Source organism: Pteronotus mesoamericanus, unplaced genomic scaffold (genome assembly GCF_021234165.1).
Source record: "Pteronotus mesoamericanus isolate MK-2021 breed Mesoamerican mustached bat unplaced genomic scaffold, CSHL_Meso_final scaffold_85, whole genome shotgun sequence".
Taxonomy (NCBI): domain Eukaryota; kingdom Metazoa; phylum Chordata; class Mammalia; order Chiroptera; family Mormoopidae; genus Pteronotus; species Pteronotus mesoamericanus.
The window spans coordinates 53,317,451-53,461,629 of NW_026555329.1; the positions used below are offsets into that span (position 1 = coordinate 53,317,451).

The 144,179-nt window shown below is 34.8% G+C and overlaps 1 protein-coding gene across 2 annotated transcripts; it reads right to left on the reverse strand.

Moving 5' to 3' along the window:
* Positions 1–2,614: 2,614 nt before the first annotated feature.
* TFEC (transcription factor EC) lies at positions 2,615–121,477 on the reverse strand. 2 transcript variants are annotated; one of them, XM_054564647.1, is made up of 8 exons: positions 121,376–121,477; positions 79,281–79,532; positions 59,420–59,506; positions 33,366–33,480; positions 24,225–24,281; positions 20,020–20,095; positions 3,899–4,046; positions 2,615–3,013 (listed from the first exon to the last, which is right to left on the reverse strand). In XM_054564647.1, the coding sequence occupies exons 1-8, from the start codon at positions 121,457–121,459 to the stop codon at positions 2,636–2,638; spliced, it is 1,197 nt and encodes a 398-aa protein (XP_054420622.1). In that variant the 5' UTR covers positions 121,460–121,477; the 3' UTR covers positions 2,615–2,635. The 2 variants fall into 2 exon arrangements, with proteins under 2 accessions (XP_054420622.1, XP_054420623.1); XM_054564648.1 differs by lacking the exons at positions 59,420–59,506; positions 79,281–79,532; positions 121,376–121,477 and adding an exon at positions 44,939–45,004.
* Positions 121,478–144,179: the final 22,702 nt, after the last annotated feature.

The following is a 144,179-nucleotide window of genomic DNA, read 5'->3' on the forward strand; positions in this document are numbered from 1 at the left end:
ACCCGATACAGGAATTCTTCACCTGGGATCCAAGGTAACATTCAGGGGGTCCTGAAAACCTCTTGCTGCATGCAAATTCATGACTGTCTATACAATTCTGTATTTTCCTGGAGAGAGGGTCTCTAACCTTGTGGCACAGTACCACTCTTTACTCTTGTGTTTAAAAATTCATTTTACAACCTCCTGATAGTTATTATAATCTGAGAGTAGCAACAAATACTCATTCCTTTTCCAGATCTCTTTTGTCCAGACTCTAGCATCTTGTGTCAAGTTCTTACAATTAGCTACAATAATAAAAATTGGGTTTCAGGGCTGGGCAGTAGTATTTTGGATAGAAAATGATGATGGAGGAATGACATCATCAGTGCAAGTCTTCTCAAACTATAAAAAAAAAGAGAACAATGGATAATATGGGAACATAAGTGAGGCTCTATCCATAATGTTATGTTTTCAGTGGACCCAGAAACACATTGTTTCTCTACAATTTGCAATGTTAACTTATCAACTCAGGTAGTAAAGTGGAATTTTATCGTAAAGTTAAAAGTATATAATCTTCCCCTAAAAATTCTTGAGGAAGTATATCTCACAGCTCTATTTTACATGCCATATTACAGGTAAAATTATCTATCTGGTTTTAATGACTGCTCCTATAAATTAAGAATTATTTTTCCATGTCAAATAATGAAAATTGATTATTTAAACTCTGAGGTAATGCAGTAAGTTAAGCCAGAGATAATTATTATACTATAAGAATGTAATATTTTCCCTTTCATCACCATTTGTCTTAAATTTTTGATGAGGTGTTTTCCATGTAATATTTAAAACTGAAATTTTATCACCAAGATACATTAAAGATTGCATTTCAATCACATTAGTAATATGCAGAAGCATTTTGATTTTTAGACTTCTCCCTCCTTATTAAAAATAATCTATTTTTAGTATGTCATTTCATCCTAGTTTTCAAGGGCTTTCACAACCTGTTGCCAATATTACTTTTCAGAACTCCCCAAAAGACATGAATATTCTATTTCTAATAATGTCCCATCAAGATACTTACCTTGCTTATTTTCATTTTTATAATTTAGTTGATACTATTGCTCTATCTTCCCTCCCTTTCACTCAATTTATGGTTTCAAAATAAGTTAAATTTTGTTCTTCATATAGACTGCTGTGATTCTCCAGATTTTATCCATTTTTATTTTTTCTGTCTGTATCTGTACCTTACACTGTTCCATGTAGGCTTTAGTTCTATATATTGTCTATCTTTTTTGCTCTTTCTCATGTGATCTTGTTAACTCCCTGAAGAGAAAGACCATATCATCTTGCTTATATGTTGTACATTTTCACGGGACACTTCAGTTTAGAGTATCCCTCAATAAATACACATTGATCAGATTACCATTCACAAAGGTCTAGCATAGAGCAAGATATTTGGTTAGTAAATTCTCATGCCTAAAACAAGCTCAAAAGAGAAAAAAATGAGTAAAGCATTATATATAAATATTCTTAATAAATACTAACAAAGTTAGCAGAAACCAATAGGGTACTTTAAATTCTTACGAGAACAGAACTCTAACTCAGAGCTGAACATAACAAGAGCTTCTGTTTCACAAATTATTTTGTCACTGGGAAGTACAATTCTCAATATTTTGTCAGTTTGAAGCGAGACTGTATCAACAACTAATTAATTTACATTGAATATTGGATATAGTGATAAATTTTAAATACCTAACAAATTGTCATTGTAGCAGGATTTTTTTCTTAATAGTTCATTTGCTGAAATCAATTACCCAAAAATCTCTTCTTAATTAAAAAAAACAGAATTAAGAATGTGATTTCTGATGAAAAATAGAAAATCAGAAGAGTGAAAGAGAAAAAATACTTATTACCTGCATTGTGTGTATGTGTGTGTGAAACAATAAACTTCTAGTCCATATTCTTGAGAAAGGTTATCCTGAACAGGGCATATTTCCATAAATATGCAAAGATACTTTTAGAATTTGCATAATTAAACAGGTTACAAAAATTAGGATATAATTTTAGAAACCAGTTTTTATAAATTTTTTGTATTTTATTTTGAAAAATTTTAATGTATATTGTGGATTCACTTTTCAATTATGAATAAGTGACAGATAATCTTTTTCATTATTTTCCCTAGAAGGTTGAACTTTAGACAACATGGTCACCAGGCAGTAGAGAAAGGAAATGAACTTCCAAATCTATTGATCATGATTCTTGAAAACCATTTTAAGAGTTGAATAGGAGGAGCTGGAAGTAACTATGAAAATGTTTGTACATTTCAGAAGTTTACCTTTTGCAGTATGTTAGTTACAATAGTACATCAAGTAACGAGCTATTTCTTATGTTTTTTCTCCTTCCAGAAAATAAAATTTAAGTAGATTTAGATTCTGTAATCAAAGAGGAAAAATATTTTTTTGCCTTCAATAATTCTTCACCACAATATGTCTTCTTCCCGTGAATTTATTCTACTGTAGTTTTTAAGCCACCAGTTTTTCATGAACAATATACTCTTTTCAAAAAAATGAGGCCAAAGCAATACATCAAACACAGTATATAATTGCATAGCACCAACACAGAATTCTGTCCTAGTTGATGAATTGACTATGTTTATTTTTTATAACTCATCACCATCATCTGAGCTAAAACTGCTTCTCTTACTGCTCTCTTTGGAAACTGCAGAGGAAGCGGCAGATAGCAAAGGATCTGTTCCTAAATGAGATATAGTGTCATCCAGTAACATGTCATCCAATCTTTGTTCCTCTTTCAAAGCAGCACTGAATGATAAATCTGTGAAGTGTGACAAAGGATCAGAGAAGGCCATAGCTTGATCACAGGGTTCAGGGCTTGTTCCTTGAGACAGAGTCAGTTGGCAATAGTCTATGGAATTCTGCTCAAGATGGGTCTGTTGTCTAGTGACGTGAGCACCTAAATCAACTCTGTCCAGTGAAGCCAGGGTTGGCAGACCATGAGCACGAGCTTGTATTTCTAGTTCCTGCAATTTCAAACAAGAATAATTAATGATCTTGAAAGGGGACTTAACTCTAGAGAATAAATCAGAAATGAAACCAAAATATTTACACATATTCAAAGTGAAGAGTAATACAAATTATAAATATTTCTGCAAATAATAGAATTTAAAATGTTTATATTGCCTAAAAATAATCCTTAGAAAAATATGAAAGAAAATTAAAATTCTATTCCCTTTTCCTTTAAAGGAATACACAATGTCCCCATAGTGACTCATGGTCCCATAGTAACTCAGACTCCAAAACTGTCATTTGGAGGGCATGGAAAATCTTCTATTTATTCTTCCAGATTAATTTCTCAATATATTACCACTTCATGGAAACAAAGTAAGTGCTTTACCTGGCTATAAGCATACTCACATTAAAAAAAAACCTTGATAGTTATGAAATCCCATATTTTAATATTTTTGTCACATGAACAGAGGAGTGACTTAATATAAACTTGCACAATATGCCTTGAGGCAATGAAATCCATAGCAATGTTACTAAAGAAATAAAAGGAGCAGAGGAGGATTTAGTGTCCAATATTATCTAAAGAAACAAATGTTATACTTTATTATTATTTTTGTCTGATAATATTGGGTGTATTTATAAAATTAATTCTATTTTCTGCATTTTACAATTAGTTGCTGTAATTCATTATATATTTTTAAGTCTTCTTGATCCTAGATTTCTAATCAAAACTTAATTGAAGCAACCCAATTCATGAATGTCTAAAAGGCAACAAAATTATCCTTCAGAAGGAAAAATAATTGTGAATAAGAAAAAAATAAATGAGACCAATGAATAAAACTGATGAGAGGTAAGTCATATTTAAGCTACATGATTCGTAGCAACATTCTTATAAAAACCTGAATCCGGAGTAGAAGCCTCCTGTTAGCCTGCTCCAATTTCTTCTGTCTGTGTTCTAATTCTCGAGCTCTCTGTTGTTCTTTTTGTAGCCACTTGATGTACTCCACTGATGCTTTTAGAATGGTTCCTTTGTTCCAACGCATATCACTGTAGAAGGAAGAGATAACCTTTTCACAATTGTGCATGTCAGCAGAATTCATAAGAACTTACAAAATCTTTTACATTAATATGAAATAATGATTTACATGACTATTATTCACTCTTAGATATTATTGCTTCTGAATAGAAATTTTAATAGAATAGTTAAGGAGCCCTTATATAGTAAAATTAATCCCAGAATGAAAATAAGTGTCAAAAGAAAGTAATAAAATGACTTTTTGTGGGGAGAGCTAAATGCAATATCATGATTCTACCATTACAGTTTTTATATTTTTAGTGAAAATTGCTTTTATTATTAACTCCAAGATTAAAATCTATGTGCGGTATTTCTGCATTAATGAACTAGGAAATGTACATTACTGAGGACTTAAGCCTAAATTTTTAAAGATCATTTCAAATGTACCAATCTTTTAACCTACTTTCTAATAAGGTTGCTTTTATCCTTCTAAGAAAAAAAAATAAGGTCCCTCTTGAATGTTGATCCTGAGTAATTGTGAAACAAAACTGAATTTGGCAATATCATTTTATGCAATAGAGCAAAACTCTCTAGAATTATTAAGCATATATTTCTGCACAAAAAGTATCAATACTTTTTAAAAAACCTGGATATCTATTTTTAAGTAAGTTTAATATAAGTTAGTACAATTAAACATCACATAACCTTTCAGGCTATAGCATAGAAAAAATTATTAAAACTTATTTTTGATATAGAAGAATGATAAATCTGGAATTACAGAAAAGGCTACTGATTTTAATATCTGAAAACACATCATTAAATGTAATACTATATGAGAGCTAATAATATTTTAGAAGAATGAGGCCAAATTAATTGCTGAAAGTTAACTCAAGCTGTTGGGAGCCCTTGATGAATTTTCAATTTAGAGTCATGAGGTGTTTCAAATACAGCATAAAGTAAGCATGTAGGAAAATTTTAAAAAGAATGCACTGCATCTATTTTTAGTTTACATGATCTTAGTAAAATATCCTGAACTTAATATATACAGGGCCCAGCAGAAGTAACACCTGCCTGAGTGTGGTTGGTAGGGTAATAATATGGGTGTAACAATTTATAGTTTTAATGTGAACATTTCACCTAAAATGTCATATAGTGTGCTTATGTGATATTGTCATGTTACAGAATTACATGTTTATAATTTTGCAATAAAACATTTTGTGATTAAAAAAAGGTGTTATTTGTGTCGGACTCTATGTATATTTATTAAATGATTAGAAGTGGAACACTATATTTTAATAAACAAATCTGCTTTGCATATGCCTCATTGGAAGTTCATGTCAGATGACAATTCCCTTAACTTCAGCAAATTAAAGGTAGCTACATTTTTCTACCAGCAGTTGAAAATGTTTATTAGGGACTGGAGAAGCCTCCTTCTGAAATGCACCAAACTATTCAGTGTCTCTCACAAGTCTAAAAATGCTTTGTTAATTTTCTAAGGCTGCAACAGCTTTTGGTCTCATTTCTCTCACAGAGACTTATCTGGTGGTGAAAAGGCTACAAAAAAAAGAGGGTATTTTGTCATTAAATCAAGAAGGTATTTGTATATGAAAAGTGTAGTGAACTTCTGAATTAAAACTCTAACCAGTAGGGAGCCTTTAGGCCCTAATTTTGTTTCATTTCTTCTTATGAGAAGAAAATGTTGGACAGAAAGACTAAAATGAAAAAAAGATAACCCTAGCTAACTTTCGAGTTTAAAGCACTGTTTACTAAAATAAACCTTCAAAATGGTGGTAGAAACCACACAATGAGTCTTCCTTCAATTCCTACATGACGTAATTTTAAAATTTTTAAAATGATGACTCCATTTTAAAGCCACTTTGATATATAAAGTTTCTTATTAATATATTTTAAGTTTTCCAGATTCATTAAGGAGATGTGTACCTTTCTCCTAAGACAATTTCAAGCAGCTAGGTATTCAAAACATCATATATGACAGTAACACCAACACATGTAAAGGCATGCCTAAAGAATGAATGTTTATACCAACTTTCATTTTTTACAAAATATTTTATTTGAGATCTTAAAACTTTTGAAGAGCTTTAATGCATTTAGACTTAAAGCAGGTAATAAAAATGCATACATTGAAGTAGAAGTGTGGCCACGCAAAACTATTTAAAATGCACAGTCTGTTACCATTTTAGGAGTGCACATCCACCAAAAAGCATTAAAACATAACAAAAAAGAAGACACCATGACAGGTTTCATTTTTCTTACTTAGATTAATATTTAAAAAGTCTTATTGGGTCTCACATATTACCCTAACTACTGTTCTTACATAAAAGCAGGAAAAACTTATAACTAGAGAAAAAAAAGTAAAAAAAACCCTGAAATCTGTTTTATAATTTAAAAAGTAGAAAATAATTTTATAGCATCAGTAGGATAATTTATGCTCTGATAGTATTTTATATTTCTACTGATATGATTTTTTGTAAATATGATTCATAAAAATGACATATAAATTAGACCACAACCACTTATGTGTAGAAGCTCTTCCTTTTTTGTGTACTTGTTAGTTTTGTTTCATTGTATTTTTTACCAATGGTCAGGAGATTATCATTCCCTCATAGATTTTTTTAAATTTAATTTTCTTAACCTATATTATTTTAACTACAGATATTCACTATATTATTTCCTCCTCTGATCTTACTATTTTGACCTAACAAAGAAATACAAATTTCTGAAGTTTTTTTGACACATAAAAATGGCCACTTCATAGAACTGAAAATATCCTCAGATATTAGCCTTCGTTTCCTAAGCCAACCAATAAGTTTATTCTAATCATGGGCTGGAAAGTTTCTCAGAGTACAACTGCTTCAGAGTTCCTGCTGTTTGCCCAAGAGTGTGTGATGTTTAGAAGATGAGCCTCAGGTCTCTTCACTCACTTCAGTAATTTTTCTGCAAATCTCTGGCTTTTCCACTTTTTCAAATGCATCTTTCATAAGAAATATGTTTTCCACTGTGACTCAGTACATAAAATTGCAAAAAAATTTTCACAAGTTACTGCTATCCTCCTTAGGTACAATATGTAACATTTTTAATGTTTTCAATGCTATTTTTCCTCGTTGTTTAAAATGCACAATCTGTCCCTTTTGATTGATTTCATGATCTATTAATAGGTTATGGTATACAATTTGAAAAATCCCATTCTACATTATTTTATGACCTGACATATGGTCTTATTTTTTAAAAGAGAGACTGATTTTATGCACTTTAATGGCTACAGTCACCTATTCAACAAATTAGTCTGCTTTTTTTTAATCCACTTTTTCTTAACTTCATCATTGCCTTAACATTGTAATATTTTTTTCAATGTGAAACTTGGATTTCCGGTCAAGATGGTAGTGTAGGTAGTGTGGTACTTATATTTTCCCACAACCACATCAAAATTACAACTAAACTACAGAACAACGATCATCCTGAACCTCCTGAAATCTACCTAAATGGATGTCCTACAACTAGGGAATTAAAGAAGAAGCCACATCGGTACTGATAGGAGGGTCAGAGAGGAAAAACAGGTAGACCCATACCCACATGTAGCAGATAAAAATCAGGAGTGATATTTTGGCTACAGAGGTGACCCTGAGGAGTGAGGGGTCCTAGCCCTATATCAGGCCCCCAAGCTGGGAGTTTTAGTGTTCGAGAAAGAGTGCCCATAACTTCTGGTCATAAAAACCAGCAGAAATTCAGGCTGAGAGAGACAGAGTGTCCTTGGAGTCCCAGGCCGTTCTTTCTAAAAGGCCCATGAACATACTTATTTAGACTCACTCCCTATGAGCTCTAGCGCTGGGGCAGTGGTTTGAAAGGCACCAGGAACATACAAGGCAGAACTGAATTGTCTGCCATCAGGGCCAGAGTCCCCATTGCCAGATAAAAGTGCTGGCAGAGGCCATTGTTCCTTTGATAAACCATCCCCCTAGAAAGCCAGCAGTATGGTTGCCATATCTGAGGCTCCAGCAACTTGGTTCATACTATTCACCCCACCCTGGTGATTCCCTAAGACCATGCACCACCAAAATTGCAGGCCCACCCAAGTTTTTCCCAGTGGCTTCTTCATACGATGGCCCATCTTGCCTCACACTTCATGTTTTCCTAAAATCTCTCAAATAAGTAGCACCTGAACTCATTGTGTCCATACCTCTCACTAAGTGGCTTGACCTCCTTGGAATCTCCAAGCCCCGCATAAGTAGCAGTCATTTGCTGATTACTTTATAGTTCAAGCTGGGTGGACCCTGGGCAGAATACCGGTAGCTGCTGATCTGGGTCTGCACCTCCTGGGAGGCCCCAGAGCCAGTGCACCCAGTGGACAGCTCCAGACCATGTGACAACCTCCATAAACAACACACTCAAGAGGCAGACTTACTCAAGTAAGTCCTGCTCCATCGGATGAGCCCCTACATAGCTGATCCTCCACTGTAGTTGGTGGTCACAGCTATTCCATGCAGTCAGCCTATTGTCCTGGAGATTAATCCCTCTTATTGATGTGCCAACAGCAATAAAGGCTCAATTACAGCCCACAACAGGAGGCTGTATCATTAGACTTACAGGACATCTACTACATTAGGACACTCTATCAACCCTGGGAGACAAAGTAGCTCTACCTGATGCATAGAAACAAACACAAGGAGGCTCTTAAAACGAGGAGACAAAGAAACATGTCTCAAATGAAAGAACACAATAAAACTCCAGAAAAAGAACTAAACAAAATGGAGACAAGCAATCTACTAGATACAGGTTCAAAATATTGATTATAGGATGCTCAATGAACTGAGGGGAAGAGTAGTTGAACTTAGAGAAGACTTCAACAACATTAAAAAGGACATAAAAACCATAAAAAAGAATCAAGTCAGAAATGAAGGATACACTAACTGAAATGAAAAGTAATTTGCAGAGGATCAACAGTAGGGTAAATGAAGCTGAGGGTCCAATCAGCAATTTGAAATATAAAAGAACAAAAACCACCTACTCAGAACAGCAAAAAGAAAAAGAATCCAAGAAAATGAGGGTAGTGTATAGAGCCTCTGGGACAACTTCATTCTCATCATGAGGGTGCCTGAAGGAGAAGAGAAAGAGCAAAAAATTGAAAAATTATTTGAAAAACCTAATGACAGAAAACTTCCCTAACTTGGTGAAGGAAATAAACATACAAGCCCAGGAAGCAAAGAGTCCCAAGCAAGACAGACCCAAAGGTACCCACACCAAGACATGCCTAATTAAAATGCCAGAGGCTAAAGGCAAAGAGAAAATCTTAAAAGCAGCAAGAGAAAAGCAGTTAGTTACCAACAAGAAAGCTCCCATGAAACTGTCAGCTTCGCAGGCCAGAGGGATTGGCAAGAAATATTCAAAGTGATGAGAAGCAAGGACCTACAACCAAGATTACCCCACCTAGCAAAGCTATCATTTAGAATCAAAGGACAAATAAAGAGCTTGCTAGACAAAGAAAAGCTAAAGGGATTCATCCCCACCAAACTAGTATTACATGAAATGAATCTAAAAAAAAAAAAAAAACAAAAATAAACAAAGCAGAACAGAGATAGACCCATAGGTGCAGGTAACATTTTGATGGTTGCTCAATGGGACAGCACTTGCAGGGATGGGTGAAAAAGTTGAAGGAATTAAAAAGTATTAATGGGTTGTTACCGAATAGTCCTGGAAATGTAAAATAAAGCATGGGGAATATAGTCAATAATATTCTAATAGCTGCACATGGTCTCAGTTGGGTACTAGATATATTGGAATGATCACTTAATATAATATATAATGTCCAACCACTGGGGTACATACCCGAAACTAGTATAATATTGTATGTCAACTGTATTTAAAATTTTTTTAATTCAAAAAATACAAATAAAATAAAATGAAACTATGAAAAAACAACAAAGTAAAAGTTGCCTACTCTATTTTATCCACACACTCTATCCCCATTAATTCATTTTCTGCAACCTTTATATTATCCATAGTAATCATCTGAAAATTCAATAAGTGAAATTAAAATAATTTCATAGAGTAAATGGCTACTGCTTAGGCCCATGGACCCAGACTCTACTTATCAGGTTAAGGCAATTTGAAGAGGCTACATTCTGGATTGAACAATGAGACTCACATTGGTGTACCCCAAAGAGGGACACAGAGTGACAGGCGAGGCCACAACAAGCCCAGGAATAACATGTATTGAAACAAAATTGGTACTGGATATCTGGAATGTCACAGCTGGCAGGGAGTTATATTTTTAGCCTATGCTATGTGGACAGATTCACTTATATACATATTCAACATCTGACTAATGTTTTTAATTAGACCAAAAATAAATATAACTTGCCTACATATAAAGTAACACAGTTAAGGTAAATACTAATCCCTCTTTCTGAGATCCATAAAGAAGAAAAACACATTAAGAATAATTACAATGAATTTTCTTATTGGTGGCCCCTTTCAGGGAAAATCAATTGATTTTCCATATTCTACATTACAGGTAGACAAATTATAGCCTGCAATGTGTTTTTGTCAACCAAGTATTATTGAATGCAGTTATGCTCATTCAAATACTTGTTGTCTATGTCTGCTTTCATGCTACAATGGCAGAGCTGAATAATTGCAACAGAGACTATATAGCCCACAAAGCTTGAAATATTATCTGGCTTTTTACAGAAAAAAAAAATTGCCATCCTTTTAATTAGACAATGAATTAAAACGAGAAAGGAGGCTTTATAACCAAAGCTTCTATAAAATTATAGAGTAATACTAATCTCACATAAGCTTTATAATTTGTACAGTGTTTTCATCCATATTATTTTATTTTATTTTTTATAAAAACTCAGTAACACAACTGGTGCCTTACATGCATGGTGACATCTGAAGATGCTCAGTTAGGCCTCAGAATCCAGTCTTACAGTTTTGTCTGCTCTCTGCATATAATAATGCCCTGGCACCGTGGGTTAGCTCTACCTGTTACAGGAGAAGCTGTCTTAACTGAACTTTACCTGGTTAGGATTAATTGATGATCTCCATTCCCTTTGTAGCACCCACTGACTGTTATCAGAAAAAAGTAGATAATAGAGGCCACTGGGCTCCATTCTGATATACCCATGTATTTATGTTATCCTGTGGTAGCATATATTTAATGAGAGGCTGCCCCATTGTACTTATTATATCATTAAGTTATAAGTACTAATAAAATATGAATGCAAAATAAGAAAGCATTTATAAACTAATTATTGTTTTTAGGGAAATTTATTAAAATCTTTGGGAAAATATCAGTTAAGGTAGGTTGCTAAAAATGTACTGCAACAAATTAGGGTATAAATGTTTAAAAATCCATCTACATTAGGACTGTCTAAGTTTTTGTGTTATTTTAAATAAATCAAAATATACTATATATTTTAGTGAAGTTTATATAAGAAATAAAATTGGAACACATATTCAAATAAAGAAAACCTTGGACTTATATCAAATGATTGGTAAATAAGTATAAATTTATATTCTCAGTGTTAAGAATTTTAACAGGAAAATGATTATTCTCTCTATTAATACAAAAAGCTGTGTGCTTAGAAACTTGAAGAGTTATTGGTGAAGCCTTCACTAAGACAGAACTCTTCAGACTCTCCATCCAGTTCTTTTTCTGCCACTTTACTCTAGATGCCCATGACAATATATATTACATTCCCTCTATTACAAATTATTGAAGTATCTGAATGACTGGCAACATCTGAATGTAGGAAAATAGTAGTTCTAAATTTCACAAACATTACTCATCAAATATCATTTTTTTCTAATTAGTAAGTAATTCCCACTATTTGGAGAGGTCAGTTCTCAATATGAATGAAACATGTGCAAAGACATTATTAATGCTACAGATCTTATTTTTACATTTTTTAGAAGCATTCATTATTCTAAATTGATATTAAATTAATCACCTATGTTGAAATTTGCAACCTGAAACATATTGTTTTCTTGTTTCTTCTTAATTTTTTATTGTTGTTCAGCTGTGGTTATCCCCATTTTTCCCTCATTAATATCCCCTGTCCTACCCACCCCACACCTCCCATATTCATCCTCACCACCTTTTATTTATCTCATGGGTTCTTTATACATATTCCTGGACTTGACCCTTCCCCTTCATTCCTTTGTTACGGCCTCTTACCCTTCCTGATTGCCACTGTCAGCTTGTTTTTTTTTATTTCCATGTATCTGGTTCTATTTTGCTCATTTGTTTTTGCTGGTTAGGTTCCAATTATCACTGAAATGATATAGTATTTGTGTTTCATTGCTTGGCTTATTTCACTTAGCAAAGTGCTCTCCAGTTTCACCCATGCTGTTGTGAAGGGTAGGAGTTCTTCTTTCTTTCTGGTGCATAGTATTCCATTATGTAAATGTACCACAGTTTTTTGATCCACTCATTTGCTGATGGGCACTAAGGTTGCTTCCAGCACTTGGCTACTGTAAATAACACTGCTATGAACATTGGGGTGCATAGATTCTTTTGAATTGCTGTTTTAGGATTCTTAGGGTAGAATTGCAGCAGTGGAGTTGCTGGATAAAAAGTAGTTCTATTTTTAGTTTTTTGAGTAAATCCCATACTGTTTTCCATAGTGGCTGCCCCAGTCTGCATTCCCGCCAACAGTGCACTAGGGTTCCCTTCTCTCCACACCCTTGCCAGCACTCATTTATTGGTTTGTTTATGATGGCCATTCTGACCTGTGTGAAGTGGTATCTCATTGCATTTCACTTTGCATCTCTCTGATGGCTAGTGATGCAGAGCACCCTTTCATGTGCCTATGGGTCCTCTGTATGTCCTCCTTGAAGAATTATCTGTTAAGGTCCTTCACCCTACTTTTAATTGGATTGTTTGTCTTCCTGGAGTAGAACTGTGTGAGGTCTTTATATATTCTGAAGATCAAGCCCTTGTCCAAGGTACAATTGGCAAATATATTTTCCCATACAGTTTGTTCCCTTTTCATTTTGCTGATGTTTTCTTTAGCTGTGCAGAAGAGTTTTAATTTGAGGTAGTCCCATTTGTTTATTTTTTCCTTTATATACCTTGCTCTAGGGGACACATCGGTGAAAATATTGCTGTGTGGCATATCTGAAACTTTCCTGCCTATGTTCTCCTCTAGGACTTTTATGATGTCACAACTTATATTTAAGTCTTTTATCCATCTTGAGTTTATTTTTGTGTATGGTGTAAGTTGGTGGTCAAGTTTCATTTTTTTTGCATGTAGGTGTCCAATCTCCCAAAACCACTTGTTCAAGAGGCTATTTTTACTTCATTGTATGCCCCTGCCCCCTTTGTCGAATATTAACTGACTGTAGAGACAAGGGCTTATTTCTGGGCTCTCTATTCTGTTCCATTGATCTATGTGTCTGTTCTTATGCCAGTACCAGACTGTTTTGATTACAATGGCCTTGTAATACAGTTTGATATTAGGTATTGTGAGCTCTCTTACTTTGCTCTTCTTTTCAAAATTAGTAGACTATTCGGGATCATTTATGGTTTCATATAAATTTTTGTAATGTTTGTTAGATATCTGTGAAATAGATTGTTGGTATTTTAATAAGAATTTTGTTGAATCTATAAAGTGTTTTGAGTAGTCTGGAATATTTTGATGATGTTAATTATTTCAACCTGTGAAAATGGTATATACTTCCATTTACTTGTGTCTTCTTTAATTTCTTTCTTCAGTATTCTGTAGTTTTCTTAGTACAGGTCTTTTACCTCCTTGGTTTACTTTATTCCTAAGTATGTTATTTTTCTTTTCCTCATAGCAAATGGGATTTTTTTTCTAATTTCTGTTTCTGATATTTCATTGTTAGTGTGAAAAATTGCCTCCAAAGTCTGAATATTGACTTTGTATCTTGCTGTTTTGCCCAACTCACTTATTAGATTGAGCAGTTTTTGGTAGGGTCAATAGGGTTTTCTATATACACGATCATGTCATCTGCAAACAATGACAGTTTTTATTTCTTCCTTTCCAATTTAATGCCTTTAATTTCATTTTATTATTGGATCACTATGGCTAGCACTTCCAATACTATGTCGAATAGAAGTGGTAAAAGCAGATACCTTTGTCTTCTTGATCTTAGTGTGAAAGCTTTTAGTTTTTGTCTGTTGAGCATGATGTTGGCTATAGGTTTTTCATGTATGGCTTTTATTATGTTGAGTTATGCTCTCTCTATCCCTATTTTGCTGAGTATTTTTATCATTAATATGTGCTGTACTTTACTGAAAGGTTTTTCCACATCTATTGATATTATCACATGATTGTTGTCTTTCCTTTTGTTCATGCGAAGTATTACATTCATCAGCTTGTGAATATTGTACCATCCTTGCATCTCTGGGATGAATGCCACTTGATCATGGTGGATGATCTTTTTAATGTATTGCTGGATGTGGTTTGCCAGTATTTTGAGGAGGCTTTTAGCATCTATGTTCATCAGCAATATTGGCCTGTAGTTTTCTTTCTTTGTTGTATCCTTACCTGGTTTGGGGACTAGGATGATGCTGTCCTTATAAAAAGAGTTTGGGGGTTTTCCTTCTTATTGGGCTTTTTTAAATAGTTTGAGAAGGATAGGGGTTAGCTCTTCCTTTAATATTTTGTAAAATTCTCCTGTTAAATCATCCTGTCCAAGATTTTGTGTTCTGGGAGTTTTTTTTTTTATTGCTACTTCCATTTTACTAGCTGTTATCGGTCTGTTTAGACTCTCTGCCTCTTCTTCATTCAGACTTGGAAGATTATATATTTTTAGGAAATTGCCCATTTCACCCAGGTTTTCAAATTTCTTGGCATAAGGTTGTTCATAGCAATTTCTTACAATCCTTCATATTATTGTGGTATCAGTTGTTATTTCTACTCTTTCATTTCTGATTTTATTTATTTGGGTCCTCTTTTATTTTCTTTTTTTTTTTGTGAGTCTGGCTAAAGGCTTGTTGATTTTGTCTACTTTTTCAAAGACCCAGCTCCTAGATTTATTGACCCCTTCAATTGCTCTTTTAGTCTCTATGTCACTTAATCCTGCTATGATCTTGATTATTTCCTTCCTTCACCGTGCTCTGAGGTTTGTTTGTTGTTCTTCCTCTAGTTTTTGTAGATGAAGGATTAGGGTGTTTACTTGAAATGTTTCTCTCTTTTTTAGGTAGGCCGGTATTGCTATGAACTTCCCTCTTAGGACTGCCTTTGTGGTATCCCTTAGGTTTTGGACTGTTGTGTGTTCATTTTCATTTGTTTCCAGAAATTTTTTGATTTCTTCCTTGATCTCATTATCAATCTACTCATTGTTTAATAGGATGCTATTCAGTCTCCATGAATGTGAATGTCTTTGAGTACTTTCCCGTGAGGTTGGTTTCTAGCTTCAAGCATTTGCAGTCCGAGAAAATGCTTGATATGATTTGAGTTTTTTTGAATTTCTTGAGACATTTTTGCATTCTCACATGTGATCTATCTTTGAAAATGTTCCATATGCACTTAAAAAGAATGTGTATTTTTTTTATTTGGGATGAAAGATGTATATACGTGTGTGTACATGTGTGTGTGTATGTGTAATCAGTTAAGTCCGTTTGATCTGGTGTCATTCAGTGCCACAATATCATTGTTGACATTTTGTTTGGAAAATGTATCCATTGTTGACAGTGGGTGTTAAAAATCCCCTACAGAAAGTGTGTTGCTGTCTATATCTTTCTTGAAATCCTCCAAGATTTTCCTTATATATTTTGGTGCTCCTATGTTGGATGCATATATGTTTACAATGTTGATGTCTTCTTGATGAATCCTTCCCTTGAGTATTACGAAGTGTCCTTCTGTGCCTCTTTTATGGGCTTTGTTTTGAAGTCTATTTTGTCTGATACAAGTACTGCTACCACAGCTTTTTATTTTTCCTGTCCATTTGCTTAGAATATATTTTTCTAGCCTTTCATTTTATGTCTGTGTATGTATTTTGTTCTGAGGTGGGTCTCTTGTACAGCATATGTGCAGATCACGTTCTCTTATCCATTCAACTACGTTATGTCTTTTGGTTGGAGCATTTAATTCATTTATATTTAAGGTTATTATTGATAGGTACTTATTCATTGCCATTTTACCTCTTTGTACCTGCATTCCTCTCTCTCTCTTTTTCTCACTCTTTTTCTTCAACATCTTAAAGCTGTCCCTTTAGCATATCTTGCAATGCTAGTTTGGTGAAGATGTGTTCTTTTACCCTTCTTTTGCAGGGGAATTCCTTATTTCATCTTCCATTTTAATTGAGAGCCTTGCTGGTTAGAGAACTCTCATTCACAGGGCTTTGCTTTTCATTACTTGAAATATTTCTTGCCATCCCCTCCTGGCTTTTCATGTTTCTGTTGAGAAGTCAGCTGCTAGCTAGCCTTACCGGGGCTCCCTTCTATGTTACTTCCTATTTCTCCCTTGCTGCCTTTGAGATTCTCTCTTTGTCTTTGATATTTGCTTTTTTAATTATGATGTGTATTGGAGTGGGCCTCTTTGGGTTCCTCTTGATTGGGACCTCCTGTGCTTCCTGGACTTGTGTGCCTTTTTCTCCCCTCAAATTAGGGGTGTTTTCCATCATTAACTTTTCAAACAGGTTTTCTATCCCTTGCTCCTCTTCTTCTCTTTCTGGTATCCATATTATACAGATATTATTATGTTTCATGTTGTTCTTCAATTCCCTAAATCTGTCTTTATTCTTTTTGAGTCTTTTTTTCTTTTTCTTGCTCTTTCTGGGAATTTTTTTCTAACTTGTCCTCCATCTTGCTGATTTGATCCTCTGCTTCACCTAGTCAGTTCTTTATTCCTTCTACTGTGTTGTTCACTTTAGAAATTGTATTCTTCGTTTCCTCCTGGCTCTCATTGATAGTTTCTATGTCCTTTTTCATGCTGATGTTGTTCACAGTAAGTTCCTGGTAGCTTCCCTGCAGTTTTTGGTAATTCTCACAGAGCTCATTTAATTTCTTTTGACCATTGTTTTGAACTCAGTATCTGATCATTTACTTGCCTCTATTTCATTTAGCACTCTTTCTGAGGATTCTTCCTTTCCTTTCAATTGGGAGTTGTTTCTTTGTCTTCCCATTTTTGGGGAGACTCTTCTTGTTTGCTTCCGTTTCTTAAATTGATCGGTTTTGACTCTCTGTCTTTGTGGTGTCACCCTCTATGGTAGGAGTCTTGTGTAATTCAATAGAGTAGTCTCTTTGATCTCCTGAATTGATGCTCTTGGGATGCCCTTTCTGCTATTTCTGTTAGCTTTCTTGATATAATCAGGTTTTGATGTTGTTTTGTCATTCTTTGGTAGATACTTCCCACCAACTGGTTGACTGCTGGTCACTCCACCCACCATATCTTGTATGCTGCTCTGCAGGTGCTGCCAGAACAAAACCACAAAGCCCAGGAAACAAACCCATACCTACAAAAATAACTCACACCCCCAATCCTACTATCAACAGCCAATGAACCAGTATTAATAAGGACTTAAAGAGATTAAAGCTATTATAAGAAAGGAGAGGAAATATGAGATGACCTACTGAAAGAAAAATGATTTTGAGAGGGTAGATGGAGAAGTACTAATAAGAGCTGGGAATCAGAGCAATGTGAAGCAAGAAAGTAAAATTTACATCATAAATGAAAAAGGGAATGAAGAAGGCAGAATGGAGTAAGAGAAGGGAAACATATAGTATGAGGTTTAAACAGAAATTAAAATAAAGTAAGAGAGAGAAAGAAAAATATTTATTAAGTATTTTAATACTTAATAAATAAATACTTAATAAATAAATACTTAAAAAATATGAAAAAAATTGGAAAGAAAGATCCACCACAGCACTATCAACAACAAATGACCTGATCCAAGATGGGGGAGGAGTGAGTGGAAGTTACATTAAACTCCTCCCAGGACCAATCTGGAATTACAACTAAATTGTGGAGAAGTCTTCCAGAACAAAAAACTGAACAATAGAGTGAAAGAAGCCTTATAACCACAGACAGAAGAATCAGCTTCAGCACAATGTGACTGTTAGGGAGTGCAGTGGAGACATGAGAGCTGGCTGGGCACCCACAGGTGGCAGCTGAAGCACCAGAGGGATATTTAAGCAGCTGGTTAGATCCCCCCAAGAAGCGTGGGGTCTAAACCCTAAGCTGGAATTCCCAGACTAGAGCACCAGAGCCTAAAATGTACCCAGATAAAATCCAACTGCAAAAAGTAGCAGGGTTGCTCTCTGGAGACTCAAAGAGCCATTTAAAGGTCAAACGCATAAATTTTCATTTGCAGGTGCTTATCCTGGACTCTGGCAAAGATGGGAACAGAGTGGGCTAGAGACACCTGAGGAGAGACTGGGAACAGAGGCTTTCAGGAGAGAACTGAGAGTATAGTCTCAGGGATCCTGGTGCTGAGTCATCCCCCATAAAGCAGCAGCCATCTTGCTCTGGCAGACCACTCCCCTCTGAGGGGCAGCAGCCTGAGGGGAAACAATAGCCCCCACTCCAGGAAGGATTCTGCACTGCCTTGTGGTGCTTAGGCCTGACTGCTGAGTGCAGAGTGACTACATTAAGAACTAAAGGAGACAGCCACAGACAGTAGAGCTCTGTTAGTCTGCCTAATAGGCTGCCTAAGGTCAGAGAGTGTCAGCATCTGACATTGCCAGAGGTGGATCCAGAAAGAAGAAACAGTTGTAAACACTAGCTGCTACTGAGATGAAATCCACCATGGTCTTCTCCATAATTTGTGGTGTTTTGTTTCCTGCATAGTTTTTTAACATTCACTTCTTATCCTTCAAGTTTGTTCATATTAAGTCACTAGATTTATAATATATTTCCATTCACATATTTTGCCCCTCCCTTCTCTTACCTCATTTTACTTTCTTCTTTCCTCTTGTTATTTTCATTTTAAATTTTGTTTTCTGTCTTGCTACAACTTGTTTCCATTCACTTATTCTCCCCATCTAGCCTCTCAAAACCAATTTTCTTGTCAGTGGTCATCTCACATTCTTTTTCCCACTCTTAAAATACTCGTGTCCTCACTCTGCCTTTAGCAATCTTTGCTCATTGGTTGTGGATAGGGTAGTTGTTGAATTTTCTTTTTATTTTTATCTCTAGATCTTCATTAATTTTCGATTTCAAATATCAAATTTTACTGTTCCCTTCTTTTACTCTTTTTTTCATCTCAAATTTTAATTTTTCCCTCTTACTGTTTTCTGTTTTTCTTTTTTTCTCTCTAATCCTGCCCTTTTTTTATTTTTCTTTTCTTTTTCTTTTTTCTTTATCTTTTCATCTCAATTTTTTGTCCCTCTCTTAGCCTGGTTTTCATTCCTCACTCTTAGTATTTCCTTTCCCCCTATCATCTCAAAATCACTTCCCTTTCCTCTAGACATCTCTTAAACTTTTCTTTCTTTTTTCCATTTTATTCCCATTTCACCCATATTAATTTTAGCTCAGACATCTTGTTTAACTGACTGTATGTATATGATACCAAACTTGATTAAAAATCTATTACAGTAATCAATTAGTGGTTGGCATCAGTCAGCATGTTTTTTACAATTCTATTTTTTACTTGCATATCTGCAGAATGTTAGAACCTCTGAAAATATGACATTTCAATGCTCATGTACACACAAATATTACACTGGAAGAATTGTTAGAACGTCAAATTGAGTATAACAGTAAGTGTCATAGACATCATGTGACACTACCACTAAGTTTGTCAATATTGGTGTCACACCAAAAGACCCAGTGTAAACTGAGAAGAAATAATTTACTTATTTTTTACAGCTCAAAAGGACAACTGTTAGTAACAACCTTGATGCTTAAGGGCTATCAGCCTTGAATAAATATTTTAAAATAGCACCAGAAGTAGACTTATCTTTACCATAAGCTGCTTAGTTTCCAGGCATTGGTTCTCCTCTATCCTTCTTCCCTCCCACCCATTTTTGGGAGTATTAAAATGTCACATTATTATAGAAATGGTTATTGAACTCACGGATCATTAGACTTTGGAATAAGAGTACCAAGCTCCTTGATTCGGTAATTAATATTATACCTTCTTCTTCTTTCAACTATTAAAAAAAGAAATATTTATTATTTTCATTAAAGTACAATTCACTTTGGAATAGATCTAAACTTTTTTAATAGTTTTTAAAGAACAACAACAAAATTCATTTAATCAAAAAAGTGTTTCTCAAAAATATAATAAAAATTCAAATATTTTATTCTAAAAATAAAAATAACAATATTATAATTATTATTCTATTACAATGTTTTAAAAATATTTTCTTCTGAAAACATGTTTTTCAGTCTTAAAAATGCTATATAATAGTTACTAATACTGAAAAAATATATATATGCATTTTGTCAGTCCATAAGGATTATGAACCTTTGAGGTTTTTTCTTATATACAGCCTTCAACACCTAACACAAAGCCTGGCATATAGTAGGTATGTATACCCAACTAGACTATGACATTCTTGAGGGAATGAACCATTTCTTCCTCATTTTTGTATCCTCAGATGGCTTGGCGTATAGGAGAAGCTAAATAAATATATGTTGATTAGCCTGCAAATATATTCTTTTAAACTTTTCAATTATATATAGAACAGTGGTTTTCAGACTTTGGTGTACATCAGACATGCCTGGAAGGATCATTAGGACATATTTGTGCCCAACTAGTAGAGATTTTTATTTTAGTAGGTCTGGGTCAGGGCCCCAAAATTTGCATTTATAACAAGCTTACAGGTGATTCTGATACTATTTGGCTAGGACCCACACTTTGACAAGATTGTTTTCTCTGTTTGCATTTTCATGCATTCCTGGCTTATATAAATTTAGTGCATTAATAAATGTTCAATAAATGTCATATACAAATAAGTAGAGTTTCCTATATTGACCTCTTTTAAGAGCAGTCATAGAGCATACAATAGTCATATAGTCTAGTCTATATTGCTTGTTTCAAGAACCACAATATATAAAATATTTTAAAAGATATCATTTTTAAAGCTCTCTAGGGAATTAAATAAAGAACAAGTTCATGAATAAAAAGAAAATTATATATCAAAAGTATTGGAAAATACTTAAACAAAATGTACTTGAAAATTAAGATCACTGCCAGAAAGAAGGAAAGTCATGAAAGACAATCAATGATCTTGGTGAACCTACTCTACATGAATGAATTTTACCTTCAGGTATAATACACTGGAATTCCTTTGAAATTAAAATACAATTTATTCTTAATGAGAGTTTATTTTCCTTCTTTATCAATTCTATTTTCCCTGTGCAGGTGATTCAAAAACATGACACCACATTTTTAAAAAACTGAAAAGAAAATAAACAAAAGTAAAGCTGATAGAAATACATATGTATTTCACAGTAAGAATGTATTAATAATTCTATGTTCATACATACTCACTCTTATATTATAAAACTGACTTTTAAATATAAAATGAGACCCTGGCCAGGTAGCACAGTTAGAGCATCATCCCAATATGCCAAGATTGTAGGTTCACTCTTAAGTGAAAGCACATACAAGAAGCAACCAATAAATTCATAAATAAGTGGAACAAGAAACTGATCAATCTCTCTCTCTCCCCCCCACCTTCTAAAAATCAATAAATTAAAAATTAAATATAAAATGACAAACAGCTATGGAGGATGTTCAAAAATTTATCTCAAAATAGGGGGTTGTGTTAGTCTTATAAATATTTCCCTAAAATCTATTATTTAAATGCATCTCATGTAAAATATCAGGAGTTTCTACTCTACTCTTCTTAGATTGTGTTTGATGCATGTTTAATGGCTAATTATAATGAGAACTATGGTTTCTCAATGTTTTCATATCTAGCACTAAAGAAGTCAAGTTTTAAAAATTAGAAGATCACTTCATGACACGTGTGATTTTACTATTCACAAAGTTGTTGATATATTCAATCACTTCAGCCCTTAGATCCAGGCAAGAGGAGCCCCCCTATCCAGGACCCCACACTTAAAAGGAACCAGCTTTGACTTCTCTCATCATAACCATCCCCATTGAGCAAAGCAGCCACAGAGCCAAGCTAATCCCTTCTAAAATACACACTGGGTTCTTCACATGAGGAATATCCTCTCAAACACACTGAGCCTACTTCCAGATCCTGTGCAGGCCATTTCCCAGGTTCATCTTTCTGAGGGAAGATTGTAACACCAGTGTGCCCACCCTTAGGCCCAAGATATGGACAAGAAGCAACTGTTTGTTGAGTTGTGTATGGAGCTTGAATGTACTGGACGAAGTGCTCATACTCATACCTGAAACCACTGGCAACAAGAATGAAATATGGGGTGAAAAGACAACTGAGATGGGCTGGCATTGCCCCACTCTGACATTCCCACTCAGAACTCCAAGGATCTGAGAATTCTAAATTCACACCTGGCCTTCCATTCCGTAGGAAGGATAGAGTATACTGATTTTATAGCTTGAGTTATAACTTTTAAATATTTAGACGTCTGGTAAATGGGACTTCACTGTCTTCTTGCCATGATCTTCACAAAATTTAGGGATTATTCTAGCCTCATCATATTTAAAATGTGATATTAACTGTTTAACCATAATGTCTCCAAAAAGCAAGATCACTCAGTAAGGGAACCCAGATTAGAAAACCCTTCAATAATGCACATATTAAGCACCTGTCATACTTCATCTTAAATAACCTGTTGTTTAAGACACAGACATAGAAGAGAAAAGAAACAAGGAGAGTAATAATTAGTAGGCTAAAACTAAAAGAGAAGCCCATAGATCCTTAATGTATTAATTATTTCTTTTTTTATTGTTTTAATTACAGCTGTCCCTATTTTCCCCCCATTTCTCTCCCCTGTCCTACCCACCCCACCTCCCACATTTAATCCTCCCCACAATTGTCTTTGTCCATGGGTCCTTTATACCTGTTCCTTATGACTCTTCCTTATCTTTCCCCCATTACCCCCCTTTCCCTCCTTTCTGGTTACTGTTAGTTTGTTCTTTATTTCCATTTCTCTGGTTTTATTTGGCTTCCTTGGTTGGTTGTTTGTTTGTTTGTTTGTTTGTTTTCATTACGTTTTACTTATAGGTGAGATCATATGGTATTTGTCTTTCACTGCCTGGTTTATTTCATTTAGCATAATGCTCTCCAGATCCATCCACACTATTGCGAAGGGTAGGATTTCCATCTTTCTTACTGCTGCACAGCATTATTCTTTCTATCAATAATTCCCTCTCCATACTCATGTTCTATTTATAATCTGGACCAAAGCTTCTCAGCTCTACCACCAACGACAATCAGAATTAGATCTTTTCCCTCTCCACAACTACCTTCAGGACTGTTATTACCTCATGTCAGCTATTTCCTCAGAGTCACAAAGGAAACTGTGATTATTCTGCGACATAAGCAGGTGCATATGAACCGACAGATAAAGTTTTTGCAGGTACAGGTAGAATCCATTTCAGCTAATTAAATGTGAGGAAATAGTTGGTTTATTTTAAAGCAATAAATTTTTTATTTTGTTTTATTCTTTTCTCGTACTTTGATTTGGCTCCCAGAACGAATAAGCTTCACACTCAATTAGTCAAGTTCACTTGAGAGAGCTAAGCACTTGAGACATGAACAAAGACTATGAAGCTCAAGATTCCTGCTAAACAACTTCCTTTGCCCATATTTCTTAATCTCATGTGACCTGTTTTCAGAGTTAAACTGGCCCCTTGGAAGTCATCAGAGTCATTGTTTTTGCACAGGTGGAATTCAGCAATCACTTATAAGCAATACCTTTCAGATAATTTATGAGGGAAGATAGAGCAGATTAACAGAAAGATAAGAACCTGGAATTATGTTTCCGGCTATTTAAGTGGTGTATAATTTCTAAAGTTACTTTAAACATTTGACTGAATGAATCAAAATAGAGTTCAAGTGTAACTAAATGAACTCATCTTCATCACATGCAGCATTCTTGAGAGAGACTAACAAAGGAGAGAATTTGAGTTTTGCTTCATAAAAGTGTATCGCTTTGTGAGATTTCACATCATTTAAATGTATCCAAGTAGCTCAACTAATGAGATGTATTATTGATCTTGGTCATCTGACCTCAAAATACTCATGGAGACACAATAAATTACAACACATTTTAATCTCCCTGAATTTCCTCTTATATTACTTTTGTTGGGAAAAAAAAGAAAAGAAATATACTCACTGAGGTTGTGGTTGTCCTTTTTTTGTCTTTCTTTTGCCAAAGCACGAGTATCAGTTTCTGATGAAAAGGAGGATAAAACAATTCTTAGTTCACTTTACACCCCTTTTATCAACCTAATTCGAGAATACTGAGAGAGAGAAGATGGCGGAGGAGTGAATGGGAGTCACGCTGACCTCCTCCCAAAATCAAACTGGAATTGAAACTAAATAATGGAGTAATCACCTGGAAAGCTGTGGAACGATAGTGGGAAAGGAGCCTTGGTACCGCGGACAGTGGATTCTACTCTTCACATCACAACGGGTGAGAAGTGCAGTTGAGACTGGAGAGGGTGGGCTGGGTGCCCACGGGCACTGGCACCAGAGGGACATTGAAACGGCCAGTTAGCTTCCCCCCAGAAGAACAGGGTGTGAATCATAAACAGGAACCCCTAAACTACAGCAGCTAAAGCCAAGAAAATACAGACAAAATGCAACCCCAAACAGCTTAGGGGCGCTCTCTGCCAGAGACAGGTGGCTGGGAATGCAAAGAGACATTTAAAGGGCAAACGCAAAAGTTGTAGTGGAAGCCACCCTCCTTGATCTCTGGGTAGAGGCGGCAGCAGGGTGGCCTGGTGCCTGAGAAAAGACTGGTGAGGAAAACTTTGTGAAGAGAACTGACACGGTGGCCATTGGAGCCCCGGTGATGGCACGCCTCCCACTCTGCAGCTACCATCTCGCTCAGGCATAAGGGAATCAGTTAACCTGCCTTTTGTGCGCTCCGCACACACCTTATACAAGTGTGGGCTGCGGGGCTGACTACAGACGCTGGGAGAGCCTTGAGGAGAGACTGAAGACAGAGGCGTTGGGGAAAGAAAGGGAGGAGGAACCGGGGAGTCCCGACTCCCTCACCGTCCTGTAGTCTCCATTGTGGGCTGGAAAGGCGCGACCTAAAAGAGGCAAAAGCAGGGCGCGCATGAACCAAACTGCCTGCGATTGAAATGCAGTCCTCACAGGGGGTGAGTCCTTGGACCAAGGGGTCACAGAACTGCCCAGAGATCCCTGAGGAGAGACTAGAAACTGAAGCGTTTGAGAAAGAATGGGAGGAGGAAACGGGGTGTCCCAACTCCTTCTCCTTGCCATAGTCTCCATTGTGCAGGAAGAGGCCACACCCCCAAAGAGCCAAAAGCTGAAAAGCACACATAGACACCCCCAAACACCAAGTGCAGGCGCGCACACTTGCGACGAGGGACCGGCGAAGGTTGGCGATCATGTGTGTGACCCGCGCGGGCTGACGAATGTTTGCACCCACCGGCAAGGCCTCCCACAGATTGGCGCCAATACGGCCTGCGAGGGAGTGCACACAGCGGCAAGGACAGGCATAAATTGACCCGCCAACCCGCGATTGCGGAGCGCCCCACAAAATTAGTAGAGCTGCCCAGAGTCCCTGGAGGAGAGACCAGAGACAGGATTAACTGGAGAGTCCTGGAGCTGACTTCCTCCCATTTCCACAGTCCCCATTTGGCAAGGGCAAGCAATGCACCCAAAGAGCCAAAAGCGGGGAAAACACACAATAGAAGACCCTAAACTAACCAGTGCCGCGGAGCTCGCCGGCCATGGGGGCCAGATGACTAGGCGAGGTCGCGAATAAGCCCCCTGGTCTGGGGCAAACACATGCGAGCCCAGGCAGGCGGGGGATCCTGCCGCGCCGGGAGTGCACTCAAGGAGCCCAGGTGACAGTGCAGAGAGATCCCAAAAAATAGCCCAGCCCTGACAGAAGGGGTCACAGAGCTGCTTCAAGCAGGAGTCAGACACAGACATTAGACTCCTGGAAGGCTCAAACAACCCAAGGCTATATAGGGTCAACAACTGACATCATCAGAGGCAGGCCCAGAAAGAAAAGTATAGGACAAAAATACTTAACAGACTCTCACAAAAATGGGAAGAAAAAGAAGTTCCCCTAAAATCAGTGGAAAAGGGGACTCCCCACAGAGAGAGCTAAATGAAATAGAGCCAAGGGAACTATCAGATACTGAATTCAAAACAATGGCTCTAAGGAAGCTCCATGAGCTCAGCCAGTTCAAAGAGAACTATGAGAAACTGCAGAGAAACTATCAAGATCTTACAGCAAACTATATCAGCCTGGAAAAGGACATAGAAACTATCAAGAAGACACAAGAGGATATGAAGAATACCATTTCTGAATTGAAGAACACAGTAGAAGGAATCCAAAGCAGGCTGGATGAAGCCAAGGATCGAATCAGTGAGACGGAGAATAAGATAGAAAGAAGCTCCCAGAAAGAACAAGAAATGGAAAAACGGCTCATAAAGAATGAAGAGATATTTAGGGAAATGCAGGACAACCTGAAACGCAATAATATCCATATAATAGGGATACCAGCAGGAGAAGAAGAGGAGCAAGGCATAGAGAACCTCCTCGATAAAGTAATGATGGAAAACTTCAATAATTTGAGGAGAGAAAGGCTCTCATGGATTCAGGAGGCAAAGAGGACCCCACTCAAGAGGGACTCCAGGAGGTCCACTCCAAGACACATCATCATTAAAGTGGCAAATGTGAAAGACAAAGAGAGAATCCTCAAGGCAGCCAGGGAAAAGGAGAAAGTAACATACAAGGGGGTCCCGATACGGCTAGGAGCTGACTTCCCAACAGAAACACTACAAGCCAGAGGGGAATGGCAACACATATTCCAAGCCATGAAAAGCAAGGGCCTACAGCCAAGGCTGCTCTACCCAGCTAGGCTCTCCATTAAAATAGAAGGGGAAATACGGAGTTTCCCAGACAACAGAAGGCTAAAAGAATACATCTCTACCAAACCAGCACTCCAACATATGCTAAGGGGACTGGTTTAAGCAGATGAAGGAAAAGAATGAGAGAGAGAGGAACACAGGTACAAAGAGAAAAGATGAGCAAGTTTCGAACAGTTATATCTCTCAAGGTGAATGGACTAAATGTCCCAATCAAAAGACACAGGGTAACTGAATAGATAAGAAAACAGGACCCACACATATGCTGCCTACAAAAGACCCTCCTCAGAGCAAGAGACCTACACAGACTGAAAGTAAAGGGATGGAAAAAAATATCCAAGCAAATGGGCATGAGAAAAAGGACGGGGTTGCCATACTTATATCAGACAAAGTAGATTTCAAAACAAAGGCCATAAAGAGAGACCCATGGGGCACGTTATAATACTTAAAGGAAGAATCTATCAAGAAGACATCAACATTGTAAACTTATATGCTCCCAATATAGGAGCCCCCAAGTTTATAAGGAAATTGTTGGATGACTTCAAAAAAGATATAGACAGCAACACACTGATAGTAGGGGATTTTAACACCCCACTGTCAAAAATGGACAGATCTTCCAAACAAATCATTAATAAAAATATTGTGGCGCTGAATGACACACTGAATCAAAGAGACTTAACTGACATATATAGAACCTTACATCCCAAAGAAGAAAAATACATATTCTTTTCAAATGCTCATGGCAGTCTTTCAAAGATAGACCACATGATAGGACACAAAGCAAGCCTCAGCAAATTCAGGAAAATTGAAATAATACCAAACTTTTTCTCAGACCACAAGGCCTTGAAACTCGAAATCAACCTCAAAGAGAAACTTCAAAAACTTGCAAACTCATGGAGACTCAACAGTAGACTATTATACAATGAATGGGTCAATAATGAGATAAGAGAAGATATCAAAAACTTTCTGGAAACAAATGAAAATGAACAGACAACAGTCCAAAACCTATGTGACACAGCAAAGGCAGTCCTGAGAGGGAAGTTCATAGCAATACAGGCTTACCTAAAAAAGATAGAAACATTTCAAATAAAAGACCTAACACTACAACTTCAAGAACTGGAAAAACAACAACAAATAAATGCCAGAGCAAGTAGAAGGAAGGAAATAGTCAAGATTAGAGCAGAACTGAATGACATAGAGACAAAAGAACAATTCAGAGGATCAAGCAATCCAGAAGCTGGTTCTTTGAAAAGATAAATAAAATTGAAAAGCCTTTAAGCAGACTCATCAAGAAAAAAAGGGAGAGGACCCAAATTAATAATACCAGAAATGAAAGAGGAGAAATAACAACTGATACCACAGAAATACAAATGATCATCAGAAACTATTATGAAAAATTATATGCCAAGAAATTTGAAAATCTTGATGAAATGGACAAATTTTTAGAAAAGGATAATCTTCCAACATTGAAGGAGGAAGAAACAGAAAGCTTGAACAGACCGATAACAGCTGGGGAAATTGAAGCAGTCATCAAGAAAATCCCGGCACACAAAAGCCCACGGCCGGACGGATTCACAGGAGAATTTTACAAAACATTTAAGGAAGAGCTAACCCTTGTCCTTCTCAGACTATCCCAAAAAATCCAAAAGGAGGGAAGACTCCCAGACTCTTTCTATGTGGCCAGCACCACCCTGATCCCAAAACCAGATAAAGACCGTACAAAGAAAGAAAACTGCAGGCCAATTTTGCTGATGAACATAGATGCTAAAATCCTCAACAAAATATTGGCAAACTACATCCAGCAATACGTTAAAAAGATTATCCACCATCATCAGGTGGGATTCATCCCAGGCATGCAGGGATGGTTCAATATATGCAAATCAGTAAATGTGATACATCACATAAATAAAAGACAAAAACTACATGATCATCTCAATAGATGCAGAAAAAGCATTCGATAAGGTACAGCACCCATTTATGATCCAAACACTCAGCAAAATGGGAGTAAATTTGGCATTCCTCAACATAATAAAAGCCATATATGAAAAACCTACAGCCAATATCATACTCAACGGGCAAAATCTGAAAGCTTTCCCACTAAGATGGGGAACACGACAAGGATGTCCGCTTTTACCACTTCTTTTCAACATCGTATTGGAAGTCCTACCCACAGCGGTCAGACAAGAGAAAGAGATAAAACGCATCCAAATAGAAAGGAGAAAGTAAAGCTATCATTGTTTGCAGATGACATGATAGTGCACATAGAGACCCCTGTAGACTCTACCAAAAAACTCCTCAACCTAATAAGTGAATTTGGCAAAACAGCAGAATACAAAGTCAACAGTCAGAAATCAAAGGCATTTTTGTATACCAGCAATGCAATAGAATAAGAAAAATCAGAGAAAAAATACCATTCGATATAGCAAGAAGAAAAATAAAGTACCTAGGCATAAATTTAACCAAAGACGTAAAAGACCTGTACGTAGAAAACTATACAACTTTGAAGAAAGAAAGTAAGGAAGACACAAATAAATGGAAGCATATACCGTGCTCATGGATTGGAAGAATTAATATCCTCAAAATGTCCATACTGCCCAAAGCAATTTATAGATTCAACGCAATCCCTATTAAAATACCAATGACGTACTTCACAGAAATAGAACAGACATTTCAAAAATTTATACGGCATCATAAATGACCCCAAATAGCTGCAGCAATTTTGAGAAAGAGAAACAAAGTAGGAAGGATCGCAATACCGGACATCAAACTATATCACAAAACCATTATACTCTGGTAATGGCACAAGAACAGACCCATAGACCAGTGGAACAGAATAGAAAGCCCAGAAATAAGCCCAAGTCTATATGGGCAACTAATATTTGACAAAGGGGGCAGAAGCATAAAATGGAGCAATAATAGCCTCTTCAACAAATGGTGTTGGGAGAGCTGGACAGCTACATGCAAAAAATTGAAATTGGATCACCAGCTGACACCATACACAAAAATAAATTCAAGATGGATAAAAGACTTAAATATAAGTCACAACACCATCAAAGTCCTAGAGGAGAACATTGGCAGGAAACTCTCAGATATCCCACGCAGCAATTTTTTCACTAATATGTCTCCTAAAGCAAGGGATATAAAGGAAAGAATAAACAAGTGGGACCTCATCAAAATAAGAAGCTTCTGCACAGCAAAAGAAAACAGCAGCAAAATGAAAAGGGAGCCGACCCTATGGGAAAATATATTCGCTAATGATTCATCAGATAGAGGCTTGATCTCCAAGATATATAAAGAACGCACTCAACTCCACTCCAAAAAGACAAACGATCCAATCAAAAAATGGGCAAAGGACCTGGGGAGACACTTTTCCAAGGAGGAGATACAGAGGGCCCAGAGGCATTTGGAAGGATGCTCAGCATCACTAGCCATCAGAGAAATGCAGATCAAAACCACCATGAGGTACCACCTCACACCGGTCAGAATGGCCATCAGAAACAGATCCACAAACAACAGGTGCTGGCGAGGCTGTGGAGAAAAGGGAACCCTAGTCCACTGTTGGTGGGAATGCAGACTGGTGCAGCCACTGTGGAAAGCAGTGTGGAATTTCCTCAAAAAGCTGAAAATGGAACTGCCTTTTTATCTAGTGATTCCCCTGCTGGGACTATACCCTAAGAACACCAAAAGGCCAATACAAAAGAACCTATGCACCCCAATGTTCATAGCAGCACAATTTACAATAGCCAAGTGTTGGAAGCAACCTAAATGCCCATCAGTAGATGATTGGATCAAAGAGTGATGGTACATATACACAATGGAATACTATGCAGCAGAAAGAAAAAAAGAATTAATAAACTTCGCGACAGCATGGATGGAACTGGAGAGCATTATGGTAAGTGAAATAGGCCAGGGGGCAAAAGACAAATACCATATGATCTCACCTATAAGCGGAACCTAACCAACAATACAAAGATGCAAGGAAAATAAGACCAGCAACATTGAAAGGAAAAGAAATCAACAGAGACAAGGTGGGGGGGCAGGGAAAGGGAAGGGAAGGGGAAAGTCAGGGAAAATATAGCAAGGACTCATGGACAAAACCAAAGGGGAAGAGCTGAGGGAGGGAAGGAGGGAGGGGGCAAGGGAAAGTGGTGGGTGGGAGGCAGAGACAAATGTATTTAAATAAATAAATAAATAAATAAATAAATAAATGCTTAAAAAAAAAGAATACTAAGTGAAATACTATATTACTTGCCCCAAATGGTATAGGATTTTTATGTAAATATTCAGAAATTTGAAGAAAAGTACTCTTGAGTAAGAGGTAATGGCAATCCCTTCAGGCTTTGAATAGTAAAATTCGGATTTGTACTCTGGCCCTCCATTTAAAAACCCTCTGATATATTAGGTAAATCTTTGTGTCTCAATCTCTTCTGTAAAGTTGGTATAATATTGTGATGATTAAAAGAGGGACAGTGTACAGCAAATTTTAAACTGGTCAATTATTATTACTATTTTCAGAACTTTAAGATTATTCAAACCTAAATTTTATAACTTACTTTGTGTGTGTGTGTGTGTATGCACACACATATATAATCGTTACCTAAGGACATGCTTATTGGTTTTTTCAGAGACAGAAAAAATCATCAATGTGAGAGAAAACATCAGTTGGTTGCCTCATATATGCGCTCTGACCAGGAATGGAACCCCAAACCTAGATATGTGCCTTGCCCAGGAATCGAACCCATAAACTTTTTGTGTATGGGATGACACTCCCACCAATTAAGCCACCCAGCCAGAGCAACAACCTACATTTTTCATAATTAATTATCACTTACACCTTCTAGGACTTGGAACTAAGTACATTTCTTTGGTATTACTATTAAACAATTACATACTTCCAGTAAATGATACATTTTATGCTATTTGGTTGTGAGCATTTGTGATAGTCATCTTCTAACGTGGTCCACAATGATTTTTATTCATGATATTCACATACTTGGTAATTGAATAGGATGGACCTCTGAAACCAGTAGGATATTGTGTAAATGACTAGTGTGGCTTCCAAGAATAGAATATTGTGGAAATGGTTAGTGTGTCTTGGTATAAAATGTCATTTATACCAAGAATCGGTAAAAATGACATTTTCAGCTACCAATTTGCTGTGTCTTGGATCACCAGTTGTCATGCTATGATGAAACTTGAGCAACCCTATGAATGCCCACATGTTTAAAGTACCAAGATCACTTGCTAACTAGCAGCACTAACTTGCAAGACCTGTGAGCAAACAACCTTGGAAACACATCCTCCAGACTGTATAGCCTCAAAGTGTCAAATGTCTGTATCTTCAGCAAAGATCTTGATGCTAGCCTTATGAGAGACTCTGAGTTAGAACTAATTTTCTAAGCCTACCCCTAGATTTCTGACCCATAGAAATTATATGAGATGATAAGTATTTATTATTTCAAGCTGTCAAGTTTTGAGTAATTTATTATACAGCAATAGATAATTATTAGTGTCCCTTGAATTATTATGGTTTTTAAAATAAGTAATATAAAAATATATTTATTTAAATTTGTTCATTTCAAACTATAGTCATTAATTTTGGTCTAAATTATTTGAATGCATAAATATGTGTGCATTATTGATTAGACTGTGTAAAAATTATGAAAAACCAATGTTTGGTCCAAACTAAAAATGTGTTACGGACATTTCAACTTAATTTTATTTTATTCTTATGAGGGAACTAAAACTGGACTTTAGAAGTCAAGAAATCCTTATTTGATTCACTTTTTTTCTCTGTTCAGTTTTATGACCAGGGGAAAATAACTCCTTTGATCCTTGATTTCCTCATCTACATATCGAAGGAACTTCGAGTTGTAACAGTTTTGGAACATATTATTGAAAATTGAGAGGTTTTTACTCACTTGAGGAAGTTAAATGTAATTCCATCATAAAATTCATAAAGTAAGCTAAAAGAGACAATCTGTTTGTTTTATATCAAATTTTACATACAAAAAGGACTAATTTTCCTTAATCTATTAACCTATTATTTCACAACCATATTAATAAATTGCACCCATTTAATATTAAAATGAAACTATGTTACATAAAGAACTTAGTCAAGTTGTTTTATATATATGTTATATATATATGTGTGTGTGTATGTGTGTGTGTATATACATACATACATATATACAGAGAGAGCACACGTGTGTATTTGTTCATTTCCTAAAATAATAAATCAATTCACTTGAACTAGAAGTTATACTCTCTAAATCTTAAATGTCTATTTTAACTGAAAATTTTGATAATATTTTTAAATTTTTATATATTTTGATAATATATGCCATTTATTATTCACATAGTTGACTGAAAAAGGGTAAAACATTAAAGGCAATATTACCTGTAATTTCTCTTTTCATTGATAGACTTCTTGGACAGGAAGCATTTGTATGGCCCATATTAACTGATGAAATTCCCTGCTCACTTCTATACACATCCAAAATACTGCCAGATAACTTTAGGGAAAAAGAAAGAAAAGGTCAATTAATCCTACTGTGGACATGATATATTTGGTTGTATATTTTAAATTTGCCCCTTAAATTATAATATGTATTTTAATCTTAAATAAGAGTAAGTATATATTGACTTTAAAATCAATGTAGGATGCTTGTGGAAATGTTTTTAAAAAGTTATTTGCATTTAAGCAACAACAAAAAAAGAAATTAGCTTACTCATGAAAGAAAATTCTGACTCTAATTTACAAATACATAAAAGTTTGATCTAGCATATTAGCTGGATATAAATGAATAAGGTTAAATATATCACCTGGACAAAATTTAATATATATATTAGCAAAACTAGTGAGCATATCATAAATTAGGTATAACAGTTGAACATTTTGGAAACCTTAATACTATAAGTGCTCCCAACCACTCACAGTCAAGAAGTGTTTTACACTGTTAATTGAGAAACCTTCTTTTCTCACAGGAAGACATACTTTTTTTTCATTTTACACCTAATGTTCTAGGTTACTATAATTATTCCAGGCGGTAACAAAAAGTAGTCTAAAACTACTTTTACCTCTAGCAGACATAGGATACACCTAATTAGAGCAACACTACGACTCTTAAATTGCTGTCAGGTGCGGTTTTTCAGATACCTGTTTTCTATAAATTCAAAATTGTACCAACTTGTTATTTAAAATGTGCATATTGATTTGATCTCCCAAGAATATTAAATTTAAATAATATAATTTAATATTCATTATTCCAGAACAAGCTAAGTTCAAAATGTATGATTTGAACATTTGAAATATTTCCATTTTATGTATCTTTATTTCATTTATAGGCAGTAAACCAGAAACTGAATAAGTAGTAACTTTTTTTATTTCTTTAAGGACCACACACAACTAATCAAACAAAGCAACAACCAGTTTATTACTGAAACTAACTCCTTATTCCAACTTTTTGTAAAATTCTCATTCAAACTGAAGGAATTTTTTGATACTTATAAAATCAGACTGGAAATAAACATGAAGAAAATACACATGAAAATTAAATTAACTTCTGAATAATATCCATTAAACTGTATATAATAAATAGTGCATATTTCTCAGGGAAAAACTTTAAAAATACAATGCAAATCAGGCTAATCTATAAGTGCATATACATATTAATACAGACATTACAGAATGCATATGGTATTCTGATGTATATTTACAAATCTTAGTTCTTTTCATTATTTACTGCAACTTTTATCTTTATTTTATATAAACTCATTATTTTAAAATATATTTGTACTTCATATATCTTGGAAGGGAGCTACTTAAGTCAGGAAAGTCTCAATTTTCTCATCTGAAAAACAGGGACAAAGTGTATCATATTAGACAGATAACGAGGGTTAGTATCAGAACAATACAATTAGGAAGAAATTTTAAAAGCAGTTATTTCCATAACTTGTGAGTCATTTAGTCATATTTGTAAAAGTAAAAAGTTTCCAAGATTTTTTTGGAAAACAGTTTTGGTTTTATGCTGAGGTGTCACCATTCTAAATTATGCATCTCCACTGTGCCCTTGAGAAATAGAAAGTTTGTGCCAAAAAAATGGCAGGAAGTGAGTGGGGGAGAAAGGATAAAGGAACTAGGGAAAGGGCATTTTCTCTGAAAAGCTTGAATTCAGATGGATTTCAAAGCAGCAGCAGCAAATTGCAGAAATGTTTAAGAAGGAAAAGAACAGTATTACATATATACTGAAACAATAAAGTGATCGGTTCCTAATTACAGCATTTTGCAGGGTCCATATTACTTGGTCAAACTATACCCAATCAATGCATTTTTGCCTTAGAAATGGGGCTGAAATTCTGATAATGAATCTAATCTTGCTTCACCATAGGTATATGACATCTTCTACAGACCTTGGTTATTGTCTAATTTATGCACTAAAAGCACAATGATTAATATCCTATTTCATTTTATGCTGTAAGTACTACTCTGGTGCACAGAAATGGCTAATCACTTTTTGAATATCATTACACAATTTGTTTCAAAGTATCGCACACTTCATATAAAGTGCCTTTTCTCCATTAAAATATACATAAGTACACTGTTAGGGAAAATTTAAATGTTACATACACATATGAAGTGTCTTACAAAGCAAAATTATATTTAATATAATATATTATATTATAGTTTTCTCAAAATTATTAATTTAATTAACTTAGGCAATAAAGTCTAAGTGTTTATTTTATATGCTAGTTGGCAAATAGATATTTTATGAAGAAATATTTATTATTCTGGTTCAAAGTCCAGATTACATTTTTAGTAAAACCAAACCTTTAATGTGAAATAGAAGAACATATTATTACAAAAAACTCACAAATGTTAAATACATGTAAAATAATTTATTATAAAATATTTTCAACAAGGTAGAACATTCTTGTGAAGACTTCTTACTAGTAAAAAAATAAACTCACTATCTAAGAATTTGAGGAGCGAATTAATTAGCAGTGTTTTCTGTTGTCTAAATTTCTTCACCCTAGATTTTATTCACACTTGCACTACTGAGATCATAGAGATTGAAAAGGATAGGTATCTGATCTTCCCACATATACTTGCCTTTCACAGTAGCCAATATTCCCTGAAGAAAATGAATTCACAGATCAAAATATCATAACAGCATGCAGCATTAAAAATAACATCAGAAGAAAAAAATAAATAAATAAAATATCTCAGGAAACAAAGTTCTTAAATTAGCCATATAGATTCTTAAATAAATAAAGATACTTGTAATAATTTATAATATAATACAGCACAATTAAAATAAAAATCTCCAAAATGATCAAGCAAAAATAGGAAGTGTGGAAAATACAATACTTAAAAAACAAATCCGTAAAAGAAAAAAATAACATAATGGACACACTGAGAAAAGAATAAAGAAATTAGTAAATCATAAAACCAAATTCATCTTTCAGGAGGATGCATAAGTGGACCAATAACTAGAAGACATGAAATAATATATAATCAGTACAGAAGATAGAATTATTAGAATTAAATACATAGATTAGCATCTCAGAGGGAGAAAAATATAATGGGAAGGAAAAATATTTTAATAATAATGGAGATACATTTTTAAGAATCAATACTAAATAAAAATGTAAAGTCTTTCATCTTTTTTAATTTTATTTTTTGATTCTTAATTTTGATTTGAAAATCAAAGGGCCTAAGAATGACAACAAGCCTTGACCAGTGTGCCTCAGTTGGTAGGATGTCTTACTGCAAAGAGAAAGGTCACTAGGTCACTGATTCGATTCCTAGTCAGGGAACATCCCTGGGTTGCAGCTGGTCCCTGGTTGGGACAAGCGCGAGGGGCAATGGATTGATGTTTCTCTCACTCATCAATGTTTCTCTCCCTCTCTTTCTCTCTCCCTTCCTCTCTAAAAATAAATAAACTGAAACTTTAAAGAAAAAGAATGATAATGAAAAATGATAAGGAAAAACCTAAACCCAGACATATTTTATTAAAATTTATACATACACAATGATAAAGAAAAAATCAAAAGACTAGAAAAATATTATGTACAAAATAGTAAGAATCTTATTCACGTAAGATTTTTCAAAAGCGAAATTAGATGAATGAATAAAATGAATCAGTATTTTTTAAAAGTTGAAGATAGAGAACTTAAAACACAGTTTTATATCCAGCTCAAATGTAATTCACATATTAGACCATGATAAAAATATTCTTAGAGGCATTAAATACTTAAGAATGTTTACCCAAACAGACTAACATTGAAAACAGTTTTGTATGAAGTACCTAAATAGAAGGATATATTTAAATAATAACTTCAAAAATTATAACAAAATCACCACATATCTTAGTAAAGTAGTTGTGGTCTAAAAAAGATGAGAAGAACCAAGGTTAAAGATAAAGTGAAATAAACCAGTCAGAGAAAGACAAATGCCATATGATTTCACCAATATGTGTAATGTAATGAACAACCTGAACAAGAAAAATGGGGACAGACTGATAGATGGAGAGCAGATGACAACTACTATGGGGAGAAGTGAGGAAGTAGAGGGATTGAGCAAAAAGGACAAAGGAGTCATGGACATGAACAATATTGTGGTGCCTGCTGGGGTAGTAGAGTATAAGGGAACTAAATGGTAATGGAAAAAAATACAGTAAAGATTAAACAAAAAAAAATGTTCATTCTCACTGAAGAAGGTCGAAAATACACACTAGAGTATTTCAGCTGCTTTCAGGGTTCCCACCAGCTTAGTTGTAGGCATGTTTGCAAAGGGACAGCCTGTCTTGCAGTACATGCATGAGGAGCCTTTGAGAGCTGACATGCCTGAAAGCCGAATTTGTGAATAACTTCAAGGTTTAGGGACAGTGATGAAGTTATGGTGCGCTGAGAATCTACTTCCAATGGAGTCAGCTCCAGGGATACAAGGAGTGAAAAAGCATCACAGTTGGCCTGGGACTGATGAGTTTCCCAGGATGAGACTTAGAAGTCTTGATGCTAAAACAGGGAAAGTTCCAGGCAAACTTTGGCAAGCTGGACTTCCCAGGTTCTTAGTCCTTTGGTCCTAATAACAGATTGACACAAGAAAAAAATAGATTTAAGGCAGGCAAGCCTCAAAAACTTGTGCAAACAATAACCAAGTTTCATTGGTCCCTTGGTCTAAAAGATTCTGAGAAGCAAATGAAATTCTCCCACTATAGAAAAAAAAAGATAAAGTAAAATATATAACCATATAAATCAGTCTAGTAATACCAGTATGATTAGGTGGAGTAGTAAGGAACTTAAAGGATGTGAAAGGGTAAAAAAAAATACTAAGAAGAAACATTAAAATATTGGACACAAATAATAAAGATGAAACTGGTAAAAATATATCAATAATAACAATCAATGTAAACAGGTCAAACACCTCAGCTAAAAGGTTGACAGTCTGTGTAAGAACACAATATTTAGATATATGTAGCTTATAACAAACACACCTGCATAGTAACAGGACACACAGAGGTTAATGGAAAAACATACAATAAAGATCAAATAAAATAGAAAAAAAATCACTCTGGAATCCAAAACATAAAAAATAAATATGTTAAAAAAGGGAAAAATATATCCAACAAGTGAAACCACAGTAAAACCAATGTAGAAATTAGTATCAGAAAATAATAGGTTTTAAAATTAGAAAAAGTATTAGGGTTAGAGAACATCATTATATAATAATAAAGAGTTCAATTGTCCAAAAAGGCATAGCAATTAAAAGCCTGTATGCACCTAACAAAAATAACAGCAATATATATGAAACAAATGGTTTGAACTATAAGAAGAAATTAATAAATCTACAAATGTAGTGGGAGATTTTAACACTTCTCATTTCTGAGAAGTCAAGCAAAATGAAACAATCATAATGTTACATAAGATTTTTTTTCTCTTTATTGAATTTATTTGAGTGACAGTGGTTAACAAAATTATACAAGTTTCAGGTACACAATTCCACAACACATCATCTGTACACTGTACTGTATGTTAACCACCCCAAATCAAGTCTCCTTCCATCACCATTTACCTCCCCACCCCCTCCTCTATCTCCCCTTATCCCTGGCAATCACCACACTATTGTCTGTGTCCCTGATTTTTTTTTCTTTTTTTCTCAATCCCTCCATAGCTCTCAATTTGGGCTAATAGACAAGTTCATAAGTCTACAACCAAAAATTAGAGAATACATAATTTTCTTGAGTACACATGGAACATATACAAATATTGATTATGAACTTAGCCAAAAGAAACCTTTAACACATTTTTATAGCTCTTAATTTTCAAATTATTTTTAAATGTTTTAAGTAACTCAAGGGTAAAGAAATACTATATTTAAAAATAAATAAATGCTGGAATGTAAAAATAAATAAAAGATACTACTAAACACTCACATAAAGAAATTCCTGGATATGGAAAAACAATACTTTAAAGAAAATTTATACTTAATATGAAAAAAGATAAAATTTTGAAATTTGAAAAATTAAGTATCCTCAAAAAACTAGAAAAACAATGAAAAAAAGCTAAAAAAAAGTAGAACAGATAATAAAATAAGGCATAAATCACTGTGGAAATAAACAATATGAGTAGATTCATAAGGAAAAGTTGTGTTTGTCTTTAATTAGCAAAGTTTACGTGCTTCTGGCAAGACTGATTTTAAAAAATAAAAAATAAATAGATAATATTTTAATTTAAAGGAGAATATAACTAGAATTCAAGTTGTGATTTAACAGATGTTTTTCCAAGTTCAGGGACAAGGATGCCTGCTTTTATTTCTATTCAACATAAAAATGGAAGTTCTAGCTGGAGAAGTTAGGGAAGGAAAAGAAACAAAAGTCACCCAAATTGGAAAAGAATAAATTAAATGATCTTTGTTCAGAGATGGCATAGTCTTATACTTAGAAAACCGTGTGATTACCCACATGTGCACATATGAGTGCATGCACACACACACACATCTATTACAGCTAATAAATGAATTGAACAAAGTTGCCGGATATAAAACCACCATGCAAGAGTCAGCTACATTTTTATATACTAACAATGAACTATCTGAAAATAAAACTAAGAAACCAATTTCATTTATAATAACATCAAAAAGATGAAATATACAGTAATAAATTTCCCCAAAGAGGCAAAAGATTTATACACTTAATACTAAAAAAATTTGCTGAAAAAAATTTTAAAAAACAAATAAATTGAAAGACATCTCATATTCGTAAATGAGATGACAATATCATTAAGATGACAACAGTACCTATAGTGATATACAGATTCAAATCGATCCCTATTAAAATACCAACAGCTGTTTTTGCAAAAATGGAAAAGTCCATACTATTAATAAAATGTATATGGAATCTCAAGGACCCCCACATAACAAAAACAATCTTAAAAAATAAGCAAACTTGGAGGATTTGCACTTCCAAATTTCAAAACTTACAAAAAAGTGATGGTAATCAAAGCAGTGTGGCATAAAGAAAAACATATAGTCTTATGGAATTGTAAAAGAGGCCAGAGGGGTCAGGGGAAGAGGGATAATGGTGGAAAGAAAGGGGAAGGGACTAGTGAAAAAACATGTATGAATAGCCCATGGACATGGACAACAGTGGAATTGACTGTGGGGGTGGGCGGTGAGCTGGGTGGAGGAAGGCTAAGGAGAAGAATTGGGACAACTATAACAGAACAACAATAAAATATGTTTTTAAAAAGAGGCCAGAAATAAACCCTCAAATATACAAAGATGCCAAGACCATTCAGTGGCCGGGGGCGGGGGAGCGGGGGAAATACAGTCTTTTCAACAAATAATATTGGGAAAACTGGATATTCACATGTAAAAGAACAAAGACCCTTATCTCACACGATATACAAATATTAACTCAAAAATGGGTCAAAGACCTAAAAGGAGAACTAAAACAATGAAACTTAAAAAAAAGAAATATCTTCATAATATTGGGTTTAGTGATCATTTTTGGAGGGGTATGATACCAAAATCACAGGCAACAAAAAAAAGGATAAAATGGACATAAAAATGTAATACTTTATACATTAAAAATACTATCAAGAGAGTGAAAAAGACAACCTATAGAATGGGAGGAACTATTCACGAATAATACGTCTGATAGATTAATATCCAAACTATATTATTAAAAAACTTCTACCCCTAACTCACCACCACCACCATCTCAAGAAATTATACAAATGGCAAATAAGCACATGAAAGGATGCTCAACATCACTAGTCATCAGGAAATATAAATCAAAGCCACAATGAGATACCACTTTGCACTTATTAAGATGGCTTAATCAAAAAAAGAAAAGAAAATAACACGTTGGTGAAAAATGGAACCCTGATACATTGCTGCTGGGAAAGTGAAATTATGTAACCATTGCGGGAAACACTTTATCAAAATCCAACTTGAATTTTATCAAAAAATGCAACTTATAATTACCATATGACAAACGATTCCACCTCTAGTTACATACCAAAAAGAATTAATAGCAGATACTGACACACCAATGTTTGTGTCAACGTTGTTCACAGTAGCCAGAGGGTAGAAAAAAACCCAACTATCTACTGATAGACCAGTTAATAAATGAAATGTGTATATACATATAATAGAATATTATAAAGCCCTAAAACGAAATAAAATTCTGATACATGCTACTACATGCATGAATCTAGAAAACCTTATGCTAAGTGAAATAGGTCAGACAGAAAAAAGCAAATATTGTATGATCCCACTCATAAGAGATAAAAACTAGATACATTCATACAGAGAGAAAGTAGAAAAGAAGTTGCTAGGAGCTAACGGGCAGGGAGAAATGGGTAGTTATTGTTTAATGGATGCAGTTTCTGTTTGCAATGATGAAAAGACTCAGGCAAGAGGTACTGGTGGCGGTTGCATAACACTGCGAAATTTCTTAATGTCACTGAATGGCATATAATTTAAATTATATATATTGGCAAATTTATATACAATTGCCACAATTAAAAATGTAATAAGATAGATTAATAATTTGCCAATGATTATAAGTGCTTAGATGAAAAAGCATAAATTTTTTGAAAAATATTAAATAATATTAATAAACTATTAATATTATAGTAAACTAATATTAATATTATATTCAGTAAAACTAACTGAAGAATAGTTAACTGATCAGTAGCTTTGATCATTGAAGATATCAAAATAAACTGAACATATTGCACAAAAAACCTGAAAATATGGTTTTATGGGCTAAATGTTACATTTTCAAGAAAAATATTAGCCCAATTTTGCACAAACATTTTTAAACAACAGAGACCAGAGGGACTGTCCCAATTCATTGAAACTGAATCTTAAAAAAGGCATTATAAAAAAAATTATAAACCCTTTTTACTTGACTATAAATCTTAAGCAAAATTGTGTTAGCAATATGAATCCAAGAAAATCTACACAAGACAATTTATTACAATCAATTTGGGTTTCTTATAAATACATTTTATGATGTTAAAAGATAAAATGAAATTTATGACCATCTCAATGAATTCAGAAAACAATTATCTGATAAAATTCAACCCCATTTATGATAAAACTCAGTTTTTGAGAAGATAATTTTCCATAATCATAGAAAAAATATAGCTTTTACTGTTTTAAAATTAGCGTTTCCCCTGAGAAAATAGAATCTACATCCAATATTGTTATAGAAACATCTAAGTAAACAATGAAAATGTTCATATATATCCATTTATCTTTGTGAGGCCAAAATACTAAAGGACAAAATAGGTAATCTGACCTAAATTCCACATATTTTTCTGACTTTTTTGGCTTCTTCCATCTCTATATACTATGTTCAATCTGTCATCCCGTTATTACTTTTTCTTTTAAATCATTTATCAGTTTGAATTTTCTACTCTATTCTTGTGTCTCAAGATCCACAGGGCCCTAAGCCTAATTTGTATCCCTTTATCTAATACCCACCCATTCCTCTTAGTTAATTCTCAACTGCCCCTCTCAAACTAACTCATGTTTAAAAAATACAATTTCTGGTTTCTTCCAGCTCAATATCTAAAATCCAAAATATATCCCCTTTAACTCATATATTATGCTCAAAATTTTTTGTCTAGCTTTTACAATCTTATTAAGTGGCCCTACATTATCTAATCAACCTTATTTACCACTATTCTCAAGTTTTGAAAAATTTCTCATCACCATATACACATAGTCTAAGACATGGCTTCCAACAACAGATTTCAGACTTCAGTGGAAGAGAAAGGGTGGGGACAACAGTGTTGCCATGAGGAATCTATGAATTCACATATAGAAAAAAATTATGATAATAAAATATAAAATATAAGCATTATCATAATCTTAGATCTGTCTAACACAAAGGTTGGAATTTTTACCACTAACCCTATTGTGGAAGGGTCCTTGCCTTAACATTTTTAATGGTAAGACCTGTTTGAATAATCAAAAATGTTGAAATCCACTGGACTACATTTTTCTCAATTTTAATCTTTCCAATTGCTATTTTCTGTACCTCAAACGTCCTCACTTCTAAGTCTCAATTTAGCGTCCAAACCATCTCTAACACTTTTCCTCATGAGAGCCTGGTTTATTTTTCTTCACCTAAACATTATAAGACCAATAAACTTGGCCATATTTTTAAGAATTTGATGTATGTATTTATTGTTTTACTCCTATTCATTTATATTCACTCAATAAGAAAGAAGGTGCCAGAGTATATACTTACCATGTTCCCGAAAATCAGTTATTTATCTGAAATCCTGAGATTTTTCTTGAGACATTTGTGTGTGTATATGTATACATATGTATTATATATATTCTATATTTGTGAATGTGTTGTGATATAGCTCTCTCAAAGATAATCTCATTATAAATACATACAATTTAAAAAATCTAATATATATATTTTACATATTATATGCTCAGATAATTTTTCAATATAAATAGCAAAAAGAAGATAAAAACACTGAACCCTTACATACGCATGTGTATGTGCCATACCTGTATATCTATATTATATATTAGTGCAAGTTTTATGGGAAACTGAGAGAAAAAAGTTTGAGTTGTTTGGATCCTCTACTTTGGTTTTCTGTGAAGGCAGTCATAATGAACCTAAAATGGTCAAAATGAGCATGAAACTATTAGATAAAATAATTATAGACAAATAATAATAGATAAACTTTAGGCATAAAGAGGGAGCACTATAGAGGAGCTTATACCACACAATGTATGCATACTTGAAAAGCTGTCATTTTACTATTATTTTCTGTCCTTTGGGTATTTATTCATTCAAATGCAGTAAACTAGATATTTCCAGTTTTAAGACACACACAACTGATTTCTCTCTGACTTTACTTTGTTTGCTAAAGTAGAGCTATGAGGTTTGAATGACAAACAGAAAATGGAGAAGTCCCACTGAGTTATTATTTTTTTCTACTCTGAGTGAATAAAAATAATGTGTGTAGCAGAAATAGGAGACACCTTGTTCTTGACTGGCTTAATACTCAAATAGACAAAGATAAAATTCAAAACAGAGAAAGATAACATAAAAATTTTTGCATCATATACTTTAGAGGCATATAATCTACTTAGTATTAAACAAATAAAAATAGCTATTAATATAATGTAAACACTGCAATAAATAATAGAACTCTCATTTTTTGATAAAATAGTTACAGTAAAACATTATTTTATTTTTATATTTTTTACTAAATAAACTTTTTAAAAAAGGCTCACTGCATCCCAAGCACTAAAAACTACCTTGTCAGTAAATGACTTTTTAATACAGCAGATTATATGTGACATATTTCAAAGCTCGATTTCTATATTCTGTATTTCATTAACTATTAATTTGTAAAATTTTATTTCAGTATTTAAGGTGGTTTTATCTCGAAACATTGAAAGAATGGCAAAATGCACTTGCTCACCAGTTTTAACTTTGAAGTATCTATAACCTTCACAATAGCAATGGTTTTCTCTTTCTCCTTCATCATTTTCTTTTCCTTAAACTTGCAAATAACAGGGAGAGCTGCACAGAAATGTCTGCACTAAGGTGAACTTTGGTTCTTCCTTGGACTTTAAGACTGATCTAGGTTGTGATTGAGAAAAGCTTGCTTGTTGATGGTATGCAGTCCTTTCAAGTTCCAACCAAGCACATGGTTAGTTAATATTTACTCGGTCCTCGTCTCTGTAATGATCTTGAACTATAATAGTTTACTGAGACTGCCAAATACCACCAGCATTTACAGATACCTGATTGAAAAAATACCTATATATGATAAAAGAAATGTGTTACCATGCACAACTATGTCACTGAAAGGAAAGGATCGAACTATACCAATAGGTGAAAATTATAAGGAAACATATCTAAACTCAGATGTTAAACAATCATTCAGCTAGAGTATGTCAGAAGATCAATCTAATGTCCCTACAAATTCTAAGATTCTACAGTTCATTTAAATTGCTTCATTCTGCAGGCACAGCACAGTGGTTAGGATTGTTGCATATGGAATCATACAGGACTGGATTCAAACCCCTTCCCTGCAATTCACTAACTACGTGAACTTGAGTGAGTTGCTGAACTTCTCTAAGACTCTTTACCCATTTATAAATTATACTAGGTAATAATTCTTTATCTTACAGGTTTGTTTTGGTGATTAAATGCAATTTCTCACACACGAAAATTTTTTTCACAATCCTTGTCACATAAGTTCCTAAGGTATAGTAACTATTATTACTGTTGCTATCTTTGCCACCACTGCTTTTTTCCATTAAAATAACTATGAAATAGTAATATATAATGGGAACAATTTTTTCAGTACTCTGTGTGAATTTTGTAGTATGTATTTAACATGTATTTGCTTAGCATCTGTGATGGGCTAGGCACTTGGCTAGATGCTGAAAATAAAATAAAGAACAGGTCACTGTTTTAGGCACCAGAAACAGCAGTAAACAAGACAGACAAAACCACTATTTTCAATGAGTTTTCATTCTCAGGATGGGTGCACACAACACATGGGTAAATAAAATGATAAGGAAGATGACATTTTGTTACTCAAATCATAAATGTCACCGGAAATTAAAATGGATATTGATTTAGGGAGTGGTGGGATAATGTTTTTTTACTTAGGGAGATTGTGGATGGACTCTCTGACAAGGTGATATTGACTAAATATTTGAAGCATCAAGAAGCTTCTACACAAAGATCTAGAACAAAAGTATTCCAAGATAAAAAAGGAAGTTAAGTAATCCTAAAATGACCAAGTAGCAGGAAGAAGCTATCAAGACGAGAGCCCAAAGTTAACGGGAAGTGCTGACTATGAGAAAGTATCTGGATTATATTCAAGCACTTCAGGAAGTTAATAGAATGTTAAGCAAAGAGAAACAAGATCTAATTTTTCCTTTGTGAAAATCATTCTGGTTATAGCTGTGTGAAGAACAGCTATAAGGTGTTGAGAAGTAGCAGGAAAGTTAGGTTGGAGTCTGTTTCTCAAGTTCAAGTTAGACATGATAAGGCATATTGAAGGACCTACTAAATAGATGTGGAGGTGTGGAAGTAGAGAGGAGGAAAAAAAATTACTTTGGGACATTCAAAATTAGCAAAAAGCAGATTAGGGGAAGACAAATCTTTCATATTAAGTATGAGATGCTGTTAGAAGCACAAAAGATGTCAAGTAAGCAGTATGTATTTGAGTCTAGTATTTAGTGGGGAAATCTAGGCTGGAATGGGTTGAGATCACCTATAAGACATATAGATACATGAGAAAAGGGAAAGTGGTGGGGGGGTAGGCAGAGACAAATGTATTTGAAAAAATAAATAAATAAATTTACAAAAAAAGAAATCTAAAGTCTGAGTCTGGAGGCACTTTAGCAATTATGCATATCTTAGAGGAGAAAGAACTCACAAGATTGTGTAAACCCAGAAGATGATGTAAAGCCAAAGAAACCTAGGTATACTTGCAAAAGGAGACAGTGGTCAATCATGACAAATGCCACTGAGAAGCCAAGTCAGGTGAGAATGAAGAATTTACTGTTGGCTTCTGCCCTTCCTGGTTTTAAGAGCACATTTAGAATTATGAGGACAACTCCATAGGACAGTAGGGAATGGGCAATGAGGAAATGGAGGCAAGGTAAAAATGGAAGCAATGAGATTTTGAGGGGGAAGGGGAGTCATGAAATTGTGTGGTAACCAGAGAGAAAATGTATCCAAAGGGATTTATTTGATTTGGTTTTATTTTGGGGGAGTCTTATTAAAGACTAGTATAATGCTGCTATTTATAATCCAATAAATCAGTACAGACTGGTAAAGAGGAGGAGTTGCTATTTAATGAAGGAAACTGCTTGAGAAGGTAAGAATGAGTGGGTTCTAGGACACAAATAGTTGAGCTGGTTTTAGATTATGAGCTGGGACAATTATTCTATTATTATAGAAGGGATGTGCCAGAAAAATGAAAACATATGCAAGCAGTGTAGTGGAATTGGTGATTAAATGCTAATGAGTCCATTCTAATCTGATTACATATATTTTCTCTCTGAAATATGTGGTAAAAGAGAAATTCGCTGAAAAATGGAGAGTGGATGAGGAATCACGGAGATTTGAGGAAAGAGAAAGTATTAAGAAGTTATCTTAATTAATGGGATTTTTTCCAGAAAATGGCAATAGTACTATTTGTGAAATTTTGGTGTTGTATATGAGGTAAGTGCTATGAGTAATGTGATGGAATTTTATCCATGTGCTGCTTAAGTGAGGATGTGGAATAAGATAAGTAATAAGTTTAACTTGGTTTGGGGTTCTGTCAAGAGATTAAAATGAAGGAAACAGAAAACATGTTAAGAGTATCTACAAGAGAATTGGTTATAGTGCTTGACCAAAGACTCTAGACAGGTTAAGGAAGGAAGTTTCAAAATTCTTTGAAAACAGTGATAGAGTCCATTGATATGGAATATCCACAGTTTGCACAATTGGTAAAGTAAGAAGACTAGAAAAAATAGAATGCAGTGTCCAAAAAACATAAAATAAAATTGTTACAGGATAGGGAAATTGATTATAATGAAATCTAAGATATTATCATGTGAGGGATCACTAAATAGGGAAAAGAAAAAATACCATTCACACTAAGGAGACTGAAAGACTGAAAGGTTAATTAAGCAAAATGTTGATAAAAGCAAAACTAAATTGCTTAAATACTTCTTGCTCTTTGACTCTTCAATCCTGTTTATTAGTTGTTGCAGTGAAAATTAATTGACATGTGGCTAACTCTGTTGATCAAATAGAATTTGAGAGGAAACTTCTGCTTGATTATTCTGAGTCTAGTCAGTAATCTATTCAATTCATTTCTGGGTCAGAAATGTCTGGGCTAAACTGATCTGTGAAAACTTTGAAGTATTTTACTCAGCCCAGATTAATAGGAAGAACCACCACAGGTGATCCAAGATACAAGTCAACAGCTTCAAAGTCTCCCACCAACACAAGTTACAACATGACTCTTAGTTAAGCCTATGTGCAGTGGCCTGGGAAAAATCTTAGCTAAGTGACATTTCAGGTTTTCTGCTTAGGGCACACAACAAAGGAGCCATAAAGTGTCTAAGAGCACATGCAATAGACTGCCTTGGAAACACTGCCTATTTCCATGAGAACTAGAGAAACTATACTTAAAAAACTCTCAAAAGTAGGTGAAAATTCATAATTATTATTAGTAAATCTCACTTTTGAAGCTTACCATAAGGGGCAGCTGTTGTCCATATGACATTAGAATTCATTCACACTTATTTTGTAACTACCCCTGTGCTCCTGGTTCTCACTCAGTCTACATAATTTGTTGTGTGGAGCTGCTCAATCCATATCTCTAGGGTTGGTCCAAGACCAGAGAAGCTGGATTAGGTTTAGAGAGATGACAAAAGTTGCTTAAATAAGAATTATCCCAGGGATTTAATTGGAACAAAGGGGGGAAAAGGCTCTCTTTCTCTTTGGTTGCCGAGCCTAGCTGAATGTATCCATTACTTATGATAATCAGAAAATCCTGACACAATTAGCTCACAAAATAAAGAAAAAAATCTTACATAATATAAAATCCATAGGTAAAAAAATTCTCCAGGGGCACATAAGCAGCATTTTTTGCATTTTTTCTTCACATTTACTCTCAATTTGTTTATGTTTTTCCTCAATTTACCTTCTGGGCAATAAATAGCTAAGTTCCATTATCCTACAACATCATAAAGAGTCAAAAAAATCCTTCACTCTCTTGGGTCTTCCCATAAGGCCTCAGTAGCCTGCTCAAAATGCCAGAATTGCAGCACAAGCTCATTCTTAAAATAATCTCTGGCGAGGGAAATAGAACCACCAGGAGTGGCTTACATGGTTAATCAAAAACTTCATGTTCTTTGTTAAGGAGTGGCTGTCTAAAGGAAAAAAATTTTAGAAAGACCAACGGTGTAAACAATGTGCATAGCTAAGAATAGGCAATGATGGTATCTACTCAATGGCTGAGAATAAAGACAGCACAGAAGAGAACAAAGGCAAAGTTATGGAGAGATGCCCACACACACACAAGGTCTGCCCAGAAGGTACCCAGGCATGAATATGAAAAAAATTAGACATTTATTGAAGAAGATAGAAGACACAAGAAACACTGTACATAAGAGCTCCCTCAAAGGCAACTTTAGTTGGGAAAACCCAGAAGTCACTGGATGCCAAATCTGGGCTGTAGGGGGGCTGTGATGTTTCACCAAAAACTCTGCACAAGACATGATGCATGAGCAGGCATGTTGTCATGATGAAGCTACCAATCACCAGTTGTCCATAGCTGTGGCTTTCTGAATCATCCAAATAGTTTCTGCAGAGGAATGTTCATGCTTAATGCAAAATTTGATGCAGGTTCATTGCTCTCCTCACTTGGTCATTTTAAATCAGATGGGCACATAGTATAAATGCTCACTCAACAGGCATCTACCACCTCCACTGACTAGTAGAGCAAAGTCATCATTGTTCACACATGTGCATTCCAATCCACTCTCCTTGGCTGCCAGTTTACATCAATGTTTTGCAAACCATTATTGTTATATTAACAATGTCTGGACTTTTTCTGGACAGACCTAATTTAAGAAATTGCTTTAATGCGTAAGCCCCATAGAACCAGGTTCTGCCATCTCCGACCAAAGTTCCCTGGCTAACGTGTTCACTCAAAGCATTCCTCTGAACCTAGCAGGTCTTTATATTCATCCACATAAACTAAAATAATCCTCAGGGTTTCCTATCTCTGTTCTTATCTACCTTTATATCTACCCTTAAAATCTAAACCATCTTCAAAAGTATATTCCAAACATCATCTTTTCATAAATCATTCCCCAAACAATCTCATTTTGGTAATGGTTTCTTCTTCATTTAAAGTCAAGAGCAATGATCTGATTAGCATTTAAAATATAGACATGTAATCGACTAAGATTTAATATAAAACAGCCTTGTAGGTAATTATTTTAATTATTCTAATAATAGAGAAGAAAAAATCAGAGAGAGGTTTTGTGTCTTGCACAATGTCTAAATTAGAACCTGGGTTTAACACCAAGATTCGTACTCTTTCCTTCCCTGCCTCTCAGGTGAGCCTCACTGCACTGACCCACTATCATTTGGTCTCTTGATATATCAGTTGTGTCTCACTCAACTTTTCCTTTTCTATGTGCGAGTATTATGCTTTGCACATAAAACTATTAAATAAATATTTGGTTAATTGAACTGTTTAGTTTTATATGTAGATCTAAAATTATCAACGATTATTGATTGGTTAACAGCAGATGTTTCTTTACATAAATATAGATAGACTAGTATTATCTAACTTTTAAAAAATACATTCTGGCCAGATGCTTCAGTTTGTTGGAGCATCATCCTGTACACCAAAAGATTGTGGATTTGATTCCCGGTCAGAGGATTTAACTTAGGTTGTACATTCAATCCCCACTGAGAGTGCATATGAGGCAAATAATGGATGTTTCTCTTGCATATCAATGTCTCTCTCTCTCTCTCTCCCTCCCCCTTACTCTTTTTCTAAAAAGATTAATTAAAATATGTTCAGGTGAAGATTAAAAAAATACATTTGGTATATCAAAAGCAAATACCCAATAATCATTGCCAACAAATTGTACTAAGCTATTCTATGCAGTCTCTGGAAAGTAAGATAACTGACAAAGAAAACTTTTCAATGTATAGTTTCAATGAAGTAAGTACCACATACAAGGAAGAGAAGTTTGAAGGAAATAAATATAATTTCCTCAAACCCAGAGTTGAATAATGGTTAAGAAAACAGCATCCTAACTCTGTGACATTAGACCCAGAAAGTTGTGTTTTAAACCTAAGTTCATCTTTGTCAGATGAAATAAGTGACTTTTTATAAAGTATAGGTCCTGCATATCAGGAAAAAAATAAAAGAAATATTTCTCTCTTTAGATAGTCTATTTGGGAATTAATAAAGAAAAAGGACACATTCTTTAATTTTTTTTATTTTTCCACAGATTATTTTATTTTACTTCTCATAGTTATTTCTCTATTCTCTCATCTTTTTTTAATATTAATTTATTTTTCCAAATACATTTGTCTCTGCCTTTCCCCCCCACCACTTTCTCCTGCCCCTGCCAATCCTTCCCCACTTTGGTTTTGTCCATGAGTCCTTGCTATATGTAAAGACTTAAATTTAAGACATCCATCATTAACATACCCCAATTCATTGATATACTGATGAATCATATCCACACCATGCAATGATGCCAGTATTCACATTCTTTAAGTAAAAATGTTTAAAGTCATACTTCAGTGACAATCTTTCATATTTCATGTTTTCTGTAAAGTCTAAAACCATAAAAGAAACCAAATATAACTTTTCAAAATGTGTGAGAAGAGCTTACACACTCTTTACAGATAACAGTTTTAATGATTGTAAATGAGCAATGTGAAGGCAACAGCAATAAAATAGGAGATATGCTACCATCTCTTCATTCCCTGTTATTCCAGGAATCTGTGCTGATTTCAACATAGACATCAAACCATGTGTTTTAAAGGAACATTCTGTCTTTCTTCAGTTCACCTTTTTTTCATTCATCTTTATTGCTAGTTTTCCATTGTATGAATATATTACAATTTATTTGTTATTGGACTATTGAAGGATATAATTATTGTAATTTGGGACTATTACAAATAATATTGCTAGAAATATTTTAATTAAGTCGTTGATGTACATTTGTATGCATTGTGGATGAATATATTCTAAGTAGCAGAACTGCTGAATTGCAGAGTATGCATACATTGAGTTCTAGAAAATACTACTGGATTTATATGATCTCCAATTACTCTGCATGTTCCCCATCATTCTGAATTGTTTTTTTCTTTCTCTCTCTTTTTCCTTCTTCTTTACATGCTTCCTTCTCTTCTGTCTTAGCCTTTCTTTCTTCTCTTCTCTTCTTTCATTTCTTTAAAAGAAAAGGACTTCACTCTGGTGAATGTGTACTTTAATTTTATTTTCATTTCCCTGCTAAGTTTGAGCATCTTCTCATGTGTTTATTGCCTATTTGAATATATTCTCTGTGAAGCACCATTTCAGGTCCTGGTTTTTTATTTCTTTAGATAACCTTTTCTTTTTCTGATAAATATGCAGGCATTCTTAATTTTCTGACACATCTCTTATTAGATATATGTATTGCAAAATTTTTACTCAAAAAATATGCATTTTCAAATTCTTTTTCTATTTATTTTATAATTAATTTATTTATTTTTCCAAATACATTTGTCTCTGCCTTCCCCCCATCACTTTCCCCTGCCCCCCTCACCCTTCTCCTTCCCTCGGTCCTTCTCCACTTTGGTTTGTCCATGAGTCCTCGCTATATGTTCCTTGATTTGCCCTTTCCTTTTCTTCTCACCGGCCTACCCCTCCCTCCTTCCCTCTTGTCTCTGTTGGTTTATTTTCTTTTCAGTGTTGCTGGTCTTCTTTTCTCTGCATCTTTGTTTTGTTGGTTAGGTTCTGCTTATAGGTGAGATCATATGGTATCGGTCTTTTGCCCTCTGGCTTATTTCGCTTAGCATAATGTTCTCCAGTTCCATCCATGTCGTCACGAAGTTTAGTAGTTCTCTTCTTCTTTCTGCTGCATAGTATTCCATTGTGTAAATGTACCATCACTTTTTGATCCAATTATATACTGATGGGCATTTAGGTTGCTTCCAACACTTGGTTATTGTAAATTGTGCTGCTATGAACAGTAGGGTGCATAGGTTCTTTTGAATTGGCGTTTTGGCATTCTTAGGGTATAGTCCCAGCAGGGGAATCACTAGATCAAAAGGCAGTTCCATTTTGAGCTTTTTGAGGAAATTCCACACTGCTTTCCACAATGACTGCACCAGTCTGCATTCCAACCAACAGTGTAATAGTGTTCCCTTTTCTCCACAGCCCCGCCAGCACCTGCTGTTTGTTTATCTGTTTATGATGGCCATTCTGACCAATGTGAGATGATATCTCAATTGTGGTTTTGATCTGCATTTCTCTGATGGCTAGTGATATCGAGCATCCTTTCAAATGTCTCTGGGCTCTCTGTATCTCTTCCTCAGATAAGAATCTGCCCAGGTCCTTTGCCCATTTTGTGATTAGATCATTTATTTTTCTTCTTAGATTGGAGTCAAATGAATTCTTTATATATTTTGGAGATCAAATCTCTATCTGATATATCATTAGCAAATATATTTTCCCATATGGTTGGCTCACTTTTCATTTTGCTGACGTTTTCTTTTGCCGTGCAGAAGCTTCTTATTTTGATGAGGTCCCACTTGTTTATTCTTTCCTTTATGTCCCTTTCTTTGGGAGACATATTAGTGAAAAAATTGCTTCGTGGGATGTCTGAGCATTTCCTGCCAATGTTCTCCTTTATGACTTTTATGGTGTTGCGACTTATATTTTAGTCTTTTATCCATCTTGAGTTTGTTTTTGTGTATGGTATCAGCTGATGATCAAATTTCAATTTTGCATGTAGCTGTCCAGCTCTCTCAACACCATTTGTTGAAGAGGCTATTATTGCTCCATTTTATGCTTCTGCCCCCTTTGTCAAATATTAGTTGCCCGTATAGACTTGGGCTTATTTCTGGGCTTTCTATTCTGTTCCACTGGTCTATGGGTCTGTTCTTGTGCCATTACCAGAGTATAATGGTTTTGTGATATAGTTTGATGTCCGGTATTGTGTTCCTTCCTACTTTGTTTCTCTTTCTCAAAATTGCTGCAGCTATTCGGGGTCATTTATGATTCCGTATAAATTTTTGAAATGTCTGTTCTATTTCTGTGAAGTACGTCATTGGTATTTTAATAGGGATTGCGTTGAATCTATAAATTGCTTTGGGCAGTATGGACATTTTGATGATATTAATTCTTCCAATCCATGAGCACGGTATATGCTCCCATTTATTTGTGTCGTCCTTACTGTCTTTCTTCAATGTTGTATAGTTTTCTACGTACAGGTCTTTTACGTCTTTAGTTAAATTTATGCCTAGGTACTTTATTTTTCTTCTTGCTATATCGAATGGTATTTTTTTTCTGATTTCTTCTTCTTCTATTGCATTGTTGGTGTACAAAAATGCCTTTGATTTCTGAATGTTGACTTTGTATCCTGCTGTTTTGCCAAATTCACTTATTAGGTTGAGTAGCTTTTTGGTGGAGTCTACAGGGTTTTCTATGTACACTATCATGTTTTTGCAAACAAGGATAGTTTGACTTCCTCCTTTTCTATTTGAATGTCTTTTATTTCTTTTTCCTGTCTGATCACTGTGGCTAGCACTTCCAATACAATGCTGAAAAGAAGTGGTGAAAGCGGACATCCTTGAAATGTTCCTGATCTTAGTGGGAAAGCTATCAGTTTTTGCCTGTTGAGTATGATGTTGGCTGTAAGTTTTTCATATATGGCCTTTATTATTTTGAGGAATGCCCCATTTATTCCCATTTTGCTGAGCATTTTGATCATAAATGGGTGCTGTACCTTATCGAATGCTTTTTCAGCATCTATCGAGATGACCATGTGGTTTTTGTCTTTCCTTTTATTTATGTGATGTATTACGTTTATTGATTTGCGTATATTGAACCATCCCTGCATGCCTGGGATGAATCCCACTTGATCATGGTGGATAATATTTTCAATGTATTGCTGGATGCAGTTTGCCAATATTTTGTTGAGGATTTTACTGTCTATTTCATCAGCAAAATTAGCCTGTAGTTTTCTTTCTTTGTAGGGTCTTTATCTGGTTTTGGGATTAGGGTGATGCTGGCTTCATAAAAAGAGTCTGAGAGTCTTCTGTCATCATAGATATTTTGGAACAGTCTGAGAAGAAAAAGGGTTAGCTCTTCCTTACATGTTTTGTAAAATTCTCCTTTGAAACCGTCCAGCCGAGGGCTTTTGTGTGCCGGGAGTTTCTTGATGACTGCTACAATTTCCTCAGCTGTTACCGTTCTGTTCAAGCTTTCTGTTTCTTCCTCCTCAGTGTTGGAAGATTATACTTTACTAGAAATTTGTCCATTTCATCAAGATTTTCAAATTTCTTGTCATATAATTGTTCATAGTAGATTCTTATAATCCTTTGTACTTCTGTGGTATCAGTTGTTATTTTTCCTCTTTCATTTCTGATATTATTTATTTGCATCCTCTCCCTTTTTTACTTGATCAATCTGCTTAAAGGCTTGTAGATTTTATTTATCTTTTCAGAGAACCAGCTTCTGGATTGGTTAATCTTCTGAACTGTTCTTTTCAACTCTATGTCATGCAGTTCTGCTCTAATCTTGACTATTTCCTTCCTTCTCCTTGCTCTGGGATTTATTAGTTGTTGTTTCTCCAGTTCTTCAAGTTGTAGCCTTAGGTCTTTTATTTGAAATGTTTCTATCTTTTTTAGGTAAGCCTGTGTTGCTATGAACTTCCCTCTCAGGATTGCCTTTGCTGTGTTCCATAGGTTTTAGACTGTTGTCTGTTCATTTTCATTTGTTTCCAGAAACTTTTGATTTCTTCTCTTATCTCATTATTGATCCACTCATTGTTTAATAGTCTACTGTTCAGTCTCCATGAGTTTGCAAGGTTTTGAAGTTTCTCTTTGAGGTTGATTTCCAGCTACAAGCCCTTGTAGTCAAGAAAAAGCTTGGTATTATTTCAATTTTCCTGAATTTTCTGAGGCTTGCTTTGTGTCCTGTCATGTCACCTATCTTTGAAAAACTGCCATGAGCATGTGAAAAAAACGTGTATTTTGCCTCTTTAGGATCTAAGGTTCTATATACGTCAGTTAAGCCCATTTGATTCAGTGTGTCATTCAGCTCCACAATATCCTTGTTGATGTTTTTTTTTGAAGATCTGTCCATTTTTGACAATGCAGTATTAAAATCCCCTACTATCAGTGTGTTGCTGTCTATATCTTTTTTGAACTCATCCAAGATTCTCCTTATATATTTGGCTTCTCCTATGTTGGGTGCATATAAGTTTATAATGTTTATGTCTTCTTGATGGATTCTTCCTTTAAGTATTATAAAGTGTCCCTCTGGGTCTCTTTTTATGATCTTTGTTTTGAAATCTATTCTGTCTGATATAAGTATTGCTACACTGCTGTCTTCTCTTGTCCATTGGCTTGGAATATTTTTTTCTATCCCTTTGCTTTCAATCTGTGTAGGTCTTTTGTTCTGAGGTGGGGCATATGTGTGGGTCATGTTTTCTTATCCATTCAGCTATCCTGTGTCTTTTGATTGGAACATTTAGTCCATTTACATTGAGAGTTATTACTGGTAGAAATCTTTATCTCTTCTCTTTGTACCTGTGTTTTTCTTTTTGTCACTCTTTTTCTTCATCTCTAAAGCAGTCCCTTTAGCATATCTTGTAGTGCTGGTTTGGTGGAGACGTATTCTTTTAGCCTTCTTTTATCTGGGAAACTCCTTATTTCTCCTTCTATTTTAATTGAGATCCATGCTTGGTAGAGCAGCCTTCGTTGTAGGCCCTTGCTTTTCATGACTTGGAATATTTGTTGTCATTCCCTTCTGGCTTGTAGTATTTCTGTTGAGAAGTCAGCTCCTAACCGTATCAGGGCTCCCTTATAAGTTACACCCTGTTTCTCCCTTGCTGCGTTTAGGATTCTCTCTTTGTTAATGGTTGCCATTTTAATGATGATGTGTCTTGGAGTGGGCCTCATTAGGTCACTCTTGAATGGGGCCCTCTTTGCTTCCTGGATCCATGAGACCTTTTCTCTCCTCAAATTGGGGAAATTTTCCGTCATTACTTTTTCAAAGAGGTTCTCTCTCCCTTGCTCCTCTTCTCCTTCTTGTATCCCTATTATGTGGATATTATTGCATTTCAGGTTGTCCTGCATTTCCCTAAATGCCTCTTCATTCTTTCTGAGTCCTTTTTCCGTTTCTTCTTCTTTCTGGGAGCTTTTTTCTACATTATCCTCCATCTCGCTGATTCGGCTTTGGCTTCATCTAGCCTGCTTTTGATTCTTTCTACTGTGTTCTTCAATTCAGAAATGGTATTCTTCATATCCTCTTGTGTCTTACTGATAGTTTCTATGTCCTTTTCCAGGTTGATATAGTTTGTTGTAAGATCCTGATATTGCTCTACAGTTTCTCATAGTTATCTTTGAGATGGCTGAGCTCATTGAGCTTCCTTAGAGCCACTGTTTTGAATTCAGTATCTCATAGTTCCCTTGCCTCTATTTCATTTAGCTCTCTCTGTGGGGATTCCTCCTTTCCCCTCATTTTAGGGGAACTTCTTTTTCTTCCCATTTTTGTGAGAGTCTTTATTTTTTATTTATTTGTTTGTTTGTTTTTGCTTCTGCTTCAATTGGGCTGTCTAGATTTCCTGACTTTGTGGATTAAACTTCTATGGTAGTAGGCAGCTCTTTTTATTTATTTATTTATTTATTTATTTATTTATTTATTTATATTTACTTTTCTTTCTTGGTCTGCCTCTGATGATGTCAGTTGTCGACCCTATCTCACCTTGGGTCATTTGAGCCTTCCAGGAATCTACTGTCTATGCCTGTCTCCTGCTTTTGAGCAGCTCTGTGACCCTTTCAGCCAGGGATCCACTATTTCTGTGGATCGCTCTGCACTCTCATAGTAGCTCACTTGAGTGTGCTTGCCTGCCGGGGCAGGATCACCCATGTGCCCCGGCAGGCCGGCTCTCCAGCCTGGGCGGGTGGGCAGCCACGCCCTGGCCTGGAGATGTCCTACTCGCCTGACCTCGTGCACTCGCCTGCGGCCCAGCACGCGTCCCGGCACTGGTCAGTTTAGGGTCTCCTATTGTGTGCTTTCCCTGCTTTTGGCTCTTTGGGGGCATTGCCTGCCCACGCAAAATGGAGACTACGAAAACAGGAAGAAGTCAGCTCTGGGACTCTCCAGTTAATCCTGTCTCCAGTCTCTCCTCAAGGGTCTCTGGGCAGTTCTATGACCCCTTCGGCTAGGGATCCACTATTTCTCCACCTTTAACTTCTAGTTATTCTCTCAGGGTAAAGTTATATTTTTTGTTTTAATAATCTTTTTTTCTTTATTCTACAAGGTGCAGAGCATCTGAATGTAACAGCTGTTAGTCATGGTAAACTAAGCAAAATTCAGGCATGAGCTGATGAGAATGTCTGATTATGTGCTGAGCTTCAAACAGAAAATCTGAATCACTCATAGAAAATGCTATAGAAGATTAAATGTATAATTAAGTGAGTGTTTATAGAGATTAGAAAGGTAGATGACAGGATAGTTAAAGCCTTATTACATATCTTCCTCAATAATATTATATAATCTTTTTTATGCACCAAGAAATATTTTCTAATATTTATCTGCTATTTTGGGTCTGTTTCAAAAATTTGAAAGAAAACACTATTTACTAAGCAATTTAAATTTATTCTTATAATTAGAAGATTTTTTATTTAATATTTTATTTTGGAAACATAACTGAGCTTTTTTATTTGATATTTTATTTTGGAAACATAAATACAAGTTCATATTCCGTGTCCATATTATTATATGGAAAATATAATTGTTGAATGAGTTTTTTAAATTCTAAACTGCACACACTTAGTTAAATCATATTTACATATGTTAATTTGGATAATGTTATACACGTTTATCTATTTGAATAATATTTCATTAACTATTCTATTGTGCAGAAATGGCTGCAGCATTCCAGGGCACAGTTTAAGTAATGTTCATTCTTCTTTCCTAATAAATTATCCTTTGGAAGATCTAATCAACAAAAGAATAAAAGCATTTTATTTTTCCTAATAAATTGAATTTAAAAGATATTAGGAAAGTGATTTTACTATGTACTAAGACAGTTTTTAGTATATCAGAAGCTTTTATTTATTTAAATCTCATTGACCTCCTCAGGTCTAAACACTTACTGTTTAAGAACACTTACTGTTTAAGAACACTTACTGTTCTTTGTATTAGCAGAGGAGAGTCTGTTCCTTCCTCTTTAAAACTTGATTCCATACTGATTATATCCTCAATAGCGTCTTCCATCTAGCAAAATACAATACATTTAGAATAATGTGTACAATGACAAAAGTTGTGCTTCATCTTGAATTTAAAGACAAAAATTTTAGTAACCATTAAATTTTTTAAATATTCAAAGTTATATGTACATCAAAACCTAGAATATTTTAGAGCTTAAAATGAAATAATCCTGATACTCTTTGATTTCTGTTGCTTTTTCTTGCATTTGTTTCTACCAACTGGCAGGTGATAACTGGGCAAATGACCCTGGGCTAGTCCCTTGGAAATCAGTGTCACCATAAATACAGTGTTTTCCATGAAGTAATTTAAGCCACAACCCATATCTTTAAATAGTAGAAAAAGGACTCATCTTTCAAAATGTTTCAGCTAAGATCCAAGTACTAACCAGGTCCGACTCTACTTAACTTCTGGTATCAGATGAGATTAGGTGCATTCAGAGTGGTAAGACTATACATGAAAAACAAGAGTGGTTCTTTGAAACGCTAAACAAGACTGACAAACTTTTAACCAGACTCTTCAAGAAAAAGAGAGATAATTTATTTTGTTCACTAGATTCTATATATATGTGAAATCATATGGTATGTGTCTTTCTCTGACTGGCTCATTTAACATAGCATAATAGTGTCCAGGTCCATCCAAGCTGTTGGAAAAATTAAGATTTCCTTCTTTTTTATGCTGAATAGTATTCTATTGTGCAAATGTACCAGAGATATTTTATATATATATATATATATATATATATATATATATATATATACACACACACATATCTACTGATGGGCAATTGGTAAGGGATTAAGCAGGGGGTGGGGGGAACACTCATAGACAAACAACAGTATGGTAATTACCAGAGGAACAGGGGGATTAGGGGATCAGGAGAGGGTAAATGAGGGATAAATGGTGATGGAAAGAGACGTTACTTGGGGGGTGGTGAACATACAATACAATATACAGATGATGTATTATAAAATGTATACCCAAACCTACATAATTTTTAAACAATATAATCACAATGCATTAAATAAAAATTAATTTAGAAAAAAAAAAAGAGAAGACCCAAATAAATAAAATAAAAAATGAAAGAGAACTAACACTTGACACCAATAAAACATAAGGATTGTAAGAAAATATTATGAACAACAACATTCCAACAAAATGGACAATCTGGAAGAAATGGATAAATTCCTAGCAACACACAATCTTCCAAAACTGAATTAGGAAGAATCAGAGAATCTGAATAGACAGACTGCAACTAGTGAAGTTGAAGTAGTAATAAAAAAACTCCCAACAAACCAAAGTCCTGGACTGAATGAATTTACATGTAAATTTTACCAAACATTCAAAGATGAACTAACACTTATTCTTCTCAGACTATTCCAAAAAGTTCAAGATCAGGGAAGACTCCTAAGCTCATTTTACGAGGCCAGAATTATCTGAATCCCAAAAGCAAATAAAGACATTACAATGGAAAAACATTATAGGCCAATATCACTGATGAACATAGATTTTAAAATTCTCAACTAATGTTACCAAACCAAAAACAACAATAAGTCAAAAAGATCATATACTATGAGCAAGTGGGATTTATTCCAGGGTGCCAAGTTGATATAATAGCCACAAAACAATAAATGTGATACACCATATAAATGAAATGATGTATAAAACACACAATCATATTAATAAATGTAGATAAAGCATTTGATAAAATCCAGTACTCATATATGATTAAAAAAAAAACTCTTATCAAAGTGGGAATGGAGAGAACATACCTCAGTGTACTAAAGGCCATATATTACAAACTCACAGCCCATATCATACTCAATGGGCAAAAACTGCAAGTGTTCCCCTGAGATCAGGAACAAGACAGGGTTGTCTGATTTTATCATCTTATTCAACATAGTAGTTGAAGCCTTAGCCACAGCAATCAGACAAGAAGTAAAAGGTGTCCAAATTGGAAAGGAAGAAGTAAAACTGTCATTAATTGCAGGGGAATACTGTATATAGTGAATCTTAAAGGCTCCACCAAAAACTTACTAGAATTGAATCTAGTAGATAAACAGGATACAAAATAAATATCCAGAAATTAATTACATGTTTAAACACCAATGATGAACTATCTGAAAGGGAAACTAAGAAAACAATCCCATTCACAATTGCTTCAAATGTAATAAATACCTAGGAATAAATTTAACCAAGGATGTAAAACACCTGTACTCAGAAAATTTTAAGACACTGAAGAAATAAACTGAAGATACAAATAAGTAGAAGCATATACTGTGTTCATGGATAGAAAGAAATAACATCATTAAAATGTCCATACTGCCCAAAGCAATCTATAGATTCAGTGCAATTACCAATCAAGATACCAATGGGATATTTTGCAGAACAACTACAAATATTCCAAAAAATGTATATGGAACACATAAAAGAGCCTGAATAGTCACAAATGTTAAGAAAGAAGAAGAAAATTGGAGAAATTACGCTCCCTGATATCAAAACATACTACAAGGCCATAGTAACCAAAACAGCATGGTATTAGCATAAAAACAGACATATAAATCAATGGAACAGAATAGAGAGCCCATAAATAAACCCACAACTTTATGGTCAATTAATATTTGACAAAATAGACAAGAACAAACAATGGAGCAAAGACAGTCTATTCAATAAATAATGTTGAGAAAATTGGATACATACAAAAAAATGAAACTAGGCTACCTTTTTACACCATACACAAGAATAAACTCAAAATGAATTAAAGGCTTACATGTTAGACTTGAGACAATAAAACTTTTAAAAATCAAAGAAAACATAGGCAGTAAAATCTCAAATATATCTCATAAAGATATTTTTTTCTGATATACCTGCTCAGGCAAGAAAAACGAAAGAAAAAAACAAATGGTACTACATCAAACTAAAAGATTTTGTACAGCAAAGGAAACTATCGACAAAACGAAAAGACAGACTACTACATTGGAGAACATATTTGCCAATAATTCTGATAAGAGGTGAATATCCAAAATTAATAAAAACCTTACAAAACTCAACACCAAAATAATAAACAATTCAATTAAAAATGAGCAAAATACCTGAACAGACATTCCCCAAAGAGGACATACAGATGGCCAATAGACATATAAAAACATGTTCAACATCACTAATCATCAGAGAATTTCAAATTAAAACCACGAGATACCACTTTACACCTGCCAGAATGACAACCATCAATAACAAACAAGTGTTGGCACAGATGTGGAGAAAAGGGAACTCTCATGTACTGTTAGTGGAATGCAAATTGGTGCAGCCATTGTGGAAAGCAGTATGGAGTTACCTCAAATAATTATAAATGGAACTGCCTCATGTCCTAGTGATTTTACTTCCGGGAATTCATCTCAAGAAACTCGAAACACTAATTCAAAAGAATATATGCAACTCCATGTTTATTGCAGTGTTTTTACAATAACCAAGGTTTGGAAGTAGCCCAAGTGCCTATCGGTAGATGAGTGGATAAAAAAGTCTGGTACATTTCCACAGTAGAATTCTGTTCAGCCACCAAAAGGAAGAAATTCTTACCCTTTGCAACAGCATGGATGTACCTGGAGAGTATTATGCTAAGTAAAATAAGCCAGTTTCTGCTTTGTTACATGAATTCCTAGCACCAATCAAAGAATATTGGAGAACTGCAAATTATAGAATACATTTTAGCTATTAAAGATAACAAAGTGTGAATAGTGGCAGTATGTGAAAATGTATAAATTACGACAAATTCAAAAAGGACACACCTATTAAAACTATAACAGACTCATTTAAATTATGACTTAAAGGACATCAATGATGGAAGAGGCTCCTATATCCATATTTTGCAGTAAAATGATTTTTAAAAAAAGAAAAATTTTGTGCTCATTGCCTGTAGACTAATCTAGGAGAGTTCAAGCCTTCCAAGCCATACAATCCCTTTTGACTGATATCACCTAAAAGACCACAAAGATCACATTTATTTCCCTTATAATGTACAAACTTACTATTTTTTAAGAACATAAACTGTGTATCTAAGAAATAAAAAAATTTACTAAGAAAAGCTGAGAAAACTAATATATGTTCATTATCCTTTCTTATTTTTAGAACATATATATCATAAGATATATACAATCATTTTCTGGGTTTTGCCTCAAAATGACTGGCATATGCAAATCCTTTGGGATTTTTCTTTTTCCTGTAGAATCACTCTTCTACACAAGAAAATGAACTTTGAAAGATGGTGGTTGTAAAATAAATTATATTGGGTTACATCTAATATTTACTGTACAGATGATTTTTATCCTACATGTATTTTTATTATATTCACAGAGTGAATAGAAATTTTAGATGACATTTTTGAGGGGGGGGAATTTTTTATATACCTGCTATTGAAAAGTTTAAGTAAATATACATGTAGAGATTCATATTCAGTTTTGGATTTTGATGAGTCCGGTTTTGTGGTTGTTTTATATTTTGTTAAACAATTTACCAGGTCCTTATTCTTTTCCCTTTTTCATATTAACATAAAACTTTCACACACAAAAGAATCTTCCTCTATTATTTGGAATGCAAATAATGGGACACTGAGCATTACCCTTTTGTACCTGGAGGCTACAGACTTAATAACTAAAAAGCAGTGACCTGAAATCAGTAATATCCATTGGGAATGTAGATTGGGAGATTAAACTTGGGGGATCATAGAACCATAACTCCATCTAACAAATCAAGTGAAAAAAAAAGAAAATAGAAAGCTAAGTTATTAATGTAGTTTTTCTACATTGAGATAGTAAAGGAAGTCGTTTACCCAGTTCTAGTTGTTTCTCAGTTCTATTCAACATTTTTTGAAGGCTCATGTACAAAACAGTCACAATAAATACAAATTCCATGAAGATATTCTCATTTATTTTGTATCATCAGTGCCTCTAAATTACTCTTATTTAGTAAACTGTAGGTAAGTATGTTTTGACAAAATAATCAATAGTAAAATTTCCATATATAATTTCATAAAATATTCAATGCAAGAATATTATTTGTCTTATTCTAATGAAAATTTCTAGAGCACATATTTACTACTATTTAAACAATATCTGCCTCTTTTATTTTAATGTATATTTAAGATAATATAACTATAATAAATATTTTAACTAACTTTATTAGAGAACTTTTAAAACAAAGCTAAATATTCTTGAGAGAAGATCCAAGATGGTGGAAGTATAGGTTGAAGTTTTACACTCACCTCATCCCAGGACCAAAGGAAAATTACAACTAAATTACGGAATAATCAACCTGAATAAGCAATGAAGACTAGCTTAACCGAAGTCTTATGATCAAGGATTTATAGAAGAAGATACATCAAGATTTGTAGGTAGAGCTGAGACCAAAAAAGTCTGGCCCCACAACCACATACAATGGTTAAAACACTGGAGGGATAGCTCAGCTCTAAGGTCTCCCCTCAGAAGTGAGAATTCTCAACTCCACAAGATTTTTTAGCCAGAGAAACTAGAGCCAGAAAGAAGAGCTGACAAAACATCTGGCTGTGAATATAAACAGGGATTCTATTAGCCAAGGAGAGATGACTCTGAGATGTCTGCTAGAAACTCAGATGCCCTCTTAAAAGGATAAGCATTAAGCCCCATTTTTGACCACTCACTCTGGACACGGCAAGGGAAACCAATTAAAAGCAAACTGGAGTCATATAGGGAGGGACTGGTAGGTTGGCTTTGTGGAGAGGACTGATGGAACAGCAGCCAAGGTCCTTATGGGGAGGCCCTTTCCTAAACCACCCATAGATGCCATCTTTATTGCAAGTGCACCTCTTCATATGACATCAGCCTGGAGAAATGAACTAGCTTCACCCTCCTGAATTTCTGTGGCTCCAGTCTGTCAAGCTTGTGTCCTGCAGAAAAGTGTTTAAGCTGCAGCCATCACAGGCCCACAATAAAGACTTTCTTCAGGGCCCTTAAGAACAAACTCAGGGTCTGGGAAAACTCAGGGACTGTCAGAGACAGTTGTATGGATCCAGGTTGAGGGCCTTTTCTTCCTTTCCCACCTGACAGGTGCCACCATTCCTATGCAGAACCTTTCCTCCACACTACCAAATGTTGGTCTGTTTTAGCCTGATAAACCCTGTTGTCCTCATTTTGATGACTCCCCGAGACCCAGCCCCAGCACAAAGGTCTTTGGGCCCCAGGTGGGTGGTGGCTAGCCATATTGTACCCTGCAATAATTGCTGAATGACCTCAGACCTAAGTTTGAATCTATATCATCCTGGTGATTTCCACTAGTCCATACTTGATGATTCATTAAGAATCTACCACATGCAACTCATAAACCCCCAGAAGTTCTTTAAGGACTGAACCTAACACGTTGTTGGCAAGCAGAGGTGGATCTCAAGGTACCTTGGGCCTTTTGCTGGCCAGTCTGGACTCAGGGCTGGTAGAAGCCAACCATGGTATGAATCTTGGCTCTTCCCATGTGCACCCAGGCATAGCAAAGGTAGCCAAAAGCTATAAATTGCTTTGGAGCTTCTAACAGGCAGCCCAGGGCCAGTCACAGGCAGCATCTGACTTGACCTACACCATAGTCCCTCCTAAGAAGCCCCAGAACCTACACACACACCACGAGGCAGGCTCCGGACCACATCAGATCATGACCCAATTGGCTCCACAAGTGGTACATCCAAAGGGAAAATCAGCAGGCACCAGACCCTGCTGGAGTTAATTTCACTCTGTGGAGTAGTCTCCCACACAGCAGCTTGTACAATGTGATTCAGATCAATCTTCACAGTCAGCCAGTCTAAGGGTAAACCCAATCCACAGACATACCAAAAACAATCAAGACACAACTACCACAGATGGACTCACATAATTCATACAAAAGACATTCCAGAAGTACCTAGCTCCGGTGACCAGGAGGACTATGAGAATGAGCTCCACAGGGTACTCACTACAAAAGTCCACTATACCAAGACTGAGAAACATAGCAAATGTGGAAGAAACACAGAGACAAATAAAGATACAACCAAAATAAGGAGACAAATATAGAGGCCTCAAATGAAAGAACAGGAGAAATCCTCAGAAAATGAACTAAATAAAATGAAGGTAAGCATTTTCCCAGAAACAGAATTAAAAACAATGGGGATAAAGGATATTCAAGGGATTTAGGGGAAGAATGGATGAACTCAGTGAGAAACTAAAATAATATATATTAAGTAAGGAGAGAGAAGATGGCGGAGGAGTGAATGGGAGTAACGCTGACCTCCTCTCAAGACCAAACTGGAATTGCGACCAAATACTGGAGTGAACACCGGGAAAACAATGGAACGATAGTGGGAGAGGAGCCGCGGACAGACAGTGGATTCGAATCTCACACATCCCAACGGGTGAGAAGTGCGGTGGAGGCTCTAGAGGGTGGGCTGGGTGCCCACGGGCACTAGCATCAGAGGGACATTGAAACGGCCAGTTAGCTTCCCCCGAGAAGAACGGGATCTGAATCATAAACAGGGACCGCTAAACTACAACAGCTAAAACCAAGAAAATACAGACAAAATCCAACCCTGAAAAGCTTAGGGGCACTCTCTGCCAGAGACAGGTGGCTGGGGATGCAAAGAGACATTTAAAGGGCAAACGCAAAAATTGCAGTGGCAGCCACCCTCCATGATCTCTGGGTAGAGGCGGCAGCAGTGTGGGATGATGCCTGGGAAAAGACTGGTGAGGAAAATTGTGAAGAGAACTGAAACGGCAGCTGGTGGAGCCCCGTGATAACACACCTCCCACTCTGAAGCAACCATCTCGCTCAAGCATAAGGGAATCAGTTAACCTGCCTTTTTTCGCTCTGCACACAGCTTGTGCACGTGTGAGCTGGGGGGCTAAGTGCAGACTGGCTGGGAGAGCCTTGAGGAGAGACTGGAGACGGAGGTGTTGGGGAAAGAAAAGGAGGAGGAACCGGGGAGTTCCGACTCCCTCCCCATTCTGTAGTCTCCATTGTGGACAGGAAAGACACGACCCCAAAGAGGCAGAAGAGCGGCACACACGAACCAGACTGCCCGCGATTGAAATGCAGTCTGCACAGGGGGTGGATCCTTGGCCGAAGAGGTCACAGAACTGCCCACAGACCCCCGAGGAGAGACTAGAAACGGAGGCGTTGGGAAAAGAACGGGAGAAGGAACCGGGGAGTCCCAACTCCTTCTCCTTGCTGTAGTATCCATTGTGAGGGAAGAGGCCACACCCTCAAAGAGCCAAAAGCCTAAAAACACACATAGACACCCCAAAACCACCCAGTGCAGGCGCTCACACTTGCACCGAGTGACTGGCGAGTGTTGGCGAGCGTGTGTGTGACCTGCATGGGCTGGCGAACGCTTGCACCAGCTGGCAAGGCCTCCCACAGATTGGCACCGAAGCGGACTGCGAAGGAGTGCACAGAGCAGCAAGGGCAGGTGTAAATTGACCCGCCCGCCAGCGATTGCGGAGCAGCCCACAAAATTAGTAGATCCCCGGCTGAAGGGTCACAGAGCTGCCCAGAGTCCCAGGACGAGAGACCATAGACAGGATTAACCGGAGAGTCCTGGAGCTGACTTCCTCCCATTTCCGTAGTCCCCATTTGGCGAGGGCAAGCAATGCACCCAAAGAGCCAAAAGCGGGGAAAACACACAATAGAAGACCCTAAACTGACCAGTGCCGAGGAGCTCATGGCCAGGGGGGCCAGACGAGTACGCGAGGTCATGAATAAGCCCCCTGGGCTGGGGCAAGCACATGAGAGCCCAAGCAGGCGGGGTATACTGCCGGGCCAGGGAGCCCGATCAAGGAGCAAGCGTGAGAGTGCAGAGTGATCCCAAAATACAGTCTAGCCCTGACCGAAGGGGTAACAGAGCTGCCCCAAGCAGGAGTCAGACACAGACAGTAGACTCCTGGAAGGCTCAAAAAAACTACCCAAGGTCATACAGGTCAACAACTGACATCATCAGAGGCAGGCCCAGAAAGAAAAGTAAAGGGAAAAATAAATAAATAAATAAATAAATAAAAAGACCCGCCTACTACCATAGAAGTTTAATCCACAAAGTCAGGAAATCTAGACACACCAATTGAAGCAGAATCAAAAATAAATAAATAAATAAGTAAATTACTTAACAGACTCTCACAAAAATGGGAGGAAGAAGAAGTTCCCCTCAAATGTGTGGAAAAGGAGACTCTCCACAGAGAGAACTAAATGAAATAGAGGCAAGTGAACTATCAGATACTGAATTCAAAACAATGGTTCTAAGGAAGCTCAGTAAGCTCAGCCAGCTCAAAGAGAACTATGAGACACTGTAGAGAAACTATCAGGATCTTACAGCAAATTATATCAGCCTGGAAAAGGACATAGAAACTATCAAGAAAACACAAGAGGATATGAAGAATACCATTTCTGAATTGAAGAACACAGTAGAAGGAATCCAAACCAGGCTGGATGAAGCCAAGGATCGAATCAGTGAGATGGAGGATAAGGTAGAAAGAAGCTCCCAGAAAGAACAAGAAATGGAAAAACAGCTCAAAAAGAATGAAGAGGCATTTAGGGAAATGCAGGACAACCTGAAACGCAATAATATCCATATAACAGGGATACCAGAAGGAGAAGAAGAGGAGCAGGGGATAGAGAACCTCCTCAAAAAAGTAATGATGGAAAATTTCCCTAATTTGAGGAGAGAAAGGCTCTCGTGGATCCAGAAGGCACAGAGGACCCCACTCTAGAGGGACTCAAGAGGTCCACTCCAAGACACATCATCATTAAAATGGCAACTGTCAAAGACAAAGAGAGAATCCTCAAGACAGGAAGGGAGAAGGAGAAAGTAACATACAAGGGGGCCTCGATACGCCTAGGGGCTGACTACTCAACAGAAACACTACAAGCCAGAAGGGAATGGCAACACATATTCCAAGTCATGAAAAGCAAGGGCCTACAGCCAAGGCTGCTCTCCCCAGCAAAGCTCTCAATTAAAATAGAAGGGGAAATACGGAGTTTCCCAGACAACAGAAGGCTAAAAGATACATCTCTACCGAACCAGCACTCCAAGATATGCTAAGGGGACCGCTTTAAGCAGATGAAGGAAAATAATGAGAGAGAGAGGAACACAGGTACAAAGAGAAAAGATGAGTAAGTTTCTATCAGTAATATCTCTCAATGTGAATGGACTAAATGCCCCAATCAAAAGACACAGGGTAACTAAATGGATAAGAAAACATGACGCACATGTATGCTGCCTACAAGAAACCCACCTCAAGCAAGAGACTTACACAGATTGAAAGTAAAGGGATGGAAAGAAATATTCCAAGCAAATGGACAAGAGAAAAAGACCGCGGTTGCCATACTTGTACCAGAAAAATAGATTTCAAAACAAAGGCCATAAAGAAAGACCCAGAGGGGCACTTTAAAATACTTAAAGGAAGAATCTATCAAGAAGACATCAACATTGTAAACTTATGTGCTCCCAATATAGGAGCCCCCAAGTTTATAAGGAAATTGTTGGATGACTTCAAAAAAGATACAGACAGCAACACACTGATAGTAAGGGATTTCAACACCCCACTGTCAAAAATGGACAGATCTTCCAAACAAAACATTAATAAACATATCGTGGCGCTGAATGACACACTGAATCAAAGAGACTTAACTGACATACATAGAACCTTACATCCCAAAGAAGAAAAATACATATTCTTTTCAAATGCTCATGGCAGTTTTTCAAAGATAGACCACATGATAGGACACAAAGCAAGCCTCAGTAAATTCAGGAAAATTGAAATAATACCAAACTTTTTCTCAGACCACAAGGGATTGAAACTGGAAATCAACCCCAAAGAGAAACTTCAAAAACTAGCAAACTCATGGAGACTGAACACTACACTATTAAACAAATGAATGGGTCAATAATGAGATAAGAGAAGAAATCAAAAATTTCTGGAAACAAATGAAAATGAACAGACAACAGACCAAAACCTATGGGACACAGCAATGGCAGTCCTGAGAGGGAAGTTCATAGCAATACAGGCTTACCTAAAAAAGATAGAAACATTTCAAATAAAAGACCTAAGGCTACAACTTCAAGAACTGGAGAAACAACAACAAATAAATGCCAGAGCAAGTAGACGGAAGGAAATAGTCAAGATTAGAGCAGAACTGAATGACCTAGAGACAAAAGAACAATTCAGAGGATCAAGCAATCCAGAAGCTGGTTCTTTGAAAAGATAAATAAAATGGACAAGCCTTTAAGCTGACTCATCAAGAAAAAAAGAGAGAGGACCCAAATACATAATATCAGAAATGAAAGAGGAGAAATAACAACTGATACCACAAAAGTACAAAGGATTATAAGAACCTACTATGAACAATTATATGAAAAGAAATTTGAAAATCTTGATGAAATGGACAAATTTCTAGAAAAATATAATCTTCCAACTCTGAAGGAGGAAGAAACAGAAAGCTTGAACAGACTGATAACAGCTGGGGAAATTGAAGCAGTCATCAAGAAACTCCCTCACACAAAAGCCAAGGGCCAGACTGTTTCACAGGAGAATTTTACAAAACATTTAAGGAAGAGCTAACCCCTGTCCTTCTCAGATTAGTCAAAAAAATCCAAGAGGAGGTAACATTCCCAGACTCTTTCTATGACCCCAGCACCACCCTGATCCCAAAACCAGATAAAGACCGTACAAAGAAAGAAAACTACAGGCCAATTTCGCTGATGAACATAGACGCTAAAATCCTCAACAAAATATTGCCAAACCGCATCCAGCAATACATTAAAAAGATTATCCATCACGGTCAAGTGGGATTCATCCCAGGCATGCAGGGATGGTTCAATATACGCAAAACCTGATACATCACATAAATAAAAGAAAAGACAAAAACCACATGATCATCTCGATAGATGCAGAAAAAGCATTCGATAAGGTACAGCACCCATTTATGATCAAAACAGTCAGCTAAATGGGAATAAATGGGGCATTCCTCAACGTAATAAAGGCCATATATGAAAAACGTACAGCCAATATCATACTCAACGGGCAAAAACTGATAGCTTTACCACTAAGATTGGGAACATGACAAGGATGTCGGCTCTAACTGGTTCTTTTCAACATCATATTGGAAGTCCTAGCGGTCAGACAAGAGAAAGAGATAAAAGGCATCCAAATAGGAAAGGAGGAAGTAAAGCTATCATTCTTTGCAGATGACATGATAGTGTACATAGAGAACCCTGTAGACTCTACCAAAAAACTCCTCAACCTAATAAGTGAACTTGGCAAAACAGCAGGATACAAAGAATGTATATTCTTTGATTCAGAAATCAAAGGCATTTCTGTATACCAGCAATGCAATAGAAAAAGAAGAAATCAGAAAAAAAATACCATTCGATATAGCAAGAAGAAAAATAAAGTACCTAGGCATATATTTAACCAAAGACGTAAAAGACCTGTACGCAGAAAACGATACAACTTTGAAGAAAGAAAGTAAGGAAGACACAAATAAATGGAAGCATATACCGTGCTCATGGATTGGAAGAATTAATATCAAAATGTCCATACTACCCAAAGGAATTTATAGATTCAACACAATCCCTATTAAAATACCAATGACGTACTTCACAGAATTAGAACAGACATTTCAAAAATTTATATGTTACCATAAACGACCCCGAATAGCCTCAGCAATTTTGAGAAAGAAAAACAAAGTAGGAGGGATCACAATACCGGACATCAAACTATACTACAAAGCCACTATACTCCAAACAATCTGGTACTGGCACAAGAACAGACCCATAGACCAGTGGAACAGAATAGAAAGCCCAGAAATAAGCCCAGGTCTCTATGGACATCTAATATTTAACAAGGTGGGCAGAAGCACAAAATGAAGCAATAATAGCCTCTTCAACAAATGGTGTTGGGAGAGCTGGACGGCTACATGCAAAAAATTGAAATTGGATCATCAGCTGACACCATACACAAAAATAAACTCAAGATGGATCAAATACTTAAATAGACGTCGCAACACCATCAAAGTCCTAGAGGAGAACATTGGCAGGAAACTCTCAGATATCCCATGAAGCAAATTTTTCACTGATATGTCTCCTAAAGCAAGGGACATAAAGGAAAAAATAAGCAAGTGGGACCTCATCAAAATAAGAAGCTTCTGCACGGCAAAAGAAAACAGCAGCAAAATGAAAAGGGAGCCAACCATATGGGAAAATATATTCGCTAATGATACATCAGGTAGACGTTTGATCTCCAAGATATATAAAGAACTCACTCGACTCCACTCCAAAAAGACAAACGATCCAATCAAAAAATGGGCAAAGGACCTGGGGAGACACTTTTCCAAGGAGGAGATACAGAGGGCCCAGAGGCATTTGGAAGGATGCTCAGCATCACTAGCCATCAGAGAAAAGCAGATCAAAACCACCATGAGGTACCACCTCACACCAGTCAGAATGGCCATCAGAAACAGATCCACAAACAACAGGTGCTGGCGAGGCTGTGGAGAAAAGGGAACCCTAGTCCACTGTTGGTGGGAATGCAGACTGGTGCAGCCACTGTGGAAAGCAGTGTGGAATTTCCTCAAAAAGCTGAAAATGGAACTGCCTTTTGATCCAGTGATTCCCCTGCTGGTACTATACCCTAAGAACACCAAAAGGCCAATACAAAAGAACCTATGCACCCCAATGTTCATAGCAGCACAATTACAATAGCCAAGTGTTGGAAGCAACCTAAATGCCCATCAGTAGATGGTTGGATCAAAAAGTGATGGTACATATACACAATGGAATAGTACGCAGCAGAAAGAAAAAAAGAACAACTAAACTTCGTGACAGCATGGATAGTACTGGAGAGCATTATCTTAAGCGAAATAAGCCAGGGGGCAGAAGACAAATACCATATGTTCTCACCTATAAGCGGAACCTAACCAACAAGACAAAGAAGCGAGGAAAATAAGACCAGCAACACTGAAAGGATAAGAAATCAACAGAGACAAGAGGGAAGGAGGTAGGATGGGTTGGGAAACAGAAGGGAAGGGGAAAGTCAAGGAACATATAGGAAGGACTCATGGACAAAACCAAGGGGGAAGAGCTGAGGGAGGGTTGGAAGGAGGGTGCAAGGGAAAGTGTTGGGGGGTAGGCAGAGACAAATGTATTTGAAAAAATAAATTAAAATAAAATTTAAAAAAAGAAAAAAATATATATGTATAAAGTAAGCACACAAAAATACAAAGCAACCATAAAAAATGAACGAGTCCAAAATGAATGATTCAATATCTGAAATAAAGAATAAAGAATCAACAACAGATGAGATGAATCAGAAGACTGAATCAGTGATTTGGAAGACAAAATAACAGAAAACCCCAATCAAAGCAGCAAAAACAAAAGAAATTAAATGAGGATAGTTTACAGAACCCTTGAAAGAAGATGAAGCATAACACCACCAACATAATACGAGTCCTAGAAGAAGAGAGAGATCAAAGAATTCAGAAACTATTTGAAGTAATAATACTGAAAACTTTGCTAAGCTGGTGGGAAAAAAAATAGACATGCAAGTCCAGGAAGCATGGAGAGTGTCAAACAAGATGAGCCCAAAGAAGCACACACCATCAAATATTCAAAGTGAAGAAAAGCAAGGGCCTACAATCAATATTAGTCTACCCAGAAAGGCTATCATTTAAAATTGAAGGAGAAATAATGAGCTTCACATGCAAGAAAAATAGGAATACAACTTAAAAGAATAAAGTAGCAATAAACATGTACCTATCAGTAAATACTTTAAATATAAATGGGTTAAATGCTCCAATAAAAATAACATAAAGTGGCTGAATGAGTAAGTAAACAGATCCATACATATGCTATTTACAAGAGACCTACGTCAGAACACAAGACACAAACAGACTGAAAGTAAAGGGACAGAAAGAGATATTTAATGCATATGGAAATGAAAATAAATCTGGGGTAGCAATACTTACAGTAACCAAAATAAACTTTAAAGTTATAAAAAGAGATAAGAAAGGCCATTATATAATGATGAAGGTACAATCCAATAAGATTGTAAATATTTACGTACCCAACATAGGAGCAGCTAAATATGTAGAGCAAACCTTGATAGACATAAAGAGACAAACTGACAGTAATACAATCACAGTAGGAGATTTTGATACCTCATTGACATCAAATGATGTATCTTCCAGAAAGAAAATAAAGAAACAATGGCCTTAAATGACATACTAGATCAGATGGATTTAAATGATATCTACAAGACATTTTACCCTAAAACACCAGAATATACATTCTTTTAAAGTACACAATGAACATTTTCATAGATAGACCACATGGTAGGACACAAAACAAGTTTCAATAAATTTAAGAAGACTGAAATCATATCAAACATCTACTCAGACCACAATAGTACAAAACTAGAAATCAAGGGTCTAGTCAAGAAACATGTATAAAAGGCCCATGGACATAGACAACAGGGTGGGGCCTGATTGGGGGGTGGGGGTTTAGATTAGGTTTAGGGGAGAGCAATGAGGAAAAAATTGGGACAACTCTAAAAGAACAATAAAAAGTAAAAAAAGATTTTATTATCTAAAAAGACAGAAGATAAAAAACATACAAACATATATAGGCTAAACAACATATTACTAAACAATGAATGGGTTAATAATGAGATCAGGAAAGAAATCAAAAGATAACTTGAGACAAAAATGAAAATACAACAATCCAAAAAGTTATAGGACCCAGCAAAATCAGTCCTAAGAAAAAAATTTGTATCAGTATAAGCCTACTTGAAGAAACAAGAAAAATTTCAAATAAATAATATTATTAAATATCTAAAATATTACTTATATCTAAAAGAACTAGGAAAAGAACAAGAAACAAAGCCCAAAATGAATAGAAGTCAGGAAATAACAAAGATCAGAATGAAAAGAAACAAAATAGAGTCTAAAAAACAATACAAAACTTTCATGAACCAAAAGCTGATCCTTTGAAAAGATAAACATGATTGATAAACCTATAATCAGACTCATCAAAAACAAAAAATGAGAAAGAGAAAGAGAGAGAGAACTCAAGTAAAATAAAAAATGAAAAAAGTAATAACTGACAGCACAGAAATACAAAGAATTATAACAAAATACAATGAACAATCATACGGCAACGAATTGGACAATCTGGATGAAATGGACAAATTCCTAGAAACATACAATCTTCCAAAACTGAATCAAGAAAAAACAAGAAATCTGAATAGACTGATTATAAGAAACAAAATCATAGCTGTAGCTGAAAAAGCTCCAAACAAAGAAAAGTTCTGGATCAGATGGCTTCACAGATGAATTTTACCAAACATTCAAAGAACTCACCTCTTTTTCTCAAACTATTCCAAAAATACAGGAGGAGGGAATATTTCCAAGATCATTTTACAAAACCAGCATTATCTTAATTCCAAAACCAGATATAGACACTATTAAGAAAGAAAATTATAGACCAATATCCCTGATGATCATAGATGCTAAAATCCTCAACAAAATATTGGCAAGCTGAATTCTGCAATGCATTAAAAAGATCAAAAACTATGATCCAGAAGATCATAAAGATTTATTCCTGGGATGCAAGGTTGGTACAATATCCATGAGTCACTTAATGTGTTACAACACTTACAAAATTAAAGGACAAAAATCATATGATTGTATCAATAGATGTAAAAAATCATTTGACAAAACCCAACACCTATTTATGATAAACACCATCAACAAAGTGGGAATAGCAGGAAAATACTTCAACATAATAAAAGCTATATGACAAACTCACAGATAACATTATACTAAATGGGGGAAAAACTGAGTGTTTCCATTAAAGCCATAAACTACACAAGATGTTCACTTTTGCAGAACTCTGGAAGTCCTGGCCACAGAAATCACACAAGAAGAAGAAATAAAAGGCATCCAAATTGGAAAGGAAGAGGCAAAATTGTCATTATTTGCAGATAACATGATACTGTATATAGAGAACTCTAAAGATTCCATCAAAAAACTAGAACTGATAAATGAATTAAGTAGTGCAGTAGGATAAAAAAATAAATATTCAAATATTAGTTGCATATTACACATCAATAATAAACTATCAGAAAAGGAAACTAAAAAAATTTCCATTTACAATTGCATCAAAAAATTAAAAAATACCTAAGAATAAATTTTAAAAAGAGGTAAAAGTCTTGTACTCAGAAAATTAGAGCATTTGAAGATTAAAATCAAAGAAGATACAAATAAATGGAAGCATATATCATGCCTTGCATAGAAAGAATTAATATCATTATAATGTATATACTACCTAAAGCAATCTTTATATTCAACACAAACTCTCAAAATACCAATGGTGTATATGACAAAACTAGAAAAAATAACCCAAAAATTTATGTGAAACCACAAAATACCTCAAATAGTTACAGCAAACTTGAGAAAGAAGAACAAAGTGGAAGTATCATGCTACCTGATACCAAACTATACTACAAGGCTAGTAATCAAACTGCATGATAATGGCATAAAAAGAGCCATATAGATCAATGCAATAGAATAGAAAGTCCTCGAATAAACCCACACATATACACTTAATTAACATATATTTCACAAAGAAAGCAAGAACATGCATGGGTAAAAACTGTCTATTTAATAAATGGTTTTGGGAAAACTGAACAGATACATGCAAAAAATATGAAACTAGACCATCTTCTTAAATCATATACGAGAGAAACCTCAAAATGAATTAAAGACTTAAATGTAAGACTCAAAACCATAAAACTCCTAGAAGAAAAACACAGACAGTAAAATCTGTGACATTTCCCTTAGCAATAGTTTTTCTGACACATCTGATCAGTCAAGGAAAACAAAAGAAAATGAAGCAAATGGAACTATATCAAACTAAAAGTTTTTGTCCAGCAAAGGAAACCGTCAACAGAATGAAAATAACAACCTACTGAATGAGAGAAAATATTTGCCCATGATACATCCAATAAGGGATTAATATTGAAAATTTATATTAACTCATAAAACTCAACACCAAAAAAAAACCAATCAATTAAATATTGAGCAGAGAATCTGAATAGACACTTCTCCCAAAAGGACATACATGTGGCCAATAGATATATGAAAAAATGCTTAACATCACTGCAAATAAAAATTACAGTGAAATATTTCCTCACACCTGTAAAAATGGCTTTCATTTTTTTTAACCTCACCCAAGGACATGCTTATTGATTTTAGAGATAGGGGAAGGGAGGGTAGATAGAGGGAGGAACTGACGTGAGAGAGAAACACCAATCAGCTGCCTCTCACATGTGCCTTGACCAGTGACCAAACTCAACCCAGACATGTGCCCTGACCAGAATTGAACCTGTGACCTTTCAGTTTATGGGACTACACTCCAACTCAGTCACACCAACCATGGCAGAATGGCTATCATTAATACAAGCGTTGGTGAGGATGTGGAAAAAAAGGAACCCTCATGTACTGTTGGTGCAAATGCAGATTGGTGCAGGCACTATGAAAAACAGTATGGTGGTTCTTCAAAAAATTAAAAATGGAAGTGCCTTATGACCCAGTTATTCTACTTCTGGGAATATATCCAAAGAAATCCAAAACACTAATTTGAAAGAAGATATGTACCCCCATGTTCATTGCAGTATTAGTTACCAAGCAAAAATATGGAAGCAATCCAAGTGCTCATCAACAGATAATTGGCTAAAGAAGTAGTGGTAAATATATACAATGGAATATTATTGGATCGTTAATAAAAGAATGAAATCTTACCATTTACCACAGCATGGTTGTACCTAAAGTGTATTAAGCTAAGTATAATAAGTTGGTCAGAAAAATACAAATATCATATTATTTCACTTATATATTAATCTAAAGAACAAAATAAATAAACAAACAAAACAGAAACAGACTCATGAGTACAGAAAACAAACTAGTGGTTTCCAGAGGGTATGTAGAGTAGAGGATTGGTTGAAAAAGGTAAAGGGATTAAGAAGTACAAATTGGTAGTTACAAAATAGTCACAGGGATGTGAATTACAGCATAGGGAATATAGTAAATAATAACTATGCATGGTGCCAGGTGGGTACTAGAAATATCAGCAGGAACACTTTTTAAATTATAAAATTGTCTAACCACTATGTAGTACACCTGAAACTAAAGAAAAAAAATTTATTAATGAAGATGGTCACCACACAGGATCTATATGCAAGTCCCATAATTTAGTATTTTATTTATATCAATAAGACCCAAATAACTTCAGAATAAACTGATTTATTTTCAGTAAAGTGGTGAGAGTTTAGGTTCCAGTGTGGGCAATGGACCCTAAGTCATGCAGTGGTTATTGAATACTCTACTTGTAAAGAACTATGCTTGATTTTCAGCTGGGTTGTTTGTTTTATAAAATAAATTATTTTGTTATTTTTAATAACAAAGATCTTTCCATGCCTCATCCAAAAACAAAATCTTCTTAACATATATTACTGTTAGTGATTATTTTGTCTTAATACATAACTGAAATGAGTATTTAAATGAATTTTTATATTTTATTATGAATAATTAATGTGTATAATTAACTATTACAAATTTAAAAATTAAAGTATCTCTTCTGTTAAATGAACTTATATTTGGAATTTTTACTATAAAAATGTCAACTTCAATTTCTTTGAATGCCTTTTTTTTCAAAACCTCAAATATTTTCATAAGCAGCTATTAGACATACATGCCATTCCACATTGTCATCTCTTTTTCCATGAGTCAGCAACTTGGTGAGTGGATTTCCAGTCAGGCCAGTGTCACTCTTGGGAGATGAATGTCCATGCTGCACCACAAGCACATTTCTTTGCACTGAAGGGTGGGATCGTTTAAGAGTCTGGTTCACAATCTGGTTGTCAAGGGTTATGAAGGGTTTTACTTGCTGTCTCTGGACTTTCTGTACCTGAGTCCTCCCAGGGTTTTCCAGGTATAGTGGGACCTAAAAATAGAAATTAAACAATTACAAAATGTAGTATCATCTGGTATTTCAAAATTCCATTTTCAAAAATTAAATTATGACAATCATATAACACCTAGATGCTCTCAAATTTATGGCCAAAAGTTTACTAAAGTATGTTAAATGCCAACCATGTTTTAAAAAATAATCTTCAAAATTACATGCAACTAAAACAAAGTTTGGAATAAATATATAAGTAGTGATACTTTTTTCAGGGTCTAAATAGGAAAGGCTAAAATAATACAAGGAAAACATAGCTGATTATTTATTATTAGCAATTTTTACATGTTTTTAGATTCCTTTATATTACAAATCTAAATCTAAATTTTCTATGAGGTATAATCACAACTATCTTTTAATTAAAAATTTAAAAATTACCCAGGAGGGAACAGAAACCAGAAGTGTGTGTGTGTGTGTGTGTGTGTGTGTGTGTGTGTGTGTAAAATCCAGTCATTGTTAATATAATGGGAATGGTTTGCACTACATTGGTGTAACCTGGAAGCCAAGAGAGTGGACTGGAATGTGCATACATGAACAATGATGACTTCACTGTACTGATCAGTAGGGGTTGTAGAACTGTTCAGTGAGCATGTATACTGTGTCGCCATTGCATTCAAAATGATTGAGTGAGTAGAGCAACGAATCTGAATCAAATTTTGTGTTAAGCTGTATTCCTCTGTGGAAACTATTCAAATGATTCAGAAGGTTGCAGCTATGGGCAACTGGTGACTGGCATCTTTGTCACAACACTGCGCCTGCTCATGCATCACAACTCATACAGAGTATTTTGGTACAACCTCAACTCACCCAGGTGACTCAGCCACCTACAGCTCAGATTTGGTACTCTGTGACTTCTGGCTTTTCCCAAAACTAAAATCACCTTTGAAAGCGGAGAGATTTCAGACCATTGATGAGATTCAGAGAAACATGATGGGACTGCTGATGGTAATTGGGAGAACTCTGTGAGGTCCCAAGGTGCCGTCTGTGAAAAGGACTGAGGCTTCACTGCGTTATGCACAATGTTTCTTGTATCTTGTATCTTCTTCAATAGATGTCTCTATTTTTCATAGTATATGGCTGGAGATTTTCTGAACAGAGCTTTTTACACACATACACACACACTAAATATTAAGAGTGATACTTTATGTTCCTTGACTTTCCCCTTCCCTTCCCTTTCCCTGCCCTCCCTTCTTCCCTCTTGTCTCTGTTGATTTCTTTTCCTTTCAGTGTTGCTGGTCATATTTTCCTTATGTCTTTGTATTGTTAGTTAGGTTCCGCTTATAGTTGAGATCATATGGTATTTGTCTTTCGCCCCCTGGCTTATTTCACTTAGCAAAGGGGAAGAACTGAGGGAGGGAATAAAGGAGGGGACAAGGGAAAGTGGTGAGGGGGAGGCAGAGACAAATGTATTTAAAATATAAATTAAAAAAAGAAATAAAAAACTTTAATAAATAAAAAAAGAGTGATACTTTATGGGTAGTGAAAATCTAGGTGATTATTTTCACTTTTCTGTATTTTCCAAGTTTCCATAACAAGCTTATTTTAATCTTTTAATAATCTTATTTTTAAACCCTTCCATATTCTTTTTAAATTTATTTTAAAATTTATTTTGTGTTGTATTTTTTAAAGTGCCATTTACCCCCCTTATACTATCATAGTTAATGATATACCATTATTTACATGAAGACGATTATAAGCATTTTCAAGCTTTCCCCTTAAAAGCCTCTGAAAGTATTATCATCTGCCAGTATCATTTGTATTAACTATGCTGTGATGTGGATACATTTTCCTCAAGTGGCCTATATATAAACCTATTTAATATTTTCCTCATATTTAACAATGGTAAAGATTGCTGTACAGTGCTTATTTTTACTTTAATTTCCATTACACAAGCTAATCCTTAAAGCCCTTAACATGCATTAGCCCAGATAAATGGCATTTAAAAAGTATTTTGCATTTAAATTAGCTGGTTTGGAGTATAATATTGTAGTAGTTACCTTAGTTTAATTCTGTTATGCTAACAATTTTAGCATTATTTTAATTTTACTAGCATAAAATAATTTTTCAGTCATATAAAAAAGATTGACTGGTAGTAAAGATTACACATATTACCAATTATAGTGTTATAAACTTTAAAGTTGTAAAATAACATTGCATTAAAATGCCATGAGTATTTTTAGGGTAGCTATTTCGATTATCCTAAATTTTAAATTAATTCTTCTTAATCTGAATACATTTAAAAATATACATTACAAATATCATTTTCATATTCACAAATCTGAACCTTTTATACAATATAAATGTACACTAAAATATATGCTAAGTGAAATAAGCCAGGGGGTGAAAGACAAATACCATATGATCTCACCTATAAGCAGAACCTAATCAACAATACAAAGATGCAAGAAAAATAAGACCAGCAACACTGAAAGGAAAATAAATCAACAGAGACAAGAGGGAAGGAGTGGGGGGCGGGGACAAGGAAGGGAAGGGGAAAGTCAAGGAACATATAGCAAGGACTCATGGACAAAACCAAAGGGGAAGAGCCGAGGGAGGGAGGGAGGGAGGGGGCAAGGGAAAGTGGTGGGAGGTTGGCAGAGACAAATGTATTTGAAAAAATAAATTAAAATAAAATTTTTAAAAAATAAATAAATAAATAAAATCTTTTAAAAAATAAAAAAATAAAATAAAATATATATCTATAAATGCAAATATCTCTTATAAGTATGTTGAATCAGAATTTAAACATTAGCTAACTCATTTTTCACTTTTCATCCACCAACTCTAAAAAACTTCATTGAAGTACTTGTATTTTGTGTTATATCAAGAATACAAGAGAAGTCAGATGTGATCTCAAAGCCTGAGAAATTTTCCATCTACCACAATATTAATATCAACTATAGCAAAAGCAACAATAATGATAAAAATATGCAACAGGTACCAGGCACTGTGCTGAGCAATTTATCCACATTACTCCATTTAATCCTTGTTACAACCTTAGGAGATTAGTATCACTAGTATCTCCATTGTAGCATATAGATGAAGCCACTGAGACTTAGAGGTTAAATGGCATGCCAGTTATCACTTCTCAAGTAAGGGATGGAGCCAGAACACAGAGCCTGCCTTCCTAAACATTATACATATTGGCTCAGTAATATATATAACAAATGAAAAATGTTACAAAAGCAATAGTTTAAAAAATAATTGGAAGATAAAATGTTTTTAAATCATCTCTTGGAAAGAGATGACCTGTTGCATAGGACACAAAAGGAAGGAAATCCAAATGCAAAAGATTAAAATGAGGACATCTGTGGTAGTGTCAACAATAAAAATAAAGTTAAAAGAAAAGAGAAGATAGTAGCAATGTAAGTGGAAGCCGAGCCCACTTGCTCATGCACCCAGTTGGGACACCTAGTTGATGTAAATAAATGGAAACATATACCATGTTCATGGATTAGAAGAATTAACATTATCAAAATGTCCATACTTCCCCAAAGGAATTTATAGATTTAATGCAATCCCTTTTAAAATGCCAATGACATATTTACAGATATAGAACAAACAGTTCAAAAATTTATATGTAACAACAGAAACAACCCCGAATAGTATCAGCAATTTTCAGAAAAGAAGAACAAACTAGGAGGGAACACAATACCTTATATCAAACTACATTACAAAGCCACTGTAAGCAAAAGAGTCTGGTACCGGCATAAGAACAGACACATAGATCAATGGAACAGAAGAAAGAGCCCAGAAATAATCCGTTGTCTCTATGGTCAATTAACATTGAACAGAGGGGACAGAGCATAAAATGGAGTAAAAATAGCCTCTTCAAAAAATGGTATTGGGAGAACTGGACAGCTACATGCAAAAAAAAATGAAACTCAACCACCAACTTACACCATACACAAAAATAAACTCAAGATGATAAAAGACTTAAATATAATTTGCAACACCATAAATGTCCTAAAGCAGAACATAGTTAGGAAACTCTCAGATATTCCATGCAGCAATATTGTCACCAATATGTCCCCCAGAACAAGAAACATAAAGAAAAGAATAAACAGATGGGACTTCATCAAAATAAAAAGCTTCTACACAGCTAAAGAAAACATTAGCAAAATGAAAAGGGAGCCAACTCTATGGGAAAATATATTTGCCAATGATACCTCAGATAAGTGTTCGATCTCCAAAATATATAAAGAGCTCACATGACTGCATACCAGGAAGACAAACAATCCAATTTAAAAAATGCCCTGGCCGGTGGGGCTCAGTGGATTGAGTACTAGCCTGCAAACAAGACAGGTTGCCAGTTCAATTCCCAGTCAGGCCACATGCCTCAGTTATGGGCCGGGTTCCCAGTGGGGGATGCACGAGAGGAAACCACACATTGATGCTTCTCTCCCTCTCTTTCTTCCTCCCTTCCCCTCTTTCTAAAAATAAAGAAATAAAATCTTTTTTTAAAAAATGGGCAAAGGATCTGAACACACACTTCTCCAAAGACAATATACAGAGGGCCCATAGACAAATGAAAAGATGCTCAGCATCACTAGTCATCAGAGAGATGCAAATTAAAACCACAAGGAGATACCACTTCACACCAGTCAGAAGGCCACCATAAACAAATTAACAAACACCAAGTGCTGGTGAGGGTGTGGAGAAAAGGGAATACTGTTGCACTGTTGGTGCGAATGCAGACTGGGGCAGCCACTGTGGAAAACAGTATGGAATTTTCTCAAAAAACTAAAAATGGTACTGTTTTGCGACCCAGCAATTCCACTGCTGGGATTATTCCCTAAGAATCCTGAAACACCAGTTCAAAAGTATCTATGCACCCCTTTGTTCATAGCATGTTGTTTGCAATAGCCAGGTGCTGGAAACAGTCTTAGTGCCCATCAGTAAATGAGTGGATCGAAAAACTGGTACATTTACACAATGCAATACTACACAGCAGAAAGGAAGAAGGAACTCCTGCCCTTTGAGACAGCATGGATGGAACTGGAGAGCATTATGCTAAGAGAAATAAGCCAGGCAGTGAAATGCAAATACCATATGATCTCACCTATAAGTGGAAGCTAATCAACAAAAACAAACAAGTGAGCAAAATAGAACCACAGCCATGGAAATTAAGAACACACTGATAGTAACCAGAGGGGAGGGGGAGGGAGATAGTGGGAAAAGAAGGGGAAGGGTCATCAAGGAACATGTATAAAGGACCCATGGACAAAGACAATGGTGGAAGGGGAGGATTGAATGTGGGATGTGGGGTGGGTAGGGCAGCAGAAAAATGGGGGAGGGGAATGGGGAGAACTGTAATTGAACAATAAAAAAAGTGAAAAAAACTAATTAAATTTGGCTAACAAAATATTAAAAAAAAGAAAGAAGACAAAAAGTTGGGAGACAGTCACAGAATTAGTCATGAAAAGGAATTCACACAAATACCTCCCTTTCTCAAAGGAAGACTACCATTGCCTCTTTGAAACCAGCAACACTGAAAGAAAAAAGAAACCAATAGTAATGAGAAGGGAGGGGTAATGGGTAAAAAAAGGGGAAATTTCAGTTCAAGGAACATGTATAAAGGACCCATAGACAAAGCCAAAGTGAGGAAGGGTTGAGGGTGGGAAGTGGGGGTGGTGGAGTAGCAGAAAGTGGTCGCAGGAAAATGGAGACAAATGTATTTGAACAATAAAAGAAATTTAAAAAAATAAAAATAAAAATTAGAAATATGATTGTGGGTACCAGAAGCAAAGGGAAGTGGGGCAGGTTGAAGATGGTAATGGGGCCAAATATACAGTGACAGAAGAGAATTAATGTAATATATAGATGATGTATTGCAATATTGTACACTTGAAACACATATAATCTTAACCACTGTTGCCCCAATAAATTTAATAAAAAAGAAATATATGTATGGTGATCCACTGGAATGCTTAGGCCTTTTAATAAGAGAACTTGGACAATATGCATAATGGGTATCTGAAGTATTATTTTAATTAGAATCACACAAACCCCTATAAGTACAAAGTGCTAAAGGAAACAGAGTTGGTCAGGAAGATAAAAAGCATTGTCAAGTTTGCAGAAAACATAATCATTCAGGAATCACAATCACAAATACAAAATATATGTACCTGTGGTTTTTATTGTTTTTCCTTTTCCTATTCTTGTTTTTGGACTAGACTAGATACAGGAATTCTTACTTTTGAGAGATTAGATGGAGCTCCCTGAGAAAGCATCATAATTCCATGGAGAAAAGCCAGATCTCGTTCTCTGACAATAGCAGCTGAGCAACAGAATATGACTTAAGAGTATCAGATATCTGATGACTTTTTTTTAATCCTGGAGTTCTTTTTAATCCTGGAGTTCAGCTCTATAAATTGGCAAATATTTAGTTAGAAATTAATTAATACTAACAAAATATTATGTGGTCCTATTTGCATTTGGATTTAAAATTTCCTACTACCTACAAGAGCTGAGGAGTAATGTGCACCAGCCAAGCAGTGCTAACTAGAAAGACCTTGAAGTCCTCATGTGGAATCATTTTCACATAGCAGTTTTCAAAATATGCTTCTAGATACTTGAATTTATTCCCCTAGTTTACTTTTTGGTGTTCTACACTATAGTCTTCTGACCTAATTCTTATATGGGTTTCATATCCCATCCAGTGGACAGCAATAGGGAGACTATATTGCACAAGGAAATTTTTGAAACAAATGGACAGTTGTACTAAAAAAACTTTGGAGGACTCCACCAACCCTGTGATTTTCCATGTATAAGGTTGTACATGTCATACTTAATATTTATATTATATCTTCTTAAATATTGTTATATATTCATATATATGCAGGCTTGTACATAATTTCACACTCTTTTAAATGTTATCTTTTGCTAAAGAAAGCCTAAGATAATGGTAAAGACCTCATCTAATTCTTTCAACATTCACTTAGCAAACAATATTAGTTGGCTCTTTCTTAAAGCCAGTCCCCAGGGGAATTCATTCCTTTCCAGAAAGCAGGTGTGTGACCCATGTGTCACCATCCACCTGGAGACCACTTACCTAAACTGAGGGCACAGAACCTGGGAGATGAGACAATTTCTGGTACCAGCCTTTTGAAACTCAAAACTAAAAAGCGATAGCAAACATCATATAAGCAATTATCTCAATAATAAGACTCTTTATCACCATTAATTTGACTAGCTAAACAATTAATTAAACAAAAATAGGCACCTACTTAATAGGCAAGGATAAACTATCTGCAAGGACATAAATGAAATATATTCAGCCAGAAATAAATTTCTTCTAAATATATTACCAAATGATAGTAAATAAATACATATACACTGGCGTTAAACACACACACATCAAAAAGAAAGACAATCCTATTCACTGCAACAGTATTTAACATTGTTAATTTTGTACTAAGCTTGAATTTAATAAATGAAGTAAAAACTTAGACCTTACAAGTGAATTATAGGTTACCATTAATTATGTTTCATATCACAGGTGCATAATAGGAAATCTATTTTGGAGGTCTTATGAATCTACCCCTAGATATCTTCTCATAAAATCCATATGACATGTGTTAAGGTTCTGTAGTAAAGATTAATAACTCATTTCTTCAAATCTTACTTTTTTCACAGCAGTCTTTGGATATGATATACCCATAAATCTCATCTTGACTAAACCTAAGATTATATAGTTGAGCTTGTCTGATTGAGATATAACTACTGAACAAAGTAGGGCCCAGTTTATCAAAAGTTTTACTTAGGTTTTTTTAATAAATGTCAGCATATTTCAGCTGAGTATTGTATAATCCAAACTTATCTGATGGATAATAATATAAAATGTGATTGTAATGTATGCCGTCAGTCCCAATCATTGAATTTGGATAATTCCAAAGGTGTCTTTGAAAAAAGACCCACACTTAAAAGACTTTAAGGGACTAGAACACTATTAATCAGAGTTTTCCTAATTCAGTAATATTCTAGCAGTAAAACTACTTGCACTCCACAAGCACTTAAATTTGCACTATGTCTAAGCTTCCCTTACAAATGATCCAGCTCTATCGACTGTATTGATTTGTTTTATGTTAGCATTTCAGTAAAATTTATATATTTAAAAGAATTAGATCAACCAGCAATAACTGCAGTTTATTTAGTCTGATCTGTTTGGGAAGAGCAAGGATATTTGGAATTTTTGAACCATAATTATCAATGAAGAATCATATCAGAGACTGATCAGCTTATGTTGGCTTCAGAACAATGTAATAGCCATGCACACACTATCAACTGACAACATCACCAATAACCAAAATAAGTTAATACAAAACATGCAAAATACTTAAGCCACAATACTTTAAAATATATTTGATGTTGCATTCATACGTTTAGCATTCATTAATTTTATAAATAACTTCTCGTGTTTACCACACATTATTAGATTTTATGCTACTAATAATTCTAGGAATAAAATTATGAACCAAACAGACATAACCCAATCTCCAAAGAGTTCACTGTCTATTAGAAGAGATAGATAACTCAACATATAATTATAAAACAATGTAATAAACCCTATGAAATCAAAAGTTGTCACAAAATCAAGCAAAAAGACCTAGGTAAAAATGGGAACAAATTATTCAAATGAAGGTCAGTTTCTGGAGAAAAAAAAAAGGAAGACAGTTTCTGCTACTAATTTCACTAATTCACTCACTTAACAAACATATGTATGCTTATATATGTTAGCCACTTGGGTTGATAAATATAGTGATCAAAATCTTTCTCCTCAGTTAGCTCATGAAGAGGTGAAAGAAACATTTTTAAATCATCACATAAATGACTGCAAATTTTCAAGTACCATCAGTGATAGGAAGGATAGATACATATGACTATGAGCAGGTACAAAAAGATTAGATAGAGGGAGGGAAGGTGGGAGGGGGCAAGGGAAAGAGGTGGGGGGGAGGCAGAGACAAATGTATTTAAAAAGTAAATAAATTAATTAATTTAAAAAAAAAAAAAGAAGAAGAAGTTAGGGAAAAGTTCCCCGAGGAAGGAATGATGGCTGAATCTGGATGATAAGAAGAAACTGCAGGAAGAATACAGAAAAAGTATTGCAGGGACATGAAGCAGCATGTGCAAAAACCTATTGGGAGGAAGAAAGATGAGAAAAATGCACTTAAAGGAAACAACTGGGAATACAGCAGAGAGATTAGAGTGTGTTATGAGGTTGGGGAAGCCAATAGGATCAGTGGATGAAATCCTGTCGGTATATAGAAGTGTCTGATTTTCTTTATCACAAAGAAGCAGACATAGAAGTTTGGTTGGATGAATTTTAGAGGTGTAAAATGAGTCCAGGAGGGAAACAAGGGCTGCTGTAATAGGGTCATGTGATCATTGTAGCTGGATTCCAGGGATATGAGAAATTGATTAAGAATGATACCTGAGTTTCTAGCTTAAGTGACTCAATGGATAGTGATGCACTTCACAGAGAAAACTGGGGGGGGGGGGGGGGGGTTTGGAGGGGTCAGAAAATCATAACTTTGGTTTTGAAGATATTCTAGAGGGTATATGAGATACACAGTTGGATATATGGGCCTGGAACTCAGAAGTAAGGTATGGACTGTTAATAAAATTTATATCACATCTATACTTAAGTGATGACTTATGAGATTATCATTAGAGGATGTGCAGAATTGTGTGAGGAGAGGGCCTAGAAATGAATGGGGAAGACTCCTAAATTCTATTTACACATATGAAATCTATTCTGATTCTACACTCTGTTTTCCTCTAGGTCCAAGTGACTTTTTTCACACATTTTTCAAATGTTTATTTGTTGTGTGTGTTACATTGTCAGGTAAATCCTCCTTAATTAAATAATTATGAGTTTGCTCTATTTCTAAAAGCATTCCTTTGATATAGATACAGGACTATTTTCCTAGTCCAACTGCATTACAACTCTTACATTACCAGTCCTCACTTCTTCACTGCAGTTCTAAAATCCAAAAAAGTCTGAAAATTAGATTTTAAAAAAATTAGTGCAGGGCTGGGCCAGGTAGCTCAGTTGGTTAGAGCATTGTCCCAATATGCCAAGGTTGCGGTTCAATCCCTAGTCAAGGCACATACAACAAGCAACCAATGAATGAATAAATAAGTGGAAAAACAAATTGATGTATCTCTTTCTCTCTCTCTCAAAGCAATAAATAAAACGATTTTTAAAATTGGTGCATACTCATGCGGTGGCAAAATCAGATCTAAAATGAAGTAAGGTATTTATAAGCCTTACCCACTTAAAAGTAGATATCCATTCATTTGCTGCAGTTATATTAACGTATTAGTTTATGGAACACTGTCTTTGGAACCTGTAAGGCAGTGTCAAGGAATAAATTGTATATGTACCATATTATCTTTCTTTACTTTTATTTATTGTTGTAATATATAATGAGACAATAGGAAAAAACAATTTATTCTAATGTTTTAGTTACTCCAGTGATCAGATGAAGTTTCAAATATGATATAACTTTTCTATGATTCAGATATGTCTCAATTCTCACATAATTCTTCATTGTTTTGCTAAGGGAAAAATATCTTTAAACAATAATCAAAGGCAATCTCTTTTCTAACTTACCCTTCTCCCATAGGCATATTGTTTACAAAAATACATGTATAAGAATATTCACTGATGTTTTATTTGTGACAAAAAAATTGGAGGCAAAATAAATTGTGATATATTTATTCAATTAAATGTTACATAATAATGAAAATAGATTTATTTTCCAAAGAATAAAAATAAATCATATATATAGATATACACACATATATACAACAACGCTTTATTTGAAGCTCATAAAATGATGTAAGTTATTTAAGATTGTTCCATATTACCTTTTAAAATCATAAATATTGTGAATTCTGAAGACAGCTAGCCCTAGGTCTTTGGATAATAAATTTTATACCTCTTCTTATTTATTGGGTGAATGGTATGTAGAAAGGACTATCCCTTATGCTTTGCATATGTTATTACATTTAAACTTCAATACCATAAATAAAAACTGAAATGTGCTTTCACAATTTGTTTTTAAAATTCACAATATTTGTTTTTTGCTTTCAAAAATTATTGTGCATTAAAAACTCAAATTTAATTTGAGTACATGCTCTCTGACAGCACATAAAAAACTAATGAAATGAATATATGTCCTTTCCAATTCAACACACCAATTCAATAAATGAAAGATGTATTCTTACATTAATAAGAATGAATTATCCATGTATAACATCATATTTCATATTATTAGGCATATTTGTATTTAGTGCACATGGCTATGTTTAAATAAGTTAGTACTACAGTTTGTATGTTTTTTAGAAGTATCCTGTACAATTCAATTGTTTCCTATAAGTACAGAAATGTACAAGTTAAATACTTAAACTAGATTCAATAAAATGTTTTAAATTTCTTCTCATAAAAAGTGATTACCTGAATGCTAGATCATTAATATTTATTAGGAAGATTTTATAAAGCAAAGGACACTTTGCTTGAGAAATCAGCAATTGTTGTTAAATGATGCTTTATACTTCACAGTAATTTTGAATTAAAACAAAGCTCTCATGTAATACTTAAATGTATTAGTTTTCATCCTTGGTACAGTTACATTTTCATTATAAAGTTATGAGTGTTCTTTCAAAGATGCAGAAAGTAAAGAAGCAAAACTGACTTCTTTAAAAGGTCCTATTTAAAATATCTTGGAGAGTCATCAGTTGTTACTTTTAAAAAATTTGCATGTTGTAGAATAGAACCAAAGCCATAAATAAGAACATCGAATAAAAATCCAAACTTTTGAACAATATTTGCCATCTCTTGTATCATTCTGTTACAATTACATTACATTTTTATTTTTAATTATCTCAATGGTTATTTTGGTGATAATATCAATAGACTATCAATGTATGCAGACCTTGTAAGAGAAAAGAACTGGCTACTTAATATAGTTAAATTTATAACAAAGAAATTCATACAGTTTTATAAAAATAAAAAGGATCATAAATGTTTATTCCTCTAAAAATTCCAAACGGTCGAAATGATTTTATACTTAGACTTGAAAACTTATAAAATAAAAAAAAAATCAACCTTATGAGTTGATATATGATCATCAATTAATAAAATCATTTTATCATAATAAAATATCATTAGGACTGCAATATTTTAGTCTAACCATTTCTAAAGAATATGATTGGGCCATTTTAGGTAGTTAAATATTAAAATAATCTAGCTGAAAATGAGACTGAAATTATTCATTTTGATTGACAAACAGAAGAAATAGGCTTTGTTTCATAAGTAAATATCTATCGTTAAATTTTTGGAGATATTAATACCTTTTGAGGTGGGAAGGTAAAATTTATATTGGCTTTGTTTACTTAACTAGTAAATATGATTTTGGGGACACTCTGTGTTCCAAATGTAATGTTATTACATTGTCTACATTAATCAAATTCCTTAATTATGCCTTCTTGTGGAAAAGTCCTTCAGTTATATAGTTATTGTAGATTTACCTTACCCTTGACACTGAAGAACAGTATTCTTTTAGAATCAAGTAAACATACTTCTGTATTAAAGTTTTTATTGTTGCAGAAAGTACATTACCATGAAATAATTCATCAAGAAGACTGATCACAGGACCTCATGGACTAGTTGAAAGCTCAGAATGAAAAATAATAACAAGTTGAATCAAACATTCCAATGATTTGAGTAAGGACTTTTATCTTCATTTTATAGATGAAGAAACCGAAACTCAAAAAGATTATCAGACCTGTTCACAATCATACAGGCAAAAAAAGGTGAACTCAACTGCTTGTCCTTTGTTTACAAATAAGTTCAGCTATAAGTTATTTATTATCAGCTCACAAAAAAATATTTTATGTTTACTCCAGCCAACACTATTAGGAAAAAAAGTGTCCTACATCCAAACACAAATATGAATTAATCACCTCTACTCGTTGGTGGAAAAATCTTTGAAGTTGCCTCCCCACTCTTAATAGTTTGACTTTATTCACTTATAATTTTTTTTTATTTTGTGTTTTATTTCATCTCTTTGGTAACCATCTTACGCTGCAAGATCTGGGTTCTTCATACAAGGTAAGACAATGATACAATCAAAATCTGTCATCAGCAAATATTAATTCTAGATGAATCTTACTTTAAGGTGCTTTGTTGCACTTTAGTCTCTAGATCTATTTTTTAAATGTACGCTATTCTGAAAAGTTCTAGCCCTTTTTTCAAGGAAAAATTTTAGTTTCCTTATAACATCTTTACTGTTACCTTTATGATCTTTTCCTAAAAATCTCTAACTCCTTTTCACGAGAGAAAGGTTGGATGGGGAGGGAGGTGAAGGCAGAGATTATTATTTTCAGTTTGGTTTGTTCTATATAAATATCATATTTATTGTATTTAGTATTTTGTTAATGTTTTGTTCTGAGGAATACATTTAAGAAATGAACAAATGCATATAAAATTTAGGCAAGAATCAAAATAGGCCCAGAAGAAAATTTTAAACTTGTTGATTAAGATTACATTTCTTGTGAGGTCAAAACCCCAATTAGGTCAGGATTCTGAAAATACAGAACAATGAATTTAAATCTTATCAGCTTATTAAAACATATGGTATATGAATATACATGCCATTGTCTATTTAAGCATAGGGAGACCAAAGATGGTGTTGGAGTAGGTAGAAGCTACACTAACTACCTTCTGGAACAAAACTGAAATTACAACTGAATTATAGAACAATCATCCTAAATAACTGAAGAGTATTCAACTGAAGACTAGCTGAAGAGAAATCTTACAGCCAAAGATGTACAAAAGAAGTCACACTGAGACTGGTAGGAAGGGCAGAGATGCAAAATGGCTGGCCCTGCTACCAGGGACAGCTACTAAATTTCTAAGAGATCTCATCTGCAGAGGGTCCCCCCTGAGAAGCATGGGGTCTAAACCCCAAACCAGGTTCCCCAGCCCAGAGCACCAGAGCCAGAAAGAGGTGCCCACATGAAATATGGCTGTGAAGAGCAGCAGGGTTTCTGCCTACCAAAAAGAAATAGGAGTCTACTAGAGACATGTGCGCTGTCATGAAGAGTCAAAGTACACAGAATTATGTTCACAACCACTTACCATGAGCTCTGGTGAAGGGAGGATGCAGCAGACTAGGGTCACATGAGGAGAGTCTGGGGTTTGTGGCTCTGAGGAGAGAGCTTAAGGGACACATGTCAGAATCCCTATGCTGAGATATTCTACCAAACCACAGATGCCATTTTCCTTGGGTGGAGCACTCTCTTCCATGTGGCATAAACCTAGTGGAAAACGATAGCCCTACACTCTGGACTGCCTCTCACCCAACCCTAGGGAACGTATACCCTGTTGAAGAGCAGCCAGAGGTTCTTTCAGGACTAAGTTTAACAGAAAGCCAGCACGTATAGGCGGGCAGAGGTGGATCTTGGGTTGCCTTAGGTCTGTTGCTGAACTGCCCACAGGCTTGGTACTGGTAAAAGTTGGCCTTGGAGTGAAACCTGGCCCTTTTTGCATGCACTAGGCCCAGCAGAGGCAGCCACAAACTATGCATCACTTGTAGCTCCAAACAAGTTGCCAAAGGTCACTCACAGGCAGTATCTTATATTGGCCTGCACCACGGTCTTTCTCAAAAGACCCACAAATAACATGTCCAGTGGCCAACCTCAGACAACAGCAGATCAAGATCCAATAAACTTCAAAAACACATATCCAAAGGGAGATTTTAGCAAATATAAAATCCTTCTGAGGCAAATTTCACTTCATGTGGTCAGGACCTGCACAGCAGCTCACAAGCTGTGTCTGAGGTTGAACCTCACAGTCATCTGGCCTGTACGTTGATCCCAAACACAAACAGGATATTAGCAATCAAGACTTAATTACAACAAGAAGGCCCACATAACACAACAAGAGACATTCTTGGAGCACCCAGTTCAGATGATGGAGGAGACTGAATTCTGGAACCCACATGAAAACTACTTCATAAGGCCACCCCAAAAAGACTGGGAATCATAGAAGATCTAATACATAGAAACAAACACACAGACACATCCAAACTGGGGAGACAGAAAAACAAGCCTCAAATGAAAAAGAAAAAAGAAAAAAGAAAGAAAACCAGGAGAAAATTCCAGGAAAAAAAAAGAGCTAAATAAAATTAAAAATGACACAGAAACCATTAAAAGGGACCTGTCAGAAATGAATAATACAATATCTGAAAAGAAGAATACACTAGAAAAAATAAACAGTATGTTGAATGAAGCCCAGGATTGAATCAGCAATTTGGAGGACAGGTAGGAAAAAACACCTAATCAGTGCAAAAAATAGAAAAAAAGAATTTAAAAAATGAGGATAGTTTAGGGGACCTTTGAGACAACATTAAACTAATGACCTCTGAATCACAGGGGTACTATAAGGGGAAAACAGAAAGCAAGGGACCAAGAACCTGTTAGAAGAAGTAATGACTAAAAATGTCCCCAAACTGGTGAGAAAAACACCCAAATCCAGGAAGTGCAGAGTCCCAAACAAGATGGACAGAAAGAGGTCTACACCAAAAAACATCATAACTAAAATGGCAAGGTTTAAAGACAAAGAGAATCTTAAAGCCACAAGGAAAAAATGGTTAGTTACCTGCAAGGGAGCTCCCATAAAACTGTCAGCCGATTTCTCAACAGAAATATTTCAGGTCAGAGGGTAGTGTCATGAAATATTGAAAGTAATGAAAAGCAAAGACCTACAACCAAGACTACTTTACCCAGAAGGGCTATCACTTAAAATTGAAGGAGAAATGAAGAACTTCCCAGATAAGGAAAAGCTAAAAGAGTTTGTTACCAACAAAGCAGTAGTACAAGAAATTTTTGAAAACCTGACAGAAGAAGAAGAGAAGGAGAAGAAGTAGAAAGAAGGAGGAGGAAGAGAAGAAGTTAAAGAAAAAGAAGAAGAAACAATGAAACATAATTAAAAAAATAAATGACAATAAATACATACTTATCAATAATCACTTTAAATGTAATTGACTTAAGCATTCCAATAAAAAAAATAAGGTAGCTAAATAGACAAAAACGCAAGACCCATATACATGCTGTCTACAAGAGACCCACCTAAGAATGAAAGATACACACAGGCTAAAACAAAAGAGATTGTAAAAGATATTTTATGTAAATGGAAATTTTAAAAAGCCAGGGTAGCAATAATTATATCTAACAAAATAGATTTTAAAACAAAAGCTATAGTAAGAGACAAAGGACAGAACATAACAATAAAGGGAAGAATCCAAGAAAAGAATATAAACCTTACAAACATTTATGCACCCAACATAGGATAACCTAAATATGAAAAGCAAATCTTAATGGAAATAAAGGAAGACACGAACAATAATAGTCATAGTAGGGGTTTTTAACACCTAATTAACATCAAATGATAGATCTTTGAGACAGATAATCAACAAGGAAACAGCAGCCTTAGATCAGTTATATTTAATTGATATCTTCAGAGTATTTCACCCCAAAAGAGTAGACTATAAATTCTTTTCAAGTGCACATTGAATAATTTCTAGGACGGACCATGTGGTAAGACACAAAAGATGTCTCAATAAATTTAAGAAGATTGAAACCATAGCAAGAATCTTTTCTGACCATAAGTGCATGAAACTACAAATCAATCACAAGAAAAAAACTGAAAAACACACACAGACAAGAGGCTAAATAACATGTGACTAAATGATGAATGGGTTAACAATGAGATCAAGGAAAAAATCAAATGATATCTTGAAACAAATGAAAATTACAACACAACAAACCAAAATTTATGGTACACAGCAAAAGCACTTTTAATTAATTTACAGCACTACCTCAAGATCCAAGAAAAACCCCAAATACATTGTATTACTTTACACTTAAAGAAACTTGAAAAAAACAACAAATAAATCCCAAAATGAGTAGGAAAACAAGTATTATTAAATATCAGAGGAGAAATAAATAAAATAGAGTCTAAAAAAAAGGAATACAAAAGATAAATAAAACTAAGAGTTGGTTCTTTGAAAAGGTAATCAAGACTGACAAATCTTTAACCAGACACATGAGAGAGAGAGAAAGAGAATCCAAATAAAATCATAAATGAAAGAGAAGTAATAAGTGATACCAAAGAAATATATAGGATGATAAGAAAATATTATGAACAACTACAAAAATATAGCAACAAATTGAACAATCTGGAAGAAATGGACAAATTTCTAAAAGCATAAAATCTTCTAAAACAGAATCAGGAGGAATCACAAAATCTGAATAGACAGATTACAATCAGTGAACTTAGAGCAGTAATCAAAAATTTCCTAATAAACAAAAGCCCTGCACCAAATGGCTCACAGGTAAATTTTACCAACCATTCAAAGAACTAAGAACTATCCTTTTCAAACTATTCCAAAAAAGTTAAGAGAAAGAAGTCTCAAGCTCATTTTATCAGGACAGCATTATCCTAATTCTAAAACTAGGTAAGGCACTACTAAAAAAAGAAAAATTTAGGTCAATATCCTGATGAACATAGATGCTAAAATCTTCAACAAAATATTAGCAAACATAATCCAACAATATATTCAAAAGATCATATGCCATGGTCAAATAAGATTTATTCCAGGATGCAATATTGGTACAAAATTTGCAAAATAATAAACATGATATGCCACATAAACCAAATGAAGGATAAAAACCACATGATCATATCAATAGATGTAGAAATGTATTTGATAAAAATCCAGCACTCATTTATGCTAAAACAAACAAACAAACAAAACTTTATCAAATTAGGAATAGACCCACAGCCTACATCATACTCAGTGGGCAAAAATTAGAAGCATTTCCTTAAAGATCCAGAACTAGACAAGAATGTCCATTTTCACCATTCTTATTCAACATAATACTGAAATCCTAGCCACAACAATCAGACAAAAAGAAATGAATTACATCAAAATTAGAAAGGAAGAAGTAAAACTGTTATTTGTAGACAGAATATTACTGCATATAGAGAACCCAGAGTCCACAAAAAAACTACTAGAACTAATAAATGATTTACTAGTACAGCTAGGCAGGATACAAAATAAATATCCAGCAACCAACTGCATTTCAGTAAACCAATAATGAACTATAAGAAAAGGAAACTAAGAAAATAATCCCATTCACAATTGTTTCAAAGCTAATAAAATGGACTTCTGGCCAAGATGGAGACATAGGTAGATACACTTTGACTCCTCACACAACCAAAAGAAGGACAACAACAAATTTAGAAACAAAACACAGCCAGAACTGCCAGAAAATCAAACTGTATGGAAGTCAGACAACCAAGGAGTTAAAGAAGCAGCACTCATCCAGCCTAGTAGGAGGGGCAGAGATGGGCAGCTGGGATGGAGGAGACACATCAAGGCAGCAGCTGGAGGACCAGGCAGGTGACAGCTGGCAGACCAGGCAGATCCAGTGGTCCCACATTTGCATGAGGATAAACTGGGAGGAACAATGGGGGAGCGAGACAGACCATGCAACCCAGGGTTCCAGCAGGAAAAAGAAAGCTTCAAAACCTCTGGCTGCAAAAATCTGTGGGGGGTGACAGCGGCAGGAGAAACTCCTAGCCTCACAGAATTCATTAAAGAGACCCAGAGGGTCCTAGAATGTACACAAACACACCCACCTGGGAATCAGCACCAGAAGGGCCCGATTTGCTTGTGGGTAGTGGGGGAAGTGACTGAAAGCCAGCAGAGAGCCAAGCAAGTGGCAGTGTACCCTCTCTGACCACTCCCCTACATACAGCACAACAACACAGCTACATGGGTTGCCCCACCCTCGTGATTACCTAAGGCTCTGCCCCTTACAATGTAACAGAAGAGCCAAGACAAAGAAATATGGCCTAAATGAAAGCACAGATCAAAACTCCCAAAATACAAGTAAGTGATGAAGAGATAGCCAACCTATCAGATGCACAGTTCAAAACACTGGTAATCAGGATGCTCACAGAAATGGTTGAGCATGGTCACAAAATAGAGGGAAAAGTGAAGGTGATGCAAAGTGAAATAAAGAAAAATACACAGGGAACCAACAGTGAGGGGAAGGAAACCAGGACTCAAACCAATGATTTGGAGCTGAAGGAAGAAATAAACATTCAACGGGAGCAGAATCAAGAAATAAGAATCCAAAAAAAAAAAAAAAAAAAAAATGAGGAGAAGCTTAGGAACCTCCTGGACAATGTTAAACGTTCCAACATTCAAATAATAGGAGTGCCAGAAGGAGAAGAGAAAGAGCAAGAAATTGAACATTTATTTGAAAAAATAATGGAGAACTTCCCCAATCTGGCCAAGGAAATAGACTTCCGGGAAGTCCAGAAAGCTCAGAGAGTTCCAAAGAAGTTGGACCCAAGGAGGTGCACACGAAGGCACATCATAATTACATTACCCAAGATAAAGATAAGAAGAGAATCTTAAAAGCATCAAGAGAAAAGGAGACTGATACCTACAAAGGAGTGTCTATAAGACTAACAGCCAATTTATCAAAAGAAAGCTTGCAGGCAAGAAGGGACTGGGAAGAAGTATTCAAAGTCATGAAAGACAAGGACCTACATCCAAGATTACTCAATCCAGCAAAGCTATCTTTTAGAATGGAAGGGCAGATAAAGTGCTTCCCAAATAAGGTCAAGTTAAAGGAGTTCATCATCACCAAGCCCTTATTATATGACAGGTTAAAGGGACTTACCTAAGAAAAATATCAAAACTATGAACAGTAAAGTGATAACAAATTCATAGCTATCAACAACTGGACCTAAAAACAAAAACAAAAACAAACTAAACAAACAACTAGAAAAGTAACAGAATCACAGAAATGGAGATCACATAGAGGGTTAACAGCAGAGAGGGGCAAGGGAGAGAATGGAGGAAAGGTACAGGGAATGAGAAGAATAATTGGTAGGTATAAAATAGACAGGGGGAGGTTAAGAATAGTATAGGAAATGGAGAAGCCAAAGAACTTACATGTACAACCCATGGATATCAACTAAGCAGGAAGTAGTGCAGGGCAGAGGGGAATAAAATAGAGAAAAAAAAATGGGACAACTGTAATAGCATAATCAATAAAATATACTTTAAAAAAATAATAAATGCCTTGGAATAAATTTAACCAAGGATGTAAAAGAAAACTCTGGAAATTATGATATTGAAGAAAGAAATTAAAGATTCAAATAAGTAGAGGTATACACTGTGTCCTTGGATAGGAAGAATTAACTTCATTAAAATGTCCATAACTATCCAAAGGAAACTATAGATTCAATGTAATTTTTATCAATATAACAATGATGTATTTCACAGGACTAGTACAAATATTTCAAAAACTTATATGTAACCATGAAAGACTCCAACTATCAAGGGCGACCTTGAGAAAGAAGAATGAAGTTGGAGAATTCACCCTACCGAATATCAAACTATACCACAGGTCATAGCATAGTACTGGCATAAAAATAGACATATAGATCAAAGCAACAAAATAAAGAGCCCAGAAATAAACTCATGCCTTTAAAGACAATGAATATTCAACAGAGGAGACAAAAACATACAATGGGGTAAAATAGTCTATTCAATAATTGGAGTTGGGAAAATTAGACATATATGTACAAAAAAAATTAACCTAGACCACCTTCTTATACCATACACAAGAATAAACTCAAAATGAATTAAAGACTTAAATGTTAGACTTGAAACCATAAAACTCCTAGAAGGAAACATAGGCAGTGAAATCGCAAGATTTCATGTTGCAGTTTTTTTTCTGATATATCTCCTTGGGCAAGACAAACAAACAAACAAGCAATTGGGACTATACCAAACTAAAATGCTTTTTGCATAGCAAAGGAAACCATCAACAAAATTAAAAAACAACCCACTAAATGGGAGAACATATTCACCAATACATCTGATAATGGGTCAATGTCCAAAATTTATAAAGACCTTATAAAACTCAACACCAAAAATAAACAATTCAGTTTAAAATACGGGCAAAAGTCCTGCATGGACACTTCTCCAGGAGGACATAGAGATGGCCAATAGACATGAAAAGATGCTCAATGCCACTAATTACCATAGCAATGCAAGTTAAAACCACAATGAGATAACACCTCACCTGTCAAAATACCAATTATCAATAAATCAACAAACAACACATTTTGGCAAGGATTTGGGGAAAAGGGAACTCTTATGTGCTGTTGGTGAGAATGCAGATTGTTGCAGCCACTATAGAAAGTAGTATGGACTTACCTCAAAAAATTAAAAATGGAACTTCTGTATCACCCAGAGATCTCACTCCTGGAAATACATCCAAAGAAACCTGAAACAGTAATTTGAAAGAAGATATACCCCTCTATGTTCACTGCAGCATTATTTACAATAGCCAAAATTTGGAAGCAGCCAAAGTGTCCATCTGTAGATGAGTGTATAAAAAAGCTGTGGTATATTTACACAATGGAATACTACTGGGTCATACAAAAGAAGGAAATCTTACCATTTGAGACAGCAAGGCTAGACCTGGAGAGCATTAAGCTAAGTGAAATAAACCAGTTAGAGAAAAATAAGTACCATATGATTTCATTCATACCTGGACTCTAATAAACAAAATACAACAAACAACAAAATAGAGACTCATAGATAGAGAGCAGGCTGAAGGCTGTCAAGGGATGGGGAAATAAGTGGAGGAATTGAGCAAAAAAGAAAAAAAACTTACAGTGTGATTGCCAGCAGGAGGAAGAGGTGAGGGAAAGTGGATGAGGGTATAGGGGGAATAAGTGGTTGCTAGACAGAGACTTGACCTGGAATGCAGAAAACACAATATGTTCTACAGATGATGTGTTATAAAATTGTACACCTGAAACCTGTATAATTTTGTTAACCAGTGTTATCCCAATACATTCAATAAAAAGGAAAAAAATAAGATAACAAAAAGTTCTTTGTAAGAATTTTATTTTGTGTCAAGTACTTTTGAGAAATAAAGAAAAAATCAATATGGTAGTTAATATTGTAGCTTTGAAGTATGTGGAAAATATTTTACTATAACTTCAGAAGAGATGATCCAGGATTTTACTTTTCATTTTATTTTTAGTAGACTAACCAATTAAAATAAAACTTCTTTCATTGAAAACTAAAAGAAGAAAATGAAAATTTATTAGAAAATACATCATTTTAGCCTTTTAAACATTTATCAATTATTCATAATTATTTTGTGGTATGTAAAATATTGCATTCCTCACCAAAGATATCTACATATTAATCCCCAGAACCTTGGGTATGTAAATTTATATTATAAACGGGACTTTGTGGGTGTGATTAAAATAAAGAGCTTTAGATGGAGAGATTATTTCAGATTTCCTGGAAGGACCATTGAAATCTCAAAGGAGTGTCCTTATAAGAGGGAAACAGGAGGGTCAAAATTCATTAGAAGGAGGTGTGGCTCTGAAAGTAGATGTTACAGTGATAAACACTGAGCCCAAAATTGCAAACAGCCTTTAGAAGCTGGAAAAGACATGGAAACAGATTCTCCCATGGAGCCTCCAGAAAGAAACTAAGCCCTGGTGGTGCTTTGATTTTAGCTTAGTAAAAATGATTTCAGACTTCTGTCCTCTAACTATAAAATAATGAAAGTGTGTTCCATCAGTCTCTAAGTTGGTGGATTTTTATTACAGCAACAATAGGGAACTAATATGTACTCCTTTTTAATTTAACTCTAATTTTTATTTTCTCATTCTTGTAGGAATTTTGCTGGTGGCTTTTAAGGAACACCCTATATTGAAATGCTGGTAGTATGGGATTTCCCTATCACAGCTGAAGTCACTTGAGGAAAATCCTAAATGAGGTCAGTTCCCTAAATCTAACACCTTTAATTAACTTCACAATATTACTAAAATGCTCCAGTAATAGAAGTTATAAAGGCAAAATGTTCTTCCTTTCTTTCTTCCTCCCTTCTCTCTTTTCTTTCTTTTTCTTTCTCAGAATGATCTGAAGAAAGTATGGGTGAGGACAGATGAAAATAGAAAACTAGACTGAAGCCAAGCTTATAAAGGGGAATAAATATCACCCTGAGCTTATAGCCCTAGTGTGCCATAAAAAGCTTTTAACAGGGTAGTAACATGACCAACTAGTATTTTAGAAATATCCCTCAGGCAGCAATATGGAGACTGAACCATGGAAAAACCAGACTGGGCACAAGAAGAACACTTAGTAGTTTTTAGTAATATTACAAGAGAGAAGAATTAGAGGGCTCAAGCTAAGACAATAGTGTTTGATACTGGAAAGATAGATCAAATATTACTCCTAATATACAGGAATTAAACAAAAAATGTATAGGACTTCTGATTGATTTATACACATAGCAAAGGGGAAGGAATATTCATATGCAATGCTTCAATTTGAAAGGGGAAGGGGTAGACAAGATGGTATTTACCAAAACAAGGAGTGGAGGGAAAGTTTTAAAGAAAAGAGTAAGTTCAAGGAAATCTTAGTGCCTCCTAAGGAGGGAGAACTGGTTAACAGCTAGACGTGTGGGTTTAGAAATACATATTTTGTGCCACCTTAGAAGTCATTGAATCACGGTTTTAGATAAAGCCACACAAGATGAAGAATTTAAATTAAAAAGACAAAATACCACGTAAAGACCTCTGAGGACCATCAACATGCAATACACAGGAAAGACTAAGGGAATCTTGAAAAAGTATTTAAAAATTTAGTTCAGAGTGACATGACAAAGACAAAGAAGGACAGAGTTTCAACAAAAAAGTGGTTAACAAAGTTCAATGTCACAGAGATGTGGAAAAAGAAAGGGCAGAAGATACTGCTGGCAGAATGGGGAGTAATTAGATCATTGGTGTTTCTCATGAGAAGGAGAAGGAAAGTCACTCTTCAGGGACAAGAAGTATATTGTGAATTGCAAATGAGACCTCAGGGCTCAGCAATAGGCACTTTTTCTACTCTCTCCACCCTCTCTCAGAGGAAGCATCTGTTCTCATGATTTCAAATACCACCTACCTCCCTGACTCCCAAAGTTGCATTTCTATTCCAGATGGCCTGTGAGAATGGGCCCCCAAATGCAGGGACTTGAGAAGTGAATTGGAGTTGCCACAAGACTCCTCACTAGGCAACTTCTCCTCTTGTCTACGTGGATGATATCATCTATTCCCACAGTTACAAATACCATTTACAAATTGACAGAACATAAATCCTAAATTTTCTCTCTCTGTAGGTCCAGATATGTGTGTTTGTGTGTGTGTATAAATATATATAAATATAAATATATATATATATATTATTTTAGAGGGAGCAGGAAAGAAACCCAGAGAGAGAGAGGAAGAGGTAACTTACAAATGTCTCAAAATTTAAATTTAATGCCCAAATAACCCCCAAACTTGTTCTCCCCAGTCTTCTCCAAGTCAATTAATGGCATCATTATTCACCCAACTTCTGAATTCATAAACCAAATAGTCTTCCTTGCATCTTTCATTTTCCTTACCCACAACATATTATCAACCCTATACACGCTAGATCTCACATGTTTCTCAAATAGACCTATTTTTGTCTTTACTACCAGAGCTCTAGTCCAAGACACCATCATCCCTAACTATGGGTCCTCTGCTACTAATCTTTCAGCTTCCTTCATTGTTCTCCTCAACCATTATTCACATACCTTCAGAAGGAACTTTTAAAATCATAAAATGGATTACCCTCTCTTCTGTTTAAAATCTTTCAGTTCCTTCTCATGTTATCTAGATTAAAATTCAGTTTCCTTATTATGGCCTACAATTGGAGAGGTGGTCCCTTGCCTATCCAATTTCATCTCATAGTATTCTCCCCCATGCTCACTTTGGTCTAGCAACAATAGACTTTAAATTTTATTTATTATAGCATGCTAAGCACTATCTCCTCCCACCACTAGAGCCTCCAGACATGCCTTTATTCCCACCTCGAATTTTTTTTTTCTTGGATCCTTAAAAGAACTGACATCTCACCTCACAAGACTTGATTTTAATGTCTCCTGATCACTTGTTTAAATTATTTCTCTAACATGTTCCTAATATTTTCCATTTATAAATCTTTTATAGTGTTGGCATTTTTCTAACTAGTTATTCATGTCATTATTTATTCCCTATATTTACATTATAAGCTGTTTTAGGACAAAGAATTTGTCCTTTTAATTTACAATTAGACATCCAGTACTGCACACAGCACCAAGCATATGATAGGTTCTAAATAAATATTTTTGAAATAATGACTGAATCAGAACAAAACGAAAAGTGATAATGACTACCATATACTGGGTGCTTATTATATGCCAAGAACTATTCCAAGCATTTTACATGTATTAATTTTTTAATCTTCCCACCAATCCTATGGGGTAAGAACTGTTCGTATCCCAATTGCAATGATGAGAACACTGAGGCAAAGAAAATTAAGTAATATTCCAAAGGACACACAGCTAGCAGTGTCAAGATTTGAACCTAAGAAGTCTAATTCCAGAGTTTGCACTCTTAATAGCTTTAAATACTTCAGAATGCTTGAGCATAAAAAGAGAACTCTAGGTGGACTTTAGCTATCATAATTGGCTCTAGGGTTAATAAGTGGAAGTGTTTGTGTGTTTGCATGTGTGCATATAAGTGGAGAGGCTTCACTATGTTTATATGTAGAGGCTAAAATTTAATTAAAGAGAGTAGATATAAGCAAGAAAGAACTGATTAAGAAGGTGACTGAAAAAACCGGTGTTGAGTGGGATCTAAAGCAAGGAACCTATTTTGGCAAAAATATTCTCTTTTCTATGAAACAGGAAAAAAAGGAATGTGCTTTATAAAAAATATTTTTAGATTTCTGAGAAGAGATTTGAAAAACTCTTCTTTTTTTAATTAGAGTTTCTCAGTAAAGTTGTAAGCAAATACATCTGTTGAGAGTGTGGGCAGAGGTGATGAATTGTAAGTTTTGATGAGAGAAATAAAGTGTACAAAGTCTATTAAATGGAATGGAAGAGAAGTGGAATATCCCTCTAAGACTGAAGATCACTAAATTGTAAAGGCCTCAGTCTGCCTATTCTCCTGGACTGCTGTCCTTGACAGCTGCCTGGAGGCTGAGCTGAGAGACCGCACTGGTCAATAATAGGTATAACAGAAAAACAATGGGGCAAGAAATAACTTTACTTGTAAGAACTGACTGAAACCAGGGGGGTAAAGGCTGGATGTGGAAAGGAACAAAGACCAAAAGGTGAGGAAATTAGTTAACAAATGGATTAGAAGACTAAGTCAAACCAAAGAGAAATTATAAAGAGTGAAAGAGTAAGAGAACTGGAAGGCTGAGAGCTGTGGTCCCAGCCCAGACAATTTGCTCATCGTCTGAAAGCTCCTGACCCTAGGAAACAAGGTGCTACCCCCCACTGACTTTGATAACATTTTTATCCTTCTCTTTAATTGCTCACTAACCCTCTGCCTTAGGGAAACCATTCTAAATTCTCACAAATATCCATGCTTGTTAACACATTACCACTTGCTTGGTGGTGGCAAAAATTCTACCATAAAAGATTTATTGGAAACATATACTTGTCTACTCACCAGTCTTTCTCTTCTCAATGGGAAATTATCTCCAAAAATTACAGCATCAAACATGTACTCTTCTTACTGCTTGTAGAAAATTTTACAATGACAAAGTGGTGGCTATTTTTTCTTAACTTTAAATATGATATTTTCATGAGGCTTAATCAAAAAACAGGGATTCAGAAGATGGTAGCCAAGTGGGTAAAAGCTGAACCCACGTACTTGTGCCCCCAGCAAGGATTCTCAGCTGATCTTCCAAGCAACGCTGAATAGTCAATGGAATCTCAGCTGACACAAATTTTTGAAGCCAAGGAGTACAGAGGATGCTTAGCACCACCCAGCAAGAGAGTTTATATGTTGAGGGGGAAATGTCCTGTGTGAGCTGCCTGCAGGAGAGGAGAGATCAGACAGAAAACACAGTTTAGTGGCTTCCTTCCCTGCACGAGCAGGGTCCTGGTCTCACAAAGGGAAACCACTAACTCTAATCGGGGGAGACATGGAAGGACATAAAGTCTGGGAGACTGAAGCTATGCAAACAGAGAGAGCAGCATGTCCATAGCTGCAGCACCAACCAGGAGAGTTCCAGAAAGAAACTCTATCTCCCGAAACTGTCAGAGGCACTGGCAGGCTGTGGACAGCCTTGACTGAGAGATTTTGTGCTTTTTGGGGAGGTGGAGCATGCAGAGAACTGATCCAGGACTTGGTGCTGCAATATGGGGACCACATAGAGACTCTTTGAAAAGGGGAGCTAAGGCAAGCCTGAGCAGGGACCCTGTACTTGCACACATGTGCAGTGGCTCTGCCAACAGAGAAAACCAGAGTGAAAGTGCATTTCAGTCCCACTGAGTCCAGCTGCACAGGAAGAACAGAATGTGGAATGGTGAAGGGATTGTGGGACCTGGCGATACATGGCTACTGAGGAGTGGGCTGCGCACAGCAGACTTCAGGCCTGAGTCTCCTGCAAAAGCGGCAGGCTGGGGACAAGACAGCCAGGAGCCAAATGCCTGAGATTCATTGTAGCCAGGCAAGTCCCCTCACAGTCAGGTAAGCCCAAACCTCACCTGTGGGACGGCAGGCTCTGTAGATCAGTAAGGCCAGGCTCAGGAGCCCCCTGCTCAGTACATATCCACAGGGGAAATAAAGAGAAGTCCTAAAAGGGCCTTTTCTGAACTTCTGTCAGATGTTCAGAAACTAGAAACCAATCTCAAGGAAAAAAATCAAAAACATTCAAACACATGTAGACTGAATAATATGTTATTAAATAATGAATGGGTTAATAATGAGATCAAGGAAGAAATCAAAAAGTATCTGGAAACAAATGAAAATGAGGATACAACAACCCAAAACCTATGGGACATAGCAAAGGCAGCCCTTAGAGGGAAATTCATAGCAATAAAAGCATACCTAAAAAAGATATAAACATCTCAAATAAACAACTTAACCCTACATCTTAAAGAACTAGAGGAACAACAACAAAGAAAGCACAGAGCAAGTAGAAGGAAGGCAATAATCAATATCAGAGCAGAATTAAATGCCATAGAGACCAAAAGAAAAAAAAAACAGTTCAAAGAAACAATGAATCCAGGAGCTTTTACTTTGAAGAGATAAACAAAATTGACAAACATTAACCAGACTTATCAAGAAAAAAAAGAGAGAGGACCCAAATGAATAAAATCAGAAACAACAGAGAAGTTACAACCAATATCACAGAAATACAAAAGATTGTGCAAAATTGCTGTGAATACCTATATGCCAAGAAATTGGACAACTTCAGCAAAATGTATAAATTTTTAGAAACATACAATCTTCTAAAACTAAATCAAGAAGAAGCAGAAAGCCTAAATAGACAGACAACAACAAGTGAAAATGAAGCAATAATCAAAAACCTTCAGGCACACAAAAAATTGCCTGATGAATCTGCAGGCAAATTTTACCAAACACTTAAAAAAGAGCTAACTCCTATTCTTCTCAAGCTATTCCAAAAATATTCAAGAAGAAGGAAGATTCCCAAAGTCTTTTCAAGGAGCCAATATTATCCCAATTCCAAAAACAGGCAAAGATATAACGAGAAAAAACCTCAGGCCAATACTTCTGATTAGTAAAGATGCTAAAATCCTCCACAAAGTATTGGTAAACCACATCCAGCAATACATTAAAAAGATCATATACCATGATCAAGTGGCATTCTTTCCAGGCATGCAATAATCACAAGTAAATAAACATAATACACCACATAAACAAAATGGAAGTCAAATATCACATGATCGTATCAATAGATGCTTAAAAAGCACCCATTTATGATAAAAACACTCAGAAAGTGGGAAAAGAGGGAGCATACTGCAACATAATAAAGACCATATACAAGAAACATACTACCAACATCATTCTCAAAGAGCAAAAACGAAACGCTTTTGCCTTAAGAACAGGAACAAGACAAGTGTGTCCACTTATACAACTCTTATTCAACATAGCACTGGAAGTTCTAGCCACAGCAAACAGACAAGAAAAAAAAATAAGAGGGATCCAAATTGGAAGGGGGAAGTAAAACTGTCATTGTATACAGATGACATGATAGTGTATGTAGAAAGCCCAATAGTCTCCACCAAAAAATTATTTAACCTAATAAGTGAATCTGGCAAAATAGCATAATACAATGTCAACATTCAGAAATTGATGGTGTTATTGTATTCCAACAATAAACTATCACAAAGAGAAAGTAGGGGAAAATCCCATTTACCATAAATACAACAAAAATAAAGTAACTAGGAATAAATTTAACCAAGTTGATAAATGACCTGCACTTGGAAAGCTACAGAACACTGAAGAAAGAAATTGAGGAAGATACAAATAAACGGAACCATATACTGTGTTCATGGATTGGAAGAATTAACATCATTAAAATGTCCATACTACCCAGAGCAATCTATAGATTCAATGTAATTCCTATTAAAAGACCAATTGTATATTTCAAAGCCCTAGAACAAATAGTTCAAAAATTTATATGGAACAAAAAAGACTTCAAATAGCTTCAGCAATCTTGAGAATGAAGAATAAAGTAGGGAGGATCAGAATACCTGATATCAAACTATACTAGCAGGCTCCTGTAATCAAAACAGTCTGGTACCAGCATAAGAGTAGACACATATATCAACGGAACAGAATAGAGAGCCCAGAAATAAACTCATGTCTCTATGGTCAATGAATATTTGACAAAGGGGGCGGGAACATGAAGGGGAGTAAAAATAGCTTCTTCAACAAATGGCGTTGGTAGAGCTGGACAGCTACATGCAAAAAATGAAATTAGACCATCAACTTACACCATATACCAGAATAAACTCAAAATAGATAAGTCTTAAGGATAAGTTGTGACACAGTAAAAGTCCTAGAGGAAACAGGCAGAGAAATTTTAGATATCCCACATAGCAATATTTTTGCTGATATATTTTCCATGGCAAGGTAAATAAAAGAAAAGATAAACAAATGAAACTACATAAAATTAAATAGCTTCTGTACAGCCAAAGAAACCACCATCAAAATGAAAAGGGAACTGAGTGTATGGTAGAGCATATTTGCCAATGATACGTTGGACAAGGGGTTGATCTCCAAAATATATAAAGAATTCATGTGACTCAACACCGAGAAGACAATCCAATTAAAAAGTGGAAAAAGGACATGAATAGATCCTTCTCCAAGGAGGACATACAGATGGCCGATAGGTATATGCAAAGATGCTCAACATCATTAACCATCAGAGAGATGTATATTAAAACCAGAATGAGAAATCACTTCACACCTGTCAGAATGGTCATCATTCATAAATCAACAACCAAGTGCTGGTGAGGATGTGCAGAAAAGGGAACCCTAGTGCACTGTTGGGGGGAATGCAAAGTGGTGCAGCCACGGTGGAAAACTGTATGAAATTTTTTCAAAAAATTAAAAATGGAACTGCCTTTTGACCCAGCAATTCCACTGCCTGTAATATACTCTAAGAATCTACAATGACCAACTCAAAAGAATCTATGCACCCCTATGTTCATAGCAGCACTATTTACAATAGCCAACTGATGGAAACAATCTAAGTGCCCTTCAATACATCAGAGGATCAAAAACTGTGGTACATTTACGCAATGGAATACTATGCAGCAGAAAGTAAGAAGGAACTCCTATCTTTCAGTACGTCATGGACTGAATTGGAGAATTACATTAAGTGAAATAAGCCATTCTGTAAAAGACAAATACCATATGATTTCACCTATAAGAGGAATCTAATGAACAAAATGAACTAACGAGCAAAATAGAACCAGTGGCATGGAAACATGGAGCAGACTGATAGTGACCCGAGGGGAGGTGGGGAAAGGGATAATGGTGGAAAGAAGGGGAAGGGAATAGTCAAAGAATACGTATGAATGACCCATGGACATGGACAATGGTGTGGGGATTGACTGTGGGGGCAGGGTAGTGGGCTGGGCAGAGGAGAGCAAAGGGGAAAAATGGGGATTTAATTTAAAAATATTAATAAATAAAATAAGATATGGCCCTAAATTCAAGAAATTGACACTAATAAATAAATAAGAAACCATAATACTGGACAAAGTTAAATGTAAATTCTATAAAAATAAGTATAATATATACAATAAAATGTTATGAACCCTAAAAATAAAGACCTTAATGCATGGCATAAACAATTTGATTTTTAAACATTTCAACTATTTTAATAACTTTCACCATCAGCGGCACAGATTGTGTGTCTTCTCTGTTATTGAAACTGCATTTTTAAAATATGCAGCCACAACATTATAGGAAAGTAGATAACTGGCATGGAATCCAGAGACAAAAATGAATAAAATGAATAAGACTTAGAGAATAATGTATTTTATACAATATTTTACAATTTACACATCACTTTTTATCCATTGATCCCTTTTGTGATCTCTTATTTGATCCCTTACGATATGATCCCCTTTTTGTCACATTTTATTGATGAGCCAAGGCTCAGAGAAGTTAATCAACTTATTAAAGTAGCACAGTTAAAAATTAATCCATCCAAGCCTGCTAATCTCTGTTATGTTGCTCTTTTTAAAGTAAAATCTATGTGCCCTGGCTGGTGTGGCTCAGTGAACTGAGTACCAGTCTGCAAACCAAAGGGTCACCAGTTCAATTCCCAGTCAGGGCACATGTCTGGGTTACAGGCGAGGTCCCCAGTAGGGGGCGTGCAAGAGGCAACCACACATTTATATTTCTCTCCATTTCTCCCTCTCTTCCCCTCTCTAAAAATAAATAAATAAAATCTTTAAAAAAATAAAGTAAAATCTATGTTAATGATCATAGTGTTAATAATGGCACACATTTTGGTAAGTATAGAAAGATTACTTTATGTCAGAAACAGAGCTTGAAGCACTGTAGCCCTCACAACAAGCCAGTGAGGTGAGCAGCCTTACTCTCAATGCACTACACATGAAAATGTGGAGATAAAGCATAGGTTAAAGAGCTCTGGAGCAAAGTGAGGTTTGCTTTGCAAAGCAAACCCTTACAGGTCTTACTACTGAGTCTTTGTTTTTCATCAGGATGATTAAAATGAAACTGTTTGTCTTTCAAATTAACAAGTATTTTTAAATGATAATATCTGGTGCTGAAGAAGGAACAATGCAACAGACATCAGTAAGAGTTGCCACCAGGGAGTTGAATTTCTACATTTTCATAGCCTAAGGAAATAATCCTCAATGTGTAAAAGGTTTGAAGCATTAAGATGATCACTGAAACCTTATTAATGATTCCATAATGTAAAGAACATATAAAATTTAAATAGTATATATCTTGCTGGTCTCTCTACAGCATTCTTCAAACTGAGATTTAACTTCTTACTTTTACTTAGGTAAAAGGGCTTTAGTACTTAAAACAATCATAAATGACTAAAAAGCAAAAACTTTGAAAGCAAGGCTAAAGTTTCTTTCCTTCTATTAATCAAAAAATTTTTAAAAACGAATGATACATTAAGTGACTCTAACACAAGAGAAGCTATGACTATTGACCAAGCTATTTGGAGAACAGTGTCCTCATTTTATTCATTATTGACACTGGCCCTAACTCCTACCTAATCTTTCCATTGAACTTATTTAATAAAAGTAAATGAAATAGCATCTAACTCCTGAACATTTACAAAACATTTCCATGTAAAAAGTTAAAATTTTAGGAGCATTAGAAAGTAGTTCATGAATGTCTTTCAAACAGTAACAGGATATTTCAGATTATTGATGTAAATGCAGTAGGATACTCAACCAACATATGCCAAATCTTAAAACAATGTGCTTACAGCAAATGATAACCTTGTTATATTCTCCCCATAAATGTGATAATAAATCATTATCTCTATCTTTGTAGTAGTGTTTTTGTCTTGCCCAAACTTGGGAGCTCATTTCAAAGTAAATTTCCTAAAGGAACATAAGCATGGACATATATAAAGGGGCTTGCTTTTAAAAAGCAGCTCAAATAATAATAGCAACCAGATTCTCTTGCCTCATCAAAGGTTTTCTTTGGTGTTTTGTTTTAGTGGGTCTTTTTGTCTCAAATTCTTTTGTTAGTAGAACTACTATTAGTAGCAAGGTCAACTTTTATTACCACAAGTCATTAATGACTGAATTAGTAACCTGATATCAGAGAAGTCTTTTGCTTTCATTCATCTATCATCAACCCTTCAAAAGAGTAAAAGAATACTATGCCTTATTAGTACTTGGCCAAGTTAGGGTAGAGTTTCAGTCTTATTGAACTCTGTATATGCAGAGAAAATGTAATTGTTTTGTAGCCTATAAATATATTGCCAGCCCTAGCAAGTGGACAGACATCTCACTCTTGAAATTCAAATGCTGCAATGTGTCACTTTCAAACTCCTTGCTGGTCCCAGGAAAATAGGAGCAGTTTCAAATAAAGTTATTTAAAGTAGATTCTGGTATACAGACACCCACATCCTCCAAAGCTAAATTTTCCAGTTAGATTGTCTCCAGTCAATCTGACCACTTACACCTGACAGGCAAGCCAGTCAAATAAGCAGTCACAATGGGCCAAAAATCTGTCAAAATGGTTTGCTTAACTAGTGATTACATTTTGACTGACTGAGCAGTCAAGTTCATCAAAACAGTCAAACCAGATTTCCCATGTATACATAGTCTTAGCTCTTCCTGTTTCAGGAGGTGTGCTCTGTTATATATTTAAAAAGAGTTTTATTAAGTTACATTGTCTAAGAGAAACAAATCAAAAGTTATGAGCAACTAGTGTGATAATTGGGGCTCTCTTCAGCATTGGTTCTGTTTCAACATGGGGGGAGAAAAGGCTCACCAGGTGCCTTAGAGTTACATAAGGGAAGCAAGGGGGAGGGGCAGACAAGAGACAACACTGTGGGAGCAGGAAGCAGCCATAGGCCCAGTTCCTAAAGGTTCTTGGTGAAAGGAATGAGACATGTGTCCTGACACGAAAATGGGCTAGTTGTACTGTTTGAGACTAAATTAAAACCCTTAGGAAGAATTCGATGTAGGGTTTGGTTACATAGATATCTCTGTTGATAATGATTTTTGTTCTTAATAAGAATAGCCATTTTTGTCAGCAGAAAGATAAGCTTTAAGAATTCCCTTAATTGATTTACAAATGAGGGTGAGTGTGATTTAATTTCTCAGCTTGCACAAATGACAACCTTGAATTGCAGTGTGATATTTCAAAAGCATTAGTAGAGGAGCAATTGGAACTGCAGGTTTGGGAATTAGTCCACCTGGCTTCAAACCTGAACTACTCCTGTGTGCCTTTGGGCCAAATATTTCCCTCCCATAATGTAAATACCTCTACAATGAGTGCAATACTACTACTCAGTTCCTAGGACTGTTCTGATTAGTAAACAACTTCATGTGGGCACAGCACTTTTAATATGATAGGGTAAGGGGGACTTGCTGTAGAGAGGCATTTAACAAACAGGAAGATGGTCCAGCTCAAGGTCACCATAACTGTCAGAATACTTTTTTAATAGTTCATTTTTACTGTATTTTTTTCTATTACCATTTATCGACCCTATACCCTCTTCCACCCCTAGCTACTCCCCCTCCCCCCAACTATTACTACGCTGTTAATAAAATAGTTTTACAGAAAGTATAAAACTTCTTTTATATCAGCATCTTATGTTTGTTTGGTCTTGCTCCAATTAATAGTGTTATCATTTAATAACTGTGTAGTTTATAATAACAACACAAAGAGGCATATGGCTAAAGTTTCTAAGACCGCATCTATGCAGGAATTGTGCTATAGGTGTTTTACTTTCATTTTCACATTAAATAACCATAAAACCCAATGAAGGATATCAGGTTTACATAAAGAAACTGGGTTTCAGATTATATCAGCTGTCTGGGATCAAACAACTGATTCTGACAGAGCTTGTTTTGAAATTTAACCCTTCTTGCTTTAAAACCTATAATCACTCTAATTTATGTTTCTAAGGGCCTATAATGTAATAAATATATAATTAACAGTAACATATATCTGGTTTTTCCAGCAAAGAGTAGTTGATACTGTTGATTTGGGACTTCCTAAAGAGCACTTGTCTATTGGGCCTCAGAAGGTATTACAGCTAAATCAGAGAAGCCAAAATGATTGAACACTGACCTATCATATCCTGAGAGCATGTTCTTTCCTCCTTCTATATTGCCACTTTGTGTTCGAAAAGAATAAAGCAAAATGTCTGAAATATAAAACTCACATATGTTAAAAGAAATGGGTGGAGCTGAACAAGACTTCAAAGAGAGTTAATTCAATAAACACAATGTAGACTGTCTCATTTACAGAAGATAGCTAGGGTTTCAATACTTACAAACTACATAATTATTGTGACATCAGAATGGTCCATGTTGTTTCTTGGTTGATTATCTATCATTGATAGAGGTTGTAATCTCAGACAATAATGTACAAAAAGCCTAAAAACTCCGAAGGAGCTTGAAAAAATGATACCTATGGGAAGAGCCCAGTCTTCCAGCTAAAACTCAACATAGGAGGTTATAATCCAACATACAGGATTAACATCTCAGGAGACTTGCCCCAGGTCAGTTCATCTCTCTGTGATGCCTTATTCTCTAGATGGAAATAAAAACAGTGAACTCTCTTAAATGTGCCCTACGGTCTGATTAAAGATTGAAAAGGTCTCTAAAAATCTACATTACTCCCAGGGAAAAATGCTAACTATCATTATCATTATTACACCAAATGCCATAATTTGGTCTCCTCAGATTCCCTTTTTATGTAGATTCCATCAAACTCTGACTTTTGACTTTTTGCCTCTCTGACCAAATCTCCAAAGACAAAGCAAAGGGAAATGTTGAGGCAATTAGTGGGAAATGGAAGCAATTAATTCCCTTTTTTAGTGGAGACCTGGCCTCTGTGAACCAGTTTAACCAAAAATAAGCAATGACCTTTCTCTGACCAAACTGAAGCAAATCTACTTGATATTTGTCACTGGTTATCCATCTACTCCTTCAACATTAATGAGTCTCTTCACTTTGCCCCTTTCTTCTATGAAATAGAGCCATCTATTCTGGCCTTTTGTTACATCTGCAACTGCTATTTTTGCAAACGTAACACAGTCAAAGGCCTCATTATTCATATGTAAGCCCAGGAACCATTTTTAGTATAGCAGTGCTTTCTGATTTTCCCCAAACCTTCTTTCTTGAATTATTTTCCCTTCTGTATTATAAAGATAGGATCTTGTTCAAAACGAATGAAATAGAACAACAAAGATAAAGTATACATTTTAAAGTGGTCAAAAAAAATTGTATAAGATATCTATGTCTAAGCACCATACAGACCTAGATCCAAGTCCCTGCTCCATCACTTACTCCGAGGTCACCTTGGGAAAGTTACCTATCCTTCAAAAAACTCACTTTCCTGAACAATAAACATAACAGCTTTTGCCTCAAGGGTATTGTCAGGTTCACATGAGGTGATACATGTAAAGCTTTTTAGTATCTGATGAGAGCCCAATCAATGTTGTCTATTCTCAGTGGGTGAAGAAAAGAGAAGGTAAAAGATTTCATGTAATAGAGCTAATATTGATACGCATTAAAACTCTTCTAAGATGACTGCTACTCAAGCAGAGTAGTTAACATGACTGACTCCCACTTATCCCTCAGTAGAGGACTTAATATTTTAGCTAATGCATTTATTTTATAAATTCTTTCCAACTAATATATTCTGAAATATCTTTGCTTGCTATTTTGTTTTTGGTGGTGGTGTTTGTTTTGTCTTTAGACAAATATATCTTAAGTAACAGATGAAGTTTTGTCATATATTTCACTAAGTGTGTTCAGGAAGACTAAATATAACTGAACTTAAATACATATTAGTACAACCAGTGTTTCATGCTAAAACACATAAAAATGCAATTAATTGGCAGTAACTTTTTAGAAACTGTGGAAATGTAGAGAGGACTTATGAAGAAAAACAAATTATAGGTTACTTCCCAAATTATGCAGAGAATTGCCTCATTCTATACTTCATTTTGCTCTGAGAGTTCTGTCCTAAGGCAAAATCCTCAGAGGCTGTTTTCAGGAAAGGATATTGGAGGGAGAAAGGCCAGGTACATGGAATAGTAGCTCCTGGTTTTCTTTCGTGCTCTGAAAATCTCTTTGAAATGTGGGATCATGGATCCCAAAGAAGGAGAGAGGTCCTACATTTAGGCTCTAAACTGGGTTTCCAATCTTAGAGCGCCCACATCCAATATAAGTTCAGCATCCTAGGTATAAATTCAGAACTGCTGTTCAGCCATAGGAGACCTAAACTTGAACATCATCACACTCCTTCTTCACATTCAGTCCAAATCCCAGTCCTTCACTTACCACACTAGATACTAGATATTAACTTAACTTAAAATATTCAGCAAACACACACACGCAAAAAACACAGACAGAGGAAAAAGAGAGACTTACTCAAAGTCACATGGCAAGTTAGTAGCAAGCTAAAAATGCTGAACTGACTTCCTATTTCACAGTGTGTTATATCAGCACTAAACCAAGAAACCACAAAGAAATCACTGAATCACTTACAAATATTTTCTTGGCCCACTGCTTTGGGAGCTAGTCCATGTTCAGTTTAAGTGCTTATTTCTACAATGAAAAATGACATAGTCCACCATATTTTTAGCAAAATAGAAGTTTTTTTTGTTCTTGCCAAAAGTACATCCACTTTGCAAAGTATTACCCAGAGACACATACTTGTTGTTTTCTGAATGCAGATATACTCTGTAATAAAAAACCTAAAACTAATGACTTGTCTTTCATCCCTCCAGTATGTGTTCCAAATGGCCAGAGATGTGCTGCTAAAACACAATCAAATCAAGCTACTCCCTTTGTGAAGATAAAAGACTCCTGAATGTGCCGTGCTTTTCGGAACTCTGCACATGCTAGTTTTGGTTTAATACTTTTCTGCTACCCTTTGTCTGCCTAAAGAATAGCGAATTATTTTTTTCAAGATATATTTCAACCATCATATCTTTGAACATTTTACAAAACCTGAGACTCATAACAAACTCATGTCTACTTTTATTATAACACTTTACAGTGTAATTAATTGTTGGAATGCAGTTGCTTATTGGCAGGTAACATATTTTACATATCTAGTGTAATGCCTTGGTACACTCCTTCACATATACATCTTCAACTTAACCAAACTTGCCTAGTTATTAACTAAGCAACTAATCAAGGCAAAATCACACATTTTCTACATTCTCCAGAGGATGGTGTTGCAATCATCCCACTGTGCAGACTCAATCCCTGGCTTGTTTCTACCTTAAGAGTGGATATGATCAATTTGCCAAACACTGTAACCCCACATGTCCACAATAAGCATTCAAAAGGCTAATAGTCTTATTTAATAAAAATGATTGATGTTTTAAAATTTGAGAGCAGAAAGAAAGTATAGAAGGTTGATATGGGAAGAACATTTAATGGCAGGTATAATTCTGATGAAATGAGAAAATCATCCATCATGTGAAAAGTGCCTTGCATGTGTGAAGGACAATAAGCTACAGAAGAGGAAAAGTGATTGATAAATGTAGAGAAACTTCTGATAATATAACTAAAGGATAACATGGCTCTTAAACTAGATGACAAAACATAAAAGTTTACCAGGATTTAAAGTCTGATGGTTAAAAAAAATGCTGTTTACAAAACTGTTGCAGACCTCAGCCTGTTTAGTAGATTCAAATCCATTTGAATTTGCATAGGAACAAAAGCAGCAGATAGTGTAAACACCTTAACTGCTGAAAAATTCCCTAAGAACACTAGCTGAGATTATTACCTGCCAGATTTTCAATGTAGTAGATACTGGTCTAAATCTAGGGGGAGTGAGGAAAGATGTTTGAGAGAATGACTTTTGGCTAAGGAGAAAAAGGATAAAGCAAAGCATATGATTCAAAACATAGAAAGTTCTGGCTCACGTTTTTCATGGATGGAAATACAACTAAGGAACTTGAATATCTTTCAGAACATTATTTGCTCATGTGCATATGAACTTTTGTATTGGAACCATGTTCACACAATAAGAAATAAAGAAAGGAAACAAAGGGAGGGATGAAAGGATTTTCTGGTCCAGTGGAAGAAGCTAGAAAGTGAAACACACTCAATTTTAATATGCAAGCTGAAGAGGAGCATTTCAGGAAAGGCAAGATGATTTGGAAATACTCTTCCACAGTAACTCTTAGGAATGAATATAAGGATGCATGGGAATTCTTATTAAACTCAGTCTCTATTTCCTACACTCATTTCCTTCAACTGCCTTTTTAAATTTTTTTTTGAATTCTCACTTATTCTTTCAAAACTGAGGAGACATTGTGAAAAGAAAAAAACCTAATGCGTCTTTAAGATCATTAAGCTCAGCCTCTCACTGTATCCTGAGTGCAATTACAAAATCAGAAAGAAGTGCTTTCACCTGAGGAAATTCCACAATCCATCTTATTATTTCACTTTTCAATAATATCAATTCCCCGATTTTCCTAATGTTTAACATTAACTACCTGTAATATATTCTTACATTATTCTATTTTTGTCGATAATTGGCCAAGGCTTTTTAAGGCCTGATAAATACAACTTAATAGAATCACAAAATTACCTATCATCCACTAAGTTCTCATAGGCCAAATAGTATCTGCCAAATGTTGATGTATCTCCAAACACCTGCACCCCAACCCACTAATTCCTTAACTGGTTGGCAATTCACAATACTACAAAATAAAGACTTCGGTACACATTAGTTTCTTGTTATTCACTTATTCTACAAAAAGTGTTAAGCTCTCCCCTCAAAGATTATGTTTTTGAGGACACTTGTGATTATCATGGCTTTCCTCATACATCTTCTGGTCTATGCCTCTCAGACTTTTCTTTCTGATCTTAGTTAACATAATCAGTAAAAACTGCACAAGATCTATATTTGGCATTATAAACTTATTTTGTTTTGCCAAATAGTATAAAATTTGCAATCTGCTATTTGTAAACGTTAACTCTCTGGATCTGCTATTATTCCATTGCTTAATCTAATTTTCTTTTTACCATAAGGATTAATTAAATTTATCTCTGTGAAAAATCGGCATGTCTAGTTGATTTCATGTAATTTTATTTGTAAATTAATTAATAAAGAATTGAATGATTACATTTCCATATGTACATTTTTATTATTTTATCCATAGTCATGATTCCCTTTGAATCATATTTCATTAGTTTTTTTGAAATTATTGTGTAAGAATATTTTGGTTTTTTTCAGTTTCTCCTTTCCTTATTTCTCCTTTCTAGTTACTCAAACCACTGTTTTCAAAATTATTTTCCACTTCCACTGTGTTAATTATGACAATTTCTAAAAATTTTACTTATGCTAGAAATCTGCATCATATTTAAAGTCCTCATAATTATTTTGGCTATGTAGAACTTATAACAAACCCTCATGTCACAGTCATTAAAATTAATAAGACTTTTAAGAAACATTTTTCAGCGTGTTTTATTTTTGATGTCAAATCCAATTTCAGTTCAACAAAATTCTACTGCTTTAGAATGAAACTAAAAATTTAAAAATATTAATAATTAAAACCAAGGAAACAGATACAATGAAAATCATATGGGTTCCATTTGTTTTATAGATTTAAAAAGGTTTTTTTTATTCTGAAAATGGATATCACAAAGCTTGGCTTCTTTAAGATAGTTTCTTCCACCCCAAAGAGTAAAACATTTAATATTAATTCAAAAACTACACAGTGTATAAAGCTATCCTCAGATTCATCTAAAATGGAAGTAAAGCAGAATTATATGAATAATCTTGATAATGAACTCCACATTCTGTTTCACTTTGCTTTGTTGACACAGTCTCTGGACAGGGAAGAACTGTGAAAGTTATTTTAGCCTCTTAAATGTTAAGTGAAGTTTCTAGTAAATAAGTTACTAATAAATTCCATGAAATGAATTAAAGGTTACCTCAGGTTTATTTTTCTCAAAATATCTATTTCTGATTAAACATTTTAAGATAATATTGAAAGTATGAGATTATAATTCATATAAACAAATATATATAATATATGTGCAGATAGGTGTGTGATATTTTCAGATACAAAACTCAAGTCCTATTCCAACTCTAATTATTACAATTGAAAACTATTACTATAAAAATTATTGCTTTGGAATACTCAAAATCTCCTAAACAACCTTTCTGGATCCAAATCTTCATTAAAAAATACAAAGAATGTTTAACCCTGGATAAATAACACATTCTAAAAGTACTATCTTATGTTATTTCTGCAATGAATAGTAATATTTTCCTACATTTGAAAGCCAATGGCATATATATTGCTAAAATGTAAACAGAAATTAATAATTACTCAAAATAACACATATTATGCAATAAAATGTTAAATCATGTTTCAATTTAGTAAATATTTGAGAATATTAAACTAGAAGAAGAAATAACTTTGGTTATCATGAACTAAAACAGTGATTTCTCCATCTTGATTAAAATAAGATGTTGAGTTTTAGTTTACCCAAATTACAGCAAATCACAGTTAACTACTTTAATATTTTGATACCTAGTGTTCACGCAAAATAAAACCATAATTATAAGCAAGCTACACATATCAAAGTAAAATAGATACTGATTAGACTCAGAATTTGTTTAAAGTACAGAAGATTAACCTGCCAGTTTAGTTACCTACCAGCAATGATTGGATTCTATGAGTGTTATCACCTCTACAACCAGCACCAAAGAATAATCCCTCTTCCCATAACATAAGCACCATGCCAAAGCGATAACCAAAGTAAAAGATCTGATCATGAATAATTTAGGCTGGTTGGAATCCACTTAGTAGAGGAAAGAGAAAAGAGAAGTGGCTAATTAGGGCATTTCCTGAACCTTGGTTGGAATTTCAGTTAAGGAAGAAGAAATGACACAGCAGTTTCAAGTAAGAGAACTTCCTTTCTATATCTAAAATATGTTACCAATTTGAGAAACAGCACTCCAGCAAAACTACTCCACCACAGTACTGTGGCCACAGTAAAAGCTCTCCTTTCATTTATTACCCCATAAGTAACATTTCTTCCCAGGATATTCACAAACATTATATGGTTGTTACCAAAATGGATGGGAAACTCCCATATTTATTGCAACATGTTGAGTCTCACATTTAACATTTCTGTAACAAACTGACCTGCACCAATTTTCCGTTTTTTAAGAATTGCAATTTTATTTAGAGTATTATAATTTTTTGAGTTTTTATTGAAGACCATCAAATTTCCCATGTTTCATATAATCACATTTTCCTTACATATAGTTTTACTTTCAACATGACCCCAGGATGTTATTTATCTTGTCCAAGAATATTTTATCTTCTCATGTAGATAGAAGGAATACAATTCAGCTTATAAATTTTCTAATTCTTATTTTCATAACCCCGTATTTTTAAGGGACACAAACACTCATTTATTCACTGCCTTTACAAATGAAACTTCTAAAGAAGTCTCATTTTACATAGTAGTTATATGCATAAACTTATAAAATCTAAAGATACAACTTTCTTCCTGAACTATAATTTGTGCTGTGAAAATCTGCCTTCATCCTGTAAAAGTTACACCTTTTGTTTATTTTATCTATATTTAAAAACAATATATATGAAACAAAATGGTCATGTTAATTACCAAAGTTTCATGCAAAATTTATCTTGCCTTCTTGTTTTAAAAAATCGCTCGTCCTACCCAAGTTACACATGAGCAGAGTTGATTCTGCCATGCTGAGGGCAGCCTTCTGACAAACCTTCCTTTGCAGGCCATTGGAAGACAAAACTCTCATTCGCTGAAATGATGAGGTATATCGAAGTTTAGTCAGAGCACAAATAGCATCTTCTCCAAGTACTTAGAATAAATCCTGTCACACAGTAGACAGTGTACATTAAATACTAAGGCTTAATGTTCTTTAGATTAACCTCTCCATCAGAACTAATACCATATTTATTTATTTATTCATTCATTCATTTATTAATAAACTTCTATTGAATATCTACCACATATCGGGCACTAGGAGACAAAGACAAACAGTTACGGTTATTACCCTGAAGGAGGTTAAATCTAATACAATTCGGAAGATAAATTACCTATGGTTTAAATTAAAGAGAGAAAAATAGTGATATAATGGGTAATATATGAAATAACAAAAATAATATAAGGAATAAAAGGATTATTTTCTTACATATGATTTTAAGAGAAAAGACATTGAAATAAGAAATGCCAGGAAAGGGATTGTTTGGTTTCTAAAGTCAAACATATTTGTACGCACTAAAATAATAAATAATGTCTAAGTTAAATGATATTTAACTTAAATATATTAAAACTTCATACAGGAAAAAATGCTGCTTGCAAAGTGGCAGCTAACACACTTTTGGAAATTGACTTAAAAAGTAGTTCTTACAAGTAAGGAAGAAGCAGACCAAAGGATAGAGTATTAGCCCTTCAAAAAGAAAAAACAATACACTCGTTATTCGGATCACTTTTACAGAAGCCTCAAATATAACAGATTCTTATTAAAATTTATTATTGACAGTTGATTTTATACTTACATACCTGGGATGTTGAGTCTTTATGCCCGTAACTATGCCACTAATCTTACCAACAAGTAGCCAAGGTAATTATTAATCTATGAAAAACTTCCAATGTGTTAAACACTGAAAAAATCCAGCTTCTTTTTAAAAAAGAAATCAAGTAAGTAAGTCGAAGGCAGAGATACATCTCTTTTAAGAAGTTTGGAAAGGAAGTCCAAGATCAGTAGTACAAAGAAAACAAGCAAATAAAATCAGATGTGAGTATATAATTTATATGCCACTCATGGATATGAATCATACTTTCAGAGAGGTTATATTACAATGAAGTCACTTGGCAAATAATTGATATTGGTTATTCAAAAGTCTGGTTTCATGACCAGTTTTGGGAAGTGCAGAAGTTAATGTTCCCTGTTTTTACATCACTCCAAATTCTGTGTGAATAATACTTTATGAGAAACACTGAATATCAAATCTGATCTTGAATTCCAGTATCATTTAAGAACCACATACATCTAACATACAAGAGTTGATCTCACTAAAATACTAACACTGAAACATCTAGATTTCAACTATTTCACTAGCATACTATAGTATTTGTAAACTTTAAAAATAGATTTTAAAACTGCACTTAAGTTTTATTCTGTCAAATTTAATATGTCCTTAACAAGAAGCACACCAGGTATGAGGGCTGTGGAACACATGTAAAATATGCACATCACTATATAATTGCAATAGTAGTGCTTTTTCACTTCTGAAATGCGCTTTGTCTACTTCAGTGAATTTAACAAATCTCAACTTATTAATCCACCTGTGTCAGCAGCAATGCATGGACTTACCATTGCTCCATGAGAAATGGGTAAATTCAATCAAGAGAATCAAACGACTTTCCTAAGTTTGTCCCAGACTCAGTTTGGAAGAACAAGGAGTCCCTAGAAACCTTAAATACATTAATATAATTTAATTATTCTATGATGTCAAGGGCTTTAAGAATTCTCTAGAGTTTTTGTTTAATTTTGGCATACACTAGCATATTAAACAAAGAGTCAGCCCTTCTGAAATTTATGGAGTAGGTAAAATTTGTCTTTAGCATACAATCTCTATGTCCTTTTCCCTTTTGCCAGACAGGTGCCATGATACCGTATCATCTCCCCACTTTGCCACTATCTACAACTATTTTTAGAAAACTCTATAATTAATTCATTATACACTTTATTCACTAAGATATAAATGACTGATGAAACATAAAATATTCTCCTTCCCAAGCGCATTTGCATTTGAAAGGTTATGAATCTTTAAGGTAAAGAAAGGAAGATATATTTAAAATTGGGAAGGGATTATTATATAAAAAATTTGGGAAATCAAAAATATTCCACGGAGACTGTCATCTAATCTGAGCACTGCTATACTCAGACTAGACAATGTATTATCCATAACATATATAAAAGTATAAAGCTTCTCCTTTGCAATGTTAGGATGTTCCAAATGAGATGGCATCTCCCATGATTGACACTGCGGCTCCCTAGAGATTAGAAAAATGACAAGACTTCTACAGTCTGCCAGAATTGTACAGTTGCTCTCTGTCAGACAGGGGAGGATAGGCTATGCTGTCATAACAAACAACTTGTAAAAAGCGCAAACTACTAAAAACAAAATGTTATTTCATACTCTACACATCCAGTATGGATTAGTGAGGGAGCTCTGTTCCACATAGTTACTCAAGGACTCAGGATCTGGAGGCCCCATCTCCACACCACTGAGGCAGGTAAACAGGATAAGAACTGCACGGAGGTTCTTAAAGCTTCTGCAGAAAGTGATACTCATAAGTTCTGTTCATCATTCATTGGTTAACATGGTCAATGACCATATGTACTTCAAAAGAAATTAACCTGCAATTCTACTATGTGTTGAGATAACTAAGATATTTGTTATTAAGACCAATGACTGCTAACACTCTTTTACTAGCTTTTAATAATCAACTTTTCCGAGGGAATTGCTCTTTAATAAAGATTAGCTCTTCTATAACGTCACTAAAGAAACAAATTCAGTCCATGCAATAATAAGCTATGAGTTTTATTCAATGATTTTACTATAAATACACACAAGGGGGAGTAGGCACAGAAATAAGAGAGGAAGCAGATAAACAAATAGTTGAAAAGGATAATTTTGATTATCATGATTTGGGGACACAAGAACTAAACTAAAAGAGAAGCTCAATGTAAGAGTATGTGGGCTAATCAGTAATGTGATTTTTGTACTTAAGGTCAACACTAAACACATCTTCCAGAATTTATCTGTCAGGAGAGTAAAATTTATCTGCAAGTGGAGCATCTTTCAGAGGAGCATAAAAATTTGCAAGAGACGTTTCACAAATTCAAATTTACAAGCAAATATAAATTTTTCCTAAGAAAACTACAAGAAATATAACAATTATTTTTATTTTTCTTATTTTTAAATTCTTACCAGAGACTATGTTTATTGATTTTTTTTTTAGAGAGAGAGAGAAAAGCAGAGAGAGAGAGAGAGAAACATCAATGTGAGAGAGAAACATTGATCAGCTGCCTCCTATAGGCTTCCCCGACCGGGGATAGAACCCACAATCTACATATGTGTCATGAGTGGGGTTCAAACCTGCAACCTTTTGGTGTACAGGACAATACTCCAACCAACTGTGCCACTCAACCAGGGTCAATACAATTTTTTTAAAGGAAGAAAATTTAGAGGAAGAAAATTTAGAGGAAGAAAATAAGAGATATGAAATAAAAAAATATGCATAAATATTTCTCATGTTTTTTCACTCTTAAAAATACCCATGTATACATAGGAATCATCAATGAGCACTTCTTGTTTTAATTTGTAATTATTTATTATACTTAACTGATAAAACTATACTCTGACAAAGTATAAGAAGGAGGAGAATGGGTATAAGATTCTCTTGTTTCTCATGAAAGAGGACACAAGATGCAAAAATATAACAAAATCTAGATATGACCTCAATAAAGGAGTAGAATAAAGCAAGGCATAAATTTCTTTAGGGATAACTCATACCCTTGTTGACAATAAATATAGTTGTCTCTAAATTCACCTTGGTCAGTAGGTGCTTCATGATGTGGTAATTAAACAAAGGAAAATAAAACCTACTAGAACTTCAGTAAACGTGTCAACCAATCTAAAGAAAATTAATGTATTGGCAACTTTAGTCTTTTTAAAATTAATAATATCTTAGAAAGTAGCCAACATGATCCATTCTTATTTCTTAGTTTAAAAAATACACACACACACACACACATAAAGAGAGAAAGTTAATATCTTCTAGTAACAAAACTTTTAATCTCATTTGGGCTTAGAAAAGAAGAACCAAAATAAACATCCAAGTCAGCATTGAAATATCCTTTCTTTCAAATTTTTATAGGGACACATAAAATAGAAATTACAAATAGAAAGACCTGCTCTTTTAATATTATTTTTATTTTGCAATTATTTTTAAATACTATATTTTTATTTATTTATTTTCTCCACAGATTAAGAATCTATGATAATGTCTAAATTGCACAGTGTTGTGGTAATCAGCCTTGAGTGCCTTAACCAGTGATACTGAACCTGGCAAGCATAAACATGCACTCACAATGTCCAGACATTCAAATACCTAGCTGCTAACATCATAGCCAATAAAACTTCCTGACCTTTCCAAACCTTCTTTGCAACCTCATCTTTGCCATTGAAACTAATCTGATATGATTTAACCCAGATATACCACACTCCATGAGTGGCCTCTGCATTTGAGAGAATTCTGATTCTTATGCCAAATGGCAAAGAATTAACATTGGATTTTTCTATTTTATTTTGACAGAGTTCAAATAGCAAGAAAATTAGATACACTATCATGACTTAGAAAACTTAAAATGGAATACATTCCTAGTTGATAGAGGTTTCTTTCAAGGAAATGTTAATATTGAATTTCCCCGGATACTTAGTTTTGTTGCTTGAATATCTATCTCTTGTCATGACACTGAAATGGAAAGGATCTGTTAAATTTGTTAACTGAAATATTTCTGAGAATATAAATAACTGAGTGTGTCTAGACTAGTATGTATACATAAAATTACACTGGGAGGTATATCTTTTAATATAACATTTGTAAGTATTACATGTCCCATATGATAATGCTTTCTTTCATTGTGCTATCAACTAATGAGGGAAAAGGAAAAGAAAAAAAAAAGAATTGAGAAGATACCCAGTTAAATGCTAGAGATGACCAGCTGTTATAAAATACATGCACAACTCTAATCACATGTCAGCCCTAGAATTCAGATAATTTAGAGCATGTGTATTGTGCACCAGGAGCTGTGCTACATGTGTTCACTTGCATACATAATGGAATGCAGTGATTTTTTAAGTATAAAGTTAGAAGATTGCAAAATTAAACCCCGTAGAACCTTTCTATGTTTAATAAGAAAAACAATGGAGAGATGGTAAATGGCAGTGATCAAGTTGGTATATCTGAAAATTTATGACAAGTAATGGTGTGTCAGAAGTGATTATTTTCTCCTATGTGTAGACCTTGTTATTCATGTAGAAAACTGTCTTACTGCAACTCAAGATAGGAAGAGCTGAGCTTTGAAAAACCCCAAAGTCTGCTTTGATCAGTGTGGTTCAGTTGGTTGGGCAACATCCACAAAGCAAAAAGTCTGCAGTTTAATTCCTGGTTGGGGCACATGCCTGGGTTGCAGGTACCATCTGGTTTGGGGTGTCTATGTGAGGTAACCCATTGATATTTCTCTCTCACGTCAATGTTTTTCTCCCTCTGTTTCTCCCTCTCTTCCCTTCTCTCTAAAAATAAATAAATAAAATCTTTTTTTAAAAGTCCAAAATCTTGGAGCTTTTATGTTCTCTGTTATATTCTCCCTGTTTAGAATGACAGTTCTGAAGCAAACATACACACACAGGCATGCATGCACAGCATGCATACATACATGTTGGTGAATTTGACTCCTCTAGACAGAATTTCTTGACCAGCCAGTTCCCAAAACAAGGGGCAAGAGATGCATCTCTCATACAATATGTACACCTATAATTCTTCACTCCCTGGCAAGCTGATATAAAGCTATATTATTAGAGAAATATAATAGGTGTGACAAGCAAGGAACATTAGGGAAAAGTGGTACCTAGTAATCTTAATTTTAAGGAGAAGAAAATACAGGGTAAAGTGTCAGACACAGCAGTAAGATTTTAGAGGTATATGTTATCAATTCACAGAATATAGATAGCATAGCATTGCTTATGAAGAAAAAACAACTAAATGGGTTACATAGGCTTGTGGAAATATCCACAGTATAGACAAGTTTGTCCAGACATTGACAAAAAGAGAAGTAATAGTAGATAGGCACTATTCCATGTCACAAGTAAGCTTGGAGTTGTATGACTGATATAATTTAATTCTGAATGTTAAGGGCCTTTATTTTGTTTTCCAGCTTTATTGAGGAAAAAATGACAAATATAATTATATATTTTCATGTACAACATAATTCAGTAGACATCTACATTGTGAAATTATTACCATAATAAAGATAATTAACCTTCGCATCACATCACATAGTTAACTTTTTTTATGGTGAGGACACAAGATCTAGTTTCAGCAGATTTCATGTACATGATACCATATTAACAACTAGAGTACAGTTGAAAGCAGAACTTAACTTCATTATCAGTCTGCTAATAGTTTGCCCCTATATGAACGTTAAACCTAAGTATGGACATAATAAGTAATCTACAATGGCTTTTTATTAAATGTAATAGACACAAAATGATTTGGAAGATACATATATATACATATGAAGTTACATATATACACATATCTTCCTATATATAACAAAATATATATACTTTATGAAATGTAATTGACACAAAATGATTTGGAAGATATAGATATAGATATGCATGAATTTAAAAGAATGCAAGACTCAGATGTCAAGCAGGAATGATGAAGAAAGTAAGAACAAATCAATACCTGTATCAGTGACTCTTCTCCCTCCATATTCTATTAACAGATCTCATTAATTCAATGGGGAAATAGCAATACAAACCTCAAAATTATGAACTTGAATAACATATTTGGGCTTCTTTTAAAGGTAATGATTCATATTTTGCAGAAATCTAAAATAAACTTTTCTTAAAATTAGAGAGAAGACAATAATATGTGAGAGAATTGATCACATATATAAGTATTTTGTTACTAAAACTTGAATCTTTTTATTCTTTAACTTAAGTTGCCTTGACTTCTCATTTTATGCAAAACAGATTTTTTGGAGGAAAAAAATAAAGGTACTGTAACATCTGAGGAAATCATCAAAGAACTAGTGGCAACATCTTAAGGCTTTTATCAAAGTAGTGAGAGAATGCATTAAAGCAACAATATCTGAAGCTTACATATGGTGGGACTACTAAATTTAACAGAGTATCTTATGAACATATGTGGACATATTATTTTTTATAAGAATACCTCATTCTAAAGAACTTTTTTCTGAGTATGAGAACATTATTCTTTCAAGACAATTCAGAAAAAATCCATCAATATTTCATTAATGATAGATGTCTTACACTCTACAAACAGAGAACCAAAAATGCTTGAAAAGCTATATGCAGGGTAGTGAAGATTATACAATGAGGAAGAAGCTTATGAATGAAAAAGTCATTTAAAAAATTCCTCATCAAGTTCTTTTGAGAAAATGGTGGGGTTAAATCATGAATTGTTAACACTGAGTCATAACACATAGGGTTTAAGTAAAAATAGGGACCTCTTGCTTAACAAATCTTGCCAAGCAAGCTATGATCAAATTTGAGATATCTATTCACATTTATCAAAATGTGTTAAAAATAAACTACTTCTTGTTCTCAAAAAAAGTATTAAAATATTATCTTACCTTCAAGTAGTAGATAAAAGGGAAAAAAAACCTAAATGAAAATTCATGTCTTAATATTTAATGTAGTGTGATTTCAGATACTACTACTAAGAAATATCTTATTAGTAGTTACCAAGGAGTTCTGTCATATACTGGGAAATCCAAGATTAACTTCTTATGCATAGTCAGTCTACATAGGGATTATTTTATAACTCAATCACTATTGAGCTCTTTGGCTAACAAAGTAGAATATATGAGTGGAAATCGCAAAGCTGTAAAAAGACTCCTCTGGGTTCTATAAGGGGCCTTTCTGTAAATGTGACTACAAAGCCAGTAGTATCTCATTTTGGGGACTCTCAGCTAACATGTAATGCCTACTTATTTTCTCAAAAAGAAAAAGGTACTCTACAATCTCTAAAATTATATCATTTAAATTTATGGCAGAATTAGAATCTGTCATCCAATGTGAATGATGTAAAGGTTTTACACAGGAGGGGTGAACTTGGGCCTGTGAACATTAAACAAAGCAGTGACTTGCCCCAAAGCAGACAGAAATGGAATTCATTAAATATTCTGAAGTTCTCCTATACACATCCTTTATCATAGCCATCAGAAGTCTTATGGGCTACCACATAGGCTAATAATGTGTTCAATCCTTCTGACTGATATTTTAAGGTATTTGTAAAAAATCTATTTAATGAGAGTAGTGTTTACTCTTAATTAGTACTAATAACATACCTCTTTATAGTCAAAATAAGATACTGATTACATGCTCTGAACATAAAATTTAAAATACTTGGAATATTATTTTCTTTCACAGTCACCAAGAATAGATGTGAGTGTGATTAACTTACACTTATTTTGTAATTAAAAAAAGAAACTCATGTTAATGTAAGTTTATGGTCTTCTGGCTACTATGTCAACAAAATATCTTTCAACTTCTAAGTGGTTGTGTGTTCTTTCCAGTTTTTGTTTTGTTTTTTCAACAACTATTTAGGAAGCATATTTAAGGGTTAAAGAGTAGGTGATAAATTGAATCACTGGTTCCTGGTAAACAGCTCGATGTTGAGCATCATTCCCTCCTTAAACATTTTCACTGCCTACACCTGCTATTTTCAGGCATCCGACAGCTGCTTGGCCTCAGGCTCAGAGGCATAATCTGTAGCTCCACTTGGAACCTGCCTATGTGAAATGTAAAATACTCAATTGGTTCAGACCAGCAACTGTGAAGAGGTTTCTCTTTTCCAAATTTATTTCCACTGGACACTACTCCTTACTTCAGTAGAAGGTAACCCAAATTAGATCTTACTGATTTTCTAAGGAAGTTCATGGGAGTAACCTGAGCAAACTAGCATCCCACTTCCAACCTATCCCAGCATTGTAGCAGTATCACCTATAAACTGGCACCCTATGATGCTACAAAGTTGATTGGATCCTTAATCCAACAGACATATCAAAAAGAAACGAAATCATTGGGCTTATAGTAATTTATGTGAAAATTATCTCTTACCTCATAAGTTCAAAGAGGACAGAAACTCTTTTAGTTTAATCACCATTGTACTCCGCTACAAGTTTCGTATACAACATATAATTAGTGTTTAATAGTTCTCCATTGCATGAATGAAAATGATGGACCTTTGATATTGATTATATTCCCCATATTTTAAGTGCAGCAAAAGTCGTCCATTTTTCTTCCAGAAAGAGGTATACATAAAAAATATTAAAGGATCTGGGGCAAAATCATGCTGTGATTTATGACGTTGTGAAAAAACTATCGTCATATGCACAGACTTTAATATCTGCGAGAGAAATAAACAATAATACAATTCTTTGAATGTATGCCTTAGAATATTCTTACTAAAGACCACTTTATTAAAATAAAAACAAAGTGGGCAACACTCTCACTTATGTCACAATAACTACACTAAACACTGCACAAATATGAAGAAATTAAACAAGCTTATGAGGAGGTACTGTTATATTCCCCATATTAAAGATGAGAGAACTGAGCCCTGGCTGGTGTGGCTCAGTGGATTGAGCACCAGATTGCTAACCGAAGGGTCACCAGTTCGATTCCCAGTCAGGGCACATTCCTGGGTTGCAGGCAAGGCCCCGGAAGTGGGTGCTTGAGAGGCAACCACACATTGATGTTTCTCTCCCTCTCTTTCTCTCTCCCTTCTCTGCCTTAAAAAAAAAAAATCTTTTAAAAAAACAAATAAAGATGAGAGAACTGAGGCATAAAGTTCTAGTCAATCATCAGTGTCATACTGGAGGCAAAATTCAATCTCAGGAAGTCTGGCTCAAACTGAATTCTTAAGATTACACAACATCTAGTGACAAGATTTTTGGGGAGGTACCTCTCAAACTAAACCTGTATAAGCCATCCAAATGAATTGTTATTTTAAGAACTTGGGTAAATAGCATATTTTGTATTAATATATACCTGAAGACAATTAAGCCCATGGTGTTTTATATTCAGATGCATATGTGTGTAGTTATCTTCATTAATGTAGTCTAGAGGAGGAGAAACACAAAGAGGAGCAGTATTAATAATAGTAAAAATAGATGCAAACATTTATTGAATATTTACTACACACCAGACACTGTGTTCAGCATTTTTCATGTGTTATTGGTTTAATTCTCCCTCATTTGTTGACAGGTGCTATTTGTTATCCTCTACTTTTTCCAGATTATAAAACTAAGAATTGGTAAGTTAATTTTTTGAAAAATAAGGTGATCTTCAGAGCCTCATGCAAAGGATGTATGGTATTAGAGGAAGGGAGGAGCCAAGTGGTTTGCATTGAGGAACTATAAGGATGGAGCTGCTATTTTCTGTGATGGGATAACCTATGGAAGAAATTAGCAGTGTGGACATGTTAACTTTGCAGTGCCTATTATATATCCCAATGCAAACAAACAGGAGGATCAGAGATGCAGTACACAAATAGGGGCAATTACTCATGGCCAGTGACACTGAGAGTCACAGTGAAAAGAAGGGAGCCAGAGATGGGGGGCAGACTCAGAAAGCTGGGAAACATGGCTGTGAGAGTTTTTGAGTTTTTAAATGTTCTCTTCTGATGGCTCAGTTTTCCCCCATTGAAGTAGAATTAATGTAAGAGTGAGGAGAGGCACTTGTGGTTCATGAGAAAGAAGAGGTGAGAGACAAAGATGGAATGAATCTTGAACATGTAAATGGATTTCTGGACAGCAATCAGGGCCCATTTAAAGTTCACATTCACTAATTTAAAGTGAATCTAGACAGCCTGTTTTGAATTTTTTCTATCTCCTTTCTATGTGCACATACAGAGTGCAGTTGAATTTAAACAGGATTGAGGTTTTGCCAGACAAGAAAGGGGAAGAAAGAGATGGGCAAAGGATTTGAAAGAGTGAATAAGAGGATTATGATATTGCTAATGGTGATAATGTTAATGATGGTGACAATGATAACAAAAGCTAACCTTATTGAATGCTATGTACCAATTGGAACTAAGGTTCTAAAGAAGGTTCTAAGCACATTATATAAATTATCTTTAATCACAATAACCTTATGTGATGTGCATATTATAATTGACATTTTATAAATGAGATAACTGAGGCAGAAAGATTAAGTAAATTATTGAAGATTCTAGCTAGTAAATAGTGAAGGCAGGATTTAATTCCAGGTAATCTGGTTCCTTGTAACAATAATTCTATACTTCCATGAGGAATGTAGAATATGTTGAATAAGAAGAGAATTAAGAGCATGAGGGTAAAGGTAATGAATGGTGGAAGGATCAGTGGACTGTAGATCCCAGTGGAGAAAAAAGAACAAATGTTAGAGTTGGGGGTCTTTGATGATACAAAATAAAGAATACACAGTGTTAGTTGTAGAGTAGAACTCTTAAAATTTAAGATAATGAATGATGTGCCTATATTTGCAATCAGTATATAATGCCCACTTTTTTAGTTATAATACCCACTATTTGCAGTAGGATATAATCATGTGAAAGGATGAATAATGTAATATTGTTCAATAACCCTGGAGGAAAAAAGATCAAGAAATTAAGAGGCAAACTATTGGAGATATCATCTGTAGAGGTATTGAAATCACCAAGACAGAACCAGTTTTAGGAAGAATGACATGGATCCAGGGGCTAAATATTCAGAGAATAAAGGGGATTGACACTGAAATGGTGACTGGTGAATAAAGTTGCCCGATTTAACAAAAAAAATATAGGATTCCCAGAGACATTATAATTTGAAATAAAAAGTGAACTAACTTTTTGTAGGTATTTTCCAAATATTCTATGATATATACATAAACCAAACAAATTATGTATGTTCATCTAAACCTCAAATGTAGTTAGGCATCTTATGTTTTATCTGGCAAACCTACTAATTGATCCAGCATCTGAATTTAGAGTTGTTCTACTCATAAATTGATTTCCCAAACTTGATATACTTTATCACTCATATTAATTTAAGCAAATAAAGTAATAAATATGTCGTACTAAGTAAATATTACACTCCTAGTTTACTAAATGTGAGTAAATGAATTCCATGATCTTAAGATATTTTGTTTAAATGAATACATAAATGTATATGGCACTTTATAAAAGCAGAAATGTTTCAAAAGCATAAATTTCAATCTCAAAATTTTATCACTAGTTATATGTATAATAAGAGCTCAATGGCCCAGCTCCCTAACTATCTCTTTTGTTAAGTTAGTTTAACAAGTAAAGCCAATCATGATGATAGAAAATAGCTACACATTATATCAAATCATCTTTCATCTTTGACATAAATTGAAGATTCCTCTCAGTAATGCTATAGTTATATTTAAAACAAATTTCTATAGTATTGTGTTTGTACAAATATAAAAAATTTGTATATATTGTGTTTGAAGTTATGCTTTTAGAAGCAATAGGCCCCACAGTTTGGAATCAATGCTATAATAATATCCTTTATTTAAATATGGCTCTTTTTTTCTTTTTTCAGTGCTATATTATGCTATTTCATCTTTAAATTAAATCTTTATTCAGTTATATAGACAAAATTCAAAAAATATAGGAACATATGTGTATAAAAAGAATAGAAATCTAAATTATTCCCAATGAATTAAACATACAAATAATTTTAAATAATTTTTATATGCTGACTTTATAGTATATTAAGATTTTTAGTGATTTCATTTATAGATTTTTTTCTGCAAAACATATAAGTAATGTAGGAAATATATATTCATTATATAATGCAAAAATATTTGTAATAAATATTTTATATAAAAGTAAAATTCAAAAGTTTTAAAGAGAACTTATATTTATGTAAAATGTTTATTTTTCAAAGTAATTTTACAGACATCATCCTAATGATTTCACAATTCTTAAAGAAAATAGTATAACTATTATAATCTTTTTTTTGCAAGTAAGAAAATCAAGAATGAACAGAAAGCTTAAAACCTGGCAAGGTAAATGTTAAGTGAAATAAGCCAGACAGTGAAAGACAAATACCATATGATCTCACCTACGAGTGGAACTTAATCAACAAAACAAACAAACAGGATAATTAGAACCAGAGACAGAAAATAAAGAACAAATTGGCAGTAACCAGAGGGGAGGGAGGTAGGGGATAACAGGGGAAAAAAAGGGAAGGGTCATTAAGGAACATGTATAAAGGACCCATGGACAAAGCCAAAGTGGGGAAAGATTGAGGGAGGGGCAGGGGAAAGTGGTGGCTGGAAAAGGGAGGCAACTATACTTGAAGAACAATAACAAAAAGAAAATCTAGCAAGCTAACAAATAGCAAGTTAAACTCAAAGACCAGGTATTCCTATTGTTGTTTCTGTAATTTTTATTGTAATAACCTACATCTTCAGATGCTCCCATCTAATGCATGCTGTACCATAGTTTCTGTTTTTATAGATACTATAACAACTATTGAAGTTCACTTTATAATTATTGCTAGCACATAGTTAAAATCTCACTAAATTGGTAGTAAAAATATTGTTAAGAAAGCATAAACTGAATGTTACTACAGTTGATCAAAGCAGAGTAAAAAGGACCATTTACCCTCCTTGTAACACAAACAACCAAAACACAGACAAAATATTTGAAACACCAGCTTTCAAGAGACTGGGCATCAACCAATAAAAGAGAATGATTCCTGAGAAACAAGAAACATTCAAGGAAAAAGTGAGCGCAATTATTTCCCTAGCTTATTGCCAAGAGAGTTTCCAAGCAGCGGTACAAAGAAAACTAACCCAGGCAGAAACTGGCAGACTCCAAGAGTGGAGAAAGCTGATATGAGTTACCAGGAGACCAGGGTGGCTAGAGTTCTCAACCCAGCATCCTGGGGGCTGGGGGTAGGGGGAGAGCTGCAGAGAAAGTACTCCAGATATCCTTAGGTGTCCATCACAAAACATTCAGCTGTTTTTATCAGTGCATTTGTCTGAGGAAAACACCCCAAACCAGAAAAAGATCCCCCTTAACAGATAAAAGGTAACACCCATACAGGAACACATATGGTCCATAGACATCGAGAACACAGAAGGATCTTGCCTCAGATATGAGGATACTTACTCCTAGATCAAGGGCTGCTTTGGCCTTTCTAAAAGAAATATTACACACATGACAAAACTTCAAATTTTTTCCAAGTAACTAAATTGGGTGCCAGGACAAAGCACAAAAAGTTTATAAGAATACAAAAATATCCAGCATCCAATAAGGTAAAATTCACAATGTATGGCATCCAATGAAACATTATCCAACAGCCCCAGCTGGGCAGCTCAGTTAGTTGGATCATTCTGTGCACATCAAAAAAGATCTCAGGGTCAATTCTGGGTCAGGGTGCATACCGAGGTTGTGGGTTTGATCTCAGTCAGAGCACATGTGGGAGGCAACGGATGCATGGCTCCCTCTCACATGGATGTGTATTTCTCTCTCTCTCTCTTCCTCCCTCCCCCCCTACTCCTTCTTCTCTCAAATCAATCAACATATCTTTGGGTGAAGATTTTTTAAAAATGTTATCAAACATACAAAGAAACAGAAAAACACAATCCATAAGGAGGAGAAAAATCAATCAAATAACCAAAACAGATAGACATATTAGAATTTTTCAAAGGTATAAAACATTATAATAACTGTATTGTGTATATTTGAAAAATTATACAAAGACATATATAAAAAAGACTCAAATTAAACTTCTAGATATGAAAATAACAATGTATGAGATGCAAACTATTCTGGATGTGAATAACAATAGATTAGATACTGCTAAGAGAAAAAAAAAGATTAGAAAAATGAAAGTCATAACAAAATAAACAATCCAAAATTAAATGCAGAGTAAATCAAGAATAACTAATAGCCAAGTTTTGGAAGCAACTTAAGTACCCATCAATAAATGAGTATATCAAAAAACTATGATACATTTACACAATGGAACACTATGCAGCAGAAAGAAAAAAGGAACTCCTATCTTTTGTGAAAGCATGGATGGAACTGGACAGCATTATACTAATCAGAGTAAGCCAGGCAGTGAAAGACAAATACCATATTGTCTCACTTATAAGTGGAACCTAATCAACAAAACAAACAAGCAAGGAAAATATAATGAGCAACATTGAAAGGAAGAAGAAACTGACAGAGACTGGAGAGGGAAGGAGGTGGGTAGAAGGGAAGGGAAGGGGAATAGTCAGATCAAGGAACAGGTGTGAAGGACACATGGATGGAGCTAAAATAGGGAAGGATTGTAGGGGGGAGCTGGGGGTGGGTGGGGCGGGGAAAGTTGTGACGAGTAAAGGGAGACAAATATATATGAAAAATTTTTAAATAAATTTATTAATTAATTTTAAAAATTGGCTAATATAAAAGTGTCTATGTGCATATTTATATATGTATTTGATGTGGATGGTATTTCCATAGGAACATTAGATCGTTCTCTGCAACAAAACTGAGATATAATACATCACACTTATGTTACACAGTGTTATCTAAAACAGAGAAGAGGGCTTCACAACCAGATAAGAAAACTGAATTTAACCTAATTGAAGTTATAATCTTACCTAAAGAAAGAATACATCAAACAGAAGGAAACTTGGTTAGCAATGGAAACAAAGTAAAATTGGAATCTGTCTGGTAAATGCTGGCAATGTCCATTCATGTCAGTTCAAGGAGGCAGATACCCTGTTCACATAAATTAGACTGATATCCCCAGTGGCTCTTCTTCAGAGGGAATAAATTCACCCATCTTTGATTACTTGTTGCCATTAAATATTTGAGTCACCTTAACCAACTCCTCTTTATCCTGATTCCAGGCCTATCATGAAGCTATAAAGATCATCTGTACTTGTCAGAAGACATAAATATGTAGCACCTTTGGTATTTGCATTTTTTATTGGAAATTAATATAATTTGCATGTGTCTTTTTATCTAGGTTAATGTAAGTTCTTCCTTACAAGACTAATCTACATTTAATATGCTAAGAAATAAGCATTTTTCCAGTTCATAATTTTGGATTAGTGGAGATGAAATAGGAAATCATGTTTTAAAAACTGTCAGAGAATATGTGTATGAGATAAATCAAAAGAGTAACATACCTTCTAATTTGGAAATATCAAATTACTTTTCAGAATAAAAATTTCCTTTCTCTGAATTGTAATGAACCTGGGAAAAAGCTTAAAATGCTTCAGAGCTTTAAACATAAATGGAGAAGTGTTTGTTTTGGGCATTTGATACTGATGGACAGGCTACCAGGACTGCTGGGAACAGGCTGAGAGCAAGGAACAGAACTGACCCTCAGGGGAGATCTCAAACCACCCAAAGCCAAGGCAGGTAGCTCCAGGCACTGCTGGGTGGGGCTACATCGCCCAGGTAACCAAGCGCATGCACCCCCACCCCAGGCAAGATGGCAGCAATAGGAAATTCTTACACTGAGCATGCCCAAAGCTAGCAGGATAATTGCGTAAGGGGGAAAAAGCCCTCCTAACCCCTTCCAGTACCAGATTGGGGGCAGTATCATAGGAAAGGAGGCACATATACAAAATAAAGGTAAAATGCTGGCAGAGGAAGGTGCTAGACCAAAGAGGCCTGTCAATCTAGCTAGGATAAAGTAAGTATTGTTTGGGAAACGGACCCACCCAAAGCATATCAAAGTTTAGGAAGTTAATTGGTCATTCTAAGTAAGCACCTAGTCCACCCCACACTGGAAACTAATATAAACCCAGAGGAACAAAGAAATCTCTTTTGTTCATGGTTTTCTCTTTGGGACCTGCACTCAGTGCACTGGTCTGTTCTTTCAGGGGCCACATGACTGCTAAGTCACATGGTCCATGGTCTCCAGGAGGGAGTCTCTCTCAAGCCGACCTGATAAGAGTATTTGTCTGTGCATGCTCTCAAGCCCAGTAGCATGGGACCTTGTAGCCCTATAGGCCCTAGAAGTTGCATAACCAATGGTGGTGCTGGCTCCACATGTGGCGTCCAGATGGGAACCTGACACAGAACAATAGCTGGGAACAAACTAAGCTACCTGTATAACCACTTAGCATCTGCCTTGGTTCCAAAGGGCCATACTTTAAAATAGAGTAGGAATTCTGAGCATTTCCTTTTGTTCTGCTCCTGTTGAGCACAGCTGGGTTTTGGCTGGGTTTTGCAAAGGAGATGAGCTTTGAGATGGGGAGTAGCCCATTCTCCCAGATTGTTCAGCATCAGAATAAAAACCGTTTTTCTTTCTCACCAGGCTTTGCCTCTAGAGTTTGCCTTTTAGTGGCAGTGGGCAGCCGAACCCCACTTTGGTCTGGTAACAGGTTTAAAAACTCACTTACAAAAGTTTTTAAATTATATGGCTAGACCTAAATATATAACATGGATTATGCCTCCTGTTTAAATCACCTCTTCAGGAAGTTGAGTGGTGCCCTAGTAGTCTTGAGAAGATCATGCAATTTTCAATTTGCCAAATTATTCCTCAAGCACAGATTACAGTGTAGGAATATATGACCAATTAAACTCAAAGTACAACTTATGTAAAGACCATAATTCATTTTGGCCAAATGGTGATTTCAGGTTAAATATTAGTTGAATCATTCACTCACCTAAGAATTATTTATATTTAAGAAAACAAAGTGATATTGTGAGCTTTGAGATGTTTATGTAAAATGTAAAATACATTTTACATGAACATTCAAAATCTTATTTGTCTGCTAACATTTTTTAGATTTTAATTACTGCATATTGAGTCTCATAAAGGGGAGAATTAAAAGGATCCTTGGGACAACTGCTCTATCTCAGAGGGGCATGACCATAAAACACAGACAAGGCCTAAGAAAAGCTCTTTATTTTTCATAGCTTATATTAATCAGGATTTCCTCATTTTACACACTGTTTTATTCATTCAAGATGATTATGCAAGACCTAATTTTCATATATATTTTCAAGTGTAAGGCAGAGATCAGTCAATGATTTTTCCAGTGTTAATTTGGGAATATCCGCAATGTCTCTGATTTCAGCAAAAATACAAGAGTTCTAGTGTGATGTTGACCAATTTTAGCTGTGAATCATAGAACAGAATGTGAAAAAAAATAATAGGAATATACAGAATATACAAAAACTGTTGTCAGTAGACAAAAAGTTTGGATATGCATGACTCTAAGCATTCAGCTTGACTGATTTTCATTTTGTATTTTGTAGATCAGGAGCACAAGGCAATTTTCTGTGTCATAGAGGTTAATTAATGGCATTGTCCCCTTTCAATTACTGCTCTACACTCTTTTATCATGCATTTATTCATTAATTTAGCAAATATATTTTCAGATCTATTATATGGTATATAGCAACTATTCTCAAACTCACTATTACATAATCCATCTTTGGTCAAAATAGACCATAGAAGATTTTCTTCCACTTAGTCTATATTCCTCTTCCACTCACTAATACTCAGCCATTAACATGCAGTAAAATATATTTGCCGTCTAACTGCTCTTTGGTAAATAAATTCCCTGAGATAGTAGGGAAAGGGAGGAGCTCTATTCTCATTTCTAACTTAAAGAGCAATAAGTCACTTAAGAAAACAGAAATGCTATTTAATATATCTAGTTTTTTAACTTGTAAGCAGGCTATTTAACAAAGATCCATTTTCTCATATTTACAATAACATTTATATTTTCCAAAGATGTTGCCAACAATACAATACACTGAACTTGAATAGAGCAAAGTAATAAAAATAAATACAAAGTAAACACTAAGAAATAATAAAAAATAAGAACACAACTTTTAGAAAATAGGAAGAATATATAAATGTAATTTGTTTAGATTTGTTGATTTGAGGCTTATAAATATTAGATTTCTCCATGCCTGATTCTTGGCTAACATGATGAGCTCTCGTTTGCAGAAAAAGTGATTATTTTTCAAATTCACTGGAACAGAAACAAGAAGTACTGTAGAGAAGATCAACAAAGTTGAAGTTGGTTCTTTGAGGAAAAAAGACTAACAAAACAGATAAATCACTGACAAAATTGATTTAAAAAAATAGAGAAAACCTAAACAATATAATGAATTTAAAAAGAGATGTAATCACACATAAAGAAGAGATTTAAAAAGATAAGAGAATATTGTTAATACCTGTAGGCTATGATTTGGAAAACAAATTAACAAACTCCAAAAAAAGTTCTTAACAAAATTGACTTGATAAGAAAAGAAGAGCTTGAGTAATCTTATGTAATTATTTGATTCATTTTACAACTTCATGCTGATGATAAAAACGTGGAAGAGGAAAAGATTAGACTTTATTCTCTGAAATGCAGCTAGAGCTTTACTTCCAAGTTGATAGAACATTATTAATCAACAATGTAATAGTCAGTAATCATGATTCCTAACTGTAATTTTAGATTGACATGATTTATTCATGTAGGTTTTTAGTGAGCATTGCTTCCTCTTCCAAAGAAGACATAATTAATGGTTAATCTTATATCACTAATGTATTAATCAGTGGTTTAAAATTTTTCTCACTTTTCTCCTTCTCATTGCCCCTGCTTTAGTTGATGGGCTCATGATTTCTTGTCTGAAAAATTATAAAAGCTTCCCAAATGGTCTTTTGTCAACCACAATTAATCTTTCTACTAATCAACTTAAATATATTTTTAGAAATTCTCTGATTACTGGTCTAGAATATACAGCCATTTCAAAATTTTCAAAAAATTTTTTTACCTTGTTAATGCTTTATAAAACGAATACGATTTGATATTACTTCTTTGTCACCAGATAAAGCGATCAAATTAATTCCAAAAGCAAACAAATGGATCACTTTTATTTATTTATACAAAAATACTTTAACATGTATTGATTTGAAAAAATGATGTTTCAATCTAATATTTATGAATGAATATTTGAACTAATAAATACTGTCAGATCACCCACTACAAAATTATAGTGTTAAGCATTTTAGTATTTTTGTACTTAAGAATCTAGTTTTATACCTTCAGAAAATGCTATCACTGGGTTATGAGCTATAACTGAAAAAAACATAAATATAAATACATTGGAAATAAAAGGAAATGTTCAATGTGCACATCCTATTTGGCAGTTGGTTAAAAACATCATCTTTTAATGTATATCACAATAAACACCAGTATCTGTTAAATCTAAATTTAAGTTTCAATGACAACATTTAGTTTTGAAGTAATAAAATTTTCCTATGACCAAATTATGAACCACTTGAGCTATCTTTATCATGTAGGTAAAATCAAATTTAAAAATGTGGCTATTCGTGTTGAAAAAACAATCCTCTAAGAACAAGACAACAACAACAAAGAAAATGCACAAACCAAAAAGTAACACATAAGTGTGTACTTACTCTTTCAAGTTATGGACAATGAAATTGACTTAAAATAGTCCTCTAAGCTATAAACATGAACATAGTCTATATTCTCAATGAGGAATGATTAAAGAAAAAAACAGGCAAAGAGTCAAATAATAAAATACATAAACACATACACTTGAAGCTATTTTATATGATTATTGTACATGAAAAGGAATTTATAAAATAAAATATTTTGCTGATCAGCAAGTTAACATTTTTACTATATTTAGGTGATGCCAAGATAAGACATCTTAATGAAAATAAAAATATTCCCAATAGAAAGCTTCAAATGTTACTTTTAAAGTTTAAAGATTCTATGAAATCCAAGCTTATTCCAACAGCTATGACATAATGATATTTTCTGTATAGAATATACACATGGTCTGTCCAGAAAATATCCAGCCATCTACTATGAAAAACAGAGACATTTATTGAAGAATATATAAGATAAAAGAAACATTGTACATAGGACACAGACACTTCAGTCCTCTCCAAAGTAGGTATCTTGGGACCTCACACAGGTCTCCCAGTGTCTCTTCTGTTCAAAACACTCTGCAAAATCCTTTTTTGGAATCTCCATCAGCAGTCTGTCCTATTTTCCTGAATCTCATCAATGGTCTGAAATCTCTCCCCTTTCAAATGTGTTTTCAGTTTTGGGAAAAGCCAGAAGTCACAGGGCACCAAATCTGGGCTGTAGGGTGGTCTATTCTCCTGGGTTACCTATCTTTGTTGATTTCAGCCCATACACTTTCAATATTCTCAGGTCTTCTGCTTTTTGCAGGTCTTCCAGAATATAAACCTCTTTCAACAGATTCCTGACCATTTTGAAGCATTTGTGCCACACTTTTATTTGTGCCACACTCATTGCATCATCTCTGAAAGCCTTCTGAATCACCAGGATAGTTTCTGTCAAGAAATGTTCAAGCTTAATGCAAAATTTGAGGCAGATCCTTTGCTCTATTCACTCAGTCTTTTGAATGCAACAGCTACACAGTACACATGTTCACACAATGGCATCTAATGCCCTCACTGACTAGTACAATGAAGTCGCAATTGTTCATGGATGCACATTCCAGTTCACTCTCCTTGGCTGCCAGGTTACATCGATGTCAAGCAAACCATTCTCGTTATATTAACAATGGCTGGATTTTTTCCAGACAGACCTCATATATATCTCCAAATGAAATAAAACATTCTTCCACACAAAA

Bases quoted from the DNA above. Each gene is read 5' to 3' on its own strand.
- TFEC (XM_054564647.1), bottom strand. From the start codon at position 121,459: ATGGTGCTTATGTTATGGGAAGAGGGATTATTCTTTGGTGCTGGTTGT. The intron at 79,533-121,375 runs GTAGGTAACTAA...TTCTATTTTTAG, and splicing joins ATAGAATCCAATCATTGCTG to GTCCCACTATACCTGGAAAA. The intron at 20,096-24,224 runs GTGAGTATATTT...TTTTTTTAATAG, and splicing joins AAAGGACAACCACAACCTCA to TTGAAAGAAGAAGAAGGTAT.